General features: G+C 48.1%; 2 protein-coding genes across 4 annotated transcripts; one reads left to right on the top strand and one right to left on the bottom strand.

Moving 5' to 3' along the window:
* Window positions 1–32,052: 32,052 nt before the first annotated feature.
* Window positions 32,053–103,883, top strand: PFKP (phosphofructokinase, platelet). Of its 2 annotated transcripts, XM_032620337.1 has the most exons (22): window positions 32,053–32,314; window positions 46,104–46,177; window positions 63,590–63,667; window positions 66,481–66,670; window positions 67,941–68,106; window positions 69,121–69,165; window positions 69,352–69,460; window positions 73,168–73,263; window positions 74,559–74,651; window positions 75,264–75,389; window positions 76,929–76,993; window positions 77,488–77,557; window positions 77,846–77,992; window positions 80,223–80,293; window positions 81,846–81,933; window positions 82,544–82,696; window positions 96,758–96,922; window positions 98,052–98,113; window positions 98,429–98,540; window positions 99,536–99,635; window positions 103,363–103,465; window positions 103,549–103,883. In XM_032620337.1, exons 1-22 carry the CDS (start codon window positions 32,200–32,202, stop codon window positions 103,694–103,696), a joined length of 2,376 nt encoding a protein of 791 aa, XP_032476228.1. In that variant the 5' UTR covers window positions 32,053–32,199; the 3' UTR covers window positions 103,697–103,883. The 2 variants fall into 2 exon arrangements, with proteins under 2 accessions (XP_032476228.1, XP_032476233.1); XM_032620342.1 differs by lacking the exons at window positions 32,053–32,314; window positions 46,104–46,177 and adding an exon at window positions 62,988–63,127.
* A 615-nt stretch (window positions 103,884–104,498) lies between these two features.
* On the bottom strand, window positions 104,499–136,584 carry PITRM1 (pitrilysin metallopeptidase 1). 2 transcript variants are annotated; one of them, XM_032620319.1, is made up of 27 exons: window positions 136,504–136,584; window positions 134,076–134,181; window positions 131,964–132,070; window positions 131,660–131,811; window positions 130,982–131,096; window positions 130,807–130,903; window positions 129,987–130,147; window positions 127,593–127,719; window positions 127,253–127,341; window positions 126,420–126,548; window positions 125,714–125,827; window positions 125,466–125,562; window positions 124,811–124,945; window positions 123,432–123,570; window positions 112,906–113,022; window positions 111,436–111,568; window positions 110,591–110,711; window positions 110,403–110,479; window positions 109,999–110,164; window positions 109,606–109,706; window positions 108,152–108,272; window positions 107,814–107,870; window positions 107,253–107,365; window positions 106,159–106,284; window positions 105,250–105,395; window positions 104,922–105,024; window positions 104,499–104,839 (listed from the first exon to the last, which is right to left on the bottom strand). In XM_032620319.1, exons 1-27 carry the CDS (start codon window positions 136,554–136,556, stop codon window positions 104,746–104,748), a joined length of 3,096 nt encoding a protein of 1,031 aa, XP_032476210.1. In that variant the 5' UTR covers window positions 136,557–136,584; the 3' UTR covers window positions 104,499–104,745. The 2 variants fall into 2 exon arrangements, with proteins under 2 accessions (XP_032476210.1, XP_032476218.1); XM_032620327.1 differs by having other exon boundaries at window positions 134,076–134,178; window positions 136,504–136,577.
* Window positions 136,585–143,638: the final 7,054 nt, after the last annotated feature.

The raw sequence follows: 143,638 nt of genomic DNA, 5'->3' as shown, positions 1-143,638 counted from the left end.
AAGAGTTTGAGAAGGATAGGTGTTAGATCTTCTCTAAATGTTTGATACAATTCACCTGTGAAGCCATCTGGTCCTGGCATTTTTTTGTTGGAAGATTTTTTTTTTTTTTTTTTTTTTTTTACGTGGGCCTCTCACTGTTGTGGCCTCTCCTGTTGTGGAGCACAGGCTCCGGAAGCGCAGGCTCAGTGACCATGGCTCACGGGCCCAGCTGCTCCGCAGCATGTGGGATCTTCCCAGACTGGGGCACGAACCCGAGTCCCCTGCATTGGCAGGCAGACTCTCAACCACTGCACCACCAGGGAAGCCCTGTTGGAAGATTTTTAATCACAGTTTCATTTTCAGTGCTTGTGATTGGTCTGTTTATATTTTCTGTTTCTTCCTGGTTCAGTCTTGGAAGGTTGTACTTTTCTAAGAATTTGTCCATTTCTTCTAGATTGTCCATTTTATTGGCATATAGTTGCTTGTAGTAATCTCTCACGATCCTTTGTATTTCTGCAGTGTCAATTGTTACTTCTTTTTCATTTCTAATTCTGTTGATTTGAGTCTTCTCCCTTTTTTTCTTGATGAGTCTGACTAATGGTTTATCAATTTTGTTTATCTTCTCAAAGAACCAGCTTTTAGTTTTATTGATCTTTACTATTGTTTCCTTCATTTCTTTTTCATTTATTTCTGATCTGATCTTTATGATTTCTTTCCTTCTGCTAACTTTGGGGTTGGTTTTTTTCTTCTTTCTCTAATTGCTTCAGTTGTAAGGTTAGGTTGTTTATTTGAGATGTTTCTTGTTTCTTCAGGTAGGATTGTATTGCTATAAACTTTCCTCTTAGAACTGCTTTTTCTGCATCCCATAGATTTTGGGTTGTCATGTTTTCATTGTCATTTGTCTCCAGGTATTTTTTGATTTCCTCTTTGATTTCTTCAGTGATCTCTTGGTTATTTAGTAGTGTGTTGTTTAGTCTCCATGTGTTTGTATTTCTTACAGATTTTTTCCTGTAATTGATATCTAGTCTCATAGTGTTGTGGTCAGAAAAGATACTTGATACGATTTCAATTTTCCTAAATTTACCAAGGCTTGATTTGTGACTCAAGATATGATCTATCCTGGAGAATGTTCCACGAGCACTTGAGAAGAAAGTGTATTCTGTTCTTTTTTGATGGAATGTCCTATAAATATCAATTATGTCCATCTTGTTTAATGTATCATTTAAAACTTGTGTTTCCTTTTTTATTTTCATTTTGGATGATCTGTCCATTGGTGAATCAACTCTCTCTTATTGGAGTTTCCTGTTCTCTTCAGCCAAAACTCAGTGTGACAATGCAAGTTTCTGCTGTATGCAAGGCACTAGTACATCACAGTAGATACTAGATTAGCAGATAGATACAGATCCCTTCCTTGTTATTCAGAGACTGCTGTGCATGCAGTGTGGGGTAGAATAAGTGAGTACAAGTCGAATTCCACATCCCTGTACCTTGATGTGGATGAAAGGAAATGCAGATGAACCAGAGAATAGGTGACATGAAACAGTACTCCTAGTGAGAAACTAGGGCTTTGGAGAAGCGTCCAGTGCCAAGCCTGGGGAAAGTGTGGACAGCTGGACATCCATGATGCTGAGGAAGCTATCAGTGATTGAGGGATGAGTCAAAATTACTCAAGAGCCCCTATGAAGAAGCTCCCAGTGGATGAGGAGAGGACAATTGTAACTTCAGAAAGGATGATAATTCAAATGAGGAAACCCTCAAATATGGTGAAGTCCATGAGTTCAAATGATATTAAGTCACAACCAATTGCTCATCTGTGGAGGATGTTAGAGAATCGATTCATTGTCCTGAGAACTAGGAAATGTAGGAAAGAATCCAGCATTGATCCTCCCAGGTGGACCCAGTGGGTCCTCAAACAGTCGATAAAAAAAGCCCTCTCTTTACAATGTTGGCTACTTGTGGGGGAAAGAGGGAGCCGTCCTAAGATAATTGGGCCACAGCAAATGGGTGGGATATCTCGGGCATAATGGCCAAGCTCTGTTTCTCTATGAAAGACCTGCCTTAGGATAATTCATTAGTCCATATATTCATTTTGTGTGTTTGTTGTACCTATGTTCTATTTTATGATGGAACAATTTTTAGAAAATATGGCAGGCTCTTGCAGACCTATGCAGATAGGTTTCTGCTTTTTGTGTATCCTCCAAAAAAAATGTATAATTTACCTGTGCCTACAGTTTCAGCTGGACATTCCTTCTCTCGGCTGTGCTATGATAATACTTTCTGTTGTTTTATCAGTCAGCAAGGTCTATCTTTTCCTTCCTTCACCCGGGAACTTTCAAATTCTCCCACAGGGAGGAAGAACTCATGGGACCTTTATTTCTTCGGGCTGATGAGAGCAGAGTCATCCCTTGACAGGCCTGGGCTTAGGCGGCCTCGTTTTACAAGACCACCCTCAGCAAATGGCCAGCTCCCCTGCTCTCAGCCTTCACCTTGATCATTTTGTCCCTTTGCCCCCAAGTCACCCAATACCAGTCTTCAGAGTACGTGTGTTCCGACTCAATCCTCGCCCTTGAGTCGTGCTATGTCTCTTGGTTGGGTGTCATTACAAAGTCACGTCCCCACCTCACACCCCCAGCTCAATCACGCCTCACAAAGGACCAAGGTCAGCCCCACAGCCCGGACTCCTAGCACGAGGGTGTGATGATTAAAAAGAAGATATTCTCGTTGGAAGGAGATTTTTAAAAAAGGACCTTTGTCTCTCTAACAGAATGGTACCAGAATGATACCATCCTCACATTGGAGGACAGTGCCATGGCACCTATTATCCATGAAAGAAAATTGAAAAGTGACAACCTGGCCCGTGGTTTTGACCATGAGATCATTCGAGGTCATACCTGAGAACCTTCTAAGACCTCGTGTGTCTAACCGTGGGGCCCAGAGTGATTATGAGCAGCAATAGAGTCAGACTAACTCCTTGCCAAGTTAGATCGCAACTGCGGACGCTGTGTTTACTGCACAAAAAGTATAGACATCTGCTTGAGAGGCCTGAGAACCTGCTAACAGCGTTGAGGGAAATCGGAGGAAGCCGGCCTTGGGGGCGTTTGGGGCGAGGAGAGAAATCGAGGGACAGAGTGGCTCCAGCGACTTCCCGGAGGCCACGCAGCTCTCGCCTTACAAATAGAACCTCCGCGTGCAGGCGCGGAGCACGTTAGGATAAAGTGAGATTGTATTTGCCGGCCTCTCCTGATGCTGCCTGTTACTGCCACCTCCAAGGGACAGAAGGCATCTGCCAGTCACGTTATGACCTGTCATGCTGAGATTTCTCTCCCTCCTTTGCTACCAGGATTTCATTTCCAGTCTCCTGGTTCTAGGAGAACGGAATCGTTTGTTTTTCCTGGCTTTACTTTCCCTCCCTAAGTATAATGTTTCATTTCCTTAATGACAATTTGCAGCTTTCTTACACGTTTTGCCCAAACGGTTTTGTCTTATAATCCACATTTTCCTCCCTTCCGGGCAGAACGTTTTTCATACCCATGAACACAAAACCTCACCTACGTGAGCACTCTCTGTAAGTACAAATCTGGGGTGCTGCCCTAACAAATCATAAACTTAGACTTAAGAGAATTCTGTATTAAGCCACTTCTTTTTAATTGAAGTATAGTTGCTCTACAATATTATGTAAGTTACATGTGTACAATATAGTGATTCACAGTTTTTAAAGATTATACTCCAATTAGAGTTATTATAAAATATTATAATAACTATATTCCCCATGCTGTACAATACGTCCCTGTAGCCTATCTTACACCCAGTAGTTTGTGCCTCCCACTCCCCCAGCCCTATGTTATCCCTCCCCCCTTCCCTCTCCCCACTTGTAACCACTAGTTTGTTCTCTACATCTGTGAGGCTGCTTCTGTTTTGTTATATTCACTAGTTTGTTGTATTTCTTATATTCCACATATAAGTGATATCATGCAATATTTGTCTTCCTCTGCCTGACTTATTTCACTTAGCATAATGCCATCCAAGTTCATCCACATTACCGCAAATGGCAAAATTTCATTCTCGTTTATAGCTGAGTAATATTCCACTGTGTATGTACATAATATATATATATATTACATCTTCTTTATCCAGTCATCTGTTGATGGACACTTAGGTTGCTTCCATACCTTGGCAATTGTAAATAATGATGCTATGAACACTAGGGTGCATGTATCTTTTTGAATTAGTGTTTTGGGGATTTTTGGATATATACGCAAGATTGGAATTGCTGGGTCATATGGTAGTTCTATTTTTAGCTTTGTGAGGAACCTCCATACTCTTTCCACAATGGCTGCACCAGTTTACATTCCCACCAACAGTGCACGAGTAAACTGTTACTTTAATGTGTGATCTAGAAGAAAAGGAAGAAACATGATCCGAGAATGTGTGACAAGGAAGTCTGGGGAGAGGAGGGTGGGTGAACTTCGCTGAAGGGGCAAAAATGTAAAGATGTTTGTGTCCCACATGAACACCTACCAAAAGGTGACCGCAGCAGAGGAGGATTTTAATTCTCAAGTGGGTAGGATTCCTTGGTCTGTGGGTACCACCCAGCCTCTTTCCCAGCCACCTTCATCTTTGCCCAGTGGGTTCCTGAGCACAGTGGCCAATGTGGCAGGGATGGACTTCCCTCCTCAAGGCTGGCCTGGCTACGGCCACTGCTGAGCACCCAATCAGCCAGCAGTGGAGACCAACACTGAGTCCCTGATATGGCACCACTGTCCAGGGGAGGCTGGTTACCTTGGACCACTTCCCTCCTGGGAGAGACAGCCCTGTGTTCTTGCTGGAACAGACACTCAGGGGGATATGGACCTAGCAAACCTTCCCTGCAGGCAAAGCTTCTGCCGAAAGTACCATCTTCAGTCTCCCAGGATGTGTGGTCCATATCATGATGCTCCAGAGCACTGTGTCTGATCAAGGAACTCACAGAACATCCAGGGCAGTGTGGTGACAGGCCCTGTCTCATGGACCTCACAGGTCTGACTGTGGGTCTCCCTGCCCTGGGCGTTCCAGGCAGCATCACACTATCCACCTCACTGATGACAGCACGGCCAGCAGGACCTGTAAGCAGCTGATGGCAGGGTCTGTGAACACCCTGATAAGTCACAGGCCTGGCAGAGGATGGATGATAAGACTCACAGACATCCCTGGACTTGCAACGTGATGAGGTTTCTGGAGCTCTAGAACCCAGGGCTCACCCAATTACAGCCTCCAGGACAAGGGACTGTAAAGGTGCATCATGCAATTCCCACCAGCGGGACAGAGACAGGCCCTCGGAGGCCTCTTCCTGTTGTGAAGAGGCACACACAGCGTTTGCCAAGTCAGGGGCGGGGATGTCGTCCAGCCCTGGGTGGCTCCACAGCAAGTGCCTCGGGCATTTCCCCAAGGACCCAGGGGCAGGCGCTGTCAGAGCAAGCACACGGACCCCTAGGTCCTCTTAAAGGTCACGTGATGTCGCATGGGACTGCTTGGTGTTTGAGAGCAGCCCCTGGCGGTGAGGGGGTCCTGGAGCCTGGAGGGCAGAGCTGCCAGAGGACCTGTCACCAGGTCCCAATGTGCAGAACTTAGCTTCACACGGATTCAGTATGAATCTGAAAGAATGACTTTAATGTGTCTTCCAGACTCATCCACCCAGAATTGAATTCCAAAGGACATTCAACAATTTATTCACCAAGAACTGATTTTACACTACCGAGGGCCACATCTGGGGCACACAGGAGTGAATGACAGAGCCTCTGCCCTCAGGTCTAGGATCACATGAGCAACGTAGCACCTGAGGCTCATGGTTTGAATCCCTAAGGCCACATAGGGCTAAATGCTCAATGGATCCGCCTTGAAACTTTGACCAAGGCAATTATTTTTCAGTGACCATAAAAATGCAACTTCAATCTAGGGTTTTTAGACTTCCTGGAAAGTGTACCCAATGATAGTTGTATTATTAGCAGAGATGATTATCTAACAAATTGGGAAATCATCTTGTGTAGTTAATTTATGAAGAAATTGCTTTCAGGAACTGAAAGTATGATGTTGGCATAGTCTAAAAAAAATAGAACATCAGGACAAGAAGGCTAACATTGAAAGAAATAATGTTAATCTCCATTTATTATTGTGGTAAAATATACATAACATAAAAGTTACCACTTTAATCATTTTTAAGTGTACATTCAGTGGCATTAAGTACATTCACATTGTTGTACAAACATCACCACCATCCATCTCCAGAACTTTCTCATCTTCCCAAATTGAAAATCTGTCTGCATTAATTATCGACTCCCCATTCCTCCCTCCCCTAGACCCTGGCCCCCACCATCCTACTTTCTGTCTCTATTACTTGACTTCTCTAAATACCTCATGTAAGTGGAATCATACAGTATCTGTCTTTTTGTGACTGGCTTATTTCTCTTAACATAATGTCTTTAAGGTTCATCTATGTTGTAACATGTGTCAGAATTTCCTTCTTTTTTAAGACTGAATAGTATTCCATTGTGTGTTTTTACCCAATTTTGCTGGTCTATTCATCTATCAATGGACACTTGGGTTGCTTCCATGTTTTAGCTATTGTGAGTAATGTGGCTATGAACATGAGTGTGCAAATATCTGTTTGCATCTCTGCACTCCATTGTTTTGGATAAATATCCAGAAGTGGGATTCCTGGATCATATGGTAATTCTACATTTAATTTTTTGAGAAGCTGTCATTCTGTTTTTCACAGGGGCTGTACCATTTTACATTCCCACCAGCAGAGCATGATGGTTCCAATTTCCACATTCTCACAACACTTGTTATCTTCTGTTTTTGGTTTTTGTAGTAGCCATTCTAATGTGTGTAAATGGTATCTTATTGTGGTTTTGATTTGCACTCATATCAGATAAAATAGACTTTAAAATAAAGAATGTTACAAGAGACAAAGAAGGACACTACATAATGATCAAGGGATCAATCCAAGAAGAAGATACAACAATTATAAATATATATGCACTCAACATAGGGGCACCTCAATACGTAAGGCAACTGCTAACAGCTATAAAAGAGGAAACTGACAGTAACACAGTAATAGTGGGGGACTTTAACACCTCACTTACACCAATGGACAGATCATCCAAAATGAAAATAAATAAGGAAACAGAAGCTTTAAATAACACAATAGACTTAACAGATATTTATAGGACATTCTATTCAAAAGCAGCACATAACACTTTCTTCTCAAGTGCATATGGAACATTCTCCATGGAACATAGATTACACCTTAGGTCACAAATCAAGCCTCAGTAAATTTAAGGAAATTGAAATCATATCAAGCATCTTTTCTGACCAAAACGCTATGAGATTAGAAATCAATTACAGGGGAAAAAAACGTAAAGAACACAAACACATGGAGGCTAAACCATATGTTACTAAATAACCAAGAGATCACTGAGGAAATCAAAGAGGAAATCAAAAAATACCTAGAGGCAAATTACAATGAAAACACAATGATCCAAAACTTATCGGATGCAGTAAATGCAGTTCTAAGAGGGAAGTTTATAGCAGTACAAACCTACCTCAAGAAACAAGAAAAATCTCAGATAAATCATCTAACCTTACACTTAAAGGAACTAGAGAAAGAAGAACAAACAAAACCCAAAGTTAGCAGAAGGAAAGAAATCTTAAAGATCAGAGCAGAAATAAATGAAATAGAAACAAACAATAGCAAAGATCAATAAAACTAAAAGCTGGTTCTTTGAGAAAATAAACAAAATTGATAAACCATTAGGCAGACTAATCAAGAAAAAGGGGGAGAGGACTCAAATCAATAAATTTAGAAATGAAAAAAGAGAAGTCACAACAGACACTGCAGAAATACAAAGCATCCTAAGAGACTACTACAAGCAACTCTATGCCAATAAAATGGACAGCCTGGAAGAAATGGACAAATTCTTAGAAAGGTACAACCTTCCAAGACTGAACCAGGAAGAAATAGAAAATATTAACAGACAAATCACAAGTAATGAAATTGAAACTATGATTAAAAATCTTCCAACAAACGGAAGTCCAGGACCAGATGGCTTCACAGGTGAATTCTATCAAACATTTAGAGAAGAGCTAACACCCATCCTTCTCAAAGTCTTCCAAAAAATTTCAGAGGAAGGAACACTCCCAAACTCATTGTCTGAGGCCACCATCACCCTGATACCAAAACCAGACAAAGATAGTACAAAAAAAGAAAATTATAGACCAATATCACTGATGAATATAGATGAAAAACTACTCAACAAATTACTAGCAGACAAGAATCCAACAGCACATTAAAAGGATCATACACCAGGATCAAGTGGGATTTATCCCAGGGATGCAAGGATTCTTCAATATACACAAATCAATCAATGTGATACACCATATTAACAAATTGAAGAAGAAAATCCATATGATCATCTGAATAGATGCAGAAAAAGCTTTTGACAATATTCAACACCCATTTATGATAAAAACTCTCTAGAAAGTGGGCATAGAGGGAACCTACCTCAACAAAAGAAAGGCCATGTATGACAAACCCACAGCAAACATCATTCTCAATGGTGAAAAACTGAAAGCATTTCCTCTAAGATCAGGAACAAGACAAGGATGTCCACTCTCGTCACTCTTATTCAACATAGTTTTGGAAGTCCTAGCCATGGCAATCAGAGAAGAAAAAGAAATAAAAGGAGTACAAATTGGAAAAGAAGAAATAAAATTGTCACTGTTTGCAGATGACATAGTACTCTACGTAGAGAATCCTAAAGATGCCACCAGAAAACAACTAGAACTAATCAATGAATTTGGTAAAGTAGCAGGATACAAAATTAATTCACAGAAATGTCTTGCATTCCTATACACTAATGATGAAAAATCTGAAAGAGAAATTAAGGAAATGCTCCCATTTACCATTGCAACAAAAAGAATAAAATACCTAGGAATAAACCTACCTAAGGAGATGAAAGACCTGTATGCAGAAAACTATAAGACACTGATGAAAGAGATTAAAGATGATACAAACAGATGGAGAGATATGCCATGCTCTTGGATTGGAAGAATCAATATTGTGAAAATGACTCTACTACCCAAAGCAATCTACAGATTCAATGCAATACCTATCAAATTACCAATGGCATTTTTTACAGAACTAGAACAAAAATCTTAAAATTTGTGTGGAGACACAAAAGACTCCATACAGTCAAAGCAGTCTTGAGGGAAAAACACGGAGCTGGAGGAATCAGACTCCCTGACTTCAGATTACACTACAAAGCTACAGTAATCAAGACAATATGGTACTGGCACAAAAACAGAAATAAAGATCAATGAAACAGGATAGAAAGCCCAGAGATAAGCCCATGCACCTATGGTCAACTAATCTTTGACAAAGGAGGCAAGGATATACAATGGAGAAAAGACAGTCTCTTCAATAAGCGGTGCAGAGAAAACTGGAAAGCTACATGTAAAAGAATGAAATTAGAACAGTCCCTAACAGCACACACAAAAGTAAACTCAAAATGGATTAGAGACCTAAATGTAAGAGTGGAAAGTATAAAACTCTTAGAGGAAAACAGAGGAAGAACACTCTTTGACATAAATCACAGCAAGATCTTTTGATCCACCTCCTAGAGTAATGGTAATAAAAACAAAAATAAACAAATGGGACCTAATGAAACTTAAAAGCTTTTGCAAAACAAGGGCAACTACAAACAAAATGAAAAGACAACCCTCAGATTGGGAGAAAATATTTGCAAACAAATCAATGGACAAAGGATTAATCTCCAAAATATATAAACAGCTCTGCAGCTCAATGTTAAAAAAACACAACCCAATCAAAAAATGTGCAGAAGACCTAAATAGACATTTCTCCAAAGAAGACATACAGATGGCTAAGAAGCACATGAAAAGCTGTTCAACATCACTAATTATTAGAGAAATGCAAATCAAAACTACAATGAGGCATCACCTCACACCAGTTAGAATGGGCATCATCAGAAAATCTGCAAACAATAAATGCTGGAGAGGGTGTGGAGAAAAGGGAACCCTCTTGCACTGTTGGTGGGAATGTAAATTGATACAGCCACTATGGAGAACAGTATGAAGTTTCCTTAAAAAACTAAAAATAGAATTACCATATGACCCAGCAATCCCAATACTGGGTATATACCCAGAGAAAACCATAATTCAAAATGACACATGCACCCCAATGTTCATTGCAGCACTATTTACAATAGCCAGGTCATGGAAGCAACCTAAATGCCCATCGACAGATGAATGGATAAAGAAGATGTGGTACATATATACTATGGAATATTACTCAGCCATTAAAAGGAACGAAATTGCATCATTTGTAGAGATGCGGATGGACCTAGAGACTGTCCTACAGAGTGAAGTAAGTCAGAAAGAGAAAAACAAATATTGTATATTAATGCATATATGTGGAACCTAGAGAAATGGTACAGATGAACCAGTTTGCAGGGAAGAAATAGAGACACCAACGTAGAGAACAAAAGTATGGACACCAAGGTGGGAAAGTGGCGGGGGGTGGGTTGTGGTGCTGTGATGAATTGGGAGATTGGGATTGACATATATACACTAATATGCATAAAATGGATAACTAATAAGAACCAGCTGTATAAAAAAGTAAATAAAATTCTAAAATTCAAAAAAAAAAAAAAACAAAAAAAAACAAAGCCTGGCAGATTTTTTCCCTAATTATCCTCATAATGGTGTTTCTGCCCAGCCCTTTGTACTGTAGCACTTCAGAAGCCGGCTCATGCCATTTCACAGTCTGTTACTCAAGCCTCCCAAGCTCACCCACGTGGTGAACAGGAGGGTGGACACTAAGCCTGGTCAGGTGGGATGAAGTCCTCTGCCCCTCCCATGACATTGCAGAGCTCTGATCGTGACACTCATTCTGTGCTTGTCATTCCTGCCCCTCCCAGCCCATGAAGTACCGCCCCCATCCTGTCTTCATAAACGTGTTAAATGTTTGTGAAAAGGCCAGCGTGCTCCAGAGAAAGAGAAGCAACAGGATATACTGATATCTTTTTTTTTCTATATATATAGAAAGAGAGTTATTTTAAGAAATTGGCTCATGTTATTGTGGAGACTTGGTAAATCCCCCTCAGGATGGGGGAGGCCAGAGGGCTGGAGACAAGAGCAGAGTTGCAGCTGGAGCTCAAAGGCCATCTGCTGGACAATTCCCTCTTGGTCCAGGGAGCTCAGTCATTGTTCTATCCAGGCCTTCAATTGATTGGACAAGGCCCACCACACAAGGGGGGGCACCTGCACTACTCAAGGTCCATCGATTTAAATGTTAACTTCACCCATAAACAGCTTCACAGAAACACCAAGAATGTTTGACCACATTTCTGGGCACCGTGGCCCAGCAAATGTGACACATGGCAATAACCATCATAGCCAGCTAAGAAAACAGTCCCTTCAGAGAAATCACCTACAACAAGGGGGAAAATGGAATGTAAAGGCAATGCCCACACAAACGTGGCTACACTGAGTTGTCTTTATATATTCACCTATTTCTGTGGCCTCAGATTTTCTTAGCTGGACTGAATGACCACAAGGAAACAAGCAGAAGGGCATTTGAAAGGAAAGGAAAGCTCAGAGTTAGGGACCACCCAAAACCCACATTCTTCAGAGTGTGATCCAAGATGTTTTTCCATCTCGGAAATGAGTCTTGCCTCCCCTCCCCTCCCCATTTCTAATTTAATTTTCCACAGATTCAGGAAAGGGGAACTAGAAAGGGAAGCAGACAGTGCTGGCCCCTCACCCAGCTGTGTGGGACGTGACAGGAAAAAAAACTCAGTTCTGTTCCTGGCTGCAGTGAGAAGTTGTGTAAGAACAGGAGGAACTGGGCAGTCCAGGATTGGGATGGATGCCCCCGCAGTGCCAGGCAAGGATGCTCATCTGATTTAGTACTCGCTCTCTGTGTAACATCGCTGCCTGAGCAGCCGGGGTGAGGGGAGACGGGGTCGGGAAGGGCAGGGAGAAAGGGACGGGCACTGCTCACCATTACACGCACCTCAGCCAAGAAATCCACACAGTAAAGCCACATCTTGCCTTCGTAACATCTGGAAATGAGGGAAAGTCATTTTCAGCCCCTAAAAGTGTTGGGGTTGCCCAGAGCTGTGTCTTGGTTGCAAAGATACACAAGCTCAGCATTGACGTCTCACTTGAATATTTATTTTTTTAACCAACTAAACCTATTTCTTTCATTTTCTGTCAGCTGCTCTAGAAGGAGAGGAAAAATGAGAAGGACATCCACAACTGAAAGCAAAAAAAGACATGGAAATTGGTCATGGACCAACCTTCCAGAGTCTTGTAGATTTTGTGTGGACCTAAGCTGTCTACAAACCATACCATGATAGAGTGATGCTACCCCCCAAAGATGTCCATGCCCTAATCCCTGAAGCCTGTGAGCACAGGACCCAAAGGCAGAAAGGACTTTATAGGCGTAATTGTGTTAAGGGTCATGAGATGGTGAAATTATCCCAGGGGATCAATGTGATCACAGGGGCCATCATGGGAGAGAAACCTGAGAGAAGCAGCTACACTCCCGGCTTTGGAGAGAGACGGGCCCTCAGCCACGGGAAGCAGGTGCCTTGATGCTGGGAAAGGGAAGGAACAGGCTCTCCTGGGGCCTCCAGAAGGAACCACCTGCCGACTCCTTGGTTCTAGCCTCGTGAGACCTAGTCTGGACATCTGACCCCCAGAACTGCAGGATATGAAATGTATGCTGTTTTAAACCACTGAGTTTGTGGTCATGTGTTACAGCAGCAAATAGGAAACTGATACACTCACCTGATACCAAGGAGGAGCTAAACAGCTTCCCACGATGATCTGGGCACAAACTAGACCACTGCGAACACCTTGGAGTGAGCCTGGTGGTGACCTCCAGCCGCAGCAAGTGCTGGAAGTGACTTGGGCTGCGAGTAGACTGGACATAGTACCAGCTCCACCAGCTGTGATATAGCGGTACCCGTAATACCTGTCATGGTTCTGTGGCTGCTTACCTGCCTCCTGGAGACTCGCTCCTGCCTGAGAGGCAGTATTGTACTGTGGTTGACATCACCAATCCGGGGCCAGATCTGAGTCCCAGACGCACCTCTTCCTAGCTGTGCAACCTTGGGGCTTATTACTAAACCTCTCTGTGCCACGATTTCATCTTCTGCAAAATGAGGAAATTAATGTGACCTGTTGTAGGGTCAAGTTTCATTTTCTATCGGGTAAAATTGCTCATTCCTCCAGGACTGGGGAAAGTGGCTAAAGGCATCCGGGAAGTTTCCACTTCCCAGGCACTGGTTCCAGAAACAAAATGCAGAATAAACGTGACACTCCTCAAAGGAGTAGCTTCTCTTGAGCAAGCATCACTGACCCTATTTACAAGCTCCCTGGGTCAAAATGACACTTATCCCATCATCTTCCACAAGGGCCCTGGGAGGGAGCTGGGGTCAAAAATATTAATAATTGTAATAACGGAAACAGATTTTATTCTTGCTACCAGATTTTAGTTGGCTCTACATTGCCATTGTATTACATTTAAAATGTAAAAATTGTAAATTGTTATAGTCCATCCTAAAATAGCTCCATCTGCATGTTTCCCATTAAGCCATACGTGTAAGGTTTACTGGGCTTCACTCTCATTTAGAACATCAGATAATAGCAGTGAACAACAATGACCCAGAACACCAACATTTAAATAATTTAGAAACTAAGGGATTGCTTACAGAAAAATAATGGTATTGATTCTTTACAGACATGAAAGAAGTGCTTCTTGACTTGAAACATAACCTATTGCTTTGATTCCTTTACAGTCTTAACCACCAACATTAAGTTCTAGAAGAAACAAGAACACTCACCTTACTGGTTAATTGAACACTTACCTTACTGGTCAAATTGCTGAACGCGCATCCAAATGGAATGTGTTTCCTACCCGAAAACTAATGACACGACCGATAAACCATTGGTACCTAAAACTCCGTGCTGGGTGACGGTGGAAAGTCAAGTTCGCGACGGCCCCGACCTTGGAAAGTAACTTACAAACTAGTATTGGATAAGATATGTGCATATTACAAAGTAAAATATAATCACCAAAAAGCTGCATAAATGTTAATGTAGCTCCGGAAGAGGAAAACGGATCTTGGAGGATGAGGGGGAGGTAGAATTAAATCATCTTACAGAAGCTAAGATGCAGTGGTCTTTCCTTGGAACCTGTCAAAGAGTGAAAACATGAATTGCTACCATCGATAGTGTGTTATTCCACAAATACTTTGGAAGATATTTTGAACGTGATCAGTGGTGTGTCTGGGGAGAAAGAAGAGACCATCTATATGGTACCATTCCTGTTGCCCAGAGATGCTGCCCCTGTCATTTACGGAGGCTGGTGGATTAGAAGAATGGATATCTCATGGCTCAATTATTTACATGCAAGAAGGTAGTTTCCAAAATTCCTTGCTTTTAGCCATACTTTTTTCCTACTCTTTTTGCCTTATTAATACTTAATCTGTTGTTAATTAATAGCTATTTCCAAAGGGCTACAAAAGCCCAGGTGCCATGCTGGATGGTTAGTGCACTTTCTCTAGTTATGTCAGTAGCCTGACAGGTTGGCTTATTCTTGCTTCAAAGACAAGAAGACACAGGGACAAAGGCAGTTAAATCCATTTCTGAAGTTCACCCTGCTAGTAAGTGGCTCAGCTAGATGCCAACCAGAGTCTGACTCCAAAGCCCAAGCTCATTATCTCTAAATTATTATTATATTTAAAAAGATGTTGGGCTTCCCTGGTGGTGCAGTGGTTAAGAATTCGCCTGCCCATGTAGGGGACATGGGTTCGAGCCCTGGTCCAGGAAGATCCCACATGCCGTGGAGCAACTGAGCCCGTGTGCCACAACTACTGAGCCTGTGCTCTAGAGCCCATGCTCCGCAACAAGAGAAGCCACTGCAATGAGAAGCCCACGCATTGCAACGAAGAGTAACCCCTGCTCGCCGCAACTAGAGAAAGTCCGCGGGCAGCAACGGAGACCCAACACAGCCAAAAATAAATAAAATTATTTAAAAAAATTAAAAAGAAAAAAGAAAAAAAAAGAAAAATATGTCATTGGTTGTATGGAGAGGTCCTTGAGAGCAGCAGCAGAGCGTGTAGCTGCTGCTCGGGCCAGACTGCCCACACCTGACCCTCCCGGCGGTGGTCGTGGGCAGAGTCACAGAGGTCAGTCACTCAATGCCCTTGTCTAGTTAACGGGGACTAACAGGACCTTCCTCACAAGGTTATGAGGGTGATCATAGGAGTTAGATATGCTTAAAGGGCTTGGCATAGCGCCTGGCCTGGAGCATCACAGTCGTTGGGAAACTACTCAGCACAGTGCATCCCAAGACCACACTTAAGTTGACATCATGTGACTGAGACCCAGGACTTGCTGTGCTGAGCTTCTTCAATAAAAGCTCCCCAAACGGGGCAATGTTATTCTGAATTGTATCATATTAGTATCTGCACAGTATCTGTTGGGTGTGAATTACAAGCATAACCAACACAAGGGGAAAAAAAGATCGCAAAAGAGCAAACTCATGAGTTTGCTTTTTACCCTCGATAATGGATACAGCCCATGTCTCCTAGCACAATGTGGACCCCTTGGGAAAAGACCCTTAAAGGATATAAATTCTTTCCTGGGTCAATAAGTATGACAGATATTTAGGAAAGACTCTCAGTTATCTCAAGGTCAAATATATGAGGCATCTTCATTTAACTAAGTAGAAAAAAATGAAGATACAGTAAAGAGTTTTAGTCGGAAGTTCCTCTTTGTCACTGTGTAATTTTAAAATAGCTTTGTTTTAATAAGAGAATTTGAGGAACGTGGAGGTATCGAGCGAGTCAAAGTGACCCTTTTCCTCCAAGGATTAGGAAAAGTAATGAACCTATCATTCTCCTGTCCTTTCTGTGTAACTCTGAATTCCATTTTGTCACTGTGACTAAAGTAGTAAAGCTGAGAGTGTGAACTTTCAATGTTGACATTCTCAGCTTCCCCTTCTAAAAAAATTTAAAAACTTGAACTTAATAAATAGCAAAATTCCCAGTGTTCTCAATGATCACATCAGAACCCAACCACTCCTTTAAACATTAGACTGACTCTTCCTAAGATTTGGGGCATTTTGTGTGTGTGTAGTTTTAAATCAAATCATTCTTTTAGGACTCTTTCCCCTCCCCCATTTTAATATTTAATAAATCAATTTTTCTATAAACATGGGAACTTCATGTCCAGAAGGAAAGCTCAGCTCCAAAAAGCATTCATCATGATTCAGCATCACCTTAAAAAGATTCCTCAGAAGACTCAGAGTAATAATTCATGTCTCTCTAAGGCAAATATTGCCTTCATTAGACCCAGAGAAACACTTAGGGCTAAGTAATGATGGTTTGAAATATAATGCAGTGTATTTATATAACCCAACTTCCTCAGCCAGAAATTGTCTTGCTAGAGTCCAGATTCTTTAAGGGGGATGTTAACATGATGCTTTGCATCCCTTGGCACCAAATTCTTCACTGCCAACAGCCAATGTCAACCCAGGACATCTAGAGCAATTCATTTAAGTGGAACTTCATGAAAACAAAAAACAGCAAATTATTCACCATACTCAATAGAATACGAGTCATAGAGACGTTAAAGGGACCTTGGTTCTATTTACTCAGAACTTCTCGATAATCAGGGATCACCTTTATCTACTGTTACTCAGGAACATTCTCTCCTGGTCAAGCCTACATTTGCTCTGGGTCCCACTTAATTCTCAGACCCCATCAAACTGAGAAGTCTACTTCTTTCAAGGTTTATATTCCAAAATGTAGTCTGTGCCAATAAACTTGTTCCAAGTATAGTCTGTATATCCAGTTGATTTATGCTAAACTGTGCTCCTCTCTGATATGTTCTGGAAGATTTGGGACATGGCTTATAGGAATAATGCATCTCTCATCTGAGTGTGTGCCCTCTGTTCCCCTTGGAGGATTTGTTTTCTTCTTTCTTCTGTGGCAACGAGTGTGGGGTTTCAAGCTCATTTTTATTAGGAAACCACTTTTTACCTAGAAGAGGAATTGAGAATGAGTCCTTTGTTTGAGTAACACTGTGATGTGTCCTCCGTGATAACACCAGGCTCTCTCTCTGTCTCTCTCTCTCTCTCCACGCACACACACACACACACACACACCAGTACTATTCAAGAACACCGCTGTTTATTTCAAGCTCAATGTCATGTGGGTTAAACACAATTATAAAGCATCTGAGACTTGATGATTATATTTACACTTTGGCTGACCAGATTTATAATGAGAACCATTCACTAGAGGACTCTACATAACATTATTGCTTTAGCATTATAAAAGAGAGTTTCAACATAACCATGATGAATAACTACTTTTTTTAAACAGAACAACACCAGCTGTGCTGAGAAGCAGTCGACTTCTGAGTAAGGGAGATTTTTCAGCAAATTTGAAATTTAAGATTCTGAAATAAAATACCGTTTGTCTACATTTACAAGTGACTGATGCTATACATTTATTATAATAAATTCATGGTTGTGTAAGTTATTTCCTGCTAAGGGAAAATATTTTGTACAGATATATTATCTTATAAACACTTAAGCAATAATGAGCCATTTCATTCTCAAAGCAACTCTGTTGGAGCATAAGATACAGAGTTCCATAGCCTCAGCCTTAAGCATTTCTCTTTGAATTTAACAGAGTATCCGTATTTTCACATCTTACAGAATGCATTGCTCACATCTTTCTAGTCTCATTTGTACATATTTCCCTTGTGAAGAAAGAAATACTTTCTAGAGAAGTTTTAAAATGCAGGTTTTATTATTATTCAGGTATGGCGGGGCCAACAGGTCAGGAGACCCTCTCCTTGACAAGATGGTTTTCTCCTCACAGTTCCAAGAGGAAGGGGCAGGCCACACCAGCAGGGCCATGAGGGGGGCACCAGGGTAGGTGGGGAGGCAGAGGGAGGGGGGATACGTGCATGAGAGCCAGGAGTGGGAGGGCAAGTAAGCTTAGGATTGGCTACTTTGAATAATTTCGATGGGTTCTGACCTGAAGGGGCCAGTTGTTGGATACCTGGCCCTGGGTGACTAGGGCAGGCGGGGAGAGGCTGGACATCTAAGAGCTCAAGGAAGGGGAGGTTTGGGGTTTGGGCTCTGAGTTGTTTGGTTTGCAGACAAAAGGCACACTCCCAAGCAAATCTTTTCATTCGTCTAGGAATCAGCTACGCTGGGGGGTGCCTGGGGTGGGCATTTCTTCCAGGTACCTAAAGCCCCGTATGTCAAAGTATCGGGAAGAAAAGCATGTTTAACACAATAAGGAAGAATGAGTATATGAACCAATGCCGGTAAGGATTGCATCATTTTACAGCCTTGAGCAATAGGGCTTCCAGAAGAAAGAAGGAAATGGAATTTTAGTGAATGGTAAATGGCAATGATACACAAGCCCACAGCCATGGAGGTGTTGGAGGGGGAAACAGAACAAATTAGCAATTCAGGATAGTGAAAGTATTTGTATAATGCAGTTTAGAATCTCAGACTCTAGAACATTCATGTAGATTCATAATGAAGGTCAGTACATCAGAAGCCACAAATATCAAATAGTAAGGAATTAAAAATTTCATTTTCTATCACTGTCTAATAAAAATAAAAGAAGTAAAGGTAGGTCATGAATACAAGATGGTAACCAAATACCATCTGTTCAAATATAGATAACTCTGAAATTATGGTTTATTTTTAAGGTTTTGTTTATCAGAAATTAAATGCTGGGGAAGGACTTTTCTAGAATTGCCAGCTAGATTCATCTGACCCAGTGTCCAGGGTTCAGGATGAAGGGCCTGGCTGGGATGGAGGGTGGACAGGGTGCCTGGTAGGTGAGGGCCCGGCTCTGCTGTCAGGCTGTGTGGGTTCTAGTCTTGGCTCCTTCATTACTGCTGTGTGGCCACCTGAAAGTGTGTAGCCTTTCTGAGACTCAGCTTCCAAAGTGATAAAATGTGGATCCTGACATCCCTGCTTTATAAGAGGGTGATGAGGGTTAAATACATTGTTTGAATTGTTCAAACCAGTGTCTTGCACACAGCATGTGCTAAATAAACTTCAGCTCTACTTATATGGCAATAACACAATTCTAAAACCCCTGGGAGATTGCCTGTGTGTTTTTAACTGTCCATCAGGTGATTCTATCCTGTGATGAGCAGATTAACTAATGAAGAAAGGGCCATGGTGAAGGTTCCAAGGTCAGAGTGAAGGATGCTGCAAAATCTGAAACCAGAAAGAGGAGAGAAACCAGCAAATTTGTGCCCATGAGCCCAGCATTGCACACGTGATCTCATCCAATGGTTTGGTTACTGCTGATAAAATCTAAAAATCTCCAAGGACCAAAAACAAAACCAGTGAAAGGTGGTCCCAGGGGTCTTCTATGGATGTTTGTATTTTCTAGTTTTTGTTTTTGTTTCAATTATTTTTTGACTGCATTGGATCTTCACTGCTGCATGCGGGCTTTCTCCAGTTGCAGCGAGCGAGGGCTACTCTTCGTTGCGGTGCGCGGGCTTCTCATTGCGGAGGCTTCTCTTGTCGGGGAGGCTTCTCTTGTCACGGAGACTTCTCTTGTCGCGGAGCACGGGCTCTAGGCGTGCGGGCTTCAGTAGTTGTAGCACGTAGGCTCTAGAGTGCATGGGCTTCAGTAGTTGCGGGGTGTGGGCTCAGTAGTTGTGACTCATGGGTTTAGTTGCTCCGCGGCATGTGGGATCTTCCCGGACCAGGGATCGAACCTGTTTGCCCTGCAATGGCAGGTGGAACCACTGTGCCACCAGGGATGTCTCCATTTTCTAGTTTTTATGGAGAAGCAGAAGTGGTCACTTTCCAGGGAAGGAAATTCTGCTCGTTTGTGAAGTCAAGACAACTTTCCGCTTTCCTGGGGACTGTGCAACCATGATGAATTGTCCCTCTTTGTTATCAATTTCTAACAATTACATTTTCCCCTTTGTACCGTGAAACACATTTTTTAACATTTTAATATCTCCAACTCAGGATCCGTAGTACAACCAGAGGGCTTTTTATTTGTTTGTTTGCAGTCAGTACACAAAATAGTGCTTCATTGTAGAGCAGATGGAAGTTAAGATTCAGTGAAATGCAATTTGACTGTTGTGACCCCTCAATGAACAAAGTCAGTTTACAAAAATAAGAAACTGAAACTTCAGCCAAATTTCCTCAGAAAACTTGTATCGTGATGGGTTCAAAACATGCTATCATCCAGGGAAAAAGAGCAAAATAAGACTCACATTGCTTCCTTTCAAGTATCTCTATCAATCTTAAGACACCCCAGGAATGTGGCACTGGGGAAAGGACAGACACATGGATCAATGGTAGAGCACACAAATAGAGTCACACTTACATGGCCAATGGATTTTCAACAGAGGTGAAAAGGTGATTCAATGTAAGTGGTGAGTCTTTTCAACAAACGGCTCTGAAACAGTGCAGCATATTCACTGCATAGGAAATGAAAAAAGGATAAAACTCAACCCTTACCTCACACCACATACAAAAATTAATTGTGAAATGGGGTTAGGTAAAAAAATATCTTAGAGATGGCACCAAAACACAATCATAAAGCTTCTTAAAAATTTATGAACTGAACCTCATCAAAAGTCAACGGCTTTGATCTTCAAGGTAAAGGCTGGAAGAAATTATGTGTGAAAGATATACCTGACAGAGGACTTATATCTACAGTTTATAAAGAGTTCTCACAATTCAATAATAAGAAAACAAACAACCCAATTGAAAAGTGGGCAAAAGATTTGAATAAACCCTTTGCTAAAGGGTGGCAGATAAGATGGCAGATGGCAGATAAGCATATGAAAAGATGCTGAACACCATTGGTGGTTAGGGAGATGCAGTTTAAAACCAGTAGGAGGTACTTCCACACACCCCAAGGAGGGCTAAAATGTCAAAGGCTGACTCTGCCAAGTGTTGGCGAGGATGTGGAGCAACTGGAACTTCACACGCTACTGGCGGGGCTGTAAAATGATAACATGGTACGACCATTTCGACAAACAATTTGGCAGTGTGTTTAAAAATTAAACATACACGTCCATATAACCCAATCATTTCCCTCCCAGGTAATGACCCAAAAGAAATGATAGCAGATTCCCACACAAAGCCTTGTACACCAGTGCTTACAGCAGCTTTATTTGTAACAACCAAAGCCTGGAAATAACCCCAACAGCCATCAACAAGTGATGTCCATACAATGGAAAACTGTTCAGTAAATAAAACGGAAAGAGCTATGGATCCATGCTACAGCATGGTTGAATCTCAAAATCATAATGCTCCAAAAGAACAGCCAACAAAAATAAAGTACATAACACATTATTTCATTTGAATACAATTCTAAAAAATGTAAATAAGTCTACAGTGACAGAAAGCAGCTCTTTCTGTGAGGTTGGTGGGGGTGAAGGAGAGAGGGCTGAGGGAAACTCTTGGGGTGATGGCCACCCCATCATGTTCTTGATGCACACAGGTCCGAACTCATGAATTCATGTTATCAATAAGTGCAGTTTACTGTGCTTCAATGATGCCTCAATGAAGCAGCAAGAAAGGAGAAAAGGAAAATGTTATCAGAACAGCAAAGAATCAAACACACTTTGTCCTTTGGAAGCCTCAAAAATATATGATAAGGCTTTATCTTTGAATTTGAAGGTATACAGATTCATTTAAAATACTGAGCTCAGAGGTACTTCTGTAAATCTTAGTGTCCTAAAAAAAAAAAAAAGAATAAATTCTGAGTTGGTTACTATTTATTTCAAACCCACACTACGTCTGAGGAAGTGCTTTGTACTGAAGGGAGAAACACCACGTTATCTAATGGGGACCCATTAATCCCTGACTACGTGGGAAATAAATTCCTTGGAAATAAATGGATTTCAAGTCTATTCGTTAGGGAAATTATTCATTCTCTTCTCATTTTTTATTGAGGTATAATTGATGCACAGCTATAAGAGGAATACATTCTGGGGATCTAATGTATAGAATGGTGACTGTAGTTAAAATTGTATTGTGCACTTGAAATTTGTTATGAGGTACGTGGGGCTCTCACTGTCGTGACCTCTCCCATTGCGGAGCACAGGCTCCGGACGCGCAGACTCAGCGTTCATGGCTCACGGGCCCAGCCGCTCCGCGGCATGTGGGATCCTCCCGGACCAGGGCACGAACCCATGTTCCCTGCATCGGCAGGCGGACTCTCAACCACTGCGCCACCAGGGAAGCCCTCCTCTAATTTCTTAATCAGGGGATCTATATGACTGTCAAAAGGGTTGACTAAGTCTCCACATCCACGGTTCTGGGGCCGTCATGTGGAGAGAAAGAAGAGCACACACGTCAGAGGTTTGCATGAATCTCTGTTAGAGGAGGAACAGAGTAAAGATGGAAGAGGCTGTAGGGGATGGCGGGTGTCTAAAGCATAGGGGTCTTCTATAATAGCTTAGTGAGGAAATTGCTTCTCACAATTTAATACTCATAAAATCACCTGGAGAATGAAGTCTTAGAATTCACATCTCTAACAGGCCCCAGGGATGTAGATTCCCAGGGCACAGACGACGCTTTGAGAAGCAAGGCAGTGAGGAGAGATGGAAAAAAATTCCAAAGGTTTTTTTTAATATCTTGAGATAAATCCAAAGAAGAATGTAGTATTATATCACACACACACACACACACACACACACACACACACACACACACACACACACGCACAGTTTCTCTGACTGCAGTGAAAAGCTTTGGCTAAGCTTAGATCTCAGTGTTCCCAGCCAGATCAAGCTGGGTCAGGAGACAGAATCTTGCCAACTGTCCAGAAACCAATGAAATCCCGTCTGCTTGGTCAGGATTTTACTTTCTCAATATTCAGTCATGGTACCACTTATATAAAGCTTATTTATTTGAAACTGATTTTCAGGTATGTATATATTCTCTAAATTCCAACTTGAACTAGGGAACAGAGTAAAGATGACGTGTCTAGATTCCTGTTATTCCCAACAATAGAGATGGAAATGTACACGCAGCTCAGCTCCCATTCCAGAATGAAGGCTCAGGTCCAGCAGCACCTGGGGTACTGGGTCCCTGTGGGACGCTGAGCAAGTACAGTCCCGTCCTCAAAAAGCCTGGCCCTGTGCTGGACAAAGGCCCTTAGGATGAAGGGGCATTTTCTCCTGTGGACACGGATGCCATGTCGTCCTGCTTTTTATCCTACTAAGTGGCCTTTTGGGGCCTGGTCCCAGCCTTCAAGGAGTAACAAGAAGACACCCAGCAGGAAAGAAGTGGGGGGTGGGGGGAGGAGAGAGAAGGAGAACAGATGCACCATCTCCCACATCCGTGCGGGATTTCCAAGTGATATTTTTAACATTTACTGAAATATCATGCACTGAAACCACGTTTTACAAACCATGAATCCCACAAAGAAAGGAGTCTTATTTGACTGTCACACCTCTGGAGTGTTTCACTCCAGAAAACAGCAGTTACTCTCGCTAAATGTGATGCCTTCATATATTTTCTATCTTCCTTCTTTGCATTAAAGGAAACACCCTGGTCGCCACCCCCCAAGCTGATTCCATCGCCCAGTTGCAGGGGTCCTACCACCTGCAGCAGACTTGCCGGCCCTTCCCTGCTGCCTGAAAAGAGGCCCCGAGGGTCCTGGCCTTGTGACCACAGGGACTGCAGCTCCGGCCTGTCTAAATGTTCTTCTTCTGCCCGTCCCAGCCTCTGGAATCTGCCCAACACTGCCCCAGACAGACTCCTCCAAAGGGGTCCAGGCCAGGCTCACAGCTCCAGGGTTTGGCCGTACAAGGAAATCCTGGGCAGGGAGGGCGGGGAGGACGGGGCAGACAAGGCCTCCTTGGCAGTACACACCATCTTACTCTGGTATGTCTTTTGGTGGAAAGTCACAGGCCCTCTTACTCCAGTATGTCTTTTGGTGGAAAGTCACAGGATGGAGTGACACCTCCATCCTGCTTCTCCCCCACCCCCGAAAAGAGTAAAGGGAACCACAGGTCTGGAGAGAGGAGAGGGTGGTGTATTAATTTCAGCACCTCACAGCCCAGTACTGCAGAGGTGACAGTCTAGGTCTGTCCTAGCCCCCAGGGTGAACAGCAGGGGTGTGGGGACAGCTCTGACTCCACACCCCCAGCGCGAGGACCCCAGGGGCAGCCCCCTGCAGTCTAGACGCTCAGGGCCCCTCCCCAGTCAGCACCTGCCCAGCTCTCCTCACCTGCTCTCCCCCCGCACCTGAGTTCTGCCCCCACCTGCCAGCTGCTTCTCCTCCAGCTCTCCCGATACCCTTCCTGGCCACCGCGCAACACAGTACCCACATCCTTCTTTCCTGTGGCCTCGGTCTAGAACATTCCCAGACCTTACCTGTCCCTCTAGTCGCAGGTCATATCACCACTCGTGGAAGCCGGTTTGAAGGCCCTAGAGACTCTGCTGAACTCTCAAACACGCTGCCACACGTTATGGCCATCCATCCTGAGCTGTGGACCTGGTGCTGGCTCGGCGACGGTGGCAGAGATGGGGCATCAAAGACACGGCAGGTGAATAGGAGGCGGAGGACGCCAAGTCCCAGGAAAGGGGTGCAGGCCTGAGGCCGAGTCCTGGGGGAACGCCCCTGATCCCGCAAAAGAGGCGAGCGCATGGCTGGGAACAGAAGCAGGGTGGCAGCTGCCCCTGCTTCGCCTCCTGAAAGCTGGGGACGCAAAGGAAGCTTGTTTAATCACCTGGTGTGTGTGTGTGTGTGTGTGTGTGTGTGTGCACGTGTACCTTTGTCCACACATGCATTATAGCAATGCAGAGAACAAACAGGCGTCAGGGAACAACTGACTTGAAGGAGACCATAAACACAGTCTAGAATCAGCCGCCTCCAGGGAAGGCTTCCAGGAGCACGTTTCATGGAAAGAAATCCGAGGACCCATTTGCTAATAAAATTGGAGTCATTTCTGGACCATCACCAGGACATAGCTAACGAGATGTGAAAACAAGCTCCAAACACAGGGCCTCATTTTCAAAATGAAGAGTGAAGGGCAGAACAAGAACAGCCAGAGGATGGTATGTTCTAGAAAGAGAGCTGCAGCCCCAGCTGTACCAGCCTCTCTCCAGAATGCTTGTGGTGCAGGGGAGGGTGGTCTGGATAATCGGCCCAGGGTCTTTGGGCAAGAGTGATGAATTGTTCTTCTCTCTCTCTCTCTCTCCCTCCCCACATTCTCCATTTCACATTTTGGTAGAAAATTCCCATCAGATAATCCATCATCCTTTGTACTCATTCCATTTATACAAACTGCCCTCTGGTCTGTACACCAGCTCTTAATTCTTCTGCCCACCTGGGAAGGCCCACACTGCTCATAAGAGATCCTGTTGTATTATTTCTATGACTCCAAAACACTAGAATTTAAGAAAAAGACTGTAAAACTCATTAAGGACCTGACAGAGAATCTCAGCATTTCCTTATTTTTTATCTATTTTATTTGGTTCCAGGTGCCAGGAAGCTCACAGCCCAACAAGCCCCCAGTATGGTAGCCACACTGAGTGTTAATACACATGCATATTCCATTTCATCACCTAAACTTTCCACTTGCATCTGACTCACCTTACTTTGGTTGTGTCCTTTATTTTTTTTGATTGCTTGACTTAAAAAAAAGAAAAAAAGTCTGAGAATAAGTTGAAAAAGACAGTTCCTGAACCCTCCACTGAGGTCAAAATCTTGGAGACAGAGTGGAAGATCAGTAGTCAAGCAGCCTGAGACCAGCACCTCCTGCGCCAGAAGCGTGCAGCCAGTGGGGGACGAAGGTTTCTGTGTGCGGCTCCAGTGGAGAGTCTTGGGAAGTATTAATAAATGTGTTCTAGCCAAAGAGGCCGAGGTCAAGTGAGGCAATGACAGAATGGGCTCATTCCTTGCCCACCGGGGGGCTGGGTGTGAGGCCCACAGGGTGGGGGAGTGAGAGTGGGGATCCATTCGATTCCCTTCGTAGGAGAATCTGAGCCTCCGACCCACTGAGCAGGGCAGACCTTCATCCCCACATCCGCCCTGTGAGTGCTGGCATATTGAAGATGCTATTTTGAATATTGGTACTTAACCGAATCGTCAGTAACCCCCATAGCTAGAGAACTATCTTCGTGTGTCTAGTGGCCAGTTACATTGTTTCCAGAATAATTTTGTCTTCCTTGCTAATAGCAGTCCTCCTTCAGGCTGTTTCCTGCCCTACTTATTGGGTCTAAACTCCAAGCCCACAGGTATTCTGAGTGAATCAGAACATGGCAGGGCAAGGTGCATCCCAGAAGGGGCTTCAAGTCCCGTGAATCAGTAATTCTGAGTTAGAATATGTTAAACACCATGGAACAGATTGCATGGGACTAACCAGGGTTTCCCAAATGTTCTTTCTTCCAGAATCTCTGGGACAAAGGACACAGGAGACACCAACCCAACGTAATGAAAATTAAAACAAAAAAATTTGGTTGCAGGGGAAACCTTGAGATTCATGCTTATTATCTGGTATTTTATTCTCCACAGAGCAAGTCTACATGCTAAGGTTCTCATTGTAACTGTGAGGGAAGGAGACCCAACGCTTTCTAAAGAGCACGAGCCCACGAACAGAAATCATTCCTGAAATGCTTGATCTTCTCTTCACTTACATTGACCATCATTATTTATGTTCTATTTTAAGGTTAATTCATGTAAAATCACAACCAAAAAACAAACAAAAAAAATCCAACCTACAGAGGGTTTTAGGAGGAGGTATTAGGAAATAGCACCATAGAGTTTAGAAAAATATCAACAAGAAGCAACCAAGTCATCGGTTTCAAAAGTTGTTTTATTGGCTGGTTGTTTGGACAGACAGTTGGTGTCAGAAGTTTCAGAGAAGCTGCAGTAGAGGAAAGAGGACTTCAGGGAGTCTGGGGGAGTGGGAAAGATGTGGAAGGGGGGAGTGGCAATTTTAAACATTTTTGGTGGTTATCGTGGCACAGAAACAGGGCAGCAGCTTGAGTGAGGGGCAAACTTAAGGAATGTTGTGATTTTGCTTTCTCTCTCTGGCTCTGTCTGTCTCTCTCTGTGTATCTCTGTCTCTGTCTGTCTGCCTCTGTCTCTCTCCCCCCATCTCTCATGTCTCTGTCTTCGCTGTGCAAACTCTTTCCACCTGATGATCCAATGACCCCAGAAAGGGTCCTTCCCATGGGCTCTGGCACTAAAGGCTGGGGTGGCAGTGCCTGGAGGGCCTTCATCCTATGCCCCTCAGTGACCTGGACAGAGGAAAGGAGAGAGCCTCCTAAGTGACCTGGAGAGCAGCTCCAGTGACCGGCTGCCCCCAGGGCCCTGGGGGATGAAGGTGGAGCAGGGCCATGGACTCCAGGGCAGAAGGGACTCAGATCACCTCACATGACAACAAGATCAGCCCCGACTGCTGCAGAAATGCCTCATGATTGTGGAAATATGACTCTAAGTGAATGGCCTATGCTGGTGAAAAGGTCTTATAGACAAAAGAATGGTCTGCTCCTAAAGAGGATCAAAGGACCACGTGATCAGTGGAGACAGCGGGAGCTCTTAAAGTGATGCTCTCCAAACAGCATCACACGGGAGGGGAGGGGTGTTCCCCCCAGACTCAGGACTAAGACCCCAGTGCTTCCCCGGGAACGGGCCCCCGGTCCCCATCTGGCCTGGGGTCAGCTTGGGCTCTAAGATAAGACAAGGTCCCGATGGTGAACGGTGAGCAGCCAGAGGGAGGCTGCTCGGGAGGACTCAGTTTTCTGCCGCTTGGACCTGTGACCAGACTCCATCCTCTGTCCTCGGCTGTGGCCTGGTCAGTCACCAGACTCATGAGTTCCCTAAACTGTATGCTACATTCAGGGTGTTGTGTGTGTGTGTATATATGCACATTCGGGTAGAGGAAGACATCTGTGTCTTATATGGGAATCTTAGAAGTTTTACACCCAAAAACGTTCAAAACTTGGGCTACGTGCTGGCATTGCCAATCACACACGCATGGTCCATGTATGCCCGTCTGCGAATTGCAAAAGCACTGTTGTTTATAGCTTTGGTTTTGGATATTTCAGCATGCTTGCCCTTGAATGCTGGCCATGAAGCACTTTGATTCTGATAGAGAAGTAAGGGAGCTTTGAGAACTTGTCATCAAATTCAAATTCAAACATGTAAATACCATCAGGGACACAGGACTCTGTATAGACCATATGCAAATTGCTATTCAGATTTAGCATCTCACAACTAAAACGTAGAATGAACATATTTAACCTGAATGTATGTACTAGTCAGGCTCCTCCAAAGAAGCAGAACCAGTGATATATATATATACATGGGGAGAGAGAAAGAGGACAAATTCACCCTTCCTCAGGCCCTCAGCAGGCTGGCCGAGCCTCACACCTCCATGTCAAGGAGGGGATCTCCTTCACTCAATTCACTGATTCAAATGTTAATGTCATTGGAAACATCCTCACCATCCCATCCAGAGACAATGTTTTGCCAGCTATCTGGGCACCCGTGATCCAGCCTAGTTGACACATAAAATTAACCATCACATGGCACACTGCTAAAATCATCATAACTTCCTTTCCTAACTGGGAAATTCCTGTATAACTCATTTTTCAACAGACAGTCCTCTCTCCTATCCTCTGTTTTCTGAAATAACCACAGTTACGGAAGTTCCTCTGAAAGAACAGGTCAGTTTCTTCTGTCTTATCAGCACCTGTGCTCTCCTGTTACGAGAGAGAAGTGTTGGAATTTTGAGGAAGTCTCCATGAATCAACTTTCACCAACACAGGAGAAGGAAATAGTTGTGCTGTGAGAGGGTCCAGTGGACATCACCGACGACATTTCCTGGAGGGGTTAAAACTTTTAATGGCCACCTACTTTGCAGAAATAATGAGACAGGCTTTCTTTCCATTTTTTTTGGAAAGTGTTTAAATATTGACTTTAATTGGTTCAGGACAACATGATTCTGCGTCAAGGTCTTGGAGGGCATCCAACTTGTTAATATATAATTTAAAGTGTAGCTTCTAGATATAAAGCAGAATTATTTCTCAGTTTGGACAAAGACACTGAAAGACAACTGGCAGGTGGGGGGAGTTGAAGGCGGCGTTTCCTTGTTTAGCAAGTGGTTGCATTTGTTCTTGGGCTCTGTAAAGTCTAGGGAAGAAGGACAGCGAAGATGAGGCACCAGGAAAAGGGAAGATGGTTATGGAGCTGTGGTTGTAGATTAGCTCAAAGTCAGCTCAGGGCTTGGGATGGAAGGAAACTGTCAAGATGAGGGGTCAGATGAGACTTTGGACCCCGGTGGATACCTTGTTGCAGCTTCTGAGACAAGGAGCAGAGCGTTCAGCGAAGCCCTGGGACGATATTTCTGTGATGTAAATGGGTGCTCATATAAGCCACAAAAGCTCGGGGTAATTTTTTAGGCAGCAATGGAGAACTAAGGCACGTGGCATGTCCTGTTCTCCAACATGTACCCTCCACATGTCTTGCAATTCTCCCTCTTGTATCAGAGAAGCCTCTTCTAAGGCCGAAGTTAAAACAAACACACAACCCCACCACCAGTTGAAGAACTACTAAAATACATGTACTGCAAAAGAAAAAGAAGGGAGAGATGGCCACGTCTTTCCATAGCTGCTGCAGCCATCTGTATTTTACACCCTGATAGACTGAGCAATGGGTCAGAGCTCATGGGCCTAACTGGAAAGAATAAGGAATTACCTGTCTGAACCACAATGCCGCCTCAGCTTTTGCAAAACAGACATAACCTTGGAGGTCTGACAACTCTAAATTTTATTGGTTTTAATGAAGTATAATATTTTATTCCAAAACAATACTTGTTCATTGGAGAAAAAGACAATACCTATAATAATAAGAAGAAATGAAATTAAAATATCTAAATTTATTTACATCTAAACTTACACGCGTGCGCACACACACACACACACACACACACACACAGGTTCAAGGTATTTCTGACCCTGCTTCTTCATTTATTAATATATCCTGAATATACTTCCATGTAAATGGATATTTATCTTCATAACCATACCAGCAATAGAAAACTACTCATATATTTGTATCAAAATTTACTTAACCCATTATTTGGACTCTTAGTTTATATCTATTGTTTTCCATATGACAGACAACTCGATGACAAATGGCCAATCCTCTAAATTACAAAAATATCAATTTTATAAGAAGATAAAGGCCTTTAGGCTAAAATAAAATTCAGTGTGCACCAACTTTGGAAAGTGTAGAATGCCCTAGAAAGGGATGGATGATTCTACAGCACAAATCCTGGGCCGGGAACACCTCTGGGCGGAGCTGCACAGCCTGGCGCCACTCTCCTGCACCGGGAGAGTGAAGGGCGCCCTGGGGACACCTTCAAGATGCCCAGTATCTTCTCAGCATCACTCGCTCAGGCTCAACCCGTTAGAACAGGTGCTCTCAGGTTCTGCAGTCATCAGAATGCGTTGGAATTCTTGTTAAAAATATACCTTTTCTGGCAGCACTCCCAGAAACTGGACTTCCATGGTTCTGGTGGAGAGGGAAAAACCAGGTCAGGCGATTCAGATGACCACGGGTGTTTAGAAGTTGCTCCATTACCTCCGGCCCAGGGCAGAGATCAGATCTCTGGCCTTGTCCACAACAGGTATTTGTTCATCTGTTGCAATACATTTTTGATGCTCAGAGGGATGAACAGGAGGATAAGGCAAGAAAGAGCCCGGCTCAAGTGCGCGCACCCCCTCCCCCTCCTCTGTCCAGGGTGGCCCTCAGTAAACAGCTGTCAGCCGACCACAGGCCGCTCCGGGTGGACGGGACAGCCTTGACTTAACCTATTTTCCCTCTGTATCCACCTGACGCACATCCGTCGCGCGGGTAGTAGGGGATACTGTGCCGTCCCCACCAGGAACTGCTGATGCGGCTGCTTATGAAACTCTTTCCTGGGGATGACCCTACCCCAAGCTCAGCGCTGTGTGCGCCGCAAGACTGCGCCCGGAGAAGCATCCGTCCGCACATCCGCGGCTGGAAATCAGCCTAGATTAAGTTCCCGGAAGGGTCGGCTTCTTGTTCATCCATCACCCCACGGACTGGACGTGAGCGCCTCAGTCCCGGAGCTCCCAGCGGAGCTGCGAGCATCTGGCTGGCGACACAGGACACTGCGGTTTCCTTCGTAAGCACTCGGGTCTTATCGCCCCGCCAGGACTTTCCTGCCCTTCTCCCGCCCCTTCCATTCTCAGCACCCGGCCTGGCGCCAGGTGTCGCCAGGGTCCCCGCGCGTCCTCTACGGCCACGTTCCTTCTCCTCCTCATGCGGCCAGAGCCTCTCTGGGGACGGAACCGGCGCTTCGTCGTCGCCAGCCAGCGACGCCCACGTTCGCCCACCGACTGGAGGATCCGCTGGTGTGTCCTTCCTCCCTCACCTCAGGCCTGAGGAAAAGCTGGGGCGCCCGCGGCTCCGAACGCCGCCCCCAGAAGGAATCTTGCGGGAACGGGCGTGCGCCTGCGACGGTTCGGTCCCCCCAACTACCGCGGGTCCGGCGCTCCCACCTGCGGCGCTCCGCACAACCCCCCCCCCCGTTTACTGCGCTCCCCGCGCGTGATGCTGCCACGCTCCCACAACTACGGTGATCCAGCCCACCTGTAGCGCCCCGCCTTCCCCCTACTCCCCCCACCTGCTGCGCTCCCCAAAGATGCTCCCACTCAGCTGCTGTGCGTTCCCCCTGCCTGCCGCACTTCCCCCTCTCGATGCTCCTCCCACCTTCGCTGCACACCCTCCTAGGGTGCTTTCCCCTCCCCCACCAGGGATGGTCCGCCCACCTGCGGTGATTTCCCCACCCACCTACGGTGCTTCTCCTTCCCTCTGAGGTGCTTCCGGCTGGTAACGCTCCTCCCACCTGCGATGCAACCCCCCCAAGTGGTGCTCCCTCCAGGCCAAGCTCCCTGGCCCGCGCGGCTCCCAGAAAGCTGGCGCCCCCGGTCCCGCCTGCCCCGCCTACCCGCGCCCCTGAGCCCGCCCTTGGCCGCCCATTGGCGCGCGCCGCGCGGGCGGGGCCGGCGGTTCCAGTGGCGGCGGCGCGGGAGGGGCGCAGTGCCTGCTGAGCACCCTCCCGAGCGCGATCTCTGGCCTGCTCGCCATGGGCGACCACGACGTCTCCCCGAACCCCAAGGGCTCCTTCCGGAAGTTCCTGGAGCAACTCTCCGGTGCCGGCAAAGCCATAGGCGTGCTGACCAGCGGCGGGGATGCCCAAGGTGCGCCACCGCCTCCCCGGGTCCCGGGCCGGAGGCGAAGGGAGGGGACTAGGGAGAAGGGATGTGGGGGTAACCGGGAGAAAGGATGGAGGTACCTGGGAGAAAGGATGGGAGTACCTGGGAGAAAGGATGGGGGTACCGGGGAGAAAGGATGGGGAGCAGGGACCAGAGAGAAAGGATGAGGCTCCAGGGAGAAGAGATGGGGGAAGCAAAGAGAAGAGAGGAGGAGAGCGGGTACCGGGGATAAGAGAAGGGTGGGGGAGAAGGCCCGCGCCCAGGAACCTCGGGGGTACCTTCCTGTGGAGGGAGCGGGTGCGGGCCGTGCAGCCTCAGAAGGAGTCACTGCGGAGTCGGTGGGGAGGGGGAGGGAGGGCTATGGCAGTAGGATCCCTTACCAGGAAGGTCAATTTTCCACCTTCACGTTTATTTTTTAAATTGCGACTGGCTACGGGGTCGCCTGGACCATGCTCGGTGGTCAATTCTCTTCCGAGTCGTAGGATGAAGCCGGACGCCCCTCCAAAGCTTGGCTACAGCGCGGCCACTTCCGATGCCGCGGCTCCCTCCCCAGCTCCGTCACCCACTCCCTACCCCCAATGTCTTGGAAAAATCCGCTGGGTCCCTGCGACGCGTCGGCAGCCTCGCGACCCCCGCGCGGCGCGGGCGGCGTCCCCGCTGCTGTCCGGCGGGACGCGGCGGGGGACGCACGGGGTTCCCTGCCCGGGGTTGCCCGGCGGCCCGGCACCACCTCGCGTTTCCGCTGGGAAATTTTAAAAACGGTTCTCCTCCGCTCTAATCTCTTGTCCCCTTCCGGCTCGTCACCAAACTGAAAGCTGAAATGGGTCACTGCGCCCTCCCCGCCAGCCTCCCCTGGATGGGAAGGAACAGGAAGCGGGGACTCCGGGGCGTCACCAGCCCCGCAAGCGCGGACTCCAGCAACCGCCCCCCACCCCCAAGCGTGGAAGCTGATTTCGGGGAGAAGGGGACCCAGGCTCGGTGCCCACGGACACACGAAGAGAATATTTCAATGTAAAGCGAGGGTGACACAGACGTGCCCCGGGTCCCTAGCGCTGGGCGCACATGGGGACGCAGGGGTGCCCAGACGCTGGGGTTTCCTGATGCCGGTGAATACCTGGGTGGGGCGACCCAACCGCTAGAAAGTAGCAGGGCTGTGCTCAGGCGGCTGCGTCCTTGGAGCCTGAGGATCGCAGGCCGGAGACGCCTCTCGAGCTAGGTTTTGGTTTTTATTTTACCTTCTTCCTCCTGTCCCGGATGAGTTGAAAGGCCCTGATGCCTCATTTTCACCACACACGGTGCAGGGATGCTTAAGTGTTGGGCCAGGCGCCCTCGCCTGCCGCCCACCCTGCCCGTGACCTTCCCTTCGCCCTTGAGCCGGGCGGGGCCTGGGGGGTGCGGCAGGTGGGGCGCTGAGGCTGCAGCCCCGCCCGCCGCGGGCGCGTACGTGATGCCTGGCCAGTCACCGCCCGTGCGCCCCGCGCCCTCTACCCTGGGCACCCCGCCTGCGGCGGGCAGGAGGCATGGGGGTCCCCGGCACGTGGGTCCCTTGGAAGCCCCTCCCTGTCCTACTGAAGGTGGCGCTCGCGACATCAGTCACTGTCGAAGCCCCACAAGCCTGCCTTTGCGTCAGCGCGAGGCAGGGCTGGTCTAATTTGGTATTCTAGTAAAGTGGCCCCTGGTATAAACATTGAAGAGAGAAAATGTTGTGATATAAACAAGGCTGGGGTTGGGGAAGTGGCAGAGTGAAATAGATGACATCGCCCAAGTTACTTAAATGATGTGCCGGATGGGGTCTGGCGGGGTCGGGGTGGGGCTGAGAGAAGCTTCCCCTTCAAAGGGCTTCAAAAGCACGTGCCTCTGGAGAAGTGGGCTAGCCCAAATTAGGAAGCATCTTAAGTGACTCTTACTCCGGTCTTGGAAAGAGAATAAATTGTTGGCACAGGAAGAGGAACTGGTCTCTTAACCCTCCAGGCTTCAAGGTCAGAGTTTCAAGGTCATTTTAGAATTAAGGTGCTCTGTCTGTTGAAAAAAATATAGGTCACTCTTTTGAGTTCCTGTCCAAAAGTCTTCTCAAATACCTGGTAGCTGGTGCAAAGGCAACTGAGGTAATGATGCAATAGACAGAACCAGCATTTTTTCTGCTACTGATACTTAACCTGCTACTTATCTCTGCAACTTGTTTGCAGTTATGAAAAATAGAGGTGAGTAAGTCCACACCTCTTCTTGTCAGTGGAAAAGATACTTTGAGAATCAAAATTATATGAGAACGTGGCTTGGTCAGTGTATTGTCAGGTTAAAGGGAAATCGCCTGATGCTCTGAACTGACACATCTGGGCCGTCCCTGGAGAGCCGACCATGGCCGGGCATCTGGGCATTTTCCCTCAGGCAGAGCTGAGGCTGTAGTCTCCATTTCTTCTTGGACTTCATGCCAAGAGCCACCTCCTCTCTTGATCCTACCTGAGACCTGACTGAACAGTTGAATGCATTTCTTTCCAAGAAAGTTCACCTTAAGATGTGCACCCAGGGGCCGGTCTCGGCAGGCAGCAGCAGACTTACAGCCCCTTGGAGGAGGTTATTCCTAGAGATGCTGTCATTTATACCCCTATCCTTTTACCATCTTATCTTGACTCTAAATGGTATCAGTGCTTGATTTTCCCTGGGATAAGAGAGTTTTGCTCACAGCTAATAAAGACCAAGGAGAATAATCACAAGTCTTAATTTCAGGATAGTTTTCTAATCAGATGTGAAATTATGGTAAAATTTCATGTTGAGATGACTATAGCTTCTAGTTATTGAGCTCACTTGATGTTCTAGAAGCTTTATGGTTCTTATCTCCAGGTCTGATTACCTGGCTCCAAGACACACACATCTTCATTTCAGAGGTGACAAGAGAGGCTCAAGGGGAGAGAAGTAACCTCATTAAGGTGGCAGGCTCATAGGTGGCCCATGGTAGGATTTAAATGAAGTTCTGTGAGGTCTCAACCCCAAACACTTTTCAGTAAGCCCTGCTTTTACAGTTGTAACAACTAATTAATACTCAGAGGAGCAAAGCCGGGTTTGCTCAAAAGTACGCAGATGATGTTTTTTCATAACACCAGAATTTTATCTGGTAAGGCGGGTGGCATTTTCTTTCCATTTTTCAGATTAAGAAATCAAGAAGTATTTAAATAATTTGCCCCAAATCAAGTATTTTTTTAATCAAATTAGAGACAAAAACCTTAAAATTTTTTAAAAACTCAAGTGGAATTTAAGATTGTGCTTTACAAATTACATTGGAAAACAGGACCACTGTGTGAAATTCCTCATACTAAAAATGCATAAACTATTTAATTGGTATAAAATGCCTTAATGATTTCTTCACTAAGTTAATGAAGAGGTAAAATATAATCATCTAAAACAAATAATGAACCTAAAATTTCAGATAGATATTTAAACATGAGACAATAGCTGCCCTACTTACTAGTCAAAAGAAATGGAAGTATTACATAGATTATACAGATGATTTTTACACAGCTTTGATAACAGAAAACGCGTTTGTACGGTAAGAACATTGGGGTGGCTAAATTGATGTAACACCTGATACCAAAGTGATGAAATGCTTGTTTTCCAGTGGAATTTGTATAATATGATTATTGAACAAAATGAAAATCCCCCAGCTATATTCCTGAATCCCCCAACACTATGGCATACGCCAAAAATGAATCATTGCCTTAGACACAAATTGAGGGCCTCTGGAGGGCCTAGTGCAGCTGAGAATGCACAGAAATGGACCCAGAGGGTAGTCTGAACAGGAAAGCTGAGTCCTGTTTGGCCTGTGGCAAAGTAAGCATGAAGACATTGTTTGCAGAAAGCTCATATAGATGGAGTCTGTATAAGCCTTTCCACTAATAGGAAGAATTAGCCATAGGAAAGAATGAAATAATGCCATTTGCAGCAACATGGATGGACCTAGAGAGTAGCATACTAAGTACAGTAAGTCAGACAGAAAAAGATAAATATCATATGATATCACTCATATGTGGAATTAATTTTTTTAAAAAAATGACATAAATGAACTTATTTGCAAAACAGAAACAGACTCAGATTTAGAAAACAAACTTATGGTGACCAAAGGGGAAACGTGGAGGCGGGGGGAGGGATAAAGTAGGAGTTTGGGATTAACACACTACTATATATAAAATAGAGAACCAACAGGAACCTGCTGTATAGCACAGGGAACTCTACTCAATACTCTGTAATAACCTATATGGGAAAAAGAATCTGAAAAAGAACGGATATATGTATATGTATAACTGATACAGTTTTCTGTACACCTGAAACTAACACAACATTGTAAATCAACTACACTCCAATAAAATTAAAAAAAAAAAAGAGTGGCTAACATCGAGTGAACATTTGCTTTTAGCAGTAGGCACTAATGCTTCCACACTGGCTCACCTGCTTCATGCACGAGCAAGTGAGCTTTGAGATGAACTGGCCAGGCTACAGGCTGCGGTGAGAAGGGGTGGCCCAGGACACATGTCCGTTCACCAGGGTGTGCCTCAGCACGGTACGGGGCACTCGGCAGGTACCCAGATGTTTGCTGAATGTCTCCCTCCTGGGATCTCACTGAGTGTGGACCACTTCCTTCTGCGAAATGGTGGGCGACTAGATGTTCTGGCTGTCTTTTCTCATGAAGTCTTTTTTTTAATATGCTTTATAAAAATTAATTAACTTATTATTTACTTTTGGTTGAATTGGGTCTTTGTTGCTGTGCGTGGGCTTTCTCTAGTTGCAGCGAGCGGGGGCTACTCTTTGTTACGGTGCGCGGGCTTCTCATTGCAGTGGCTTCTCTTGTTGTGGAGCACAGGCTCTAAGCGCGTGGGCTTCAATGGTTGTGGCGCTTGGGCTTTGTTGTTCCGCGGCATGTGGGATCTTCCCGGACCAGAGCTCGAACCCGTGTCCCCTGCATTGGCAGGTGGGTTTTTAACCACTGTGCCACCAGGGAAGCTCTCTCATGAAGTCATTTTAACGAATTAAACCTTCACTAATCAAAAGCACTCTTTTTTTTTTTTGGCTCCGCCGAGTGGCTTGCAGGATCTCAGTTCCCCGAGCAGGGATTGAAACCGGGCCAGGGCAGTGAAAGCCTGGAATCCTAACCTCTAGGCCACCAGGGAACTCCCACACAAAAGCATTCTTTTATCTGCAGAGCTGTATCTGGGAACAACTAATGTCTCCAGATAAGAACTTAAAAACCGTCCTCAGAAATGTGAAGTACTAGTCAACCAGAGCTGGATGCTGGTTGGTTTTCCCCTGAACACGTGTTTCTTGAGCACAGCATCTGGGCCCTGCTTGGGTGGGTTCCTTCCATGCCCACCCAAAACTTTGAGGGCCTGAGAGCCCAGTAAGATGAGAACAGTGGGCATCTCACCTCACACAGCTCTGGGGCCCTTCCTGCCCTGGCTCTGAGCACTTACATTCTGTAATGGGAACTTTCCCACTGACAATGTAATCCTTAATTTAGCAAAAATTATTGGGTCCAGGAGGCCGTGCACTAGAATGTTAGTGTTCATCCCATGGGTACCGTGGAAAATCCATGCAATTGCACCCTTTTCTAGGAGTGCAAATAGCGTTGTGTGACACACTTAGATGACCTTTAGAAACTAGACATTTTGTCATCTTTCCAAAAAAGCATGTTTTCCCCCTCGGTTCCAGAAAACTGAAAGCTTTGATACAGGACTCAAACCTTTTATCCGGGAGAATTGGGGCTGTGTGAACACGGGTCTGATGTGAACACGGGTCTGATGGGGTGCCAGGAGCAGTTACAGTAGAAATATGGGGATAGGGTAGTGACATGTTACAGGCAGACATAAGGGCACAGATGTATACCCGCCATGACTGCAATCATGTTGGAAGGTGTCTTTGCGTATGTTAAGAAAAGAGCTGAGTCACCTTTTCGAGTTATTCTTTGCAGCGAGCTCTGTATGGTGGTGTATTTTATTTGTGAGAAAGCACCTTCCGGGGCCCCGGTTTCCTCCCACCCTCTCTTCCGCATGTCTTCACCACCCCACGCTTAGGGTGTTGGGAATCACAGACGTTGTGCTGTCAGGACAAGAGGCAGCATAGTGCATGGCCGAGTGGCGTCGTGAGCACGAAGGGACTTCCTTACAGGGTCTGGCTCTGCTCTCCAGTCCTGGTGGGACAGGGCCTGCAATTGTTGGTTTGCAACATGAAGTGGAATCACACAATCCCTGTCTTCTCCCCCCTCTTTTTTTCTCCCCTTCCCCTTCCCCCGCTTCCCCTGCCCCTAAGACAACCTTGAGTCTCAAGCAGGACCTGCTGGAGAGAAAAGGCAGCACTACTCAGGCCCAGGGAGGCCCTGCTGCCCCTGAGGGCCCTCAGCTTCCTTCTTTATCCTGGATGCAGACAGCTGCCTGAGGATCTGGCTGAGATGTAGATTCTGATTCTGTGGGTCCAGGGAAGGCCTGACAGTCACACCGCAGCAACAGGTCCCTGTGGTCGGCCGAGGACCTAGCTGGAGTCCTGGGTCCAGGTGGCGGTTCAGACCATCTGATGTTTCCTGTGATGGTTTTCTGGTGAGAATTCTGACGGGGAGATCAGTGAATGGAGGCCTCTTGTGTAAAGGTGTGAGCAAGTGGTCGGGCCAGGGTTCTTTTGATTACAAGTGTTGAAGGCTGGCCAGGGGGACCTCGAGCTGCCATCCCTCCTTATTTTTTCAGCTCTGGTCGAATATTCTCAGGCTTTGTTTTCTCTCTCGTTAAATCGTCCCCCAGATGAGTGACGGCCTCCTCGGCCTGCCTTAGGCTGACGATGGAGCCCTTTCTCCCAGGGACGGCCCCCCCACCTGCCATGGGAGGGGGAAGGAATGACCAGCAGGAAATAGCCAGGAGCAGGCAGGGCTGGGAGAGAGTGGCTGGGCCAGTGTGGGGGGCGGGGCCGGGGCCAAGGGGGGCCACGGGGAGGACTTTGGATTTACCTCGTGTGACCTGGAAGCCACCTGGATGCCAGCTGCTTCTGATGAGGGCGGCTTTGTGGAGAGAGGAGGGGAGGGCTGTGGAGGGGGCCCCAGTGTCCTGAGGAGCCGGACTGGGCCGTGGAGGGTGAGCTGGGGGTGGGCTGTGTCAGTGGAGCCTCAGGCTGGAGCTGGTCCACGCAGCAGGAAGAAAGGCCGAGCGAGGAGCCCAGGTGGGGACAGGCAGGCTTGCAGAAGGACATTCTTGACACAATGTTCATACCAGTGAATAGTGGGAAAACCAGTGGAAAATCATCACAGGGAATGAGCTGCATTAGGATCCCGGATGGAATATGCATCGCTTCGCACTGGTAGGTGTGGCAAGATAGACATGCGTTGTTGGGGGTTAAAAGCAGGGTCAAGATGGAGGGAAATGGCAGAGATGAGGCTTATGTGTGATTGTGTGATTTTAAACTAGTCACCATGTTTGGAAATGTAACAGAAACAGGTGAAATTAATTTAAGCCTCTGTTTTCTTCAGTCCAATGTTTCAACCCATTGTCAATACAAAGGTGATTAATAAGCTGTTTCACATTCTTTTTTCCATCTTGAGCCTTTGAAATCCAGCATGTGTCTGCCCCAGTGCGTGTTGGTGTGGTCGGTGGGGATCCCAGTGGATGGGAGTCTAGAGGGAGGGGTGTGTGAATCGCTCAGGTTCAGACGGTCCCTCCTGCGTGTTCATGTCACAGTCAGGGGCCATGCAGGGGACCTCTGGCAGTGGTCTGGTGCCTGCAGTGGCCCTGGGCCTGCTGTGGTCCTCCTTCCCAGACGTCCAGATGGCCACTTGGCCAGCCTCCATCACCGTCTTCCATTCTCTCCCAAATGGCACGTCTCAAGGCGGCTGCTGCCCCTCTGCACACCCCCATGGCAACCCCCAGCCCTGCTCTGCTTTCCTTCTTTCTCCTGCACCTCTGGGTGAAATGTGTGTGTGTGTTGTGTGTTGTTTACCGGCTGCAACAAGCCCCACCAGGGCCACGACCTTCCCCTCTTTTGTCACTGCATCGCCCGGCAGTGCCAGCAGAGAAAAGACACCCCATCCGTGTGTCCTGGATGGACGGACGGATGAATAAATGAATGATTGAACCCGCTCAGAGATTTATGTCCCTGACATCTAAGACAAGACTAGGTGATTTGGACACTTCAGGATGATGAGAAACCCCCGGTTGGTAACTGATTCACAGGGGATCCAGCATCCCGACACTTTCTCCTGAGGACGTTTTTTCCCCTCCCACACCTGAATTATTAAACAAGGAAGCTTTATGGAGAGCGTCAGTAGGAAGAGCAAGATAAGGTGCGCTTTAAGTTTGTTTTCTGACCTATGCTAACATCCTTGCTTTGGTACAAAGGTGAAAACTCCATATAGTCAGGGAGAAACCAGTAAGAGGATTAAGCACCAGATCTTATTTTTCAAAAGGGAATTTAAATATTGAAATTAGTCAGGGAGTGGTTATGGGCACTGAGAAATATGCAGGGGAAACAGCTCCACACAGTCATAAAGGGCTAAGTAAGGTTTATTAGACTCTTCAGACCACATAGGAAGTAAAACAAAGCCCCAGTTATTTTATTGGAATCAACACAGTCCTTGTTTTTAACAAATTACTTGAAGTTTAAATTTTATCAGAGGGACTTCCCTGGTGGCGCAGTGATTAAGAATCCGCCTGTGAGGACAGGAATAAAGACACAGACATAGAGCATGGACTTGAGGACACAGGGAGGGGTAAGGGTAAGCTGGGACGAAGTGAGAGAGTAACATGGACCTATATATACTACCAAATGGAGAATAGATAGCTAGTGGGAAGCAGCTGCATAGCACAGGGAGATCAGCTCAGTGCTTTGCGACCACCTAGAGGGGTGGGATAAGGAGGGTGGGAGGGAGATGCAAGAGTGAGGGGATATGGGGATATACATATGCATATAGCTGATTCACTTTGTTATACAGCAGAAACTAACACAACAATGTAAAGCAATTATACTCCAATAAAGATGTTAAAAAAAAAAAGAATCCGCCTGCCAGTGCAGGGGACACAGGTTTGAGCCCTGGTCCAGGAAGATCCCACATGCCGCGGAACAACTAAGCCCGTGTGCCACAACTACTAAGCCTGCGCTCTACAGCCTGTGAGCCACAACTACTGAGCCCACCTGCCACAAATACTGAAGCCCATGCTCCACAACAAGAGAAGCCACTGCAATGAGAAGCCCGCGCACCGCAATGAAGAGTAGGCCCCGCTCACCGCAACTAGGGAAAGCTCACGTGCAGCAATGAAGACCCAACACAGCCAAAAATAAATAAATAAATAAATTTAAATAAATAAACGTTACCAGAACAGAATCTCAGGAAACCTTTGGGTCCACGGCCTCCCTGACCTCAAGGAAGAAGTTATCTTAATGACTATCTTACGTGCATGATGCTTTAGTAAGAACCTATTTGAGAATACGTCACATCAAGAAAACAATGTCTCTTCTTTCTAGCGCACCTAAAGTAATTTTCTCACATTTTCCACTTAGCTGCTCCTTGGTTCTTTCAAGATTTATTTATTTTTGGTTCCCGTAGCAAGTCTGCACATTCCCTGAGGACGAGGGTTTTAATTTTTGCAAGTGATGAAGAGGATACTTTCCAAATACTAAGATTCTTTCTTGGTGGCAGGATGATGGTTTCCCATGGAAACAATTAGGGAAGTTTTTTGAACTCCAGAGCCTGGCTGCCAAAACAAAACCAAAAACAAAAGGAAGGAACTCAACTATGTCTGAACGTTTATTGAAAACAGCAGCTGGAGTGCCCTGTGCTCTCTGGACAGTCCAGGACAGGACAGCATCCAACAGAACCAGAAAATCGGCACTGCTCACCCACAAGGCCCTCAGACCCCAAATCATATGTCTGAATCCCAGTTGCGTGTGTCAAAGAGGCTGTCGGTGAAAATTGGCCTTTCCTGTGTCCTTGGCTTCTGTCTTCTGGGCCCTTCCTTAAAGGCACTCACCTGTGGGCCCAGCACTAGATAGCAGCTCTGTCCTGTCCTTCCCAAATTCAAGTGGAGAGCCGGCCTCTCCCCAAACAATTACGCAAGAACTGGGGCCCCATGGGCATTGTTTTCTCCAAGTTTCCTTCCTACTAGAGGGAATTATAACGTCTTTTAAGTTAAAATAAAAGGAAGAGTAGGGTTTACACTCCAGCTTTGCCTTTTTTTTTTTTTTTTTTTGCGGTATGCGGGCCTCTCACTGTTGTGGCCTCTCCCGTTGCGGGGCACAGGCTCCAGACGCGCAGGCCCAGCGGCCATGGCTCACGGGCCCAGCCGCTCCGCGGCATGTGGGATCCTCCCGGTCCGGGGCACGAACCCGCGTCCCCTGCATCAGCAGGCGGACTCTCAACCACTGCGCCACCAGGGAAGCCCCCAGCTTTGCCTTTTACAAGTTTTGGTCCCTTGGCTGTTAATTTATCCACTTAGAGCCCGACTTCCTCATCTCTCAGGAGGACCCAGGCCCCGCAGGCTTTCTGGGAACATCAGCTCAGGTGCTCAGAGCACTCAGCCCTGGTTACCACCGAGCTGTTACCACAGCTCCTCTCAGGCCCCAATCAGAAGGCGGCCAGCTCCGGGCTGCACGGGAAAGGCAGCAGGTGTAGCCAAGTTACCTTAACGACCCTGGAATAAAAGCCTTGGGGGGTTGGCGCTAAGGCTCAGACGCGCGGAGCCTACTCTCCGGGGAACTTGGGAGGAATACGGTGCTCAGGAACCTCCCTGACCTGGGACCCCCCCCCCCCCCAACAACCCTCACCTCAGGCCTGCTGCGGGCTGAGGGGGGACCAGCCCCGAGCGGACGGGCCGCTTTCCCAGGTGAGTCCAGCTCAACCCCATGGGGCAGGGTAGGAGTTCAGGCCCCAGGCCTGCTGTGAAGGTGGTCAGAACTTTCAGGCAGGGGTCACCCTGGGCATGTTTTTCTTCCACATGGGGACCCCTGGGGTCACCTCTGGATAGTGTCCCACTTGTCGTTCCTTCTGCCATTTTTTCTCCACTTGCACTTTCTAAAATCCCCCAACTCCTCTTTATTCATGCCTTTATGAAAGCCTCCCCACCCCGCCACCCGCCAGAAATGAGGTCTTCAGGAGCACGTGGGGGAGGGCGAGGGCCAGGGAGCCGGCGTTAACTCGTGCGCTTGCGTCCTGGTAATGGAGAGTTGGTAGGGCTCCAGCGTTTGGTGGTCAGTCTCTCGATTCAGGGGCCACAGAATAAAGTCCTAGAATCGCGGGGTCTGTGGGAAGGGGCCGAGAGGAGCTCGTTTATCCGTTCGGTTAAGGCCTGAGAGCTGAGGCTGCCTGCATGAGATGCAGGTGTGTCGCCCAGGTGGGTGTAGTGAAGGCCGGTGAGGAAAGGCCGGTGGGGAAGCCTTCCTGGAGGTGAAGGAGCCCCGTCCCTCCTGGAGGTTGAGCAAGGATCCCTCCGGGACGTGGTGGCAGTTCTGGGGGAGCTGCAGTCCTGACGTGTAGATGGGGCATCCAGGTGGGACTGAGCAGGTAGGAAGAGCCCGGGGGGCTGGAGATCTCCCCTGAAGAGCTTGGTTTTATGAGCACAGGCCCTGGGGAATCCAGGGAGGAACCTGGGCGTTTTTGAGTTTGAGAAAGAGAATGCTGATGCTACCATAGAAAACATCTCAAAAAAGTGTGTGAGATTACAGCTAGCACAAGGGGAGTGCGTCTACAGGGTGTATGCACTGCACTCCAAAGGGGCGGGCATGGGAAAGCAAGACACGGCCTCATCTGTGTTTGTTTTTTTAACCGTGTTTTTCAGAGTTTTAGATTTCAGAGCAAAGCCGAGGCGAAGTTCCAGAGATTCCCCTCTATCTTCTGCCCCCACCCATGCAGACCCACCCCCACCCTCTCAACATCCCCACCAGCTGGTGCATTTGTTATAATTGATGACCCTACATGGACACGTCATCCTCACCCAGAGTCCATAGTTGATGTTTTAGGGTTCACTCTTGGTGTTGCCCGTTCTATGGGTTTGGACAAATGTATAACGAGGTGTATCCATTATTATAACGTCATACAGTGCAGTTTCACTGCACTAAAAATCCTCTGTGCCCCACCTGTTCATCCCCCCAACCCCCAACGACCACTGACTTTTTTTTTTACTGTCTCCACAGCTTTGCCTTTTCCGACATATGTAATTTTTTTAATAAGAAGAATATATTTATAAATTACTTGTATAATAACAAAAGAGGAAAAGCTGCTTTACTCATTCTGGCCATAACGTGAATAATGTTAGAGGGAGATGGTGGATTCAGGGGAAGTTTGGGGAGGGAAATGTCAGTTTTATGGGCAAGGAGCTGTGGAGGGTATGAGTATCCAGGTTGTGCGAGAGTGAAAAGTTTTGCTGATCTGAGTGAGAGAATATAGGAAACGGAGGTGAAGATGACGCAGGTGAAATGATTTATTGCATCTTGAAATGCTGAGTTTGAGGGTATGAGAGACAGCCAGCAATGAATCAGTAGGTCATTAAAATCCTTCGTGTAATAAACTAGGTTTGAACATGAAGTGGTGAGACTACCAAATACATAATGTCTACCTGTGCGTAGATGTTAGATATACATTTAACATGGATTTATTTCCAGCTTTTCCGGCTCTGTGAACACTGTAGCCTTGCAAAATTGTCACCTTTCAGAGGCAACGATCTCATTCCAGATTTCCAAACTGGCTCAATGTAATTTGTAAATTTGTAACCATCCTCTGAGCAGGTTTACCATCCAAATACATACAAATTTAATCTCCTTGTCTGTGGAGTATATTCCCTGGGACCCGAGGTGCCTTCGTTTGTTTATTTACTTACCAGAAGTACCACTTACTATATGGTCCATGTTCTCCAACACCTTTAGTCCTGAAGTCTGTTCCCAAAATTTAAATTTACGAAGGAGGCAGATTGGAACTATTGGCACAGGAGCAGTTAGGCTGGATGCCCAGGTGCTGCATATTCTGAGGCTCGGGACTGCATCCCTAACGAGAGGAATGATCCTCCCTTCTCACTGCTCTCCTGATGGCCTTGTTCATCAGCTGATATGATGATACAGGGTTTTACAGATGTGAAATCCTGACCTGTTCACGTAGGTCTAGACTTATGGTCCATCGCACAGTTGGCTGCCCCAAAATGGGGCTTCAGTGGAAAGCAGAATGGAGTGTGGCAGTTTTATACAAGGATACATTGCACTTTTAACTTCCTTCAAGGCCCTCTGGGGAAGTATGGAAAATGGCCTACATTTATCTTGATTAGGTATTATTTATAGTATACTGGTTTAATTGGATCTTTTAATAAAATTGCATGATTTATATTTAAGGCCACTGACTAAATTACTTTCTTTTACACTAGTAGCTGGTAATAATTTTTCATCTCCTCCCCAGACCAATGGCCTTTTCAGGCCTATTTGAAATTGGCTACCTATAAACAAACATCTCTCCTTTGTTGTTTTGCAATTGGATGGAATCAACCTACGGATTCACACCAAATTGAGGTCGCTCATATTCCGAGTGTGTTTACAGCGATGTTCTAAACCAGCAGTGCTCCAGGCTCTGTTCATCTGTGGACTAGGCCACAACATGCTGGTCCCTGCCTTGTACTTTTTTCTCTTCTCCCTGCACTAAGCCTGGAGGTTTGTGTTGTGAGCACTTTTCATAGGGGCCGTCCGAGAGGTTACACGGTTTTCCCACCATCACAGCTAATTAAATGGCATCACTAGATTCTCCCCAGCCTCCTCAGTAACTACTGTCCTTATTCCTTTGCAGGTATGAATGCTGCTGTCCGAGCTGTCGTGCGCATGGGAATATACGCGGGGGCCAAAGTGTACTTTATCTATGAGGTCAGTGTCACGTCCCCCTCCCGCTTTCTCTGACTCTCAGGAATCGCTGCCGCGTACTCACTTGGGGGCCTCACGCGTGCCTGGGGCTGCTGACTGCAGGCAAGGGGCAGCAGGTGACGGGCAAACTTGGGTGCCAATAGGGGAGCCCAGGTACCAGGAGAGGTTACACCCCCGGTCTAGATGCACGTCTGTGAGATTTGTATTAGGGAACAAGGGGAGAAAGGTGATGAAACGGGGCTCAAAATGCCATTTTGATATCCACCTAGTGTTCTTGTAGGATTAATGATATCAAACTGGTTGTACTTATTTGCAGTTCTCATTCCTTACATGATATAGTCACTAAAACTGGGGCCTGAATTTGAATAAACATTAAGCTGAATGGGGGGGAGAGTGGCCACTTTGGGCTTTTCATCATTAATGTAAAACCCAGGCCACCTCCCTAGTATCTCTTTATGCCTTAACTTCAAAATGAAGCATCTGAAAGCAAACAGATGGCCCATTATCTCCTGCTTTTGAGGTCCTGGCAGCTTAGAAGTAAGTTGTGTTTGGAGGGAAGGCACCCATACAGCTTGGACCACGTGATTTATTTCAAAAACTATTAGAAAAAATAACATATTTAGTTTTTAAATTTATAAAACAGAATAAAGCTTAAAAATGGAAATAAGAGAATGGTTTTTTTAATTGCTTAATTCTTCCAAAATCACTGTTAGGATTTTATTCTGATTCTTCCCAGTGTAATACATGTGAAATACTGGAAGGAAATATATACATTATTAGCACCATAGCAAATGTATTTTGTATACTATGTTTTTTACCTGCCAGTGTGTTATGACAATTTTGTATGTGTTAACGTACATTCCACAACTATCGCGTAAATGTCTGTGTAAAATTCCATCAACCTGATGTCTCATCATTTACCTGACCCCTCAGCTACTTGATCCTTGCATTCCTATGCCACCGGCAACATTTAGGTCACTGCCCATTTTTCAACTATCCTAACACAGCAAGCTCTAGGTTAATATTTGAAGCTGTTCTATGCTTTGCATCGTTGCTGTGATCCCAGGATACGGCATCTGCCGAGTTAAAAGGGGTAGTCGTCCTAACGGGTCTCAGTGTGTCTTGCCAAAGTGATTTCTTTGTTCCATCCCAGGCCCACGCCGGGCACACAGGTGGCACCAACCCTGCCAGTTCTGTGTGTGCGGCCCACCTTGCTGAGAGCTGGCCAGGGCTCCGGAGTCTGTTTACTGAGTCATTTTCTCTCCTTGAGAAGTAACTGCTCACAGGTTTTGCTCGTTGGTCCAAATGACCATGTGTTTATCGTTTGCGGGAAAGATGTTTTTTCCTGGGCTTAGGTTTGCTTTTTATCTTTTTATTTATTTATTTATTTTTATTCAAACAGAAAGTCACAAAAATTATCATCCTCATCAGTTCACTCAGTCCCGTGTAATTATTATTTTTTCATGTTGATCTTTTGTTAGCACTTTTATGAAATCATCTAATGGAAAACCATTAGAGTTCTGAAAATGCTTACTCATTCAGTTCAGCAGTATAGTCAGTTACCAGAAACCTGTACTTGTCATAGTCGTTTCCATGAATTCCTTGAAGAAAAACCCTTTTATAGGAACATTTTTGCGAAAGCATCAGAGTACACCCAGAACTGTCTGTAAATGACAAAAGACTTAAAACTGACCACGGTTAAAGATTTGATGAAAGTTTATAATAATGCAATTGATGAGGAAATTTAGTTTTCTGAGATATACAAATTTATTTCTGAGATATACATTTTAAAGTAATAACTAGAATTATGACTTATAACATTATACCAAAACATATAAGATTTTTAGAAATTTCGGGTAATGTCTGAAACATTTATATTAACATATATTAACATATTTCCATAGAAATAACCCAAAGAAAGTTTAGTATTAGTTGTTTTTTGTTTGTTTTTTTATACTGCAGGTTCTTATTAGTCATCAATTTTATACACATCAGTGCATACATGTCAATCCCAATCGCCAATTCAGCACACCATCATCCCCACCCCACCGCGGTTTCCCCCCCTTGGTGTCCATACATTCACTACATCTGTGTCTCAACTTCTGCCCAGCAAACCAGTTCATCTATACCATTTTTCTAGCTTCCACATACATGAGTTAATATACGATATTTGTTTTTCTCTTTCTGACTTCACTCTGTATGACAGTCTCTAGATCCACCACGTCTCAACAAATGACTCAATTTCGTTCCTTTTTATGGCTGAGTAATATTCCATTGTATATATGTACCACATCTTCTTTATTCATTTGTCTGTTGATGGGCATTTAGGTTGCTTCCATGACCTGGCTATTGTAAATAGTGCTGCAATGGAACGTTAGGGTGCGTGTGTCTTTTTGAATTCTGGTTTTCTCTGGGTATATGCTCAGTAGTGGGATTGCTGGATCATATGGTAATTCTATTTTTAGTTTTTTAAGGAAACTCCATACTGTTCTCAATAGTGGCTGTATCAGTTTACATTCCTACCAACAGTGCAAGAGGGTTCCCTTTTCTCCACACCCTCTCCAGCATTTGTTGTTTGTAGATTTTCTGATGATGCCCATTCTAACTGGTGTGAGGAGAGACCTCATTGTACTTTTGATTTGCATTTCTCTAATAATTAGTGATGTTGAGCAGCTTTTCATGTGCTTCTTGGTCACCTATATGTCTTTTTTGGAGAAATATCTATTTAGGTCTCCTGCCCATTTTTGGATTGGGTTGTTTGTTTCTTTAATATTGAGCTGCATGAGCTGTTTATATATTTTGGAGATTAATCCTTTGTCCATTGACTCGTTTGCAAATATTTTCTCCCATTCTGAGGATTGTCTTTTCGTCTTGTTTGTGGTTTCCTTTGCTGTGCAAAAGCTTTGAAGTTTCATTAGGTCCCATTAGTTTATTTTTGTTTTTATTTCCATTACTCCAGGAGGTGGATCGAAAAAAAATCTTGCTGTGATTTATGTCAAAGAGTGTTCTTCCTATGTTTTCCTCTAAGAGTTTTATAGTGTCCATTCTTACATTTAGGTCTCTAATACATTTTGAGTTTATTTTTGTGTATGGTGTTAGGGAGTGTTGTAATTTCATTCTTTTACATGTAGCTTTCCAGTTTTCCCAGCACCACTTACTGAAGAGACTCTCTTTTCTCCATTGTATATCTTTGCCTCCTTTGTCACAGATTAGTTGACCATAGGTGCGTGGGTTTATTTCTGTGCATTAATTTTGTATCCTGCAACTTTACCAAATTCATTGATCAGCTCTAGTAGTTTTCTGGTGGCATTTTTAGGATTCTCTATGTATAGTATCATGTCATCTGCAAAGAGTGACGGCTTAACAACTTCTTTTCTGATTTGGATTCCTTTTAGATCTTTTCCTAGAACTTCCAAAACTATGTTGAATAATAGTAGTGAGAGTGGACATCCTTGTCTCGTTTCTGATCTTAGAGGAAATGCTTTCAGGTTTTCACCACTGAGAATGATGTTTCCTGTGGGTTTGTCATATATGGCCTTAATTATGTTGAGGTAGGTTCCCTCTATGCCCACTTTCTGGAGAGTTTTTATCATAAATCGGTGTTGGATTTTGTCAAAAGCTTTTTCTGCATCTATTCAGATGATCATATGGTTTTTCTGCTTCAATTTGTTAATATGGTGTATCACATTGATTGATTTGCGTATATTGAAGAATCCTTGCATCCCTGGGATAAATCCCACTTGATCATGGTGTATGATCCTTTTAATGTGCTGTTGGTTTCTGTTTGCTAGTATTTTGTTGAGGATTTTTGTATCTATACTCATCAGTGATATTGGTCTGTAATTTTCTTTTTTTGTAGTATCTTTGTTTGGTTTTGGTATCAGGGTGATGGTGGTCTCATAGAATGAGTTTGGGAGTGTTCCTTCCTCTGCAATTTTTTGGAAGAGTTTGAGAAGGATAGGTGTTAGCTCCTCTCTAAATGTTTGATAGAATTCACCTGTGAAGCCATCTGATCCTGGACTTTTGTCTGTTGGAAGATTTTTAAGCACAGTTCTAATTTCATTACTTATGATTGGTCTGTTCATATTTTCTGTTTCTTCCTGGTTCAGTCTTGGAAGGTTATACCTTTCTAAGAATTTGTCCATTTCTTCCAGGTTGTCCATTTTATTGGCATAGAGTTGCTCGTACTAGTCTCTTAGGATGCTTTGTATTTCTGCGGTGTCTGTTGTAACTTCTCATTTTTCATCTCTTAATTTTATTGATTTGAGTCCTCTCCCTCTTTTTCCTGATGAGTCTAGCTAATGGTTTATCAATTTTGTTTATCTTCTCAAAGAACCAGCTTTTAGTTTTATTGATCTTTGCTGTTGTTTTCTTTGTTTCTACTTCATTTATTTCTGCTCTGATCTTTATGATTTCTTTCCTTCTACTAACTTTTGGTTTTGTTTGCTCTTCTTTCTCTAGTCCCTTTAGGTGTAAGGTTAGATTGTTTATTTGAGGTGTTTCTTGTTTCTTGAGGTAGACTTGTATAGCTATAAACTTCCCTCTTAGAGCTGCTTTTGCTGCATCCCATAGGTTTTGGATTGTCATGTTTTCATTGTCATTTGTCTCTAGGTAATTTTTGATTTCCTCTTTGATTTCTTCAGTGATCTCTTGGTTATTTAGTAACGTATTGTTTAGCCTCCATGTGTTTGTGTTTTTTACGTTCTTTTCCCTGTAATTGATTTCTAATCTCATAGCGTTGTGGTCAGAAAAGATGCTTGATATTTCAATTTTCTTAAATTTACTGAGGCTTGATTTGTGACCCAGGATGTGATCTATCCTGGAGAATGTTCCATGCACACTTAAGAAGAAAGTGTAATCTCCTGTTTTTGGATGGAAATATATTTATATTATAAATATTTATATTATAAATATTTATATTTTTAAATATTTATAAATATCAGCCCTATAAATATCAGTTAAGTCTATCTGGTCTATTGTGTCATTTAAAACTTCTATTTCCTTTTTTATTTTCATTTTGGATGATCTGTCCATTGGTGTAAGTGAGGTGTTAAAGTCCCCCACTATTACTGTGTTACTGTCAGTTTCCTCTTTTATAGCTGTTAGCAGTTGCCTTATGCATTGGTGTGCTCCTATGTTGGGTGCATATATATTTATAATTGTTGTATCTTCTTCTTGGATTGATCCCTTGATCATTATGTAGTGTCCTTCCTTGTCTCTTGTAATATTCTTTATTTTAAAGTCTATTTTATCTGATATGAGTATTGCTACTCCAGCTTTCTTTTGATTTCCATTTGCATGGAATATCTTTTTCTATCCCCTCACTTTCAGTCTCTATGTGTCCCTAGGTCTGAAGTGCGTCTCCTGTAGACAGCATATATATGGATCTTGTTTTTGTATCCATTCAGCAAGGCTGTGCCTTTTGGTTGGAGCAATTAATCCATTCACGTTTAAGGTAATTATTGATATGTATGTCCCTATGACTATTTTCTTAATTGTTTTGGGTTTGTTTTGTAGATCCTTTTCTTCTCTTGTGTTTCCCACTTAGAGAAGTTCCTTTAGCATTTGTTGTAGAGCTGGTTTGGTGGTGCTGAATTCTCTTCTGGCTTGTAGAGTTTCTGCTGCAAAATCAGCTGTTAACCTTATGGGAGTTCCCTTGTATGTTATTTGTCATTTTTCCCTTGCTGCTTACAATAACATTTCTTTGTCTTTAATTTTTGTCAATTTGATTACTAGGTGTCTCGGCATGTTTCTCCTTGGGTTTACATGTATGGGACTTGCCCTGCTTCTTGGACTTGGGTGGCTATTTCCTTTCCCATGTTAGGGACGTTTTTGACTATAATCTCTTCAAATATTTTCTCATGTCCTTTCTCTCTCTCTTCTCCTTCTGGGACCCATATAATGCAAATGTTGTTGCATTTAATGTTGTCCCAGAGGTCTCTTAGGTTTTCTTCATTTCTTTTCATTCTTTTTCTTTATTTTTTTCCTTGGCAGTGAATTCTACCATTCTGTCTTCCAGGTCACTTATCCATTCTTCTGCCTCAGTTATTCTGCTATTGATTCCTTCTAGTGTAGTTTTCAGTTATTGTATTGTTCACCTCTGTTTGTTTGTTCTTTAATTCTTGTAGGTCTTTGGTAAACATTTCTTGCATCTTCTCGATCTTTGCTTCCATTGTCGTCGTCCCCCCGCCGAGGTCCTGGATCATCTTCACTATCATTATTCTGAATTCTTTTTCTGGAAGGTTGCTTATCTCCACTTCATTTAGTTGTTTTTCTGGGGTTTTATCTTGTTCCTTCATCTGGTACATAGCCCTCTGTCTTTTCATCTTGTCTGTATTTCTGTAAATGTGGTTTTTGTTCCACAGGCTGCAGAATTGTAGTTCTTCCTGCTTCTGCTCTCTGTCCTCTGGTGGATGAGGCTATCTAAGAGGTTTGATGGGAGGGCCTGGTGGTGGGTAGAGCTGACTGTTGCTCTGGTGGGCAGAGCTCAGTAAAACTTTAATCCACTTGACTGTTGATGGGTGGGGCTGGGTTCCCTCCCTGTTGGTTGTTTGGCCTGAGACAGTCCAACATTGGAGCCTACCTGGACTCTTTGGTGGGGCTAATGCCAGACTCTGAGAGGGCTCACGCCAAGGATTACTTCCCAGAACTTCTGCCAGTGTCCTTGTCCCCATGGTGAGCCACAAACTTCCCCCCCCCACCGCCACCTCTGCAGGAGACCCTCCAACACTAGCAGATAGGTCTGGTTCAGTCTCCCCTGGGGTCACTGCTCCTGCCCCTGGGTCCCAGTGCACACACTACTTTGTGTGTGCCCTCCAAGAGTGGAGTCTCTGTTTCCCCCAATCCTGTCGAAGTCCTGCAATCAATTCCCACTAGGCCTCAAAGTCTGATTCTCTAGGAATTCCTCCTCCCGTTGCCGGACCCCCAGGTTGGGAAGCCTGACGTGGGGCTCAGAACCTTCACTCCAGTGGGTGGACTTCTGCGGTATAAGTGTTCTCCAGTCTGTGAGTCACCCACCCAGCAGTTATGGGATTTGATTTTACTGTGATTGCGCCCCTCCTACTGTCTTATTGTGGCTTCTCCTTTGTCTTTGGATGTGGGGTATCTTTTTTGGTGAGTTCCAGTGTCTTTCTGTCGATGATTGTCCAGCAGCTAGTTGTGATTTTGGTGTTCTCACAAGAGGGAGTCAGAGCACGTCCTTCTACTCCGCCATCTTGGTTCCTCCTCCCGGTTTGCTTTTTAAAACTGTTTCTGTGGGCTTGGGGTTTGTATTCACCTGATTTGGACAATGTTGAAACAGTGGGTCTTATCAAAGCCTTTTTAGAGCTATAGTTTTGTTGTTTTCTATTGGGATATGTTTAGGGCCAAACTGCTCTCATGCCCGTCTGTCCTGGGCCTTGCCTGGCAGCCATGGCCCCACCATTAACATGGAGGGAGCACGTTAGCTGCCGTGATGAAGTCGCGTACCTTGCTTCTTCCCCTTCCTCTGACCTTGAAGCTGATTCTTTTCCTGCTGCTACTGGAGAGTGTGCCTGGCATACAGTTTCCTCTGCCTTTTTGTTTTATTTTACTTTGGGGAGGGGTTGCTCTGCCCTAGAAATTGAGAGAAGGCACCCCAGGCTGGCCTGATGAGTGAACGTGCTTTAAACATCTGAGGGTGGAGCACCCTTAGATCAGGCTTTTCTGTTCCGAGTAACAAAATGCTTTCAGACTTGCAGTAGACGAATGTCCTTAGGCTTCCGGTTTGCAGCCTGTTCCCCAGGAAACCTTTGATCACCTAGCCCACTGCCCTTCTTGTTGCCTCCCTGGCGGGGATGCAGTTCCATCCCTATAATGACTCATTTGATCTTCAAGACCAACTTGCAGGTCCAGGAGGGAAGGGAAGGAAGTCGGTTTAGTTACTTCATTGAGGAAGCGGACTGGTTGTGGGTGGTTCAGTTTCTCTGTGTCAGTCCTCGGTGCTGACAGGGCTGAGATGGGAGCTCACACCCCCATCAAACCAGTGATGGGGGCATGTCTCACCCCCAGACATTGGTGCCTTGGAGACAGTCTTTGATCGTCCCGTTATTAGGGGGCTGGTGGTGCCACTGGCATCTCGTGGGCCAGGGATGCTGCTCAACATGCCACATCGCATGGGATGCGTCAGGGATGCCGAGAGTCGGTGATGCCCTGCCTTAAACAAAGGGCCACATCTGTGTTTGGCATGAAAGTCGGTGGGAGGAGTCGGGGGGTGGGGCATCTGTGGGTACTGCAACCAATGTAGTGCCTGGTCAACTTTACATCATCTTTCTCAGATCAGAGGGTTTTGTTGTTTTTGTTTTGTTTTGGTTTTAGTTTTTTATTGGCACTGTGTCCTGCGGCTGTGTCTGTATTCTGGGGACATTGTGGTATATTTTGACTCATACCTACCAGACTTTGTACATTTCAAAATGAAGGAATTGAAGGGGGATGTATCAGGTGGGACTGAGCCTACCAACACTTGGACTCCCTTTTAAGAACATTTGGGCTCACTTTGGAGAAATCTCGACACAGAGAAGCCAGATTTATTCCCACGTTGCCAACCCGAAAGGGCTCCTGGGCCCACTTTACTCATGGGTAACGGGGATCTTATTCCTGATGTCCTGGGGCCGCACTCTTCACGTCCTCTCAGGATGAGGGTGAGTGGGGGTGAGGGGACGGTCGGCCGGTGGGAGCCCCGCTTCCTGCCCACCCTCAGGTGGGCCGTAAGGCATCCTGAGTCTGAACAGATACACCCCCTTTAAGGGAGCAGGGAATTCTTTGGTTCCTCCGTCAGGAAGATGCCAAAGAGAACCCTTGTGTGGAGCAGCATCGGAGTGAGTCTGATTCTCATGATAACCGCTTTACGGGCATCTCAGAGCATTCAACTGAGCACAGCTTTTGTGGGTCGGCCCTAGGAATGGTCAGAACTTTGAGGTTCGTATGTTCTGGAGGGAAATAGAAACAGCCTAGAGGTGGATACAGTTGAACCGAAATCGCCTGTTAGGAGGTGATGCCGTGCTTCTCGTGACACCCCCTCCCCCACCCCAAAAAGAGTGATTCTAGTGAACAGGGCCTGTTGTTTACGTCCCCATGGAAGGGGGTCCTCAGTGTCAGCCTTGCCTCAGGGATCACTCAACCCAGGGCCTGGGCACTGACAGTATCAACATTATCTCCCTAAATCCAATCATCCCTTCACTACAGGTGTAACGACTCTGCATCTGTAATTCTGGAATCCAAAAATCTCTAAAACCTGCCAGTTTTGCCCGAACTCATTTGGGCAGCAGTCCTTGGTGGAGCTGCATGTAACCCGGACTCGCCCTCTAGTGTGACTGTCCCCGGGGTGGTGGAGGGGGCAGGAGGGGAATGGGGAGGCTTGTTCACGCTGCTGACAGTGCCAGGTGACACGTAATGTCCATACTGCTTCTTAAAATCCTAGCCTTCAAAATTCTGGCACACTTCCTGCCCCTAGGGTTTGGGGAAGCGATTGTGGACCCACATATGTAGCCAATGGCTGGGAATCAACACGTTAACCTGGCCCTGCTTCCTCGTCTGTCTGGTGAAAATCATATTTACCCGTCCTGCACTTGGAAAAAATCTGTGCACAAACGGGGCAAGGGGGCCATGATGCTACAGGTGCCTTCGACTCCTCTGGTTGTTGCCAGGCACAGAACTAGGGGCTCAGGTGAATCACTTCCCTGTGGACCGTCTCAGGACTGTGGACGTCCACATGTCTGCAGTCTGGGTCACATCCCGTCGGGCATGGCTTCCTTCCTGGCCTCAGCAGTGTTGGCACCTGCAGCTGGAGGATCTGGGGGGTACAGGTGCTGGGCTATGCATCCTGGTTAGAGCCTCTGCCCACTGGAAGCCAGGATCACCCCCAAGCCCACAGCAGTGACAGCCAGAAATGTCTCCAGATGTCAGCAGATGTCCTCTAGTTGGGGACCACCATCCTATACCCACTGGGGCTCAAATTTAGAAGACGTTTGGTTTTGTGTGTTTTTTTTTAAAGAATCATTTGGTAATTTATCCAACACATTTGTCCATGCCTAGTCTAGTTTCTAAGTTCAGCTAGAGCTTTCCAGGTTACCAACATCAAACCAGTTAAACAGGTCAGCATCAATTATTTAAATGGAGTTTTTTTTGGCTTTTTCTTGAGTAGAAAGCATCTGGGAAGCATATTGATCGGAAAACACTGGTATTTCTGCTAAAGGTCTGGCACGGGATTTGTTCTGTCTGGCTGCCACTGGGCCTGCTGTAAATCTGGGACAAGTCTACGTGTGATACATGCCAACCCTTGGGCGCCATTCGGGGAGGGTTGGGGTGGGGTGTGGATTAACCCGTTCTTTCCACCTACCAAGCCACTTGTAGATTTATTTGTTTTTTCCTTTTAAGATAGGGGTTTTCCTTAGATACAGCTTCCTTAAGCTTCTTGGAGACAGTGAGGACGAGTACATTACATACCTTTTGCAAAAGACTGTGCTCAGGGTGGACTGTCCCAGGTTTAGGTGGATGAGAATCAGGGTGGGGAGAGTCCTTAAGTTACCTGCTCTGATCTCGGCTACAGAAATAGTCTAGATGTGTTTCATTTAGTATGCAGGGTCAACATCCTATTAGGTGCAGATTTTCCTGCAGATTAAAAGAAGTCATTATTCTTATTATAGCTCTTTATCTATGACTAACTTAAAAGTCTTTGCTCTTTAAAAGAACTTGTAAGGGCTTGGCCCTCCTCAAGCCCAGCATTTGTGAATATCAGGCCCACCCATCGTCACCCATTGAAGAAAGGTTAGGAGTAGAGCATCACTTTCAGCAGCTAATCTTCTTATTACAAACAACACATTCTAAATGGGTGAGGTGAGTCAGGACTTCCTACTGTGAAAGAACAGGGACATCAGAACAAGATTGGGAGCTAACGTTCTGGTCTCCTCGGCCATCACAGGAGGTCCAGTGAGCGGCTTTCTCACGGGAGCCCTGGGTCCCTCTCGGACCAGCCTGGAATCTGAGCTGCACTTGGTCAGGGCGCTGAGCATCCCGGCCTGGCATCCTATGATGATGAGCAAGCTTTAGTTGTCAGTTAATAGACTGGTACCCTGTCTCCCTTCCTTGCCTCTGTTTGCCACAAAGGCACATTATTTTTCTTCTTGTATATGGTGAACTGCCCGCTTTCACAAGTTTTCAAGTGAGAAATGTCACATTGTGACCAAAGGACAACAAAAACTCACTTTCCCAGCGAGGGCAGCATGGGCAGTCGGGCCCAGAAGCTGAGGTTCCGCTCTTTTTTTTTTTTTTTTAAATTTAATTTTTATACAGCAGGTTCTTATTAGTTATCTATTTTATACATATTAGTGTATATATCTCAATCACAATCTCCCAGTTCATCCCACCACCACCTCCGCTCTTCTGTCAGAACCCCGGGCTCGTCCCTGCAGGGGATTCGAGCAGGAGGGAGGGAGGGAGGGAGACGCAGGTGGCTTTGCTGGGTGTCCTGTGATCCTGAGATGTGTGCGCAGGACAGATGGTAAAGCCACCCACCCGCACAGAGAGCAGGTTAGAAAGTCAACTTTGGGGCCGTGTCTGGCTTTGTCACCCCTTTGCTCTCGCCTGCGGTCACCACCCTCACCTGTGCCCCAATAGTTCCGTGAAGGCCAAGAGAGGTGACCAGAGTCCAGTTGTCTCATTTCCTTGAGGTTTTACACGTACCATTTCTGCATTTTAAATTCTTTAAAGACAGAACTCCTTAACCACTAACGCCTGTCTAAAAATTGTAACAGCGATGCCGGAAGGTATAGGTAGAAGCTTCGCTGTGCAGCTGGGAGAGAGGCGGTGCCGCCTGGCCCTTTGGCTGACGTGCCCCTTGCTGGATTGGTTGAGTTCTTTAAATTAATTCACAAAAGGTGGATGACCTGGGGAATGCAGGGCGAGACCTACCTTCTTGGTGGCAGGCTGGCTTATGCACGCCTGGAAGAGTGAACTGGTGAACTGTTACGGCCCTGAGCACCTTTTTTTTTTTTTTTTTTTATAGATACTCTCTACTTGATACCTTCCTTTCTTTGTTTTCTTTTTTTGTTTTTTTTAAAAAATTAATTAATTTATTTTTGGATGTGTTGTGTCTTCCCTTCTGTGCAAGGGCTTTCTCTAGTTGTGGCAAGCGGGGGCCACTCTTCATCACGGTGCGCGGGCCTCTCACTGTCGTGGCCTCTCCTGCTGCGGAGCACAGGCTCCAGACCTGCAGGCTCAGTAGTTGTGGCTCACGGGCCCAGTTGCTCCGCGGCATGTGGGATCCTCCCAGACCAGGGCCCGAACTCGTGTCCCCTGCATTAGCAGGCAGACTCTCAACCACTGCGCCACCAGGGAAGCCCCCGAGCACCCTTTTTAACTGCATGCCTGCCCCCTGCCAGGTCCAGCTAAATCCTTCCCATGTGATCTGGCTTGATCCTCACACCGTCAACATCTGCCTTGGGCTTAGACCACCTAGTTCTAGGAACCATTTTAGTGCCCAAGTTGCAAAAAAGATCACTTCCCTCCCTGCCTCTGCCCTGCCAGCTGATACCACTAATTAAGTACATAATTCACTGTGAGAGAAGAGGGCTGGCTTATGCGACTGGCTTTGTCCTGCTGTGACTTTTGGTTTATAACATACCAGGAACTGTGTATTACGAGCTTTGGCTTAAAGAAATCTAATAGCACCAGAGGGCTCAATAAATCACTGGGTTTCCAAAAGCTCAAAGTTCAGGGCTGTACCATGACTCGTAGTGTTGTAACCCGTTCAGAAGTTTGGAGTTGACCAAATCTCACCAAGGACAAACCTAAAGGCATTTTCCCCAAAGCTGTGAAATCAGCACGCAGGAGCGACTTGGTTCCCTGGACCAGGGCGTCTGTGCATTTAGAACCTAGTGGGGGCCGAGCAGGCTCTGGGTGAGGGAGGAAGTGTGTGAGCTGAGGTTCTGCGCATGCGTCTCCTATGCACTGAATAAACGCATGATTCCCAAACCTTGAAAACCATCAACGTGGAGAGCCGTCACCGCCTGTCTCTCCTGCACCCACACCTGGCTCGGCACAATGCACTTACTAACCCTTGAGCAGTTCAGAGCCAACCCCTCTATGTGCTGGCTCTTAAATCCTATAAGCGAAAAGTTTATTTATTAAGGAATTAACTTGGAAAACCTTCATTCTGTAGGAAACAAACACAGGTATTTAGTTGGAACCCCTGGGGAAGTCTCTGAATGTCAGTGATAACACACTTCCAAAGTGTTTTCTAGATACTGTTATCTTTTTAGCGATTGTTTCCTCTGGTCCTTGGAATGCTTGACATTCAAACAGAGTTGCTGACCGAAGAATCCAGGATTCGGGAAAAGCATCACTAAGTTGAGAAGACATGGGGACCCATCCGACAGTTTTCTGAAACAAAAAGCCGAGACTGAACGGAGCAGAAGCATCTTACTTGGCTTCAGTGCAAGAACTGGCCTTAAAGCTTCTGTATTTAATTCAACTAATTCAGTGGGCTATAAGTAGAAAGGACTAGAGGCAGGCTATTAGACTTCGTCTCTTTGAAAGTAATCAGAAAAATGAAGGGAAAGTTGCCATCAGGCAGAGTTAAAATACCAGTAATTTTCTTTCACCTTCACCTTTGTCTTCAATTGGTATATATTGCAAATATCTTTTTTAAGTTTTATTAAAGTATAATCGATATACAAAGGACTGTACATAGTAAATTTGTACGGTTTGAGTCTGGACAAATGCAAACACTAGTGATACCATAATTATATATAGATATATATCTCCCAGAAAAAATGAAAATAAGATAAATTAAAAAATTTTTAAAGCCAACTTTATTATAGCATAAAACTAATTTCTCTCTCAGAATGAGAAATTAAAAATAAATTTTTTTAAAAAGCCAACTTTGCCATAGCACAAGATCGTAATTTCCCTCTGGGTCTTTAATTTTAAACAGTACACCTGCGATTTCTTATAAGCGAAAGCCACCCTCAGGTGGACTAACTCTTACCCTATTTAGAACAGATTTAACAAATGCCTATAAATACCCCTACATATGGCAGCGTCTCCTACATAATCCTTTGGGAGACTGTGCCTGTTTTGCTCAAAACAATCCCAGACAAGAAGTCAAGATGTTTTCAGAGCCTCTGGCATGTTCTTAGACAGATCAGCGCTGGATTTGATACAACCAGCTGAGGGTCTCCTGGGGTCACCTTATGAACCAGGACTAACGAGACAGTGTTACTTTTGGTCCAAAGCTAAGCGTGGCTTCCAGTGTTTTACGGTTTGCCTTTCTTGTGTGAATCATAGAACTGGCTCGGAAGGCGGATCCTGAAACAGAATTTGAGAAAGTATTTTGGGCTCTGGCTGTGTCACAATGAGTGTTCAACCTTCTAAGGAGACTTGCAAAACCTCCTCTGAATTTATAAATCATGGTACATTTGTGTAAAACTAGTCTCCCTCACTTAGTAACATCTTCTGTGTTAGCAAAAGACAACTTAAAACTGTAGTTGGTAGTTGTTATTCAGATGTTCCATGGGCCTAACAACTTCACAAACTACAGAGTGAGTCATTTCCTATGACCCAGCCCATGGGCACAATAGAGAGCTGCTTTGAGTGCAACACTCGCAAAATCATCCACTTTCTTAGTCACTTTCTTTATTGTATGTATTTAGGCTACACAAAATAAGCAGATTCTTTCTGGAGAACATTTTACTTCTCAGAATAAGCGTTACGGTCTGGAGAACGGTTTGCCATGTTCTCACTGTAGGAGCAAAGGGATTTGCAGATGTTTTTTATTAGATCCGTATTTAAATTCTCAGAAATAATCAAGGGAAAGGAAATGTTTTCATTCCCCGTAGGGCAGGTATTAAGCAGCTAACCGTCCCGGTGCTTGGCTAAGGAGCAGGTGCTGCAGGAATCATCTAGGAGTTGCTGCTGTCACCTGCACAGCTGACACGGCCCCACGGCAGTCCCTGACCCTGTGGCTATGTTGACGTCATCCTTGTAAGCATCCTTGTAAGAGACTGGGGGACTGGTTCCCTAGTCTCTTTATTTACCTAGGGCTGAGTGTGCAGAAATCTCCCCGGTGGCTATCAGTGTGAGGGCATTAGAAGATTTTCACTGTCTGTCTTGTCAAGACCTTCGGGTCAGCCCAGTTCCCCATTCTGCTCTGCCAGAGGCGGTCTGGTTTTGTGCCGGCTGTTCGGACTGAATTACCGTCAAGTTTCCTCTCATTCTCAGAAGCACTTGGGTTTGGATGATTAAACATCACCCCTCCCCGCAGGGTGCACGTCAGCACAGCAGCCGAAGGTCTGAAACTTGGCCCCAGGCCCCGGGGCTGCTCGCCTTCTCCTTCCCTGCCTCCCAGGCATCTTGGAAACGAAAGTCCACTGACTGTGGTTTGTTCAGTTGCCCTGTGCACGCAGGGTGAGCGTCATTCCCACCAGAGGCCTGGGAGTCTGGAGGAGGGAGAGGTCGTTGAAAGGGCAGCCCTAAGGCCACATTCTCCCTCTCTCTCCCGTCTATCCTCTGCCAGTATCTCTGATCCCTGTCACCTGTCACCTACTATCGGTTATCTGTCCGCCACTGTCTAGCTGCCTATCATCTGTCTGTCTACCTATTTTTAATGTTCTGTGGAAAGAAGCTCCCTGGGGGCCACTTAGAAGAGGAGAGGACCTTGTTTTGCTCCCACTCCTGGAGCGGCAGGGTGGTCTGCGGGCCACCCGGTCCCAGGTAGCTTACGTGCCGGGATGCAACTTAAACAACACCTCTGATAAGCGCTCCCTCTGGGGGGGGGGGGATGGGGGTGCTGGATCACATCACACTCACGCTTGTCACCCTTGCCCTCCATGGTAACAGCCATACCAGGCTCAGTACTTTAAATGGAACAGGCTAAAAATGTACACCGTCTACGGTTTCCAGAAAGAAGGGAGATGGGGACAAAAAGATAAAAGCGATCTTAGAGTTGGACCGAGGTGTGTCTGGAGGAAGTTCCACTGCTTCTCCGTGAAGGCCAGGCTATGGGAGTCCCTGTCCTAGCTTGTCCTGAGGCCGAGGGAGCATCTTTCACATGTGTAGCACTAGACTGTACACACACACACACACGGGTATAGATGTATTTCTATACAATATTGATATTAAATGTATTGTATTGTAATTAATATGTGTGTAATATAATTATACAGTATATAATGAATGATATTTATTATATATAATGTATCAATATATAAATACATATGTGCATGTGTGTATAGTCTTGTGTTAATATGTGACAGCTAGGAAAGGAAAAGAGCATGGAATCAAATAGAAAAGGGAGAAGCTGAGAGCAGGTTCATTTATAGAATGTACAAAGTTTATGATATATAATATGTGTATATTATACATGAAATATATAAATAATATGTCTATAATCTAGTGTTAGGTTTTATAACAGTGTTATACATAAGAATTATAATGTCATATATCATAATATGTATTATATTTTGTTGGAAATTTTACACCTATAAATATGCAAATTGATCGCCCATAAAGGTGGCTGCACTGTTGATTAATTTTTGCTCCATACTCCATGGGCTGTTTAATTTTTAAAAATCTATATTCCTTTTTTTCCTTCCCTCTTGACTTTCACGAGGCAGGAGATAGGCATCCACAACAATAATCTATTATGACAAACTTTTCTAAATGGCTAATGCCTATTCCTTTTTAGGGGTAAATGCCCTGGAAGGTGAGTCACATAGATAGAGATGCAAATGAACATTTCTGTCATTCCTTTTTTTTTTAAAAAAAAAAAGTATTTATTTGGCCGTGCCAAGTCTTAGCTGTGGCGCAGGATCCTTCTTGATCTTGGACAATCTGTGAGGAGAATGAGATGCATTTAGAGTTGAAATGTAATTGTCTTTGGTCAAATGTGCATCGTCGTCCAGAATCCCCTCAGTGTAGTAAACTGGCACTAGTTGGAAGGTAAGGCAGATGAGGATGGGGTGACATCCAGCTGTGCTTTTAGACCCTATTTCATGTGTGTGGAGAGTCGCGGATTACCCGGCAGATGCTTTCCTGTACACGGTGTGATTGACACCACTGCTCTCCGTGAGTTTGTGTTGAGTCACCAACAGTGTTAGGGTAAATACGTCCGTTTGCAATCTCTCAGGAGCCAGTAGACACCAAGCAAACTATCTGACTCCCTGTGCTACTCTGGATGAGTCTGGGTGGAAATTCCCAGTGTTGGAGTTGAAACTTAAGAGGCTTTCCCACAATGTACGGCTTGGAAGGAGCACTAGTGTTACAATGTGTCCTCTCACCATAGGGCTCTTAGGAATTTGGATTCATTGTCATCGGAGTTTCCATTTTCCATAACTCATGGATCAATTAATGTCTCAACACAGTTGAACCCAGTCTTAAAAAGATGTTCCTTCCCTCCCCCAGGGTTACCAGGGCATGGTGGATGGTGGCAGCAACATTGTGGAAGCTGACTGGGAAAGTGTCTCCAGCATCCTGCAAGTGGTACGTGCTGAGCTTCCATCCTGCTTCTCTCTCTAACTCTTCGGTTTGAAACCTCTTGTGCTTATGCTCCAGTAATACCTACAACAGATTGAAGTGCTGCCTGGCATCATTCTTATCTACTCGCATGGAAAGGAAACATTCTTAATTTGCCATTTAATTAAATTTTTTAAGAAGCTCTGCATCATGCACACTAAGGAATTATCCTTGCAAGAAAAAGTTACATGTGATGGCTAGTGGCACTTGAAGGGGGAGATCTGGTATCTTTTTTTAGAGTAGATTAACGTTGAGGCAGTTTTGGTTTGTTGGTACTGTGTGTTTAGTGGCAAATCTCCTTGCCTGTTGGGTTTTGGGAGTCATTTGGCATCAGTGTAACAAAGCATGGGAGAGATCCCGACTGGTAGCCTCCGGGGCTGTGAATTTAGTGGGAACACAGCATCCCTGTTCTGCCCTGACCCAGACAGGGCTGATTTCCTTGGTGTGCACAAGGATGAAGTAATCACCGCTTCAGGCGAAACAGTTGTTCACGTGGAACTTAAAGGAACCTCTTGCCTGAATATTTCATGTGTAATAAATTCCTGGAACAGTGTAGCTTAGTGAAGACTCCAAGTCAGTTGAGAAATAAAGAGATTACATGGAAGGAATGGATTTCATGAAAAGCTCTTGTGATTTGATCTTTTGAAATGTATGTATTCATGTGTGACTCACGTTGAGTATTCTTTTAATTGAAAGAAAAGAGATCGGTCCCATTCCCTCTGAAGGTGCTAGTGCAACAGAAGAAGGGATGAAAAAATATGGTATATAGATATAAATGGAATATTATTGGGCCATAAAAGAGGAAGTCCAGCAATGTAGGACAACATTGAGGTCATTATGTTACATGAAACAAGCCAGACACAGAGAGACAAACCCTGCATGATCTCACTGATACATAGATCTAAAAAAGGCAAATTCAAGAGAAACAGTAGAATGGTGGTTGCCAGGGACTGAGGGGGTTGCAGAAGTGCTGGTCAAAGGACATAAGCTTCCAGTTATAAGATGAATAAGTTCTGGATCTAATGTACAGCGTGGTGACGGTAGTTAACACTACCGTATTATGTACTTGCAAGTTGCTAAGAGACTAATGTTCTCACCACACATACACACACACAGGTAACCAGATGAGGTGATGGAGGTGTTAATTAGTTTGATCATGGTGATCATTTCACAATGTGCACCAATATTGAGTTATCATGTTCTATACCTTTAAAAATATAACCATGCTGTATTATATATTCGAAGGTTCTTGCCACAGAAAGGTAGCTATGTGGATTGATAGAGGTATTAACTAATCTTACGGTGGTCATCATTTCACAATATATACATGTATCAAATCATCCCAGCGTGCACCTTAAACTTACAAATGTATGTCAATTGCATCTCAGTAAAGCTGGGAGGGGGGCGGTGGTGGATGCTAGTGGGGTGTGAGTTGAAATGCCGGTCACAGACTCTTAAGTCTGCACTTGAGGCTTTTTGCTCTACTACTCCTGGGTAGAGGCTGAAGGAAAGTTGGACAACCATGGATACTTAGGTAGAGTAATATTTGCAAAAAGTCAGGACATTGTCATCTGAATTCCAGACAGGAAACCCACGTGTGAGGAGAGCATTTCCACTCTGCTATGGTGATTGTGAAGAAAGATACAAAATACAAGTATGGTTGGTGTGTGTGTGTGTGTGTGTGTGTGTGTGTGTGGAGAGAGAGAGAGAGAGAGAGAGAGAGAGAGAGAGAGAGAAAGAGAGACTGGTGTCCACTTCTTTGCAACCCACTCGGTCCTGGGTTTCATTCCTGGGGCCCTGTCCATGTTATCTCCTCAATGTTTATGGGTTGCTGACTTCCTGTTGATAGAAATTATGTGACCCTCTAATCGCTCTTGGTCAAATCAAAGTCCAAAGGACTGGCTTATCTTTGCTCTGCACCCTGCACCTTCTACCCAGGCTTCCTGGTGCTGTGCCAGGTCCTGACGTCACCCCTGTCACACTGACCGTCATCGTTAACCGAGGATCACTTCTGCTGATGGGCACCTTGCTTTATGAAGCAGGCATGCACTTGGAAGGTCACGCACAAACTGAAGTTTTATCAGTGTGTGCAGGGTTTGTGTAAAGGCATCCTGAATTTTTCTATATACAACTAGGGATCCTTTGCTTTTGAAAAACAAAGTATGAAAAATCATGATTTCTCTCTCCCAGAAGTTTGGATAATCCAGCTAAGATTTAAGCTTGAAAAAGGGGTGTGGGCAGGGAGGGGTGGGGCAGATCTCATGCAAAAATAAATCCCTTTGGCTCACAGATTTCTACTTTGCTGGCACTTGTGGGGAGCCCTGACTAACAGAAGGGGAGTCTTACTACCTGGGCCCGCTGGACACAGTGCTTCTCTGGCTGTGGCTGTTGACCGGCCTTGGGCCCGTCTTAGGCTCAGAGAGTGTGCGGGGTCCAGCCCTCCCTGTGCTGGTGCAGCTTCCCCACGGGACAGCTATTGTTACCTTGCAGACTCTTCTGCTCCATGCATTTAGCTGATGGCTGCCGTTCATCCTTGTTTCCGTCCCCTACTCTGTTCCCCTTGGGAATGATGCAGCGTCTTTAGCCATTGAATTCTGGGGTAGAGCTAAAAATGGGAAAACTTTAAACTTTCACAGTTGATCGATTCAAAAGATGAAAAGGAAGGAAACCTACGCTTTGAAAGTCCTGTGGTTTTACATCAGCACTCACATGCACCAATCTGTCCATCTTTCTGTCCAAATGGGAGGAAATAGATAAACACGGCTTTCTTTCTTTTCCAGGGAGGGACCATTATTGGCAGCGCCCGTTGCAAGGACTTCCGTTCTCGGGAAGGCCGCTTGAAGGCTGCTCATAACTTGCTTCAGCTGGGCATCACCAACCTGTGTGTGATCGGCGGGGACGGGAGTCTCACCGGGGCCAATATCTTCCGGAAGGAGTGGAGTGGGCTGCTGGAGGAGCTGGCCCGGGAGGGTGTGTCTCTGTCTCCACGCACATTACTCTCGTGGGGCTCTGTCTCCCCCATTCGTCTCCCCATCCCCTCAGAGAGCTTTGAGTTCATACATTCTGCCTGCTTAACTGTCCCAGAGGTATTTGCTGCTGGTGGCGATGCAGATCTTACAGTCGCCACCTCAGCACTTATATTTGTGCCTCAAATAATGACAGTAACGATAATAAGAATAACATTCATTCCACCATCCTACGTGCCAGGCATGGCTCCACTTTTGACATAGGCGGTTTTGTGCACTGCTCGTGACCACCATCTGAGAGGGTTTGTATCGATCCCCACTTTACAGAGGAGGGTCAGGGGCTCGAGGCGAAGCCAAGCAGCCATGTGTGTGGCTCTGGCTCACACCTGTCCTCAGACGCCCATGGCTGCCCCCCACCCCCAGCTCCCCTGGGGTCTTTCTATCAGTTGTTACAAGACTTGAATTTAGATGGTAACGACCTGCTGCTGGATGGTCTTTTATCATAGGAAGGGATTTTCAAGAAACCTATATATTCTGTGGTTTTTGTCTTTTAAACATGTTGTTACAAAATTCCACTTTAATATAAAATATGGCCAGTGGAAGCAAATTGAACTAATAGCAACCTTATGAAAAGCGTAAACTTGCGCTAAAGCGATGACTCCAAGTTCTGTGACATCTGTTTGGGGAATGGAGAGGGGCTGTCAGACGCCAGCAGCAGAGGACCTAACGATGTCTCTGTACCGTGCTCTGGTGTAAGGCAGGCGCCTGGGGTGGTAACTCAGGAGAGGGATAGCTGCCTCCCCCTTGACCTTGACCTTTCTGGTCCCATTTAAGCAGCTCTACCATCCCGGGTGGTCTTTCCTGAGAGCGCTAAGTAGATCTCCAGCAACTAATTAGCCCCCATGGGCCTGTAAGAAGTCAATATACCAGTTGTACAATATTCTTTCAGACTTAGATCTGGGGTGGTGACGTGTCTTATTCAGAGCCAGGCCGTTTTCCAAGGCCGTTGCCAGACAGAAGTCAAATTGTATCCACCGATTGCAGCGTGCGATCCTTCCTTGCTTTAATTTTTACACCTGGGTCGGTGTTCTTGTCTGGGTGTCAAATGACTGCTCCTGTCTTGTCCCCAGCTCCACCTTTGTGCGGCTTTTCTCTCCGTCAGTATGCAGGATCAGGTCGCGTACAGATCTGATGCAGTGGGTAGGAAACCCATGTCGAAGTGTGCATTCCCCCCTCCCCGTGTCATCCTGGGCATGCGGCTTGTCCCTCCACAGGCAAGATCAACACGGAGGAGGTGCAGAAGCACGGGTACCTCAACGTGGTGGGGATGGTGGGCTCCATCGACAACGACTTCTGCGGCACCGACATGACCATCGGCACGGACTCTGCCCTGCACCGCATCATCGAGGTGGTGGACGCCATCATGACGACTGCCCAGAGGTGGTGGCCATGGGGACCCGGTGGGCGGGCGGGCAGGCGGCCCTGGGCTTGAGACATGGGCTGCGGAGACCTCAGTGCCCGCTCTGGAAGGTTCCACAAGCCTTGTCACTTGATATTAGAAACAATTTTGTATTGGTTTACTTTTTATTTTCAATTTTCAAAAGTCACTGCTTCCCAATTGTAAAAGAAAAAAGTGTTCATTGGAGAGAATTTAGAAAAAAGAAAAAGACAAAGCAGTACATAAAGTCCCACCCAAAGCTCTCCTGCAGGAATCACAAAGTAAAGCCCCGAGTTTGCACAGCTGTCATCAGAGCTGGGCGAGCATCCCACCTATTCCGCTTCTCACCTGTGGGTTTCCGAGCATGTAGATGAGGCAGAGACCTTCTATCCCCGTGCTGTAGACTCACGGCAGAACCTTTACCATAATGCCTTCTGTGGAGCCCTTGGGTTTCCGAAGCACTTTCACGAAAGCCACGTGAGAAAGAAAATGGAACACGTGCCTCCATTTCGTGGATGAGGCACTTGCCACTGTCTCAGGGCCACGCCCAGTGGAACTGCGACCGGTGGCAAACCATGTCCCCTTCGGGTTCCCAGGGTCACTGGTGACGGTTAGTTTCCCGTTTGTGGAAAGGCTGTGGTCCCCGGGTGTGGACCTGACTCTGTGACTGTCGTGTCCTGCCTTGCTGCGGGCGGTCTCCAACCCACGGTTGTGGCCCGAGAAGCAGCTGACGCTGCCCAGCAGAGCCGTTGCCTTGGGAAGAGCACACACGTGTCCTGGTAGCGTGAGCGTGTCTGGCACAAGCACACCTGCTATAAAACACAACCGGGAGGTGCTTCTCGCTGCTGCAGCCCCTTTGCTGGAAAGAGCTTGAAACACACTCACAATAGCATTTGCTTGTGTAGAAAGTGGGTCATTTGCGGGGCAGCTCAGGTACCTGCTGGAAACACAAAGCAGGCGTTTCTGTCTGCTTTCCCGGTGGTGCTAAGTGGATGTTTCCTTTATCTCTTTTCCAGCCACCAGAGGACCTTCGTCCTGGAAGTCATGGGGAGGCACTGCGGGTACGTACGTGCGGATGCGACTGGGATGGAGAGGACCGGTAGCACAGTCCCTGTGGGGCCCCGCACTCTAGCACGAAGGTGCCAGGAAGGGTTCCCGAGGAGCCAGCGGCGTCCTGTCTGCCGGGGCCGGCCCTGAGCTCAGGGTGCCCTGAGCAGCCCCACGAGGTCATTGCTGTCTCCGTGCAGGTACCTGGCCCTGGTGAGTGCGTTGGCCTGTGGGGCCGACTGGGTGTTCCTTCCAGAATCTCCACCAGAAGAAGGTTGGCAGGAAAACATGTGCATCAAACTCTCAGAGGTAAACCCACGTTTCGCCTCTCTTAACTGCCAGCAATTCTGGTTGCGTTGCCCCGGCCGTGATTTGCGGTGGCCGTTAGAATGTTCAGTTTGGACAGAGTTTTAGACAGGTGACAGCTTTCTGCCTAAAGTGGCTTCAGGCTGGTTGCTGGGGGCTTCGACCCCTCACGTGTCCATCCACCTCCCACTGTTGCAAAGAGTGATTCGAGGGAAAACAGCTGAAGCTTTTGTGTTTCTCGTGCAAAGCAGCAGCTACAACCGTAAACAGAGGAGGTGATGTGAGAGTCCAGGGTCTGGGGAACATGGTGCCTCCCTGACCCCACGTAACAGGGACAGGAGACCTGTGTGTTGACTCCATCCGAATCCCCCATCTTGCCATGTGGCACACGTGGTGACAGCTCCTTCCGCTGTGGGGTCCCCACCATGCTGGCCTTGCTGTGGGTTGGCCTGCTGTCTCCTCTGAGCCAGGCTTTTCCTTCCTTCTGTCTGCGGGTTGGGCTTGTGTTTCACCCCGTGGATTATCAGTGTCGGGCAGATTTCCTCTAGTTAAGGCTTCTAACTAAGGCACGCGAGGCCTCGTAGAAAACAACGGTTAGCATTCGGGACAGAAATCCCAATGCGTATTGAATTTCCCTTCTCTTATTTCCATAGCCATCTTATCACTGTTCCATAGGCGATAAAGTAAACGCATGGCAGAGGATAATTACCATTGCATTCAGCAAACACGTAAGCATTGCATACAGCCAGGACCCACGTTTCATAAGATACGGCCACTGCCTTCAAAGTGATGGGTTCCAAGAAAGGAATTCCAGCAACAACTCAAATAAGCTTTGCTGACCCAGAACCTCTGTAAGAAACTGTTGGTAAAGCTATTCTTTTACTAGGAAGAATCATGCACCCTTTTGAGGCTGGAGCTCTAGGCTGCAGCAGACCAGGGGCACGTCCCAGGGATGACTATGACCATTGAAGTAACAAACGAGTTCATTATCTCTTGGTTCTGACCTGGGGACCTGGGCGGCATGCTGTGCCGGCCAGCTGGTGTGGGAAGGTACGTGGCTGGTTGCAGGAGTCAAGCACTGGCCCTCCTGTTAGGCAGGTCCTTCATCGTGGCGCTGAGGACATCCGCTTGATTGCCATTCCACGGGGCATTACTTGAGGGACGTGCCTGTCCCTGCATCTGTCCCTTCTCATCCCGAGTCCCTGCCCTCGTTGACAGTGACACTACACAGGCCAAGGTCTAATGCCCTTAGAGAGCTGGAAGCACCCTGGCTGTGAGGAAGCGCCTGGCTGGTCAGAAGATCAGCAGTGAGGCCGTGGGGCTGATTTTTAGGTTTCTCCATAATTTCTGTAACTGTGTGGTCTGATCTGCAAACCTCCTTGAGATTCGGACATTGTAAAGTGCCCTGTCAGCTAGGACGTGTTGGGATTCCCCCTTAAGCGTTGGCAGAGTTAGGACTAATGGCTTAAGCTCACTTGGGTGGAAACACTCGATATTGTAGTGCCTGTCATTAATTTTTATTGGTTATCAGTGTAGCACTGTGAGAGTTTCTCTAAACACCTTACCAGATAATTGGCCCAGGAAGCAAGCCCCAGAGCATCCCCCAATCATGGGCATTTCGGTATAAAGTTGGAAAGGACTCAGGGGTATCAGAAGTCCCAGGGGTGGATCCTGGCTCTGCCAACCACGGAGCAAATGATGTTTGGTCAGACGACCTCCCCTTCATGTCCTAAGTTCCTCAGCTGTAACTCGGGGTCATGCTGCTGCTCCTTAGAGATTTTGTGAGGATTCGCTGAATGAGTGACTCCATCCGGGTGGGGGACCGGGAGGCAGTCAATGAACTACACAGACAAGCTGGCTGTCTTCCCACCTGAGTGGATAGGTGACCCCATTATTTTTTTATAAGTTTATTTATTTATTTTGGCTGCGTTGGGTCTTCGTTGCTGTGCCGGGGCTTCCTCTAGTTGCAGCGAGCACGGGCTACTCTTCGTTGCGGTGTGCGGGCTTCTCATTGCGGTGGCTTCTCTTGTTGCGGAGCATGGGTTCTAGGCGTGCGGGCTTCAGTAGTTGTAGCTCATGGGCTTCAGTAGTTGTAGCTCATGGGCTTCAGTAGTTGTGGCTCGCGGGCTCTAGAGTGCAGGCTCAGTAGTTGTGGCGCACGGGCTTAGTTGCTCCACGGCATGTGGGAACTTCCTGGACCAGGGCTTGAACCCACATCCCCTGCATTGGCAGGCGGATTCTTAACCACTGCGCCACCAGGGATGACCCCGACCCCATTATATTTTTTAGCCACTTTGGAATATTGTATTGTATGGATGAAGTATGGCTATTTGGCCAATTCCATATTTGTGGACCAGTCATTACTTCCATTTTTGCTCTTTCAAGTGATGCTAAAATAATCATTCTTGTTGTCGTATCTTTATACCTTTTAGAAAGTACTCTGATTAATAAGTTCTTCAAAGTGTAGCACATTTTGGGACTTCCCTGGTGGTCTAGTGGTTAAGACTCTGACATTTCACTGCAGGGGGCACTGGTTCGATCCCTGGTTGGGGAACTAAGATCCCGCGTGCCACGCGGTGTGGCCAATAAAAAAAAAAAAAGTAGCAAATTTAATATCTATCATAAACCAGCAAGACAGCAGGTGTGTTTGTGATGCAGGACGGGCCGAGCCCTCTTGGCTGACATGCTCAGGTGCTGCCCACTCTGGGCTCAGTGCCCCACACAGCTCACACACCCCCAGAGGAGGGTCCTTGACTGGGGACTTGAGGGAGAACAGACTCACTGAGAGTGATTTGGGGCATCATAGAATGCTGGCCGTGAGCCTGGGAGCACCGCGGACCCCAGTGTTGGATGCTGCCAGCCTGGCTGTTCCTCCTGCAGGACGGTTCCGACCCCGCCTGGGCCCACATTCCCCTCTGTGCCCCTCCTGCCCAGGCCTGGGGCTGGCGCTGCCCATCACAAAGGTGAAAATCAGTTTTTAAGCACTGATTTTTTTTTTTTTTTTTTAAATAAATGTATTTATTTATTTTTGGCTGTGTTGGGTCTTTGTTTCTGTGGGAGGGCTTTCTCCAGTTGCGGCGAGTGGAGGCCACTCTTCATCACGGTGCGCGGGCCTCTCACTGTCACGGCCTCTCCTGTTATGGAGCACAGGCTCCAGATGCGCAGGCTCAGTAGTTGTGGCTCACAGGCTTAGTTGCTCCGCGGCATGTGGGATCTTCCCAGACCAGGGCTCGAACCCGTGTCCCCTGCATTGGCAGGCAGATTCTTAACCAGTGCGCCACCAGGGAAGCCCTAAGCGCTGATTTTTATTCTCCATTATTTCTGTAACTGTATGGTCTTACGTGCAAACCTCCTTGAGGTGAGGTGGCAGGAAGCTCTGCCTTCCGGGGGAGTTCTCGGGCCTGGTTTGTAGTAGAGAGCCCCCTCCCCGGAGAGCCCAGCCTCGGAGCTCATCACCGTCCGGGGGTCGGGGTCAAAGGCAGTGGGGGCCGGCCTCCGCCTGTGGTGATGTCACAGCAGCTTCTGCGTCTGCAGTCCTGTCCCACCTGCTTACCTAGGGTACCTTGACCTGCCTGTGTCCTTAAGAACCACCTCTGAAATCAGGTGACCGTTTCTCCCTGGAGAGAGGCCAGTTCAGGTGGGGCAGAGGCCCTTGTTGTGTTGTTAAGAATGGTTTAGGCATTTGAGGATTTCATCTTTTGTTTCCTTAGAACCGTGCCCGGAAAAAAAGACTGAACATCATCATTGTGGCTGAAGGAGCCATTGACACCCAAAACAAAGCCATCACCTCTGAGCAAATCAAGGAGGTGAGTGTCTCAGGCTTCTCACCCCCGAGCCTGTCTAGAAACGGGAGATTTAGACACCCTGGGCAGGGCGGGAGTCTGGAACCATGCGCTATTATTTAAAGTTTTTTTGTTCTTCTTGTTCATTAAAAATGTTTTCGTAATGACTCATAACTTTATTGGCATCAGAATCATACAGCTCCTGGCTTCTGGTGAGCCCCTGCCTCTGGAATACTGTTGGGAATATTCCCAGAGGCCCCGGGCTCCCCCGACAGAGACAGAGGAAATGCAGTCGGGTGGGGTTAGAAGGTTCCAGCTCTGGGTGGCGGCTGCCCAGGAGCTAGGAGGTCAGCAGAGTTCCCTCTCCCACCGGAGCATTAGCTGAGCATGGCCTTATTCACAGAGAAAGCCGCTCGGCTGGCCTTAGTCACTGCTCCTCCGCCCTGCATGGAGGCTGACCCCGCAATCCTGTTGCCCGAGTCCTGTTGGGCTTGGTCGGCGGGTGCTGGCTTGTCTGGCCCAGGAGGGATCTGCTGTGCTCCCCGGTTGCCCAGGTAACTGGGCAGGTTCTGGACACAGTGCTGGGGAGACAGACTCAGGCTCTGGTGGAAGCCCCCCGTCAGGGCAAAGGACATCATCACCTTGGCTTTGCAAGTTGGTTTCTCTGATGCCTTTTACGTATTCCCTGACCAGCTTTTCACCTGATTATCAAAATATCTGTGAAAGTCATCTGCTAGTATTTATAGAAGTAATAAATACAGTCAGGGCAAAGATACTCCTTCCCACTTAACTGAAGTTGAGATTGGATTGTGGAATATTAGAGCCAAAAGGGACCATGGAATTCCTGTGACCCAGCCCCATCATTTTTATAAAGTAAATGAGGGCCAGTCAAGGCAGGTAGCCTGTCCTGGCCACTGGCTGGGTTCACCTGGGCCCTGGACTGAGGGGACGCTTTGATTTTACTGTGTCATACTTTACAAATACAACCTTACAAATTCAAGGTGATTTCAGGGAAATGTTTAGATTTTTACAAAGTATATGCTTGAAATACAAGCTATAGAAACAGTGTTTTTTAAAATTGTGTTACTTATGTTCACTTGCGAGGTAGGAGCACAAAGGTTTTATTTGATGATAAAAGTATTCTTTAAAAAATATTAATTTCAGCAAGCCGTTAAACATTCTTTCAGGAAGTGAAATTTAGAAACTAGAACATTCTTCAACAGAGATGTGTAGGAAGGGGAGAGAGACCTTCCCCTGCTCCCAGCCCCCAGCCCTAGAACAAGCTGATGTGCCCGGCCATGTCCTGTGTTTCCCCTCAGCTCGTGGTCACACAGCTGGGTTATGACACTCGGGTGACCATCCTTGGACACGTGCAGAGAGGTGGGACGCCTTCAGCCTTTGACAGGATTTTGGTAAGTGAGGCTGGAAATGGTCAGGCATCGTCACAAGGAAAGGAACACCTCTGGGATTGTAAAGGGACCAGTCTGCTACGGAGACTGGGTGATCTTGAGTAGAGCTATCGGTAAAGGGCATCTCTGCCCACAGCGCCAGGTGGCTTGTCCCTAGGGTGCTATGGCCCGTAGTCTCATAGGGAGACCTGCTAACCGAGGGGGGTTCCTAGGCCCCTGGTGACCCAGACACCGAGAGACCCTGCCAAATGTGGGGGGCAAACCCAGAAGGTAGAAACGGGGTGTCCACAGGCAGGTTTCTAGAAATGGACCCAGGGACCACAGAGACCCAGAGTCCAATTCTCGGTTTCCTGCTCCGCACGGCTCTGACCACCCCACCCTTCAGCACGCCGGTTCCTAGCGGAGTTGATCTCGTTGTTGGAGGTGGTTAAAAGTAATCGGGAAGGGCTCTGAGTAACTAACGGGGACTCGGTGCAGGAGAAGCGAGGGGACCTTGAGGACGGAGGAGCTGAGAACAGGGCTGGTCCCGTCTGGACCAGGGGAGCCTCTGTGGGTGCCGGGCTGGTCTCCGGGCAGGCCCGGGGCCAGCTCCAACCATCGTGATGTCATTACCAGGCCAGCCGCATGGGGGTGGAGGCCGTGGTCGCCCTCCTCCAGGCCACCCCCGAGACCCCGGCCTGCGTGGTGTCGCTGAGCGGGAACCAGGCGGTGCGGCTGCCACTGATGGAATGCGTGCAGATGGTGAGTGCAGGGCTGGGCCCTGCCCAGCACAGGGCGGACCGGGGGTGGGTACCTCCCCCAGCACAGACGGAAGGCCTTCCCCGGGACCCAGGGCCCCCTCCCCGGGCCCGTCACACCGAGCACGTGGGCCCCCTCCGCAAGTCTAGTCTGTCGGGAGGGGGTGTCCTCAGGGTGCCCGGGCGCTTCCTGTGGGCAGGTCAGAGAGGCCAGAGACGGCTCTGCAGGGACCGCGGGGACATTCTCGGGGTGGGGAGGGCACCATCCAGCCTCTCCAGGGTCAGCTGCTCCCGCCCTCCCGTCCCCGAGGCCCTCACACCTGTGATGTGACAGGGATGGCTGACTCGGGGGACCCCAACGTGCGCCGCCTCCTCCGGGTGTGGAGCGCAGGCCAGTGGCTGCACAGAAGCGGGGGATGGTTTTCCAGTTGACCGTCCGGTAGCTGCAGCGGCCGTGGAGTTGCGTTAGGAGTTGTTACTGTTTTTTATTTTGCAAAGTCTATTCACGACTCTCATTTTATTTGGTCTTCCCAGGGGCTCTGAGGTGTATGTATTTTATAACATGTACAGAGAGGTAATTAAGTAATTAAGTCACAGGACTTGTTGAATGTAACCCCTCAGAAACATACTTTCCAAAAGCCGACGGCAGTAAAGGAAGTCTGTGCGTGTGTGTGCGTGTGTGTGCGTGTGTGTGCGTGTGTGTATGAGGGTGTGTGCACGTGTGTGGACTCTGAGGCTGTGGCTCAAAAGAACAGAATGTGGAATGATGAGCAGCAGCTTATTGTGAGCACATTTCTTCTGTCCAGTGTCTCTCTGTCCGTTTTGAGACAGACAGCCAGTAGGTACCACTAGCTTGTCCTTGAACGACCATACGTCGTGGCGCCTCAGCCAGACTGTTCACAAGGCCACAGCCAACCCCTCACTGACCACTGCTTGCCAGGTGTCTTCCTAAGGGCCTGGCAGCGTTGACCACCACAATGACAGTAGAAGTAGGGGCATTTTTCTCACCACACAGAGGAGGAAACTGAAGCTCAGAGTGATGGATGACTTGCCTGGGATCCTGAGGTTGAAGGTGGTGGGGGGGGGGCGGTGCTGGTCCCAAAGCGCTCTGCTCCCCGGGACAGTCGGCCCCCCGCCCCTGCTACAGCGTCACCTGCGTCCTCCGCTCCCCGGGGACAGGGGTGGTTCTGTTCGTTCTTTCCTCACCAGCGTCAATTGGGGATGTTTCAGAGCCTGGCCTGGGAGATCCGCTTCCTTCTGGCCTCGCTCTCATGGGCCGGAATCCCTAAGATTTCAGGCCTCGCTTACTCTGGCAAGGCCGGTGGTCCCACCTTGTCCTTTTCTACGAAGCAGCCTGGGTGGGTGGCCTAGGCTTCCCTCCCGTAGCCAGGCAGTGCAGGCTCGCTGACCCCAGGCTGCTGGCTACAAGGTTGGACGTGAAGGGACCCGGATGCAAGGACCAAGCTGGTTCCAGGTACCTAGGCTGGATCTGAGGATGCACCGTCTTGACATGTTCTTTCTTCCTTTCATTAATTCCTTAAAGACCCAGGAAGTACAAAAGGCGATGGATGAGAGGAGATTTAAGGACGCTGTGCAACTCCGAGGAAGGTGGGTCTTCCGGAAAAAACCTGTTTTACTGGGAGCCTTTGTTCGGCAGGCCTGGTGTTAGAATGTGCCTCCAGGCGGTGCTTGTTCTGTATCAACATAAGAAGTCAGAAATTAAGACAGTATGTAGACAAGGCACTGTTCCTAAAGGTCGATGGCCCCGGTGACTAATTACAGAGAAATTTACTTTTTGGCGGGGGTGGGGGTCGTTTAGAAGCTGATGAAATTAGGATAGAGAGTGGCATGTAGCTGCTAACATTTGGGAAAAGAAACTTGCTGCATCCTAAACGCCCCTGCCCCTCAGCCCTTATAGGACATCCATTCCAGTCACTGGGAACGCCTGAGGCTGCCTTTCCTGAGAGCCTGGACACAAGGCTGGCACCTGCGGGCCATCTGCCTCCGGCACAAGCGTCCTCTGAGGCCCCTTCTCCCCAGATGAGCCCATACTGCTCCGTCTACATTCTAACCTTTGGTCTGACCCCGTCCTTTTCTTCTAGGAGCTTTGAGAACAACCTGAACACCTACAAGCGGCTTGCCATCAAGCTGCCAGACTCCCAGATCCGTAAGGTAGGAAACGCTGCGCCGCGCCACGTCCCCGCCTCCGGCAATGCCTGGGTCCTGCTCTGGCCTGGGTGTCCTTCTGCCCTGGCCAGTTCGGGTCTTGGCTCCCAGGAGACCACACCGTGCCCCGCCGACCCTTTCCTCCTGCCCCCTCCCACCTGGGCGATTAGGCTTTTCAGTTCCGGCGCCTGGGCCCCGCGCTCAGCCCATACGCTCCGGCTCCAGGGTGCAGCGGTGCGAGCCGTATCTGCTGCGACCCACACACACCCACACGTCCCCCCCTCCGACTTACAGAGCAACTGCAATGTGGGCATCGTGAACGTGGGTGCGCCCGCCGCCGGCATGAACGCGGCTGTGCGCGCGGCCGTGCGCGTGGGCATCGCCGACGGACACAAGGTGTTCGCTGTGTACGACGGCTTTGAGGGCTTCGCCAAAGGCCAGGTGAGTCCCGGGGGCGCCTGGCGAGGGAGGTCCTTGCTGAGAAGGCAGATTCCGGATTTCTCAAAGGTGGTAGGGAGGGACTCTCTGGGGTCCGAGGACCCGGGCATTAGGTGGAAAGGGGAGCACGTGCGCACGAGGCTGCAGTGAGGTGTGCATGGGATGCCGTGGGTGATGCACAAGGCCAGCGCACTGAGCACCCACTCCGATAAAAACCTAGGGAAAAGATTAGCTGCTTGAGTGCTTACTGAATACACTTACTGCTCCTCCGTGATTTACTTACTATGTTAACCCATTTAAATCTCTCAAAAATCTAAGATATTACCCCATTTTCCTAATGAGAAAGCTGGGGCACCGAGACTTAATTCACAAGACCAAGGTCATAGGATGCAGGGTGCTAAACACGTGGTGAGGCTACAGATGCTACGCTCTTAGCCAGGTGTTTCCTGGTTCCCTCTTATCCGAGGTTTCAGTTCTGCGGTTTGTTACCTGTGGTCCAGGAATATTAAATGGAAACTTCCAGAATAGACAGTCTGTAAGTTTTAAATTACGTGTCGTTGTGAGTAGCGTGATGAAATCTCCAATTGTCAGCTCTGTCCTCCCGGGACATGAATCATCCTCTCGTCCAGGGTATCTGCCCGTTAGTCACTTGGTGATCAGATCAACCCTCATGGTATGGCAGTGCTTAAGTTCAGGTGATCCTTACTTTACTTAATAATGTCCCCAAAGTGCAAGACGGGTGATGCTGGCAATTTGGATATTCTCTTACTGCACCTATTTATAAATTAAATTTTATCCTAGGCGTGTATATATAGGGAAAGATGGATATGTAGGGTTCCAGCATCGCTGGGGGTCTTGGAACATACTCCCTGCAGATAAGGGGGCAGCTGTGTTTATTCACCCAGTGACTCAGCAGCTACTTACTGAGTTCTTAGGCTGTGGAACCAAATTGGTGAAGAATGCAGACAAGACTCCCTGCAACTCAGGGAGGGAGATGACAGAGGTAAAAATCAGTGGAGTGAACTCTCCAGCATATCAGAACGTGACTGGGGCTAAAAAAACGCAGGGGAGGAGGTTGGAGTGCCATGGGCATCTTCACTGAGGCCCTCCAGCCAGTGATGCTGGGAGGTGACCCCAGACCAACGTGTGAAGGGCTGCGCAAGTGCCTTCAGGGACACCGGATCTTGGTCCCAGGCAGGGCGGGTGGTGCAAAGGCCCTGAGCTGTTGGGGGGTGGGGTGGGAGGGGCTCACGTGACTGCGAGGGGGAAGGAGGAAGGGGGTGAGGGAAAAGGAGGAGAGGGCCGGATGGTTTGTAGGTGATCCTAAGGGGTCTGGCCTTCGCTTTGAAAAGACAGCAGGGTTTGGAGCAGAGGCGTGGAGCATTCTGACAGGTTTCCATAAGAGGCAGGAGTAGGGAAGCAGGAGAGTACTTGGGGGACTATCTGCAATAGCCCAGGCAGGATGCAGGCGGCTTGGTCCAATCTGGTGACGGCGGAGTCCGTGGGAGGTCTTCCATGGTCTGGGTGCATTTTGAAGGCCTGGCCAATAGGATTTGCTCTAGTACTAAGTATGCACAGGTGTGAAGAAAGTAGGCAGGAATGAGTTGCAACTGATGGACATGGGAGATCTGAGAGGCGCTGGGACTTGGATGGAGTGGGAGGTGCCCAGTGAGCAGGTGGCACCCCGTGCAGGGCCTTCAGGAGACCTGGGCGAAGATGCGTGTTTGGAGGCCGGTGATATTCCAAAGTGTGGCCGCCCCGAGTGTGTGAGTGGGGTGGGGGAAAGGGAAGCATCTTGCTGTTATGGCTGTGGGGTGTTGTGCAAACACCTGGTGGGCATTTATTGGTGCTCGTAGGTGGTTCTCAATTTTTAAGAAGCATTTTTATTAATCTTAGTTTAATTAAGAAAACTGTAATATTAATTTTTCTTTTACTTCGCAATGGTGGGATTTGGCTAACTAAAGCATGCCTCTGATAGGCATGGAGGGGAATAAGATGCAGGGTCCTTCCTACATGCGGGGGGCTTTGCCTGTCCGTGTTCCTAATTGTTGAGCCTTAGAATCTGGTTCAGGCTGCAGCTCATTCAGCCTTGAAATGAAAGCCGTTTCCTAACATTTCTCAAATCCTTACAGACACGAAGCCTGTCAGAGGTGCAGACATCTGAGCTATTTTTAAAGCTCTCTAATTCCTTTTTCTTTTTCGCCACAGCTGTTTCTTTCTGTTTGCACATTAGGTAAAGGAAATTGGCTGGGCAGATGTCGGCGGCTGGACCGGCCAGGGCGGCTCCATTCTTGGGACAAAACGGTAATTCTCCTGTCTTGATTCTGACCTGAATGTTCTTGCGGGGAGCAGCTGGTGCAGATGCTGCCGCTTTAAGTTCCCGTAAAGGAGCCCAGGAGGAATTGGTTCACGTCCTGGCTCCGGTCCGGGAGGGACCTGGGTTGTGTTATGGGGAGTTGATGAGATGTGGCCTGAAAAAGAGACAAAGCAGGGGACCTGGGAATGGCTTCCTCTGACAATTCCTTGTTTCCATTGATTGGAAGAACCCAGTAGTGGCAGAAACCCCTCATCTCGCTTGAGGTGATGCAGACAGGGATGTCTGAGCTGCGGTGACCTTGCTGTGTAGACAGGATTGATGGTGGCTCAGTGTCGTGGGGACTGCAGGCCTGAGCCGCCAGGTCCCCACAGCCGGAGGGAGGACCTGGGGGGCTCCACACAGAACCACACGTTTCTGAAGTGCAGCCGCTTCTGTTCTCGGGCACAGCCGGGGATGGGGTGTGTTCCCGAGGCGCTGATTTAATACGAAGCTGTTTCTTCTCTGATCTCAGGGTGCAGCCATCGCTTTGTGGCACATTTTAATGAGGGAAGGAAGTAGTTGGTACTTAAGCCTAACGAGTGTTGCACTCCATATGAGTGTTAGCCTGTTTGTTGTCCAGGGGAATCGTCCCAGCCTCTGTCCTGCTGTGAAGCTGGGTGCCCGCGTCACCCAGGAATCTGTGGAGCTGGCCTAGTTCTCCAAAGCTCTTTTGGTCCCGTCACCCCCCAGCGCCCTCGGGGGATGGTGTTCTGACAGCGGAGCTCCAGTTAGGAGCCAGGGCCCTATCGGCTGCCTCCTAGGCCCCTTCCAACCAACTGTAATGCCTCAGCACAGTCGGCTTCACAAGCCCCACCCCGGGGCTGCTCTGGGGTGGCTGGAGGGGCCAACTGGCAGCGTATTCTTACGATGCTCGGATGCTGGGAGGGACCCTGTAGTCGACATCATGACCACTCATGTGCCCTGGCCACCCAGGCCTTATGACTTCTCTACATCCACCCCAAGTATAAACCCCTGATTCTCCAGACAGCACAAGGGAAAGATCGGGGTGGGTGCTGGTCTCAGGATGGGGCATGGCTGACTATCGTTTGTCTCTTCCACTTGCCGGCCGTGTTTGAACAGGTGGTAAAACAGGACAACATGAGCAGGTGTGCGTGGAGGTGACTTTAAATGAGCTTAGATGGGGTAAGGTACACGTACTCTGTACGTGACTCAAAAACTGGAAGTTTCCATCCAATTATCGTTGTGAACACTTGAACGCTTTTGTGGTTCATTTTTTTTCCTAACCAGGCAGCAGGGTTCTTTGAGATCCAGGTGTTGGACAGCTGCAAAGTTTCTTCCCCTTTTCTTTTGAAAAGACCCTCTTTTGAGACCTGAATGCTGGCCGCTCTGCCGCGTGTGGTTCCCCAGCCCCTCTGTCCACCAGCAGCGTGGACGAGGGAGCGGACATCCCCCTGCCGCTTGGTGCCGTGCAGCTCAGACTCGGAGGGTGGGGCACCAAGGGGGTCCTGCCTGACCGCCCCTCCCTTGAACCGTCCCCAGCACCCTCCCCGGGAAGTACCTGGAGGACATCGCTGCTCAGATGCATACCCATGGCATCAACGCGCTCTTGATCATCGGTGGATTCGAGGTACGTTCTGCTCCCCTGCTGGCTGGCTAGTGCTGTTGGTTTGAATGGGGACCCCATGCCGGCTCCTGTAAGCATTGTGCCGTCTGTCCCTCGGTGTGACCGGGGGTCATGCAGCCTCGGGCCCAGCGGCCACTCAGTAATGGTGATGCAGAGAATGAGGGGTGGCAGCACTCGGGGACAGACACTGGCCCAACTATGTAAAGGGACTCATCGAGAAGCGAAAGCTCGACTCCATGTCTGGGGTCTGTCCGCTCAGGGAGTTCTCACCTCTGTCGAGTCTGTAGAGATGACCTTCTCTCTTGAACTGGAAGCCCGTTGGCTATTCGGAGAGGAGGGCAGTGATGGGGCCAGATCATTATCTTTTAACTACATGTTGGGCTGTCAACCTTCATTTTTGATATTCAGCCAAGATCAGTCCCATGATGACCTTTCTGTTAACTTTAAAGAAAATGTGAGAACCTCAAACAGACTCTCACCCATGAGCCGCTTAGTCTCACCCCGACGGGACGATGCCCGCAGCCTCACCTTGGGTGCAGCGCTGCCCGTGATAGCGATGCATTTCCCTCCCCACCCCTGTCCCATCCCCACAACTGCACACACCCACCTGCAGGCCTACCTGGGACTGTTGGAGCTGTCGGCCGCCCGGGAGAAGCACAAGGAGTTCTGCGTCCCCATGGTCATGGTTCCCGCCACCGTCTCCAACAACGTGCCCGGCTCCGATTTCAGCATCGGGGCAGACACCGCCCTCAACACCATCACCGACGTGAGTGCTGACAGCAGAGCAGGTGCCGCGGACACTAACCCAGGGCGCCTGGCCCACTTTTATCTACCTGTGCACTCGAGGCAGAACCAGGGCGCTAGGGTGGTTTGCTGAAAAGTTAAAAAAAAGAAAAAAAAAAAGGTCCAGTGGTTAAGACTCTGCACTTCCAATGCAGGGAACGCGGGTTCGATCCCTCGTGGGGAACTAAGATCCCACATGCTGATGCAGCCAAAAAAAAAAAAAAAAAAAAGTCTAACAATCACCGATTCGGCTTCCAAAGATCTTTTGCCACCGTTTTCCTGTGCCACGGCCAGGGTGACATCATCTGTAGTGCAGGTAGTTTTGGGTCACAGTGACGTGGATATTCATTTAAATGCCTTTTTTTTTTTTTTGGCTGAGCTAAATTTACCAAAAGCCTAAAACACATTATTGTGATAAATCCTGGGTCCACTGGCCCGTGCTTTGATATTCGAGGGTAGAAGCTGGACTAAAGATTTTATAATTTTATTCATTGACCTGAATCCTCTTTTAAACAATGGTATTATTTTTGGTTTCGGCCGATAGCCTCATCCTCATCTTCCCCTTTGTGGACTGGGACGATAAAGCACATCTAAAATAATATTGATGTTATTTGAATGGGGGTTTTTCTGTTGTTTTTTTTTTTAGCCAAATGGCCATAACAAAACATAGAAATACCTCTTAATCATTGTATTTGTAAATCACGCTTGGGAAATCACATTGGAGTTTGAAGGTCAGTATCTAACACAGAATGCATCACTCCCTTTTTTAAAAAAATTCGGCATCTAAAATTTTTCAGTAAATTCTCACATTTTATTTTCCTTGCAAGACGTAGATCTTGTGACTGTTTTTCTAAGCATTTTTCCTTAAACCCATGGCATCAAATCTGTCTCTATAGTGCTGGTAGATAAAAGAAAAGCTTTTTGGATAGAATTCTCTATTGGATAGAATTTACCTGGTAAGCAATGCTTGTTTCTTGCTTTCCTGAGCCTCTTAAACTTTCCGCAGTTTCTTTACTGAAAAGCCCTCCAGTGTCGCCTGTGTCCCCACGCTGGACCTCCTGACCCGCGTCCCTGCCCGCTTGCCTGCCGCTGCTTGTGCCTCCCCAGTGACACCATCTGTGCTTTCGCTGCTGTGGGACTAATTCAGCTCCTGATCGATGCTCAAGCTCTGAGTCGAAAGGTCATGTCTGTCGCAAAATGAATGTCATCACTGTGTCACTGCTTCTCCTGCATAGCTGGATCTGAACCTGCTCACTCCACGCTTGCAGTAGAGCAACGGAAGTTCATTTCCTAGTTGTCACCTAACTAGACCCCCTTGGGGTGGCGGGGACCCTGGGAGTGGTCGTTGGTGGGTCCTGACCAAGGTCGGTGCTACCACCCTGTGATGTTTCACGTGCCCTCAGGCAGGACTGGATTCTCCCACTTTATAATTCCAGGCTACTTTGCTACAAAGCATGATTTTTCCAGGTGATAAAGATTTCTTACGTGTGTTGTTGAAAATTTGCAAACCAGAATAAGTCCAGGGAAAATTCCCAATGATCCATCCTGCTTCCCTTCAGGGGATTTTGAGATTATTACGCGACCCTTTACATTCAGGATGTTATTCATTCAAGTTTCTCGGAGCCAGGCTCACAGTTATAAAGTGGGCGATGCCTGTCTGTGACTGGGCCAGGGCTGTCCTTACAAGGTAGGTGGAAGTGATGCTCCGAGGGCCTAAGTAGGGTGTCTTGTTCTGGTTCATGAAGGATGGTCAGGGGGTGGTCAGGATGACCCTCCCCAGGCCTGCTCAGTGGATCCTGGAGCTGGGGTGACAGAAGGCCGGGCTGGCGCGTTGAAGTCGCTGGGTTTCTCCCAGGGTTGTGTGTGTTAAGCCACAGTGAGGCTGAGTCTCTTAGGAGGCCTGGGTTCGGGCCTCGGCTGGGCCGGACACTTGCAAGAAGTGGGGCAGCAGGCAGGACCGTGCTGGGGGAGGGGCCTGAGGTGGCCAGAATGTCCCCAGGGCCTAGGGTGAGGACCCCGAGGTGGCCTCATGTGGTCAGCTATCACATCCTCTGGACCCTTAACCATGTCCTCATGTCACCTCCTTGTCAGCCTGTGTGCTGAGCTTACAGACATGTCACCCGAAACAGATCCCCAGGGGATTTAATGCCTCGTAAGGTCCCGGCGTCTCTGGGGCAGAATTAATGCCTCAGGGCAGGTTTTTAGAGACTCCACAGGGTGAGGCTGTGCATTGCATCTACTCCTCAGAACCAGCTCACTCGTCCCCTTCAGAACCACAGCTGAAGCGACCTCGGGGCTGCCCGGGCCCCAGGAGGTGGCCGTGGCTACAGCTCTGCTGGTGGCCCTGAATTACGTGGCTCAGCGTCGGCCCCAGGACCTCGGGCTCGCGTCCTGGACAGGGTTTTCCCCGGGCCCCCAGTGTCCCTCCCGTTTTCTTGGAGATCAGAAGAAAAGCAGGGGAGTGATGGTGACCAGAGGGTGGAGAGTACCTGCAGGTGTAGAACTGCCGTCAGATTTCAAGGTGCCAGCGCCCCTGTCCACCCCCTACGTCGTGCGCCCCCTGACCCAGAGTATCCCGGGGGTGGGTGTTCACACAGCCCAGGAGTCCGTCTAACTGTGGGGCTCACGTCTGGATCCGGCGGCCCTGCAGTGGTCCTGAGCTGCGCTGGGCGGAGGAGGGTCCGTGTGGGGTGTGGGAGCCAGGTCGGGTGGAGGGAGCAAGAGGCAGGTGAGCAACCCCTTGGAGCCCCTCACCTTCCTCCCGGCCACTCCCTGAACTAACCCACCGCGGGTGCCCCATCCTCGCGTCCTTGGGCTGCAGCCCCCTGAAACCCGGCCTGTTTGGGACTCTAGGGAATGGATGGGGGGAGGAGTAGGGGGTGGGCAGAGAGCACAGTCCTCCGGGAGGCCTGGATCCATCCTGCCTGTGAATTTTCCTGCAGAAGGCACCCCAAGGTGGTTTTAGGCGGGAGGAATGAAGACGGACGGGGCGGACGCCCATCGGGCGCACGTTCTGCTGCGCATCGGGCTGTGTTTGGAGCTGTGGCTTCAGGGACCCGGGTCACTAATGAGCCACTTTGACTAACACTGAGGCGGGGGATCTGGACCCCAGACCTGTGCTTGAGAAGGCCCGCTTCTCTGACACCTGAGCCAGACAGTTTCACTGGGATCCCAACCAACTCGGGGCTCAGGGCACCCAGCGCTGCTCGGTGTGAGATTCACAGGGCCCCGAGGGGAGGGGGCTTCCCAAGCTCTGCCTTCAGAGCTGTGGCAGCTGGCACTGCGTCTCTGGTGTGGGGCCCAGCCCCTAAGCGCCCACCCCCAGTGGTGGCCCTCACCTCCTCCCAGATGCCAAGAAGGGACAGGTTGTTTCTCCAGCCCTGTCCCAGCGCCGCCAGGCCCCGCTCTGCTGCCCGCCTGCCTGGCTCAATGGTGTGCCTAGTCCTGAGGCCTTGCCTGAGCCTGCACCCCGAGGCCCCCAATTCTGAGTCCACCCCATGTCCCCCCACTGCTGGATCCCCGAACTGCTGAGTCCCTCCTGCACCCCATGTCGCCAAACTTCTAGGTCCCCCCTCCTGCACCCCATTGCCCCCCACTGCTGAGTCCCCCCGCCTGCACCCCAGGCCCCCACTTCTGAGTCACCCCTCCTGCACTCCATGTCCCCCCACTGCTGGGTCACCCCTCCTGCAACCCAGGTCCCCCGCTTCTCAATCTCCCCTCCCGCCCCCATGTTCTCTCACTACTGGGTCCCCCCTCCTGCACTCCATATCCCACCACCGCTGCGTTCCACCTCCTGTACCTCAGGTCCCCCACGTCTGAGTCTCCCCTCCTGCACCTCATGTCCCCCCACTTCTAAGTCTCCCTTCCTGCACTCCATGTCCCCACACTGATGGGTCCCCCCTCCGGCAGCCCAGGAGCCACACTTCTGAGTCTCCTTTACTGCACCCCATGTGCCCCCACTTCGGAGTCTCCCCTCCTGTACCCCGTGAACCCCTACTTCTGGGTCCCCCCTCATGCACACGAGGTGCCCCACTTCTGAGTCTCCCATCCTGCACTCCATACCACCCACTGCTGGTTCCCCCTCCCTCAAACCAGGTCCCCCACTTCTGAGTCTCCCCTCCCGCAACCCATGTTCTTCCAATGCTGGGTCCCTCCTGCAACCCAGGCCCTCCACTTCGGAGTCTCCCCTCCTGCACTCCATTTCCACCCACTGCTGGGTCACCCTCCTGCACCCCATTTCTCCCCACTTCTGAGTCTCCCCTCATGTACCCCTGGCCCCACACTTCTGAGTCTCCCCACCTGCACCCCAGGCGCTGCACTTCTGAGTCTCCACTCTTGTACCCCATGTCCCCCCACTTCTGAGTCTCCCCTCCTGCACCACAGGCACCCCATTTCTGAGTCCCCTTCTACCCCAAGTCCTAATTCTGAGGCTCGCCTCCTGCCCCCATTGCCCCCCCACTTCTGTCTCCCCTCCTGCACCCCATGTCCCCCCAGTTCTGAGTCAATCCACCTTCACCCCTTGTCCCCCCAGTTCTGAGTACCCCTCCTTCACCCCATGTCTTCCCGCTTCTGAGTCACTTCTCCTGCACTCCATGTCCCCCCACTGCTGGGTCCCCCTCCTGCACCCCTGGACCTCCACTTCTGAGTCTCCCCTCCTGCAACCCATTTCCAAATACTGATTCTCTCCTACAGCACCCCCTTGTCTCCGCACTTCTGAGTCTTCGCTCCTGCACCCCATGTCCCCCCACATCTGAGTCTCCCCTACTGCACTCTAGGCCCCCCACTTCTGAATCTCCCCTCCTGAACCCCATGTCCCCCCACTACTGAGTCTCCCCGCCTGCACCCAATGTCCCCCCACTTCTGAGGCTCCCCTCCTGCACCCATTGTCCCCCCATTTCTGTCTCCCCTGCTGTACGCCATGTCCCCCCCTTCTGAGTCTCACCTCCTCCACCCCATGTCCCCCCACTACTGAGTCTCCCCTCCTTCACTCCTTGTCCCCCTATTGCTGGGTCCCCCTTCCTGCACCCCAGGTGCTCCACTTCTGCTTTCCCTTCCTGCACCCCAGGGCCCCCACTGCCGTGTTGCCCCCCTTCACCCCATGTCCCCCCACTGCTGTGTCCCCTCTCCTGCACCCCATGTCCCCCCACTCCTGGGTCCCCCTTCCTACACCCCAGGCCCCCTACTTCTGAGTCTCCCCTCTTGCACTCCATGTGTCCCCACTGCTGGGTTAGCCCTCCCGCACCCCAGATCCCCTGCTTCTGAGTCTCCCCTCCCACACCCCATGTTCCCCCACTTCTGAGTCTCCCCTCCTGCACTCTAGGCCCCCCAATTCTGAATCTCCCCTCCTGCACCCCATGTCCCCCTACTGCTGTGTCCCCCCTCCTGCACCCCAGGCACCCCAACTCTTACTCTGTCTTCACCTAGCTGATTCATTCCCCTGCCTCAGTTAATCTACTGTTGATTCCTCTTAGCGTATTTTTCATTTCGGTTGCAGTCTTCACCTGTGTTTGGTTTTTCTTTACATTTTCTAACTCCTTGTTAAAAACTTGAAATTTCTTGCTCCGTTCATCGGTTCTTTCCCGAGTTCTTTGATCATCTTTATGATCATTACCTTGAACTCTCTATTGGATAGATTGCCGATCTCTACTTCACTCAGTTTTTCTTCTGGGGTTTTCATCTTATTCCTTCCGTATTTTCCTCTATCACCTAATTTTGCCTAATTTTCAGTTGTTATTTCTGTGCATTTGGTAGGTTGGTTACAGTTCCTGATCTTGGAGAAGTTGCCTTTTGAGGGAGATGTCCTATACATCCCAGCAGCACACTTCCCTCTGGTCACCAGAGCTGTATGCTTTAGGGGTGTCCCCTATGTGAGCTATGTGGCTCCTTCTGTTTTGGTGAGCTGACTGCTGAGGGCAGTCTTGTAGGTATGGTTGGCCCCTGGTCTGGTTGGTTGTGAGCCCCTGCTTTACGCCCAGGCTGCCAGCTACGGTGGGAGGGGTCAGGTCACAAGGCAGCTGGCTGTGGAACACTGCGTGGTCTCAGGGCTAGTGCTGGCTCACTGGTGGGCAGAGCCAGGTTCTGGGGTGTGTGTTTGCAGGGTTCCCAGGTCCAGTGTCAGCCTGCTGGTGGATTGGGCCAGTTCCTGACACAGCTGGCTGCAGCTTCTGGGGTGTCCCAAAGCTAGTACTGGTCTGAAGGTGGGTGGGGCTGACTGAGGAGTCCAAAACTCTTAGAGCTGGTGTCAGGCTGCTGGTGGTGGGTTTAGGACCCAGGGGTCCTGTGGTTTGTGCCAGCCTGCCTGTATGTTGGCTGGGTCCCACAAGTCAGGGTGTGGGGCTGAAGTGGTTCTGCAGTGGGTGTCCACCTGCTGGTGGGTGAAGCCAGGTCCTGGTGCTAGTTCTGTACCCTGTTGTGTGGACGAGGTCCTGGGTCTCTGGCTGCAGGGCTCGGTGTCCCAGAGTTTGTGTCAGAACACTAGTTGGTGGGGTCAAAGCTCAGGGGGTCCTAGGGCTGGTGCTGCCCCACTTCTGAGTCTCCTCTCCTGCACCCCATGTCACCCCGCTTCTGAGTCTGCCCTCCTGCACTCCATGTCCCCCAAATGCTGGGACCCCCTCCTGCACGCTGGTAACCACACTTCTGAGTCTCCCCTCCTGCACCCCAAATCCCCCTACTTTTGAGTCTCCCCTACTGCACCCCATGTCCCCACACTACTGAGTCTCCCCTCCTGCACCCCAGGGCCCCCACTTCTGAATCTCCCCTCCTGCACCCCATGTGCCCCCCACTTCTGAGTCTCACTTCCTGCAACCCCACGTCCCCCGACTTCTGAGTCTCCCCTACAGCACCCCATGTGCCCCCACTTCTGAGTCTGCACCCCATTTGCCCCACTTCTGAGTTTCCCCTCCTGAACCCCATGTCCCCCACTACTGAGTCTCCCCTCCTGCACCCCATGTCCCCCCACTACTGAGTCTCCCCTCCTGCATCCCATGTCCCCCCACTGCTCGGTCCCCCCGCCTGCATCCCATATCCCCCCACTGCTGGGTCCCCCTCCTACACCCCATGTCCCTCCACTTCTGTCTTCCCTCCTGCATCCCCGGCCCCCCACTACTGAGTCTCCCCTACTGCAGCCCATGGGCCCGAAATGCTGGGTCCCCCCTCCTGCACTCCATATACCCACACTGCTGGGTCCGCTCTCCTGAACCCCAGCACCCCCACTTCTGAATCTCCGCTCCTGCACCCTATGTCTCCCCACTTCTGAGTCTCCTCTCCTGTACCCCATGTCCCCCCACTGCCGAGTCTCCCCTCCTGAACCGCATGTGCCCCCACTTCTGAGTCTCCCCTCTTGCACTCCATGTCCCCCCACTGCCGGGTCCCACCTCCTGCACCCCGGTACCCCCACTTCTAAATCTCCACTCCTGCAACCCATGTCCCCCACTACTGCGTCTCCCCTCCCACACCCCATGTCCCCCCTCTGCTGGATCCCTTTCACTGCTTGGTCCCCTCTCCTGCACCTCATGTCCCCCCACTGCTGGGTCCCGCCTCCTGCACCCCAGACACCCACTTCTGAGTCCCTCTTCCTGCACCCAAGGATCCCACTTATGAATCTCGCCTCCCGCACCCCATGTCCCCTCACTGCTGGGTCCCCCCTCCTTCACTCCTTGTACCCCCATTGCTGGGTCCCCCTTCCTGCACCCCAGGTGCTCCACTTCTGCTTTCCCTTCCTGCACCCCAGGGCCCCCACTGCTGTGTCGCCCCTCCTTCACCCCATGTCCCCCCACTGCTGTGTCCCCTCTCCTGCACCCCATGTCCCCCCACTCCTGGGTCCCCCTTCCTACACCCCAGGCCCCATACTTCTGAGTCTCCCCTCTTGCACTCCGTGTGTCCCCTCTGCTGGGTTAGCCCTCCCGCACCCCAGATCCCCTGCTTCTGAGTCTCCCATCCCACACCCCATGTCCCACCACTGCTGGATCCCCCCTCCTGCACGCCATGTCCCCCAACTCCTGAGAATCCTCTCCTGCACCCCTTGTCCCCCCACTGATGTTTCCCCCATTCTGCATGCCGTGTCCCCCTACTTCTTAGTCGCCCCTCCGGCACCCCATGTCCCCACTGCTGGGTCCCCCATCCTATACCCCAGGCCCCCTAATTCTCAGTCTCCCAACCTGCACCCCATTCCCCTTGCTGCTGGGTCCCCCCTCTTGCACCCCAGACCCCCCACTTTTCAGTCTCCCCTCCTGCACTCCATGTCCCCCCACTGCTAGGTCCTGCACCCCAGGCCCCCCACTTCTGAGTCTGTCATTCTGCACCTCATGTCCCCCACTGCTGGGTCCCCCCTCTTGCACCCCAGACCCCCCACTTTTCAGTCTCCCCTCCTGCACTCTGTGTTCCCCCACTGGTGGGTCCTCCCTCCTGCGCTCCAGGCCCCCTATTTCTGAGTGTCCCCTCCTGCACCCCATGTCTCCCCACTGCTGGGTCCCCCCTCCTGCACCCCAGGTGCCCCCTTCTGATTGTCGCCTCCTGCACCCCATGTCCCCCCACTGCTGGGTCCCCCCACGTGCATCCCATATCCCCCCACTGCTGGGTCCCCCCTCCTGCACCCCATGTCCCCCCACTTCTGTCTCCCCTCCTTCACCCCCGGCCCCCCACTACTGAGTCTCCCCTACTGCAGCCAATGGCCCCCCACTGCTGGGTCCCCCCTCTTGCACCCCAGACCCCCCACTTTTCAGTCTCCCCTCCTGCACTCTATGTTCCCCCACTGGTGGGTCCTCCCTTCTGAACCCCAGAACCCCCACTTCTGAATCTCTACTCCTCCACCCCATGTCCCCCCACTACTGAGTCTCCCCTCCTTCACTCCTTGTCCCCCTATTGCTGGGTCCCCCTTCCTGCACCCCAGGTGCTCCACTTCTGCTTTCCCTTCCTGCACCCCAGGGCCCCCACTGCCGTGTTGCCCCCCTTCACCCCATGTCCCCCCACTGCTGTGTCCCCTCTCCTGCACCCCATGTCCCCCCACTCCTGGGTCCCCCTTCCTACACCCCAGGCCCCCTACTTCTGAGTCTCCCCTCTTGCACTCCATGTGTCCCCACTGCTGGGTTAGCCCTCCCGCACCCCAGATCCCCTGCTTCTGAGTCTCCCCTCCCACACCCCATGTTCCCCCACTTCTGAGTCTCCCCTCCTGCACTCTAGGCCCCCCCATTCTGAATCTCCCCTCCTGCACCCCATGTCCCCCTACTGCTGTGTCCCCCCTCCTGCACCCCAGGCACCCCAACTCTTACTCTGTCTTCACCTAGCTGATTCATTCCCCTGCCTCAGTTAATCTACTGTTGATTCCTCTTAGCGTATTTTTCATTTCGGTTGCAGTCTTCACCTGTGTTTGGTTTTTCTTTACATTTTCTAACTCCTTGTTAAAAACTTGAAATTTCTTGCTCCGTTCATCGGTTCTTTCCCGAGTTCTTTGATCATCTTTATGATCATTACCTTGAACTCTCTATTGGATAGATTGCCGATCTCTACTTCACTCAGTTTTTCTTCTGGGGTTTTCATCTTATTCCTTCCGTATTTTCCTCTATCACCTAATTTTGCCTAATTTTCAGTTGTTATTTCTGTGCATTTGGTAGGTTGGTTACAGTTCCTGATCTTGGAGAAGTTGCCTTTTGAGGGAGATGTCCTATACATCCCAGCAGCACACTTCCCTCTGGTCACCAGAGCTGTATGCTTTAGGGGTGTCCCCTATGTGAGCTATGTGGCTCCTTCTGTTTTGGTGAGCTGACTGCTGAGGGCAGTCTTGTAGGTATGGTTGGCCCCTGGTCTGGTTGGTTGTGAGCCCCTGCTTTACGCCCAGGCTGCCAGCTACGGTGGGAGGGGTCAGGTCACAAGGCAGCTGGCTGTGGAACACTGCGTGGTCTCAGGGCTAGTGCTGGCTCACTGGTGGGCAGAGCCAGGTTCTGGGGTGTGTGTTTGCAGGGTTCCCAGGTCCAGTGTCAGCCTGCTGGTGGATTGGGCCAGTTCCTGACACAGCTGGCTGCAGCTTCTGGGGTGTCCCAAAGCTAGTACTGGTCTGAAGGTGGGTGGGGCTGACTGAGGAGTCCAAAACTCTCAGAGCTGGTGTCAGGCTGCTGGTGGTGGGTTTAGGAACCAGGGGTCCTGTGGTTTGTGCCAGCCTGCCTGTATGTTGGCTGGGTCCCGACAGGTCAAGGTGTGGTGCTGAAGTGGTTCTGCAGTGGGTGTCCACCTGCTGGTGGGTGAAGCCAGGTCCTGGTGCTAGTTCTGTACCCTGTTGTGTGGACCAGGTCCTGAGTCTCTGGCTGCAGGGCTCGGTGTCCCAGAGTCTGTGTCAGAACACTAGTTTGTGGCACTAAAGTTCAGGGGGACCTAGGGCTGGTGCTGCCCCACTTCTGAGTCTCCCCTCCTGCACCCCATGTCATCCCGCTTCTGAGTCTGCACTCCTGCACTCCATGTCCCCCACTGCTGGGTCCCCCCTGCAACCCGGGACCCCACCTTCTGAGTCTCCCCTCTTTCACCCCATGTCCCCCCACTTCTGAGTCTCCCCTCCTGCACTCCATGACCCCCAACTGCTGTGTCCCCCCTCCTGCATGGTGATAACCTCACTTCTGAGTCTCCTCTTCTGCACCCCAAATCCCCCCACTTCTGAATCTCCCCTCATGAACTCCATGTCCCCCAACTGCTGTGTCCCCCATCCTGCACGCTGGTAACCCCACTTCTGAGTCTCACCACCTGCACCCCAAATCCCCCAACTTCTGAGTCTCCCCTACTGCACCCCATGTCCCCACACTACTGAGTCTCCCCTCCTGTACCCCCATGTCCTCCCACTTCTGATTGTCCCCACCTGCACCCCATGTACCCCACTGCTGGGTTCCCCCTCCTACACCTCATGTCCCCCCACTTGTTAATCTCCCCTCCTGCACCCCATGTTCCCCACTTGTTTGTCTCCATTGACCACATCCATGCAGGTTCCTTCTGACCGTGTGCCCACCCTGCTTCAGGCTCTCCATAGCTCGCTGGTGCTGTTGAAGGAGAGCAATAGCTACCCTGAGTTTTGTGTTCCCATTTATGTGGTGCCCGCCACCATTAGCAACAACGTCCCAGGCACAGACCTGAGCATGGGCTGTGACACCTTCCTGAATGTGGTCATGGAGGTAAGAGCTTCTCTGTTTGCCGTCGTGGTTTGTTTCTTTGCTGCAAGAAGACAGCCCATCAGGTGGAACCCGTAGGGTCTGTTTTTCCTCCTCCAGGAGAAACGGAAGGGGGACCCCATCCGATCTTCCAGGACAAATGAACCCAGTTTATCATCAGCTCAGGTTTGCATCACTTCCCACCCAGCTTCTCTGTCTCTGGGTCGGAGAGGTCAGACCCCCTGTGCCAACTAAAAATAGGCTGTTCCATGGGTGCTCTGGGTGATCCCTGTTCCTGCACCCCCTGGACCAGAGGCCTGAGGTGCCTCCCACTGTGGTGAGGCTGCTGCCTGGTCCCCAGGTGACGAGCTGGCTGCGTGGTCCGCTGGAGGAGACGGGACATGGAGCAGGTTGGGGCAGGGGAGTCCAGCAGACTACGGGCCATGGGGAGGAGACGCCCTTCCTTGTGGTGTGAGGGTGCTGCCCTCGGGGGCTTCACCTGCAGCCCCACCCCTCCGCATCCAAGTGGGGGTCCAGCAGCTCAGGTGTCACCCGTGCTCTGTCTGCGGGGCCAGTGCCTCCGAGCCCCGCCCACCCGGCTTCTGCTCTGGGGCGTGTCCTGCCCCATCGAGACCCCAACCCCGCAGAGGTTCAGAGCCCCCTGTGCTGAAGGGTTCTGTGGGCACAGCTGGGCACAGACCCCTGGAAATGAGCAGTTCAGTGCAGGCTCTGACTGCAAGGTGGGGAGGCCGTCACCAGGATCTCCACCGTCCAGGCCGACGGGCACGACTGGGGCATTCTGCTCCCCAAGATGGGGGCTCTGTGGGCCCAACATGTAGCCTCTCCACTTCCATCAGGTAGCACATTGGGCTTTATGTTTACAACACCCATGTGGCAAAATGTGAGCAGTTCTGGGACTTTGAATAACTTGAGGATTTTCCTCCAGTGGAGAATTCCCGGGGATTTTTCTTGGGGAATCCTCTGTCGCCGCCAGAGGGCGCCAGCGCTGGACGAGAGGGGATGTTCCCGCAGTGGCCATGGAGTCAGGGCTGGTCCGCGCCGGGCAGGGGCGTCGGCCCTCCTGGATGCCCTCCTCTCACCCCAGAAATCAGAGCCAGCCGGCCCTGTACCACCCACCAGGGACTGGGGCGCACGGTCCTGCGGCCTCTTCTATGCCAGCCCTGCTCTCAGCAATTGGATGAGACGCTGCCGGGAGGACTTGCTATTTTTAGATCAAGTGAACTCAAGCCTCAGACACAACCTGGGTGAATGAGAGAGTTGACAGGGGTTTAAGCGCCTGACTCCCCGGGGCTCCCAGCTGCCCAGGCCGGGTCAGCTGCCAGGCACCCGCGGTGGCTCCCTCTTCACCGTCCCTGAGTCGGGCCGAGACGCAGGTACTTGCCTCAGAGGAGAGGGGCTTTGCCGTCAGGTGGTTACAATGCTGCTCTCTGCGATAGTGACAGTGACTCTCCGCCTTCAGTGTCAGGCTGGGTCAGGAAAGGAACCCACATGACCTGCAGCTTGGGAGGGGCCTGTGCACCCCCTAGCCCTGAATTCCTCTGAGACAAAGACCAGGCAGGAAGGTTTAAGTGCTCGAAGGCCACGTAAAGGAGCCCGTGGAAACCCTCCCGCCCCTTGTGACCCCCACACTGCCAGGAACCCACATCCCTGCCTAAGTACCGGGAAGACAAGATGGGTCGTGTTGATGCGATTTCTTCTTCCTATCTTGGCTCCTGGAGAACGCAGAGCTGCCCACTGGCTGAAGCGAGCACTGAATTTTGATTAAATCAATCTATTTAGGGAGGGTGACGATCCATCAAACACATTGAAAGTATAGTAAGGAATAGATGGAAAGGAGCCTGTGTTTGTTCATCAAAATGCTCCTCGTTTAACCCGAAGCACTGGAGTGAGGACCTCCACGTTGGTGGTGTTATACTTTGGTGCACAAACCTCTTTTCCCCGAAACGTGACCCCTGGTCTCCCAAGCCCCCACCCCCCATTTAAGATTTCACTCTGGACTCAGAGCTGTTCGGACTGATTTAGGGAACCCTGTACGGTTACCCGGGACTGGTTGATGGATGGGGCAGGATGCTGCCTGCTTTTCTTTTTTTCATTGTCAGACACTTACTGAGTGCTGACTGTGTGATTCCCATCTTCATGGGATTTGCAGTCTAGTGAGGAAGGCACCCCACCCCCAAATCAGAGAATTACTGAGTTGCAGAAACCTGTGCTGTGGTGACTCCTGTGGAGAGAGGCCTCGAGGTGTCACCAGAGCCCCTGGCAGAGGGGACCTGCAGTCCTGGCGACCATGCATCCTGAATTTCATTCCCACATAAGCGCTCAGTCTCAGGTTCCAGGCACGAGGCCCTGGGTGTCTTTGGGGGCCGCAGTCCAGCCCCAACGAGAAGGCTGTGAGAGGCCCCTGGGGCAGGCGGTGGGGGAGACTGGTGTGATGCTCCTGAAGGGCTGAGCGAGGCCAGATGCAGACACGAGCGTGTGTGGTGGACAGACCAGGGCAGGGACCTTGCAGGCTCCCCCGAGACAGGACGGTGGCTGGACGGGTTTCTGTGTCCCCGAGGGCCCGGTGCAGGCGTTTCCTTGGGGTGGGGGGGGACGACCATCTGTGTATCGGCAAGTCTTCCGGGGGCAGGTCTGGAACCATCGTCTGGCTCTGGGGAGAGATGCCCCACGGGAAGTAGTCCAGGGATAGGCTGAGGACAGTCAGGTCCAAGCGTCCACGGGGCTTTCCAGGAGAAAATAAAGCAAGGGATTTGCCCGCTGCCCGAGCCCGACAAGCCCGGCAGCGCAGCAGCCCCGCGAGGCCGCGGGCAGGGGGTGCAGGGGCCCCAGCACACTGACCGAGGTCAGGGCCAGGCTGTAGGATGATGTCCCATGTGGCCTGACCGTGTCCTTCTGTGCAGACGTGTGACCGCATCAAGCAGTCGGCCAGCGGGACCAAGCGCCGTGTCTTCATCATCGAGACCATGGGGGGCTACTGCGGCTACCTGGCCAACATGGGGGCGCTGGCTGCCGGCGCCGATGCCGCCTACATCTTCGAGGAGCCTTTCGACATCCGGGACCTGCAGGTACGCGGACACATGGGGGCGCTGCCGCCTGATGGGTCGACAGAGGCGTTGGTGATGCGCCAGATTCGGGCACCCGCCGCCCCCCCCCCTCCTCTGACAGCGCTCACACCAGTGACGCGTTAGGGCTCTGTCCGCGGTGACAGGGTAACAGCAGGAACAGACACATTTCAGGGCACCTGCTGCTCTTTAACCCCAGCTTGTAAGTTTCTGTCTCTTACACTCTTGTCTACGAAGCAGTTATCGTCCTTCCTGGGAAGGCCCCACATCCACAGGGATGCGGACGCGTTCAGGGGGCCCGGTGCTTTGCCGGCTGATGGCTACGGATGTCCAGGCTGTGGGGTACACACAAGGCCAGAGCTCGGGTGTCCCTGTGGGGCTGAGTGGGGCGAAATGTGCAGCAGCTGGAGGACAGCACCCCTGCCCAGAGGAGCCCCTCGTCCCCTGGGACCGCAGGACGTAATGAGGGCTGCCTGGCGCCCACCGGGGAGGCTTGACCAGGCAGGGACGCAGCAAAGTAGGTGTTTTCAGCTAAAACCAGGACAGGAAATACACTCACTACCTGCAGCATGCTTTTTTCTAAAAATGTTTGCTTTTGTGTCACTCTCTCCCTTTCTTGCACATTTCCTTTCTCAAGACACAACAGTCCTTCCGTAGAAAATTTGTGCACCGATTTTAGTCTCTAGGTTTCTCCTGGCCTGAAAAATGCTTGGTAGGCAGTTTTACGAGTTTCTGTATAAAGTCAGGTAACAGGTATTTTCCTCTGAGATAGAAAACCCTGTCAGGGAAATGGATCAGGAGCCGTGGAGGAAAGTAGCAGCTTTGGCGAGTACATGGAATACACACACTGATGTGTTCAAGGGAAACGTTCATCTGGACAAGTGTCTCCCACGGACGCCATGCGTGGCACTGACTCAGTGACACCCCCCTCCCCCTGCCGTGGCCTGCTGGGTTACAGGTTCCCTGGCGTTTGTCACTAGCTGATACGTCACGCGTCTGCTGTCCTCTCCGCTACGAGGTGAACTCGGAGCAGCTGCCCCGACTTCCCCGCTGCCACTGTCACAGGGCCGGACAGTACCCGGCACACAGTAGGCGCTTAATAAAAGTGTCCTAAGGGAACACTCTTTCCTAGTCCAACGTGGAGCACCTGACGGAGAAGATGAAGACCACCATCCAGAGGGGACTCGTGCTCAGGTAAGGGGCCTCTGGCTGCCCCCAGCTGCGCCCCAGCTGCTCAGAAAGAACCCGCTTCGCCTAACCCCCCGCAAGCGGCCACTTCTCTGCACGATATTGCTCTGAATCCTGGAGAAATGAGCGGAGTCACTGTGCTGCTTTGTGTTCAGAATTGCAGGCATTTAAATAATTGGACGGTGATTTTTAAAAATTCATTTTTGCTGTGTAGTCAGTTTTCTTAAGATTCTGCAAGTCATTTCGTTAAGCCACTGACCTTGATAGAGAAGGCCATGTGCAGCGGTGGGCAGGATGGGAGCGAGCTGCCATGTGTTTCAGGAACGAGAGCTGCAGTGAGAACTACACCACCGACTTCATCTACCAGCTCTACTCAGAGGAGGGCAAGGGGGTGTTCGACTGCAGGAAGAACGTGCTGGGTCACATGCAGCAGGTGGGCCGTGGGCTAGGGAGGCGGCCAGATGCTTGTGACTTTTCTCAGATGGGTGTCCTACTTTAGCCATTTTGGAAAAGAATGTGTATTCATGGGTAAATTCCAAGATGATTAAAATCAACACCTGAACTGTGTCATCGTTACACCAGATATCACCAGCCTCAGGAATCCTTTCCACTGTGATATCTGGGCAGATGGGCTTTTTAAGGAAAACCACCATTTCCATATAAATAGTGACACCAGTTGAGTGGATAGACATTCAAATTAAGTACTTGATCCAGTTTCAGGCCTTATTACCCATTTAAATTGGAATCTCAGACAGATGATACTTCTTTGAGATTTGCATCAAATTGGAGCGATTTGGGAAGAATCTTGGGGTACACGTATCAATGCACCCAGACGACAAGGCAGGCGGTGGGTGTGGAGGGACCCGGTCCCCTGACAGCAGGCCTGTCCATTACCACCACTCAGTCCTGTGTCTTAGGAACTTGTAGCTCAGGGCCCATTAATGCACTGAATCCCCTGAAACTACATAATGGACTGGTGGGCGTGTGTGAGCCTTTGTGAAAGCGAGCCCACAGAGTTGATGAGATTCTTAAAGGGACCGTGACCACCCCTCCCTACCCCCGTAACCTACCCCAAAACAAGGTTAAGGAATCCTGCTAAAGATTCTAAAGTAACAGAAATGTTCCTTGACCGGTTGGTTGATTAAAATCCTCCTCCTTCGGGGAAGCACTGAGATGCCTGACAAGCTGGGCTTTGGCTGCAGGAATTATGGGGTTTGTTTTGGTTTGTTTGGTCCCAGCCATATACAAGGAGATAGAAATATGCAACAAACCCCCCCCCAAAACCCATATTTACAAATATGAGTCTCTCAGAAATGTGATGTGAATTTTGTTAAATAGTCATTTTAATTTCTATTCCATTTTAAAAAACGAACAGCCAGAAAGGTGTCGCTGTGTAACTAACATTCAGGTAATTCTAACCACCAACAGGGTGGGGCGCCTTCTCCATTTGATAGAAACTTTGGAACCAAAATCTCCGCCAGAGCCATGCAGTGGATCAGCACGAAGCTGAAGGAGCCGGCGGGGAGAGGTACCAAGTGGGCAGCGGGGTGGCCGCAGCACTGGGGGGGCCGTGCTCTGGGTCCCCGTTTCTCCCTGGCTTCCACCCGGCCTTTGACTGCATGGGACAGAATCAGCTCTCACTCAACTCCGTGGCTGCTGCTTAAGACTCAGGTTATAATTAGGAATAAAAGTAATTAATGAAACAAAATGCTGATTACTGAGGGAGGCGTTCCAGTCATCTGTCTTCCTCTAGTGGAAAACTGCCAGCTCGTGAGTGTAAGGTCGGATCTTAAACGCCACCGCGAAACAGAGGAAAGCTTCAAGTGAGCTTTATTAGGGAGCGCTCCCGGGCGAGGTTCACTGGTCCGAGGGAAAGAGCCCAGAGAAGTCGCACCCGGGCGAGGGTTGGGCAAGACTTTATAGGGGAAGAAGGGAAAGGGGTGTGGTGAATCTGGGAGGGCGCAGGGTATTCCTTATTTGGTGGTCTTTTCGGATATCCTGGGGGACCGTTAGCCCCGCCCCTCGAAAGGCGGGAAGGCTGGTCTGGGTTCAAAGTCCCCAGGTCAGTTCCTGGAACTGGGTCATCCGGAATATCTCCAGGGCAGTTTCTGGAACGGGGTGGTCCGGAGAATTTCGGTCTGATGCAACCTGTGAATCTGATTGTGTTCCCCTGCCTCGGGCCAGTTGGCCTTACAGTGAGGGCTCCGCTAGCAAGACCCCAGATGGGAGCTTTCCTGGCTGTGTTTCTTTGCCTCGTGGACGCTCTGAACTGGCTTTTACTTAAGATACTTGGCTTCTTCATTGATTCCTTATGGCCTCTCTTTTTGGAGAAAATGACGGAGGATGGGGAGGTGCCTGGACTATGTCCTCCTTGGTGGGTCCTCCCTCCACGTTTGACTCCCTCCTGTCCCACTGGCAGCAACCTCGGGATTTGGTGATGTCATTCCCCAGCTCTCCTTCAGGGTTTGACCTCGTAGGATTAAACCTTCCAAGGCTCTGGTTTTGTGGTTTAGGTGAGAAGCACAGAGTGCGTTTCCCTGTAGGGCCGGCTTCTGAGACCATTGCTGTGGCCCACCCTGGCCCTCCAGCCACCCGGCCCAACCAGGGCCTCTGGGTCCTGCCCTGACCCTGGGCCAGTTCTCCAGACCAGTCTCACCCACCCCAGGCTCGCCTGCAGGACGAGATCCCCTTCCTCCCTGGGCCACACCCGATGGATCCGTCACCTTTGAAGTATTGCTGTGATGCTGGGTGGGACTTGGGTGGGACTGAGACAGGTCCCACCCCCACCCCCACTGTGGCTGTAAGTGGCTAAACCTCTAGGTTATGAGGGAAATTCCAGGACCTTCCTGCCTATGGATCATTCTTGGTTATTGTTACTGCTTCATGTTATCCGATGATTTTTTGTTTTGTCTGTATCATCTTAGGATTTAAAAATATTCTGATTTGAGAGGAATTTTTAATATTTTATAAGGAAGTCCGTATTTTATATTGTTAAAGTCACATGTTGCAGACGTGTGTCTCCCATTTGTGGCAATCCCTGTCATTTTCTGCAAGGTTATCTTTTAATGAGGCACTCTTAATTTTTTTAACATTCATTTTATTTTTAATTTTTTTGGCTGCACTGGGTCTTAGCTGCGGCACATGGGATCTCTCGTTGTGGCACACGGGCTTCTCTCTAGTTGTGGCGTGTAGGTTCCAGGGTGCGTGGGCTCTGTAGTTTGCGGCACGCGGCACAAGCTCAGAAGTTGTGGCGCCTGGGCTTAGCTGCCCTGTGGCGTGTGGGAACCTAGTTCCCCAACCAGGGATCGAACCCGTGTCCCCTGCATTGGAAGGCAGATTCTCTACCACTGGACCACCAGGGAAATCCCAAGTGCGCTTAATCTTAATGTACCCAATTTTTTTAACTTTGTCCTTGAAAATTTGAGCTTTTTGTGTTACTAAAATATTCACCTTTTACATTTAGCTGTCTAATCCACTTGAACTGATATGCAGTTTAAGGTGTAATATTTTCCATGTGTAGTTATTTGAGTGCCAGTCATTGAAAAATCTGTTTTTTTTTCCTACCCTGCAGTATAAACTCCATCATAGACCAGGTATCCAAAAACTTAAGGCACAATTTTTGGATTGTTAGGTTGATGTTTTGGCATTCAGTTACTGACCTGTGCCAATGTTCCAGTTTCGTAATCAATTACTAATATCTGGTAGGGCAAGTCCTACCTGGGCCTTCTTCCAGTTTTGGCTATTCCTGGCCTTTTTTGTCAAGGTCCATCAATTCTGTTGGACTTTTTGTTTTGGGGGTGGTGGTGGTTACATTTAAAAAATCATTTGGAGGAAGAATTGACATTTTTAAAGTATTGAACTTCTAACTCATGAACATTTAATCTCCATATATTTAGGCCTTTTGTTATCTTATTAAAGCATTGTTTTATATAAAGATCTTGCATATCTTTTGATAAGTTTATTCCTGACTTAGTGATTTTAAAAATAACTTATTGTATGGGACTTCCCTGGTGATGCAGTGGTTAAGAATCCCCCTACCAACGCAGGGGACACGGGTTCAATCCCTGGTCTGGGAAGTTCCCACATGCTGCGGAGCAACTAAGCCTGTGCGCCACGACTACTGAGCCCGTGCGCCTACAGCCTGTGCTTTGCAACAAGAGAAGCCACCGCAATGAGAAGCCCACGTGCCACAACAAAGAGTAGCCCCCACTCGGCACAACTAGGGAAAGCCTGCGAGCAGCAATGAAGACCCAATGCAGCCAAAAATAAATAAATTTATTAAAAATATATATTATTGCAAATGGTATTAGTTTCTTATAGCTGGTGTACAGAAACAACTCATTTTTGTACACTGATTTTTGCAATCCATAACTTTCTACACACTCAATTCTAGTAATTTGTAGCTAGTTTTTTGGTTCTTATTATCCACACGTATGGCATCTGTATACGACCTTTTGGTTTTTTCCTTGATACTTTTTGTGGGTGTTTGTGTTCCCTCCAGAGAAATCCTGACATAGTGACAGCAGAACTCCTGTCTTGTTCTCGACCCTAATGGCACAAGGAACACCTTCAATGTTTCATGACTGAGAATTCTTACTAATATTTAACTGAAGTCTTTCTTTCTGCAACTTATTATTTGCTGATGGTCTTTGATAGTTACTGGATACCTCTGATGTTCATTAAGTAGTTTTTCAGTTGTGAAGGCTATGATAATAATACTTGCGTCGAATGAGACGATCACTTGAATTTGCTAGTGCTAAGGCCACCTTGCCTTCCTGGGGTGCGCCCCTGACACCCCCAGCTGTGCATGCTCTTCTCACTGCAGGCTGGCCCCATCCGCTCTGTCCCTGTCCATTGTGGGGGGGTGGGCAGCCTTGTTCTAGCGTCTAAGAGGCTGGGGTGGGGTGGTTCCCCGGGCACAGCATTTCTAAGGCAAGTTTTGTTTTGATTTTTGGATGTTTGCTAAACCTCTACCTGCATCCCAGCTCTGCTTTCTGTGCAGGGAAAGCTGGCGGCAGAATTTCTTCAGTGTTTATAGACCTGCTGGTGTTTGTTCCTTGAATCTGTCTTTTATCTTCCACGAAATTCTAAATTTATCTAAATTTTCAGAAAATTTAGCATGAAAATCTTCGTAATACCCTCTTCTTTTCAGTGCCCACAGCACTTCGTCCTCCCTTCACTCCAGACGTTGGTTATTTGTGCCGATACCTTGACTTCATCCCCTCATTTTCTTGCATCATTTTTCTGTCTTATAGGAAAAAGATTTGTAAGTGACGATTCCGTCTGTGTGCTGGGAATAAGCAAAAGAAACCTGCTCTTCCAGCCCGTGGCCGAGCTGAAGGAGGAGACGGACTTCGTGTAAGTGCGCAGGGCCCTGTGGGAGGGAGGCCCACTGGGTGGGGGGCCCAGGCCCTGCTCAGCCACCCCTCCCCCTCCCACAGGCACAGGATCCCCAAGGAGCAGTGGTGGCTGAAGCTGCGGCCCCTCATGAAGATCCTGGCCAAGTACAAAGCCAGCTTCGAGGTGTCGGACGCGGGCCAGCTGGAGCCCATGCAGCCTCGCGGGCCCGAGGAGCCTGCCACCATCTAGATGCCCCACCTGCCCATTTTGTAACGTTTAAGTTATTTATGAGCACTTTACGTGAGCATCGTCCAAGTGAACCCTGAGCGTGGCCCACCTTCCCCGTCCCCTGGCACAGGGTGTCAGCTGTGCTGTCTTGTGTGTCCTGCTTCACAAACTGTGGCTCCCGCAGAATTAAATGTTTGCTAAAAGCCAACCACCGTGCCCGGTTTCTTTGTTTTCTAAGTGGGAGTTGAAAACCTCAGGGTGTGTGAGTGGCTCTCAGGGTTTTGTCGGCAGATACAGGCACATGTTTTCTAGAGAACTGGGGAGCCAGGAGACAGGCAAGGACAGAGGCACCCGGAGGAAAGAGGTGGCGCTCTGACTGGCAGGCGCGTGGGTGACTCACCAAGTGCACCGGGAGGGCCCTGGACCAGGGCGCCAGGTAAGGTGATACCCCTCGGGGCGGGGGTGGGTGCGCACCTGAGTCTTTAGACATGAGCTGAGTCTGCCCCTGCTGTGCACCTGCAGGAGGTGGAGGAGGGGATTCAGTTCCTTTCAAGGCAGGGCCGGCAGTTTCCTTTCTGTCCGACAGCCTGACGGGGTGGAGGAGTCAGATCCCGGAGTCAGAGTTGATACTGTTCCCCAGCCCCACGTCCTCCAGGCCTGTCCACCGCACCCGCTGCCCCGCGGCCTTGGTGCAGCCCAACCGCCGGGGTGAGTGGAGAGCAGACGTCAGGACACCTCTGTCCCTTTGCTCGTGCATTTCCATAAAGGTCCTAAAAACTGCTTTAACAAAAAGTGATTTAAAATAATAATGACTATAAATAGGTAGGTCAGAGTCACCTTTTATTTTTAAAATACATGTTCTAGGATTAATAGGTAAAATAAGCATTCATAGCATCAGAAAGTCTTAAAAACGATAATCTGTGCATCTCTGGCACTTAGTACATGATTATTCCTTCTTCAAGACAGAAGAGTTTTCGTCTGACTTGCCAAGCAAAATTGTTTTGCAAAAAATGGTCGGAAAAGCACAGAGCTGTCAGGAGGCCTAAGTCCCATGGAGTCAGGGTCATCTGCTATCTAACTATCCACGACGGGTCCTTGGCAATGCTCTCATTGTCTGGTCCGAGCAGAGCCATGCCATGTGTGCTCCTCCCGGCGCCCAGGTACCTGCAGGTGGACGGGTGGGGGTCACCCAGGCAGCAGCAGGGGGCGCAGGGTCTGGGCACTAAACCACCTGGCCCCTACTCACCTGTTGCTCACGTCAACCAGATCTTCGTGGCTGACAGCGAAGAGCTGCTCGCGGTGCGCCTGCTTCGCCTCATCCGAGAGGCCGTACAGGAAGCAGTCCAGGCCTGAAGTGAGCACAAGCCACAGAATGGAGGGGCATGTGGCCACCTTGGCCCTTTACAGCCTGTTTCCACCAAAGGTCACACCACTGCCCGTCACGCGCCCGCTCTCCTCCCGACTCGGCTGAGATGCACCGTCTCGTGGGGGCTGGGAGGGCGCGAGCCCGGGGAGCCACGTGGGGTCCCGGCTGTTGACACCACGGCTCGAGGCACGTTACCTATGCCAGATACCTTTGTCTGAAGGAGCCACCGGAGCATCCACGGCGGCGAAGACAGAGAGCTTTGCCTCGTTGATGTCCTGCTGCGTGAACCTCCCAGACTTGGCCCAGTCGATGGCCCTCAGGAAGGACTGCAGCGTCTCCGTGGAATGCGGGTCCCTGGAGACCCAAGGAGTCAGACTCACATGTTTGGCAGAAAAAGTATAGGGGACACCCAGGCACGACTTCAGTTCTTCCATGCTTCGGGGTTGTTAATGCTGTTTTAACAGTCCAGACAACCCAGTACTCTGGAAATTGACATGTGGCCACACAAGCCACCGACACTCTCCGTGCAGACCTCACCTGTCACCCGCACTTTGCCACCTGATCACTGACTACACCGCTGTGACCCAGGACAGGAGAGCCGGGGGACCGGCCAGAAGGAACAGAAGACACTCATAAGATGCACCCAGACGGCGCAATGATCACCCCTCAGAGGCCAGTTTCCAGGGTCCTCCCCTGAACAGAAAGAGCTCCAAGGCCCCTCATTCACACGTGCATGTCCTGAGGGCATCTTGTGGGAAACGCCTCGTTTTTCATGTCCCTCGAGACCCGCAGCCCCCGCATGACCACATCAGTCCATGCCACGGGACATGAAGCAGTCGGGGGCGGCAGCAGGGCCACAGAACGGAGACGTAAAAGGGCGGAACAGTCTGGGCCTGAAGACCTAGCCTAGCCCCGGAGAGCTTCCAGGTCATCTCCTCACACACCCTGGTTACCAAACCCCAGAGCTATTTTCTGTCCCCTCCCGCTGTCCCTAAGGCCCGCAGCCTAAACGACCTTGCTGGGTGGGGTTACACGCCGGCCCAGCGAAGACGGGGGAAGCGTTTTTCTGAAGTTCACTCCGCGTGTGAGAACACTGGGGCCAGACGGCCCGACTCACCTGTACGAGTAGAGCGTGAAGATCCCGCCGTAGCTGAGTCTGGCGCCTCCACCGTAAGCACCGCCTTTTTCTCGAATTTCCGTGTGCAAGCATTTAGCTGTCATCAAGCGTGCCAGGATCTTGAGACTGAAAAAAACGACGCAGCTGGCAGGGCGGTTTGAATCTATAACACACAGTAACCCAAGACAACGGCAAGTGTGTCTGAGAACAACATTTAGAACCAAGTAAAGTGATACATACATCATGACCCTTTTAAAATTTTAAAATAGGAGAAAAACGTGAGGAAGATGAACTTTCAGAGGCTTGGGTGACGGAGACAGGAACTTCCCTCCTGCTTGACCTGCTGCGGCACACGGAACGTTTAGCAGTGAGTGGTTTCCGTGATGCAGGCGAACGTGCGGCCTATCACTTACTTAAACCCCTGCGTCAGCTGTGCGCTCATGCGTGTACACACGAGGCGTCCCTCCCTCAGAAAACACTCCAACAGCGTGAGTTTCTATCAGGGGTCCCACATCCCCATGACTTCCATCGTGAGCAGTGACAGCTGCTGCCCCAGCACAGCCAAGGTGGTTCCGGAAGGACAGCAGCCAGGCCGACCTTGCCCACTCACGCCCCCCAGCCCCTCGACTGGTGTTTTCTACAACAGAGCAGGCAACGCAGGCAGAGGGGACGCGGGTGGAGGAGTGAACCCGAGGCTCCGAGAGAGGGTGGAGACCCCGTGCAGATAGGCCCTGATCCCCAACAGGGACAGGGGGGTCCACCCTCCACGCATCTTTTTTCAGAAACTTATTTCTGTTACGTAAGGGAAATTATAAAATACAAAAGAATGGAAAAAGCACCTATGATCCCAGCACCCAGGAGTAGGTAGGTACCTCTTGTTTTTGTTTCTGAACCTACATCTTTCTATTCAACATTGAAACACACGTTCCTACTCCTGAGGGCCTGGCAGAGTGTCTGATTCCTGGAAACACGGAAACAAGCTGATGGAAGTGTCCCACAGACACACTTTCCCGTGTGCTCGGTGGCAGCGCCGCGCTCCGCACCTGCTCTGCACCCACCATTAAGCGTCCCGGCAGCGCCCCACCCCCTCGCACCTGGCGTGGGCCGGGGCCGCGTACGGGGCAGTCCGGATACACTCGGCTACGTAGTTGACCGGGAACGGGAGCTGGAAGTGTGTCTTCATCGGGCAGGGCTTGAAGGTGGGGTCCTAGGGGCAGAGGCCGTCACCACATGGGGGCCAGCTGGGCAGGTGCCCCCGAGTACCCAGCCCCCCCGCACTGCGACACCCTGGGTGGCACCAGCCACGTCCCCACATGTAACAGCCAGGCACTGATGACCTCGTCCTGCACAACCTCACCTCACAGCTGAATGAGGTATCCTACCCCCAACCCAGACTCCCCTGGGACCATCTCATGCCACGCCACTCCCAGGGCAGTGTGTGTAACCTTGCTCGGTCACTCCCCAAGGACAAGCCAGGCCTGCCACCAGAGCTCAGGGGCAGCAGGGCGCACAGGAGGGGAGGTGACCCCTATGTGGCAGTGACGTTTAGGCGTCCACACAGACAGCACCTAGCGGTGCTACCCGACACCGCCCAGCTGGTGACGGAAGGGCCCACGGATGCGCAGCGGGCAGGGCATTAAGCAGAAGGGACTCACCGTCACCAGCTTCCTCGTGAATGGGGAGTGCCTGCCAGGTCCCTTAGGTGCAGGTTTCTGAAAGTAAAATGTTTCCCAGAGAAATGAGTAAATACCTAAGCTCACGTGGGCAGGTAAGGTACGTTCTAGGAAGTGCACAGGGTCCATCTGCTCAAGGCTTCAAGCTCTGAGGCTGCTGCATCCCCAGCCCAAGTGGTCCTCCAATCAGGAGACTTCACTGCAAGGCTCAAGTGGCTACAGGGGAGCACAGGATGGAAGGCCAAACTACAGGGTTTGGATTCACTGGGGTTCCTGGCCCCACGGGCAGGCGGGCGGGCGGGCAGGGGGCACAACCTCACCTCCACCACGTGTGGGTGCACAGGCTTCCGCTCCTTCTTACTCCGGCTGAGGGTCCTGAGGAAGTTGTCCACCGAATTCTCCACCTGAGACATTTGCTGGGGAGTAGCATTCACGGAACATCTGTTTTAAAAAGTCTATGTGCAGAAAACCATTACTATGAAAAATAAAAATGTTACATTTTGCATAATTAAAACAAAAATGACTCACATACAAAATAATGCTCAAAAGTGTAAAAACGTTACATGTAAAAACAAAAACCGAATAAAACAGCAGCCAAACAAGGCAACACTACAGCCGTCTTCCTTCACCACATGTTTTCCAGGTACAAAAAAGCCTGTCCCTTATCTCAGTGTGTTACAGACAATAAGCAGCCAGCTCTGCTAAACTCTGTGCTCTCCTGAGAACAAGGAGGACGCAGAGACTAGATCTCCAACAGTGCCTTCAAGGCTACAGTATCAGAGGACTGAAAATGTAATTATTGTCTGGAACAGAATGAACCGGTCATTAAAGTAGAAAAGTGTGAGTAGGCAAAGAACGGCCACGCTCCCCAAAAACATTTCTCTGTGGCTCTTTTGAACTCTACAGAATCACAGACACCATCATACATACAGTACACTGACAAATTGTATCCTTTCTGGTTTTGGCCATAAATACTGTCTATTTTCGTTGAAATAACAGGTACCATGACAACAACGTGTTCTAGGCTCTAGACCAACTGCTTTGCAAACATGCTCTCCTTCCTTGCCCTAAATCTGCAAAGGACTATTTCATGGAGGAAACAGAGAAGGTCCCCGTGGTTAAGTTTCCTGAGACTCCAGCCGTGAGTGTAGGGGCGGCCCAGGAACTAACTGGGCACCAGCTCTGCTGGCCAGAGGCCCCAACCTCCTGCTGCCCAGATGGTCCGGGAGAGCCTGCTAGTGACTCCCAAGAACTGCTGGGCCAACGTCCTGGGGCGTGTTCCACGGAGGGAGATGCAAGCTCATCTAAGGCAGCAGCGCTGGTGGTGAGGCGGGTGCTGCCACCTCAACAGCTGTCGTCCCCTTTAAGTCTCGTTCGTGTCACAACCTGAGCTGAAGGCCGACCACGTGCAGAGGCTGGTGTTCACCCCAAACTGGTGCACAATTACTCTCACAAGAACCTCTGCGCTTTCACCGCGGCCTCGGGCAAGAGGACCTCGGCGGGGTCTCGCTGAGGCTCATTTATGGAACATCGGCTGTTGACTCGTGCAGCAGGGAGTCCACCTGTGGCTCCAGGTTAAAGCAGCCTGCCCTCCTCCCCACCTCCCAAGACACTTGTTCAAATTCTGTATAAAACAGCTCTTTCATGGTTAGAACATCTGGAGTCTAGAACGGTTCTGTAGTCTCCCAAGCGTTTTCTAAAAAGCATCTAAAACTACACGTAGTGACACAGGATGAGGATGGAGTCTCTGCTTAGAAACAAACTGCAACCCCACCTGAAGTTATCACAGTTCAAAAGATGCTTCCTGATGAGTGGGAGCTTCCTCAGGATGGGCTTGATGTCCGTCATCTCTGCGATTCTCTTCATGAGCCTCACCTAAGCCAGAGAACTGACAGGTAGAGATAGACGCGCCCTTGGCCTGGACCAGACTTCCCTGATACGGGGTCCCGCGGGGACACGGGTGGGGCAGCGGCAGGGCCAGGTTCTGTGCTCGTGGGGGACGCGTACTTGCTCGGCTGGGGGGTGGGGGAGGGGCTGCAGGCTGGAAGGAGGAGGGTGAGCGAAAAAACTTTTTCCCCATGAAACTTGGCCAGTTTGAGTGAGCCTTCCTGAGACACGAACAATCTATTACGAGCCCCGGAGACCCAGCCGCCCCTGAGCGCGTCACCTGGTCCATCCCCCCGAAGGTCTCCTGCAGGTGCCCCGCGGGTGCCAGCGTCCTGCCTGCCCTGATGGACGCGTAGAGGTGGCCTGCGTCGGGGACCCCGTTGGACAGCTCCTGAGCTGTCATCTTCACCAGCACTCGGAAGTGCTCCTCGGCCTCAAAGCAGGGGCTGCGGAGAAAGAAAAGGTAGTAAATGCGACCCAGCCATGCCCCCTTCAACAGCAGGGAAATTTGCTAAGTGTAGGCTCTTAGATGATGTAAACCGCCCCTGGAGATGTCACGAGTCCACAGGAGTCACAGGGGGAAAGAAACCAACAACCAACAAAGGCATGCAGCTTCCGCTCTCAGGACCCGGCAGACTCGGGTCTCTGGCATGTCTGGGGATTTACGTCTTTGCAAATACTTACTTGTTAAAGATTTCACTCCACAGATGCATCATGTCCGGTAGGTTTCTATCAAGGCAGAAAGATGAAAAGAGCACACCCTAAATCATGACAGAAGAAAAAGAATAAGAAATTAATTATGATATAATTTAAAAGAAAAAAAGACGCAGGAGAAGCCAACCCTCACCACTCTGTGCTGAGGAAACGGCTACCTGCTCGTAGGTGTCGAGGTGTGAGTCGTCGGGGAGCACGTGGGGGGCGGCAGCCAGGCCCCCCGTCTTCAGGTCCACCTGCTGGGCCAGCTCCCTGTAGTCAAGGGCGCCGCAGCCCAGCCTGTGCAGGGAGAGCGTGGAGTCACCAGGGAGGGCCGGGTTCCCATGCAGCATGTCCCCCCAACCACCGCCTGCCAGCCCAGCAGCTGCTCCCGCCCCCACCCCCAAACTCTGCAGGCTGCAGCCGCTCTGGTCAGGTAGTCTTGGGGGTGAAATGTGAAGAACGAGCCTTAAGAAAGTCACTTCGACTTCTTTTATAGGAAACTTTCTAATCGCTGTTCCTAATGTAAGAACTAATTCAAGCCAAGGCGATGACTGAGTTTTCCTGAATGCACGCCGCTGTGGAAGGGCAGGCAGTGGGAGCCATACTGATAAAAGGGCAGAGAACTCGGGAAAGGTTCACCTCCTCCGGGGGTGACCCCAGGCCTACATGTCATATTTAAAGGCTTACATTTTCTGATGAAAATAATCATCTCTTCATAATCTTAAAAAGAACTCAGTTGTTGAGATATAGCTATATCTGTAATACCTTGTGCTCTACATTTATAAATATTTTAATGTACTGTATTTTAGTAAGAAAGTATAATTACCATAAGGAAAATTCTCAACAAATACACCATCCACCTTTCTGTAACACTACGGGATTTGAAAATTAAAATGACTCACTGAAAATTGATTACTGATATACTGAAACAACACACACACAGAAAACATCCACTAATAAATATGAGATGACGTGCAGAGTTCTATAAATGCGTGTCTTCGCCCCAGAAGGAGCCCCTTACTTGGTGAGGACGTTGCAGAAGAGGGGCACATAGGGCCGGAGCTCCTCGGGCAGGGTGTTCAGACTCGAGAAGGCTCTGAAGTAGATCACGCCATTGGTGGGCTGCGTGCAGTACTGGACGGGTGTGTCCCCAGCTGCAGGAGGAAAGGCACTTCTTTATAATTTTTACCAGTAAAGTTTTAACCATGTAACCATCATTTAATATTTTTTAAATGCTAAAGCTTTTCAAGGATGATGGTTTACATTTTATATTAGCAAAAAAACACTATTCATTTGCCATAATTCAGACAAATTTCCCTCTTGGACTTTCATTACAACAAAAGCTGAAAGTCTTCAACGCTAAGTAATCCTTGCGCTTCGTGAAAAACGAGAGCAGAGTATGAATGTTCTTGGGGTTTTCTAAACACCCCACAGTCCAGCTGCAGCCCAGCCGCCCTCCCCGCCTGCACCCAGACCCTCCTGGGTATCGGCAGGGACTCTGGCAGGCCACTCCCACAACAGGTGACCTCACTTTCACCCACCCCAAACGCAACTCACCCCCTAACAAGTCCTGTCCCCAAACCCGAGGACCCTCATGACCCACAGCACAGTGGAACCCACCACGCTCGACACCCCAGGCCTCTGTGGCCCCAGGTCCCTCACAACTGTGTGTTCTACTTTTTACATCCCGAGCGCAGTGCCCTGAACCAGTGGAGGAGCTAAGGCATCTACTGATGACAAATTACTTCACTGATTCCTTCCTTGAACACAATGAACTTCACTGATAAACCAAACCTGAGGGGGTTAAACGATCAGTGGCACATGAACCCCACTTCCCAGAAGCCTGGGCCGGAGAGGAGGCCTAATGTACATGCGCAAATGAATGCATCAGGTGTGGTAAACGGGACGGGCCCCGGGACGACAACAACAGGCATGTCACACAAGTCAAAGGGATGCTCGCGCACAGCCTGAATCCTAAACTAGACGCGGGAAGCAGTGAAGGTGTAAGTAAGGCTGTTGTCAGACCTGCTCAGGAAGGAGCAGCAAAGTCTCATCACAGCCATGTAGAGAAGCATCAGCACCACAGGGCATGTCTGTGTCCAGCAGAAGCGAGTGATGCGCGCAGACGTGGGGGGATGCCAGGAAGGAGCGTGCCCCACAATGCGACACCTAGTGCTGTGGGCCCCTGGACCCCGGCTGGGCTAAGGAGTGGGTGTGGGCAAGGGGCCCAGAGGACGCCTGTGCCCTTGAGAACTGCATGAACACACACACAGCGGAACCTGAGGCCTCCCCGCCCCCAGAGGCAGCTCGGCCCTGTCGGACCCACCCGGGGAAAAACACACGCAGGTCCTCGAGTCCACATCTGCCATCGCTGAGCTGGACTAGGAACGGGGCTTGAACGTCCTATGAAGACACCCACTGGTGACTCTCCCCCTGTGGACGCTGAGACACAGCCTAAACCCCAGCCGGGGCACCAAGACCCGCCACCGACCTGCCAGAGCCACCTCCACATCAGTGAACGGGATGCGGGGCTCGATGTCCGACACCTTCAACGCGGGCAGACACGACACGTCCTGAGGTTGGCTTTGCTGAGCCTGTAATTCCAAACCTAAGAGGGGAATAAACATCCAGGATGATACTTAGAAGCTCTTACTCAGTTCAGCTCCTATTTATTAACTTACATTAAGACTCAGCCTCTCCCACGCCAAGCGTGGGGAGCCTGTCAGCACTGGGGTTCAGGTTTCCCAGGAAACCAGATTTAGAAGCATAATAACCAGCTCGGCAGGCAGCTCTCTTCCTAATTCTCATTCTCAGCAATTTAAGAGAACGATTTTGCTGGGGGAAGGGGGGAGCAGTTTGCTCAAGCAGTTTCCCCTCTGCCCCCAACCAAAATTTTCTACTCCCGAGACTGAACTAGTGGATTGAAACTTACTAACTTTTGTGCTTGTTTATTCTTATGTCATTTTCACAAACCTCAGCACTATGCTTCTGTAATTACATAAAGTTCACAAATTACAAAAATGGGTAAAATACATTTTCTGGGCCTGATCAGAGGGTAGATGCCCCTTTTGTACAGACTGGGCAGCCCATGGGGAGGGGCCCCAGGCTGTAGCTGGGGGACATCACGGAGTAAAGTCAGCGCTCCCGCTGTCACCTCACCCCCCACGCCTACCTCCCCGAGTCCCCAGCACTGGGTCCCAGGCCCGCAGAGGGGTTTCGGCACAGCTGCTCCCAGGCACCCACCTGTGCCCTGTGGAAGCCCGAGGACCTGGCTCCCCATGCTCTGAGGAACCCCCTGCACTTTCAAGGCCCCCCGACCTGGCCGTCTCCCCACAGTCAAGCAGAGCACCCCAACGCCACCCCTCAGACGCTTCCTCATTCTCTGCGTTTGGCCTCCTGTCCTTGTCCTGGAGAACACGCCCACCGGCCCCAGCTCAGCTGCTCCCATCTGGATGCTGCTCCTCTGGGTGGGGGAATGCATCAGGGCAGCAGAGGCTGTGAGCACTCTCCTCCACCAGACACAGGCTCCCAACGGTCCAGCCACGGCCCTTCACACGATACACACAGACCCCCAAACTGGAAGATAGTTTGATGTTTCCAATAAATTAATCTCCCATTCCCACTTCTCATTGGTGTTCATCTCCAGATTGGACCCTGACGCACTGATTCTTTGCACTGAAGTCCACACTCAAGACTTACTGACCTAACAGTAAATGCTCTAGCACTGTGTCCTCCCTAAGGGACTGTGCAGTGATCTGGAAGACAGAAACACGCTCTTTAACCAGGCCCTGCATCCCTTCACACGTACCTCCACGGCCAGGCCAGACGCCTGACAACTCAGGGAACGCACGGTCTGTGCTGAGGCTTGGAATTACCTTCTGTGCCACAAATGGCTATAAGCACAGACGGAAGATGGGTGGGACCACATCAAACTAAAAAGCTTCTGACAGCAAAGGAATCTGTCAACATGAAAAGGCGTGTACACAGCGGGAGAGAAAACTTGCAAATCAAATATTATCTGGTAAGGGGCTAATATCCAAAATATTTAATGAACTCAATAGCAAAATACAAACGATCCAATTAAAAAATGGGCTGAGGACCTAAATAGGCATTTCTCCAAAGAAGCACACAGATGGCCAACAGCTATAAGAAAAGGTGCTCAACATCACTCTTCAGGGAAATGCAAATCAAAACACATGAGACATCACCTCACACCTGTCAGAATAGCTATAATAAAAAAGACAAGAGATAACAAGTGTTGGTGAGGATGTGGAGAAAAGGGAACCATTGTGCACTGCTCGTGGGGATGTAAATTGGTGCAGCCACTATGGAAAACAGTATGGCAGTTCCTCAAAATATTAAAACTAGAACTACCATATGACCCAGCACTCCTACTCCTGGTTATTTATCTGAAGAAAATAAAAACACTAATTTGAAAAGATATATGCACACCAATGTTCACAACAGTACTATTTACAACAGCCAAGATATGGAAACAAACTAAATGTCCATTGATAGATGAATGGGTAAAAAAAGATGTGATACACACACACACACCCACAGTGGAACACTACTCAGTCACAAAGGAGGAAATGCTGCAATTTGCAACAATGTGGATGAACCCTGACAGTATTATGCTTAGTGAAATAAGTCAGATAGAGAAAAATAAATACCTATGAACTCACTTATAGGTGCAATCTACAAAATAAAAACACAAAAAAGCAAGCTCATATATACAGAGAACAGACTGGTGGTTGTGGGGCGGGGGCGGGGGGGGGGATGGATGAAGGGGTCAAAGCTACAAGTTTGCAGTTCTAAGTAAGCCCTGAGGGTGTAATGTACAGCACTGTTACTGAAGTCAGTAATACTGTATTGAGATTTGAAAACTGCTCAGATGATAAAATTTAACCAAGTTCTCATCACAAGACAAAAAACTACATGTGGTGACAGATGTTAACTAGACTAATTGTGGTGACCATCTCACAATATACAAATGTATCAAATCAGTATATCATACATCTGAAACTAATACGTTATGTCAGTTTTTCCTCAATTAAAAAAAAACTTAAAAAAAGGAAGATGGAACTTGTCAATTGGCACTCACAAAGCGGAAGTTTATATTAATCACAATTAGCATGTTAAATTTATGGAAGACATTTGTAGCAACATGGATGGACTTCGAGATTATCATATTAAGTGAAGTCAGACAAAGAAAGACAAGTATCATATGATATTACTTATATGTGCAACCTAAAATATGATACAAATGAACTTATTTACAAAACAGACACACAGACACAGAAAACAAACGTCTGGTTACCAAAGGGAAAGGGAAGAGGGATAAATTAGGAGTTTGTGATTAGCATACACACTACTATATATAAAATAGATAAACAACAAGGTCCTACTGTATAGCACAGGGAACTATATTCAATATTTCATAATAGATTGGTTCAAGATGGCAGAGTACAAGGACGTGCGCTTACTCCCTCTTGTGAGAGCACGGAAATCACAACTAACTGCTGAACAATCATCGACAGGAAGACACTGGAACTCAACAAAAAAGATACCCCACGTCCAAAGACAAAGGAGAAGCCACAGTGAGATGGTAGGAGGGGTGCAATCACAGTAAAATCAAATCCCGTAAGTGGGTGACTCACAGACTGGGGAACACTTACACCACAGAAGTCCACCCACTGGAGTGAAGGTTCTGAGCCCCACGTCAGGCTTCCCAACCTGGGGGTCTGGCAACGGGAGGAGGAATTCCTAGACAATCAGACTTTGAAAGCTAGCAGGATTTGACTGCAGGACTTCGACAGGACTGGGAGAAACGAGACTCCATTCTTGGAGGGCACACACAAAGTAGTGTGTGCATCGGGACCCAGGGGAAGGAGCAGTGACCCTACAGGAGACTGAACCAGACCTACCTGCTAGTGTTGGAGGGTCTCCGGCAGAGGCGGGGGGTGGCTGTGTCTCACCATGGGGACAAGGACACTGGCAGCAGAATTTCTGGGAAGTACTCCTTGGCGTGAGCCCTCCCAGAGACTGCTATTAGCCCCACCAAAGAGCCAGTAGGCTCCAGTGTTGGGTCGCCTCAGGCCAAACAACCAACAGGGAGGGAACCCAGTCCCACCCATCAGCAGACAAGCAGATTAGTTTTACTGAGCTCTGAGCACCAGAGCAACAGCCAGCTGTACTCACCACCAGTCCCTCCCATCAGGAAACTTGCACAAGCCTCTAGATAGCCTCATTCACCAGAGGGCAGAAAGCAGAAGCAAGAACTACCATCCTGCAGCCTGTGGAACAAAAACCACATCCACAGAAAGACAGACAAGATGAAAAGGTAGAGGACTTTGTACCAGATGAAGGAACAAGATAAAACCACAGAAAAACAACTAAATGAAGTGGAGATAGGCAACTTTCCAGAAAAAGAATTCAGAATAATGATAGTGAAGATGATCCAGGACCTTGGGAAAAAGAATGGAGACAAAGATCGAGAAGATGCAAGAAATGTTTAAAAAACACCTAGAAGAATTAAAGATCAGACAGATGAACAATACAATAACTGAAATGAAGACTACACTAGAAGGAATCAATAGCAGAATAACTGAGGCAGAAGAACGGATAAGTGACCTGGAAGACAGAATGGTGGAATTCAATGCCGAGGAACAGAATAAAGAAAAAAGAATGAAAAGAAATAAAGACAGCCTAAGAGACCTCTGGGACAACATTAAATGCAACAACATTTGCATTATAGGGGTCCCAGAAGGAGAAGAGAGAAAGGACATGAGAAAATATCTGAAGAGATTATAGTCGAAACTTCCCTAACATGGGAAAGGAAACGGCCACCCAAGTCCAGGAAGTGCGGAGAGTCCCAGGCAGGATAAACCCAAGGAGAAACACACCGAGACACCTAGTAATGAAATTGACAAAAATTAAAGACACCTAGTAATGAAATTGACAAAAATTAAAGACAAAGAAAAATTATTGAAACCAACAGGGAAAAACGACAAATAACATACAAGGGAACTCCCATAAGGTTAACAGCTGATTTCTCAGCAGAAACTCTACAACCCAGAAGGGAGTGGCATGATATATTTAAAGTCATGAAAGGGAAGAACCTACAACCAAGGTTACTCTACCCAGCAAGGATCTCATTCAGATTCGATGGAGAAATCAAAAGCTACAGACAAGCAAAAGCTAAGAGAATTCAGCACCATCAAACCAGCTCTATAACAAATGCTAAAGGAACTTCTCTAAGTGGGAAACACAAGAAAAGAAATGGATCTACAAAAACAAACCCAAAACAATTAAGAAAATGGTCGTAAGAACATACATATCGATAATTACCTTAAAAGTGAATGGATTAAATGCTCCAACAAAAGACACACGCTCGCTGAATGGATACAAAAACAAGACACATATATATGCTGTCTACAAGAGACCCACTTCAGACCTAGGGACACATTCAGACTGAAAGTGAGGGGATGGAAAGAGATGTTCCATGCAAATGGAAATCAAAAGAAAGCTGGAGTAGCAATACTCATCAGATAAAACAGACTTTGAAATAAAGAATATTACAAGAGACAAAGAAGGACACTACATAATGATCAAGGGATCAATCCAAGAAGACATAATAATTAGAAATATATATGCACCCAACATAGGAGGACCTCAATACCTAAGGCAACTGCTAATTAAAAGAGGAAATCGACAGTAACACAATAATAGTGGGGGACCTTAACACCTCACTTACCCCAACGGACAGATCATCCAAACAGAAAATTAATACGGAACATGAGCTTAAAATGACACAATAGACCAGATAGATTTAATTGATATTTATAGTACAGTCCATCCAACAGCAGATTACACTTTCTTCTCAAGTGCACATGGAACATTCTCCAGAATAGATCACATCTTGGGTCACAAATCAAGCCTCAGTAAATTTAAGAAAATTGAAATCATATCAAGCATCTTTTCTGACCACAACACTATGAGGTTAGAGATCAATTTCAGGGAACAAAACCATAAAAAACACAAACACATGGAGGTTAAACAATATGTTACTAAATAACCAAGAGATCACTGAAGAAATCAAAGAGGAAATCAAAAAATGCCTAGAGAGAAATTACAATGAAAACACAATGATCCAAAACCTATGAGATGCAGCAAAAGCGGTTCTAAGAAGGAAGTTTAAGAAAAATTTCAAAAACACCATCTAACGTTACACCTAAAGGAACTAGAAAGAACAAACAAAACCCAAAGTTAGTAGAAGGAAAGAAATCATAAAGATCAGAGCAGAAATAAATGAAATAGAAACAAAGAAAACAATAGCAAAGATCAATAAAACTAAAAGCTGTTCTTTGAGAAGATAAACAAAATTGACAAACCATTAGCTAGACTCATCAAGAAAAAGAGGGAGAGGACTCAAATCAATAAAATTAGAAATGAAAAAGGAGAAGTCACAACAGACACCGCAAAAATACAAAGCATCCTAAGAGACTACTACAAGCAACTCTATGCCAATAAAATGGACAGCCTAGAAGAAACAGACAAATTCTTAGAAACGTATAACCTTCCAAGACTGAAGCAGGAAGAAAAAGAAAATATCAACAGACCAATCACAAGTAATGAAATTAAAACTGTGATTAAAAATCTTCCAACAGAAAAGGGGACACTCTTGCACTGCTGGTGGGAATGTGAATTGGTTCAGCCACTGTGGAGAACAGTATGGAGGTTCCTTAAAAAACTACAAATAGAATTACCATATGACCCAGCAATCCCACTACTTGGCATATACCCTGAGAAAACCAAAATTCAAAAAGAGTCATGTACCAAAATGTTCATTGCAGCTCTATTTACAATAGCCAGGACATGGAAACAACCTAAGCGCCCATCATCGGATGAATGGATAAAGAAGATGTGGCACATATACACAATGGAATATTACTCAGCCTTAAAAAGAAATGAAATTGAGCTATTTGTAATGAGATGGATAGACCTAGAGTCTGTCATACAGAGTGAAGTAAGTCAGAAAGAAAAAGACAAATACCGTATGCTAACACATATATATGGAATTTAAGGGAAAAAAATGTCATGAAGAACCTAGGGGTAAGATAGGAATAAAGACGCAGACCTACCGGAGAACGGACTTGAGGATATGGGGAGGGGGAAGGGTGAGTTTTGACAGGGCGAGAGAGAGTCATGGACATGTACACACTAACAAACGTAGTAAGGTCGATAGCTGGGGGGAGGCAGCCGCAGGGCACAGGGATATTAGCTCGGTGCTTTGTGACAGCCTGGAGGTGTGGGGTGGGGAGGGTGGGAGGGAGGGAGACGCAAGAGGGAAGACATGTGGGAACATATGTATGTGTATGGCTGATTCGCTTTGTTGTAAAGCAGAAGCTGACACACCATTGTAAAGCAATTATACCCCAATAAAGATGTTTAAAAAAAAAAAAAAAAAATCTTCCAACAAACAGAAGTCCAGGAAGAGATGCCTTCACAGGTGAATTCTACCAAACATTTAGAGAAGAGCTAACACCCATCCTTCTCAAACTCTTCCAATACACTGCAGAGGAAGGAAGACTCCCAAACTCATTCTATGAGGCCACCACCACCCTGATAGCAAAACCGGACAAAGATACTACAAAAAAATAGAATTACAGACCAGTATCACTGATGAATACAGATGCAAAATTCCTCAACAAAATACTAGGAAACAGAATCCAACAACACATTAAAAGGATCATACACCATGATCAAGTGGGATTTATCCCAGGGACGCAAGGATTCCTCAATACACGCAAATCAATCAATGTGATACACCATATTAACAAATTGAATAAAAACCATATGATCATCTCAATAGATGCAGAAAAAGCTTTTGACAAAATTCAACACCCATTTATGATAAAAAACTCTCCAGAAAGTGGGCATAAAGGGAACCTACCTCAACATAATTAAGGCCATATATGACAAACCTACAGCAAACATCATTCTCAATGGTGAAAACCTGAAAGCATTTCCTCTAAGATCAGGAACAAGACAAGGAAGGATGTCCACTCTCGCCACTATTATTCAACATAGTTTTGGAAGTCCTAGCCATGGCAGTCAGAGAAGAAAAAGAAATAAAAGGAATACAAATTGGAAAAGAAGAAGTAAAACTGTCACTGTTTCAATGCAATCCCTATCAAACTACCAACGGCTTTTTTTTTTTTTACAGAACTAGAACAAAAAATCTTAAAATTTGTACGGAGATACAAAAGACCCTGAATAGCCAAAGCAGTCTTGAGGGAAAAAAACAGAGCTGGAGGAATCAGACTCCCTGACTTCAGACTATACTAAGAAGCTACAGTAATCAAGACAATATGGTACTGGCACAAAAACAGAAATACAGATCAATGAAACAGGATAGAAAGCTCAGAGGCAAACCCACACACCTATGGTCAACTATTCTATGACAAAGGAGGCAAGGATATACAATGGAGAAAAGACAGTCTCTTCAATAAGTGGTGCTGGGAAAACTGGAGAGCTACATGTAAAAGAATGAAATTAGAACACTCTCTAACACCATACACAAAAATAAACTCAAAATGGATTAGAGACCTAAATGTAAGACTGGACACTATAAAACTCTTAGAGGAAAACATAGGAAGAACACTCTTTGACATAAATCACAGCAAGATCTTTTTTGATCCACCTCCTAGAGTAAAGGAAATAAAAACAAAGAAACAGAGACCTAATGAAACTTAAAAGCTTTTGGAAAGCAAAGGAAACTGCAAACAAGATGAAAAGAAAACCCTCAGAATGGGAGAAAATATTTGCAAACGAATCAACGGACAAAGGATTAATCTCCAAAATATATAAATAGCTCATGCAACTCAGTATTAAAGAAACAAACAACCCAATCCAAAAATGGGCAGAAGACCTACATAGACATTTCTCCAAAGAAGACATACAGATGGCCAAGAAGCACATGAAAAGCTGCTCAACATCACTAATTATTAGAGAAATGCAAATCAAAACTACAGTGATGTTATCACCTCACACCAGTTAGAATGGGCATCATCAGAAAATCTACGAACAACAAATGCTGGAGAGGGTGTGGAGAAAAGCAAACCCTCTTGCACTGTTGGTGGAAATGTAAATTGATACAGCCACAATGGAGAACAGTATGGAGGTTCCTTAAAAAACTAAAAACAGAATTACCTTATGACCCAGCAATCCCACTACTGGGCATATACCTAGAGAAAACCATAATTCAAAAAGACACATGCACCCCAATGTGCACTGCAGCACTATTTACACCTAAATGCCCGTCGACAGACAAATGGATAAAGAAGATGTGGTGCACATATACAATGGAGTATTACTCAGCCATAAAAAGGAACGAAATCTGTAGAGATGTGGAGGGATCTAGAGACTGTCATACAGAGTAAAGTCAGAAAGAGAAAAACAAATATTGTATATTAACGCATATATGTGGAGCCTAGAAAAATGGTACAGATGAACCGGTTTGCAGGGAAGAAATAGAGACACAGATGTGGAGAACAAACGTATGGACACCAAGGTGCGAATGTGGCAGGGGGGTGTGGAGTGACGTGACGAACTGGGAGATTGGGATTGACATATGTACATTAATACGTATAAAATGGATAACTAATAAGAACCTGCTGTATAAAAACATAATATTTTATAATAAACTATAATGGAAAAAAGTCTGAAAAAGAATCTATAGCTATATCTGAATCACTTTGCTGTACACCAGAAACACAACATTGTAAATCAACTATACTTCAATTAAAAAAAAATTTATGCAAGAGCTTAAAGTAACTAACTCTTTGTATGTCTAAAGAAGAATTCAGAGATTATAAATAGGTTATAAGTTGACATTGTCTTTACAAAATTATATCACGTCCAACTTAGCATGATCAAATGGAATTACTTACTTTTCACTTAAAGTCAAATCCACCTCCTGACAAGCCTGATAAATTCATGTAATCCCAGCCAACTTATTTTTTTTTTCAGCAGGGGGGGTTGGGGTGTGTATATGTATTTGTGTGTACTGTGTGTATGCATATATATAGACTTCATTAATATAAAGTCTCATATGATAAAATTCACAACTTTAAAGATACAACCCAATGGATTCTGACAAAGGTATCACGATGCGGAAGGTGCTGCCACCCCCAGAAGGTTCCCCGCAGGTGATCCCTGCTGTGCTCCTGGACTCACCAGCCTCTGGCACTAGAGCATCGCCATTTCTAGGGCTTCAGGTAAATGAACCTGTTCCACAGGTGTTCCTTTATGCCCCTAACTTCACTTAGCACAGTGCTTTGAGACTCACGGATATTGAGTGTATCAGTATTTTGGTCCCCTTTATGGCTGAGCAGCATTTCACTGTGTGGGTATTTCACAGTATTTCCCTGTGTGGACACCACGTGGGTGGAAATGAGGCTGGCTCAAGTTCCGTGTGGACCGATGCTTTCACTTCTCTTGGGTAAACGCTCAGGAGTAGGACCACCGGGCTTTACAAGCAGTGCAAGTTAGCACTGGAAGATACCACAGACCCATTTCTGTGCTCATAGCGCCTGCACCACAGGGACCGGGGTGGGGGGTTCCATGAGGAGCTCAAGGCCTGTGTCGCCCCCGAGACCTGCCTCTCCTGAACCCACAGCTCACACTGTCCACAGGGCCCGTTTGCAGTTAACTATGTACTGCAACACAACACACGTTTAGTGGCCTATTACAGTCCCTGGTATAGAAAAGGCATTTGTAAAATCCATGAATGAATATACCTTGTAAAGCCACCTCTTTTCCAGTATGCCTGCCTTTCCTGCTGAATCACAGGGTGGATTTTCTAAAAACAGGGTCAATCCTACTGGGGTTGAACCCACTGCACCAAAGAGAGAACTCCACAGGCACCCAACAGAGGATTGTTGGCTGAAACGACACTTATCCCTAAACAGCACAGTGGGGTTGGGTGAAGGCAAGGGAATTACCAGGCCCGACCTTTTTCATAGATCTGCTGCTTGTCTTCCGGGGAAAGAGAGTTGACCTTTTGCTTCAGTTTTTCTGTTTCCAGCTGCATTTGTTTCTCAGAATACTTGTCGTCTGGTTTCATTGATAAAGTCAACTTATGCTGATTATTCTGCAACAAAAAAGCCAAATTAAAACAAGACTTTATCATGTCCAGCACCGAGCCAGCCTCGAGCAGTTCCATTTTCCCGTTTCACACAGTCACGACAACAGAACTCGCCCCGACGACAGAACTCGCCCCGAAGGGCTGTGTGTGGAAAGCCTGTGCGCCACACGCAATCCTTGAGGTCCACACACAATCCTCGAGGTCCATGTGCTCTGCGGGGACCACGTACTCCACACAGGCCGGTGCTGTGACATGACCACTGTGGTTACTACGTCTTAACCACAAACGCGTTGACATTCAACATTCCCTTTACACGTTGGTTGTACAAAGAAACCGCTTGCACTTTTTAATATTATAAACCTTTGGCTTTAGTCTAAATCGAAAATAACGTAGAATAAAGTAATTTAATTTTTACCTAGTCTTCATTATACTGTTAACTTCTCAAAGGCTGGGACTAAATTCTGCACTCAGTATTTTATAAATTATGAGGACAAAACAGATGTTGCCCTAACGTGAAAATATATGTTAGGTGACTTAATGTGCCCGATTTACGCAGCCACTAGAAACACACGCACGCAAAAGGTTCACCTGTGACACTACAGAGTGGGAGAATTACAGCACGACAAGCACTTCATGCAAAGTAACTCGTAACTCAAGAGAGACTGCTGGCTGAATGGTCCCAAGTGCTGGTGCACAGGAACGCCGCTCCCACTCATGGCAGGACGCTGTCGTCCCCCCACCCCCCGACCCCCGGGGAAAGGGAGGTAGATGACTTCCTGTCCTATTAATGACCATCCACCAAGGAACACACACCAAGCACAAAAGCCCACAAATCTGTGGAGACAAACAAGCGAGCACCAGAAGACGCCTTGGTAAAAACAACCAGAACATTTACACATTTAGGCGACTCTTCTCGTATTCTATATATCCTATTACCAAAACACGACAAAAACACAGGCAGATGTTTTGTTATACACATACCTACACACATTCATATGTAAAAAAACACATGCCATATTCATACAAAAACCAACCTGCCAAAAAAAAAAAAAACCAACCTGCCTAAGAATCTGGAAAATTGAATTTTTAAAACTAATATGACTATTTACAATTTTAATTAGTAAGAAATTATGTCACCTATTAGCAGAAATGGACTTACACAATGTAGATTATATTCCTAAAGTTCCCTTCATTGTTATAAAATTCCACTTCAAAACTACAGATATAAATCCTCCAAGTTTCTTACTTTAAAATACTGTTTTACTTTTTCTTGCAAAAATTTTGGATTTTCCTCCAGGCACTTCCGGAACTGGGCCACCTGACTCCCGAGCTTGAGGAGCTCCACGGGGTCCCCATCGTGATTCCAGCAGGAAGCTATGTACTGCAATGGGGGGGGGGTCACAACATGCGGCACGTTACCTGTGAACTCTGCGTCGGTTCAGCCAACATCCAAGCCTGCCTTTTCATTAAGACTCAGTTTCTATATTTAAAAATACCACAGATGACTGTTCATGACAAAAATTAAGTCGTTCTTTAGCTAGAAAAAGGAAAACTAAACTCATTTTATGTGAGTTTTTTTTTCCTAACAAATTAAAAAGCACAGGTTCAAAAATTACTTTTTGGAAAATATAATTACTAATAGTTATCATAAATCCCTATCCGTTTAAAGCACTCTGCATAAATCTATTAAAAAATAAGACATCGGAAAGCTAATGAAGTAAGCTAGTAAAAAGACAAGCAACGTATTATTAAAATTAACAGTAATTTTATATCCGATCTGAAACACCGTTAACTTTCAAGGTTCAAATGAAAGGTGCTGTGAATAACAACCTGTATTTTCGAGAACCACTAATTATAAAGGTAACAAAACAAGAGAAATGAGGCGCTTGAGCAATACACACAGACGTCAGGGCGAGTCCAAAGCTGACAGACTGGTGCTTCATCTGTATCTCAATTTTATGAAGTAAGGCTTCGATTCGATCATCTTCAAATCCTTTCCTATAGAAACACCAAGAACTCAGATGTTGAGAAGAAATCCATGTTCCTGAACAAGGCAGCTCCCATGAAGGAGTATGTGTTCTGTGACGTAAAGTGCCCCCTACACTCAGGAGGGGACACTCCAGCCCAGCCCCACAGACACCTCACGTACTCGATGATGTCATCCAGTGTCCTATCCACGAGGTCCTGGACTGTCTGAATGTCCTTCTCTGCGATACCCTGCAGGCCCACGCTGAAGTAGGCCTCCCGTGTGCAGCCATTGTACCTGGGATACAAAAGCAGGTAATGCGTTAGAATCTGTACAGCCTCCATCACTCGTTTATAAGATGCTTTACTGAGATCAAATCCTCTACAGGACACAGGCAAGGACTCCCCCATGAGAAAGTCAGTAAAGCAGCGTCCTCGGGTATTTGCTGCTCAGATACAACCAGTCACATTTACATTCATGTCCTTTTAACATTTCTAAAAATCACCACAATTTAAATTTTAGATTTAAGGCAGAATAAATCTAGAGAGTTTTAATAAAATCTAAAGATTTCAAAGAATATTTAATGGCCTGATTTTTAAAACAGGCAGCAGTATGCCATTCTGAGATCTTGGAAGAGCTACCTTGTTGGGTTTTGTTTGGTTTTTTTTTTTGCCAAATGTCCCCTGCAGGGGACACCAACAGCTTGTCCTGGAACCATAGCTGGGGCAGGAAGACGGCCGTCCTGTGACTATGGAATGTGGAGCATCTACACCCCTGACCCCCGCCCATGAGCTGCCAGTTTTGACAACCTAAAATGTGTCCAGACATTGTGAAATGTCAAAATTGCCCCTATCGTGGACTAATGATCTGATCTGATAATAAAACGTACCCAACGTCAGGGGAAAAGTCTGTGCCGAGTCCAGATTCAATGAGGGCTTTGTAGAAGGGGGAGTTGGGGCCACTGATCAAGAGTGAAGACAGAAGGCTCAACGTGAAGGCTTCAAATGTGTCAGTGATGCTTCATTTATAAAAACGGGAGGGGGGAGAAAAAAAGGGAAACGGTTGGCCCTTATAAATGTTTTCAAAATTATTAAAATCACTACTAAACTGACACTTATTTCCCCCCAAAACTGAAATTCTACTAGAAATTCTTGCATTTCAGCTTGTATTTTAACAGTTACACGGGTAAAGAGAGTATTTTTTGATATTCAAAGCTCTCATATGCTGGAATTCTGGGGCTCCCAAACCCTGAGGCTAACAGAGCTGCACATCGCATGCTATCACACAACAGGGTGCCCAGCACTCTGACGTGCACTGTTTCAGTATAACCACACCGCCCACACGCAGATGAGACACACACAGGAAACGGAGCCATTCGGTCAGGCTGTGCAGCTGCAGAGGGCAGACACCGACAGCGCGGCAGGACCCCTTCCTGCCCACACGCCCTGCGGGCCCAGGCCTCTGGGATTAGTCTCATGTGAACAAATGTTCTTTCAAGGCCACAGTTCACAGTGCTCTTCTCACACACAGAGGCATCCCCAACCCCCAACGCTAAACCCAAACCATCCCAGACGTTGTTAAAAACACCCCACAGCTAACACTGCTGGACTCCTGAATTCTTACTGTCCACTCACTTACGCCCAAGTGGAGCGTCCCCCGCCCCCGACCTCCCAGCTACCCTGTCCCCACTGGGTCGGGAGCGTGAGCTCCACGCACACTCACTCTGGCAGGAGGAAGCTGACACTGATGGTCGTCTGCTCTGAGGAGCCCGCGGCCAGCGAGTCCGGGGCACACGTGATCTGGAACTCCCTCTGGAAGAGGACAGAGCGTGTGTGAAGGGGTTCAACCAAGCACAGGTTACCTGATGTATAAAACGGTCCACAGGATACTTTTCACTAGATTAACTTTCCTCCCAAACAAGTAACTGCTCTTCAGGCTTGAGAAGCTGTTACGTACACAGCACAGTCCACGGCATCTGAAAACCCTATTAACATATGCCCGTGCCTCCGTAGCACGTATTTGACAGGCCTGGTGACACTTATACTCTGGACCCGGCACTTACAGGCTTATCCCAAGGCTTCTGGGCTGGCACTGTGGTATGTGGCTTGATTCTCTGAAATTTACTCAGTGCTTCTTCATGAATTTGTTTCAGATGCTGTTCTAGCGGAAAATTACCATAAGTGAAGAACCTGAAATTTTGAGAGAATACCTTAGTTTATTTTAGGTTAAAAGATTAGAAATCAACACAGACGGCTTTGTGTGAACTGGAGGGTGTGGTGTGCAGGACATGACAGCCGATAACAAGCCAGTTTCCAGGCTGAAGTGAACTTCACATAGGAACACCTTTTTCCACTTAATTTAACCACAAACACTGAAGAGGCTTTTGCTCTGTTTACAAGATATGGTTCAAACAAAACACAAACTGTACAAAAGGTATTAATTAAATGTAGTCTGGCAAAAATTGCTCTTCATTTTGAATCTACTATTAAAGGTGTTTCAAAAACCAAATAAGTTGCACATTAAAAAACTTAAGACCTTAGCTACAGTAACACAATAATCCACCTAAGACTACCAAACACAATTGAATTCACAAACTTCAAATTTAGGCTACAAGTTTCAGGTCACACATGTTTTTAAGACAACATATTATTCATCCGGGATAAAGAAGACAATGACAGACTTCATCTTTGTAACAGAATGCTGTGTGAGCTACGCTTAAGGGCTAGGGAAGTAGCATCCTAAAGATCCCGTCACATCTCCCACTCGGAATTTAGAATGTGATAATCCAGGGCAACAAGCACCCCTGGTGCCATCTAAACACAGTCTCTATATGCCCGTCTGCATTTAGCTCCAGAACTCCCTGGAGAAAAGGCCAGCTATGGACTGGGGGCAGGATGAGCCTGGATTTGGGGCTGGGGCAGAAACCAGTGAAGTTACTGAAGACTAAAGACCTTCAGAAAGACAGGATGACTGTCAAGGAACTTCCTTAGGCCACAGTGGGGCAAATTTGAGCATTAAAAATTTTTATTTTAATTTCACTTGATCACACCTTAAATATACACATATATGAAAACGTTTCCATGAGGTTGTAATGATATTTAAAAAAATGAAATAATTCAAACAAGACTAAAAAAAAGTCCTTTCTGTCGTCACTGGAGGAGTGCCAGCCCCCAAAACTGGACAGCCAAGGGAAACCTCACTCCCACTGCCCACCCACCGCCTTTCCCGAGAGAACAGTACTTCTCAGGGTAAATTCTTCTTTACAGAAACCCAGCCAATAAATATAGAAGAAATTACAGAATTCTTTAGAAAATTTGCAAATCCTATCACAGGAACTGCTCCAGGCAACAATTATCACTGAACATGAGAGCCGCTCCTAGGCCCTAGGCCGTGAGGAGTGTGAATATTCTTGGGGCCAGCACGCCACCCCAGCAGACGGCCTGGGTCCGCAGGAGCGGGCTTTCAGTGGAGCGAGGTCGCCATCACCATCCCACCAGCCCTGGCATCCCCGCTGGGTGCCGCAGGCATGCAGGCATCACCTACGAGGGTGCAGGCAGTCTCTGGACCCACGTCCAGCTCTCAGGAAACACAGAAGCACGTCCGCCAATACCAGAGAAGCGGCGAGACACCCCAGAAGGCGAGAAAGTCAAGAGGGGGCCTGGCCTAACGTCTTCAACTGGTCCATGAGAATGAGGAGGGGGCATTGTCCCACTAGAAAGGGTGCTTAGGAGACACGGCAGGGAAAGGCAGTTTGTGGGCCCCATCTGATCAAACATTTCAGGGACAACTGGAAAATCAATTTGGGCTGAGGTATAGGTGGTTTTAATCAGTTTTAATCAATTATTTTTTATTTTGTTTAACGTGAAAATGCTATTATCTTATGTAAAAGAACATCCTCGAACATATCTGCATGTATCTACATATACCTATGTACACGTCCAAAGGATGAAGCTACGCGGTAAGTGTAGAGTTCGTTGTTCTACTCTTTACACTCTCCTGGATGCTTTAGACTTTTCATAATTTAAATTTTAAAATTTTGCACTTAAAATAATCTTGCAAGTATGACTTTACATGAACGCTTAATGTATTTGCAAACACGGCTATTAGCGTTTTATTATTAACAGTATCTTACACAAGCAATCTAATAGGAAGTAAATCTCTGAGGTTTACTGATGCAGCTGCCACTTTGGGGGCACCTCTCCAGGGCCCGTGTCAGCCTGCAAGGAGGACCTGCCAGCCTCCCCTGTCACCCCCTCAGCACAAAGCTGAGCTGCAGAGGAGGCAGGCGGGCAGGCCAGGCCCTCACCTTGCTGGGCGTGTGAGAGTTACCGCTGCAGACCCGAAGGAGTGTCTAAATGCACACATTATTAAGCAAACCTTTCCAAGCCGAACTGGAGAAAAGCATGACAGTGCAAGGAAAGCAAACACCTGGCACTGAGCTTCACAAGGCAGTCACCTGGCGTTGCTGGGGTGGTAGTGTGTGGCGTGGAACTGTCTGAGCTGCTCCCACGTGAGGTCCGGGATGCACAAGGGGTCCCCTCCGGAGACCACTGAGTATGTGTGGTCGGGAAGCAGGTGGCTCTGAACGTGCTGCGAGAACATCCTCTCGTTATCTGTCTTCAAGTAAAAGTACACGTGTACGTGAAGACCAACGCAGGCACTGTTCGTGTAATTCAACAAATGAGCCACATCCTGAGAGCACACCCACCAACATCCCGCAAGGACAACTGTTCTCGTGGTACATGAGGACGCCCACCGATGCATCTTTCAGCCATGAAGTGATGTTAATTAAGCTATGTATGGTTTTTTCAGGCGTGGTGCTACCGCACACTTTTAAGACCTACAGTAAAGTGTACACGTAACTTTTACACGCACCAGGAGCCAAAAAACCCCGCGACCCGCCTTACTGAGACATTCCCTTTATGCAGTGGTCTTTACCAATAACTTGATATGTAATTAGATCTGTAAACCCCACCATATACTCGGGCAAGAGAGAGTGGAAAAGACACGGTCTCGGGATCGTCAGAAACGCAGTCTTCACCTGGCTGACACCCTACAGGTCACAGGTCACTGTGGCTCCCACACCACAGCTGGGAACTGCTGACCAGCTCACCGTCCTGCGGTCCCTGCTCACAGCACTGTGCCCGCTAATTCCAGTCCTCATAGTGAGAAAACTGTGACGTGGCATGACGCCAACTAGCTACTGAGCCTATTTGTACTTCAACACTTTATACGGTAAGATAATTTAGCCCAACGTGAAAAAGGAAAACACTCACAAATGCTCCCTTCATTTCGTTAAAGACAACTCCTTTAAAGACCAAGGGCGTCTGGGGGTCATTGGGATCCTCATGTTCTAGTCGCCATCCTTCCTGCCTAAAGAGTAACAAACAATTACATGGGGACGGTGACTCTATCACTAAGGTAAAGATCAATTAACCAATCACAACATACCAGAAATCCAGTTCCCGTAAGCAGGGAAAGAAGGCTGCGTCCAAATACACGGATAGGAGGTTCCGGAAGTCCTTGGGATTTTGTGTGGAAAATGGGTACAGGGTGTAATCACTAGCTGGACACAATGAAGAGGGCGATTTTAAATACAGCAGTTGTTCCCGCAGGACTCCTCCACCTCAGCCCCGTCTCAGCCTCACGGCAGGCCTGACCCGGCAGGGGCACAGAGGCAGCAGCGCCCACTCTGGGCGGCAGGTCTGGCGCCGGGGTCACCGCGGGCCCAGAGGACGGCCTGGCCCACGGAGCGCCCACTGTGTGTGCCCAGCCGCCCCCGTCGCCAGCCTGTCACTGCCCGGCTTCCTGCAGTCACCACCCAGACACCAGCACCATCACCGCTAACCTAAGCTCCTAACCTAAGCTCCAGAGGCCGAGCTTTCTAACATTACTTCCCAAAGAAAATGGCTGTCACCTTTTCCAGACAAAACTCAGACACATTTTTTCCTAAAACTCCAGGTTTTATAATCAACCACAATTTGGCTTTCCCAAATGATTAAGCTTCTAACGTCCTCCAGACAGGGAATGGGAAATCTACCCCAGTCTCCTGAGTGCCAACACCCCACCCCTTCCCGCCATCTCAGAAACTGCGGGAAGGCAGGGCTGGGTCCCGAGACCGCGTCTCACCCGTGAAGGCGTTCATGAACGTAGACAGCGACCTGTTCAGCATCTTGAAGAAGGGGTCCCGGCAGGGGTACCTCTGAGAGCCGCACAGGACCGTGTGCTCCAGGACGTGCGGGGCACCGCTGCTGTCCATGGGGGTGGTGCGGAACTGCACACTGTGGGGACAGGGTCCACACCTGGTCAGCCACCGCCTGGCCGTGGGGAGCGGAGGAGGGAAACTCCTCTACTCTCCCTGTTAAACTGCTGAAGGTGCAGTAGATGCTCCAAGCAGAGCATCCAGATCGTGACCTCAGGACGCAGCACACACCTGAACAGGTTATTTCTGTCCTCTCTGGCCAGGTGCAAATGCTGTGCTCCCGTGCTGTCATGGCTGAGTTTCACGGCGGTCAGGGACAGCTCAGGAACAGATGTTACCTGAACCAACAAGGAAAACAGGAAGAACTCAACTCGGCTGGGAAGGCATCCAGGACGGTGACAGTGCATCCATGGCTGCAGGACCAGCTCACCTGCCTGAGGCTAAGGCAGTACTGGCAGGAACCACCATGTCCAGAGCCCACAGACCAGGAAGACAGGACCCGGGGCTGAGTACAAGGCACACCTTCTCTCCTCAATGCTCACTGTTGGCTAGGGAATTCCTGACTACGCCACAGTTAACGCTGGGAAGCAAGCATTCCCACCCCATCAGGGTGATGAGACAGTTTGCTAAGACCACAGAGCCTGCATTGAGACCCCTTCCGTCACACCAGGCTGCCCCGAAGGAGATCAGGCTTTCGCCTGGAATGTCTGTGGTGTCTCTTGCACACTTCATCTCCGGGGATGCTCAGAACAGCCCCACCAGGAGGTAAACACGGGGACGGACCTGAGCCTGGGGCAGCTGAAGAATGCTCTTGGGACTAAACTTTGCTTCTACTGGGGTTTGAGTTCCTGGCGGTGAGCTGGGGCTATCACCAGTTACTTGTTCCTAGTGGGAGGGTCCATGAGGGTACAGATCACTCCCCACAGAGGCAAACCTGTTCTCACCCCCGGTGGAGGTTGTGTGTGCGGGCGTGCTTCCGTAACTTCCACTGTCCTTGGTACTAACGCAACTGTGTCAAGGCCCCTCTCCTTCAACTGCAGCACTGCGTCATCGTAACCACCACACAGCCGTGAGAGTGACTTGTCTTCGCTGACAACTTACTGGCAGGGCAGAGATTAGAACTCGGATGTCCTGAGCCTGCTCTGGGGGGCCCTGCCACAAAAGCTATGTGCTTCAAGTGCTCTACTGATGCCCACGTAAGCTATACCTATGAAATCACTAGTCTCGAAATCATTTACACCTCAGAGTTCACAACTATACTTTGTAAGATGCGATCAATGAATTTAAAACCAGTCTGCCTCATAAACAGCTTTCACAGTAACTGTTTCTAAAAAGCATGACAGCTTATCATAAACTAAGTTTCTGATAGATTATCATAAGTAAGTTTCTACAAAACTTGAAACATACAGGAAAAGAATCAGCCTCTGAACAAGGCATTATTAACCACAACTGTATTAGAAATCCCAAGTCCCCTGAGAAGTCTTTAGGGGCCTCACAAAAGGCCCCTAAACGGGAGTCTTTAGGGGCTCTCTCCCACAGCCATGAACCCCTCTAAGTGGCTCAAAGCTCCTGGACCCTGCCTTGAACACTCCCTGCCCCGGTGCTGGGCCCGCTCCCATTTCCTGGAGACAGATGGCGGCTCTCCTTTCATGCTCTACAAACCTGTCCCCACCCAGCGCCCAGCAGCCCCCTCTCCTGCGTCTTCCTCTTGCTCTCTGCACCTCAGCAAGCTGTTCCTTGTCTTGAAGCTGCACACGTGTCCTTCTGACTGTGAGCTGCTTGCTTTTGTTTTCATTAGAGTGTCAAGCACAGTGTGAAACCAGCAACCAGTCAATTATATGATGTGCACTGTTTTCAATTATAGCATTAAAGAAAAAAACAATGTGAAAGTTTAAGCCAAACAAAGCAATAACAAAATAAAATCCATTTTTACATAAACTTAAGTACCTATAGGCCCACAATCTCTTTTCTATAATCCTGAAACCCAAATGGCTCAAAACCAGAAAGATTTTGCCCAAGTTTGGAGCAAACTCAGCCGATGGTGAAACTTGACATGAATAGATGTGGGGCCTTCAGTCTTCATTACCGGTCACGACTGATGCAGAAACAAAAATGAGTTCATTTACTTTCTGAGCTCTGAAAAGATGTGAGGCGTCTAGGGGTTCAGGGAAGGCGTTAGGGATTTGTACTCATTTAAGAGTCAGAAAATCCCTTCATTTGCAAAACTCCGCTCCCTTGAGCACCTACTGTGAAACAGGAGGAAGCCAGGTCCTGGGGACAAAGATGAAAACTCCTGCGGTCTCTGCTCTGGGACCTGACACAGGAAGAGCACACAGGGCCTACCTGGCTGACAGTGAAGCCGTGGATCTTCTCTCCGACCCGGTACCGCAGCAGCGCCCTCTCACAGGCCGTGGTGCTCGCCCACCTCCATGCTCCGAGGCTGGCGCTGCTATGTTTAAGGAAAATAATCAAAGTTACATAATTTGCAGGGAGACTGGCTAACATAATTCAGCAACATAATGAAAACGCTGTCATGGGATAAAGAATTCAAAGAAAAATGAAAACCTGCATCTTCTAAACACATTCCAGGAAATTTCCATTAAAGTTCTTTCAGTTTTATCTCAACTCATGCAACGTCAACTAATAAATAAATGTTGAAAACCTTTTATTTGTACATGTCCATAAATAACTATAATACAATTATAACACCCATTTCCCTTGTGTAAAAAACAACTCATGTCAAAATCACAGTATCCGGGCTTCCCTGGTGGCGCAGTGGTTGAGAGTCCGCCTGCCGATGCAGGGGACACGGGTTCGTGCCCCGGTCCGGGAGGATCCCACATGCCGCTGAGCGGCTGGGCCCGTGAGCCATGGCCGCTGAGCCTGCGCGTCCGGAGCCTGTGCTCCGCAACGGGAGAGGCCACAGCAGTGAGAGGCCTGCGTACCAAAAAAAAAAAAAAAATCACAGTATCCCAATAAACTGAGTCTACAATAAAGTCCCATTACGTACCTACCAAATGGGTGAAAACCAAGAAGTCTAGTTATTACCAGGGAGTCACACACAGCCACTGGGTGTGCACACTGAGTGGAGAATGCGGAAGAGCACTGGCCTTATTCAGATTAGCAGTTCATTCCCCTGGATGTATGTGCCCTGGAGACCTGCGCTCATGCCCTGGCGCGCGTGCCCGTACGCGCGCGCGCGCGCACACACACACACACACACACACCACATACACCATTCCCAAGAGCCCCAAACCCCAGCGGCCCAGATGTCCAGCAACAGAGAACACATAAATTGTGGACTATTTAGTTGATAACTTAGTCCTAAGAATTAATGGACTACAACTACATGTATCAAAGATGTGGGCACATGATGCTAAACCAAAAAAAATTACAAAGGACAGACACAATATTAGTCTAAACAGGTACTGTTCAATCAGGTAACGCTGTAGCGTGGGAGTATTGATGGATGGTAAAAACACAAAGAAAAATAAGGAGGTTATTTCTGTAAACCAGAAGGGCAATTTCATTTAAGAGGGAGGAGAATTATGACGTATGATGGGTAAGGAGCAATCTTAAACTGGGTAATGGTGACACAGCTTATTTTTAAATAATTTTTGTCTCACCTGCATTATACGTTTTATGGTGTTTTCTACATTAACGATGTATCCCAAAAATATTTCTTTTATATAAGATAAGCACACAATACACTGACTCATTCAATATCAGGCAATAGTACAGGGATGTTCTATTAACAACCAACATTTCCCTCCCCGATTTAGCCACTCTTAGAATTATGAGATAGAGGATTTTAACCCAAAACACCAATAAGGGCAGCCCAACAACAGACACCCCCCTGCTCCCTCCCCTGGGCTAACAGCAGCTAAACTCCACCACAAACTCAACAAGATTCTGTGAATTAACGTGACACTAAACAACTCATCTTTCTTTAAACCGTAAAATGTTGCAATATTTTACAAGCTCAACAAGATTCTGTGAATTAGCATGAAACTAAACAACTCATCTTTGTTTAAAAAGTAAAATATTGTCCAATTTTACAAACTCAAAAGACATGATACTTATTCATGGTTTGCAGCCAAACACACTCTTTTACCATAAACCTTCTCATTAAACACAATGCTCCTCCACTCCCGGAGGCGCCACTCTCATCAAGGCCGCAGGTTAAGTAAGCGCAGGTGCGGAGCCTGAGGCCTCCCTGCCCACAACTACACACAGGGGAATGGAGCTAACGCCTAATGAGACCCGTAACTGCCGCCTACTTTTATTCTCGCATTAAAATCCACACCAACCACAGCCTGCACGCAGGGCCACCGCTCTGCGAGGCCCGGAGAGAGAGGGGTCAGGCCGGGTCCTCCACGGCTGTACCCCAGTCTTTCCTGGCTGCAGCATCCCAACCCTGGTAACTGGACAGGAACTCCCTTCCTCTGGGGGAGGCCACTGGAAGGGATGCTCTGCCATCCCGACGGGCTCTCGGAGCGAGGTCCCGGGCGAGGGGCCCCGGGGTGCACGAGCCACCAGACGAGGGGGCCGGGAGTGCAGGAGGCCGCAGCAGAGGGGCCCCGGGAGCCCCAGAACAAGGAGGTGAGGTACGGCACCCCGGACCAGAGAGAGACCCCGAGGCCTCCAGCACCCGCCCGCCCGCCGGGCTCCCGGCGCCCTCGCCGCCCACCTTCCCTCCCCGCTTCACTTTCCCTTCCGCTTCCTCGCTCCCCATAAACTTCCCCCTTTCTTCCCCCACGCCGCCTCTCACCGGCCGTTCAGCCTCCGCAGCAAAACCCCAGCTCTGCACCCGCTGCGCCACATGGCTTGTGACCGGCGCACCGCCGGCCGTGACCCCACTTAACCCGACGCACGGCGCGGGGCGGGACGAGCCGGCCTCCACCGTATTGGTCAGTACTCAAGGCGACGGCTCCTTCAATAGGCTGGCGAGGAAGGGGGCGGGCCCCGCTACGGCGGGGCGGGACTCGAGGGCGGGGAGGGCGAGGCGACGGAGAGGCGGGGCTGAGAGCCACGGGCAGGCGTAGGGAGGGGCGGGGCCTGCGCAGGGGAGGGGCGGGCGTGTGCAGGGGAGGGGCGGACTTACGCTGAGCCAGGTGAATTGCGTGGTCCTCTGGCCACAGGTGGGCGCTGGTTTCTGGAATGGAGGTTGTGCGTACTCAGGCGTCCGTTAGCAGGTCTCGGGCGGTGAAGTGAGAAGGGCGTCCAGCTTCAGGCTCCTTTCGGGTGCCCTAGCCCCGGGCTTTGGAGCTTCGTGGATAAGGTTAGAGGACTGCATCACCTGCTTTGCACGGCCACGATTCCACGATGTCATGCTCTTACTTACGAACGGTCCCAACCAGAATACCCACAGCAAACCGCAGGGCAGCTCCCCACCGGCATTTCGTGCCTGGGGGGACTACACACGTGGCCTACTCGAACCTAAGGGAGTGGCTCCAGGAGGGCAGAGCATGAGTGGGTGGGCCGGCAGGCGGCTGTGGGCTGTCAAGGGCATTTGGGATTAAACACACCTGGGCAAGGTATGGGAGGGACTTGGAAGAATGCAGGACCCGAGTCTGACCTCAGAGCTTTTGTTTCCTCCATTCTCTGGACTTCCGCATCCCCTCCCCCATCCCGGGACTTCAAAGGGACTCATATCTCCCTGACCTTTCCTCCAGGTTCTAAAGAAAGAACACTAAGTAGACAGGTGCAATTGATTTGAACACGAAACGCTTTGACAGCAACGTAAAGGGTAATAAGGCAAGGAAAAGTCACCAAAGTCTACAAAAACCTCTCCACGATGCAGAGGAGTCTGTAGTTAACCTCTTATTCAGCGGAGAATCCAGCTGAACCAGGACAAACAAGGGTAATGATGAGAAGGTACGGACACAAACATACTCCGTGCAAATACCTTTCCTCTGATGAGAATTTGGGTAATAAATGTTAGACCCACAACATCTCTGTGATCTTTGGGGAGACAGTTGGGTGTTATTAACCCTGCTGTGATTGTGCAGGAAAGTGAGGCACTGGAAGGTTCTAGAATTTTGATCTCTGAAGAATAAATGCTACATAAATCCACTAATTGCCACTTAGTAGAATGTTTCCACAGGATAAACCTCACTGATGGCTGGCCCACACATACACACTAAGAATTTATACATAATTATGTTTAGCAGCACCAACATAATATTAACATTCATATGTAATCTCAATTTACATTAACACAAATCTTTGCAAGGTAGAAGAGAAACATCAAAAATTGTCTATGCAATATCTTGTTACAAAAAAAAAATCCTATGTTATAATGAAACGTTGTGTTAGTAAGATTAGCAAGTGAGCATTCTCAGAATAGACTGTGCCTGGGACATAGAAAGGCAATCAAGCAAATATCGGAGTGTCATGTGTAGAATTGTGTCTCCCCAAAAAGATATGTTGAAGTCCTAACCCCCAGAACCTCAGAATGTGGCCTCATTCAGAAATAGGGTTTGTACTGAGGCAAACAATTTAAAATGATAATCCAATATGACTGGTGTCCTTTTAAAAGGGAATAGTTAGGCACCTTGACACACACAGGGAAAGACCACGTGAAGATGAAGGCAAAGATTGAGGTGATGCTTCTGCAAGCCAAGGTACCTAAGGATTACCAGAAGCTGGGGGAGAGCTATGAACAGATTCTCCCTCACAGCCTCAAAATGAACCAATCTGCCAATACCTTGATCTCCAAATTCTGGACTCCGGAATGATGAGACAGTAAATTTCTGCTGTGCTAAGCCACCCAGTTTGTGGTACTTTGTTACAAATCCCTAGCAAACTAATACCAAGATGTCAAGGTTCTTTTACCTCCAGAAGAAAAATATGAAGTAGTTTAACTGAATATGTTGTTTTCAGGATTTCATGTCATCGATAAAATGCATGCTTTTGCAAATCCCTTATTTCTGAATTCTTCATAAACAGCAATCAAGTGATGACTGCTGGAAATGCAAAGTAAGTGTCTCCAAAGTTGGCATGAAGGAAAGGTATAAAATGTTAACAGACTCAGTGCTGATAACATGAAATAAGGGGAAACAGCCTCAGACTAAAACCCAAACTGCAATCCTAGCACTCTTTTATTTTTTTCACTCAATAAATGTTTATTCTGTGTCACCTGTTTGCAACCACTGAATATTTCTACCGATAAGTTTGCATAAAGCATTTCATCTTTCTGTTGAGCTTGTAAAACCGGGATTGTCTGTAGAGAAAGAGGTCCCAATTTTCTCTCAGTTGACTTTCAACCCTATGGTCCTATAGTTTTGTCATCTTAGGTCTTAATTTTGACGTTGGTCACACACTGACTTCAGTCTTCTGTTTTGTCTGTTTAAAATGACCCATTCAGAAATTCACATAATTTCGCAGATTTTGATTTCATTTCTACTTCTAGGTACATTCCCTGATGTCCACCTCTGATGCACATCACCTCTTCCCCTGAAATTAGTTTAACTTTGGGTGTTTTAAGTAGTTGTTTTAGAAAACCTAAGATGTTGTTGAGATTCCTCTTGGTTAAAATCCTTAATAATAATACTTAAAAAAAAAAATTTACAAATTTACATATAACTATGAGACAAAAAGGCCAGGTTTAATGGTTAAGAAAAGGTACATTAAAATAACAATGAGATATTATCTATCAAATGTAACAGTTTGATAAAACTCAAGGCTAGTGAGGTCTGTGAAATTACAGGGATCAGGTATTTTTATGCTCTGGGAGCTATACTATATATATTTACCTTTTGGAAAGCACTTTGGCATCATTTATGCATATTTTAAATGCATGTACTCATTCACCAGAAATTTCACTTCATGAAAATTATTCTACAGCTATATTCTCACATGGGCACAATGATGTATAAATAATGTTCCCTGCAGCACTTTCTGACTACAACAAATATTGAACAACATACAAGTCTACCAAGAGGGGTTTTCTTAAATAAAATGTAACACATTTATATAATTAAATACTACATAGATAGTAGAAATAGTGATATGTATTATCTTTCATATATCTATATCTACATCTATATCTATCTATCTAGCACAAATTAGTAAAAAAAAAAAAAAATCCGGATGCACGCTGAAGCTCTCACTTGAGTGGGGAAAATACACTTGCATTTGAGTGGAATGAGTCAAAAAGGAGATCTTAATTGTGAACCTAATATAACACTTTAGCAAAAGGCATTTAACAAAGACCTAAATAAAGGGCAAGGGGTTCTGTTTCCATGGACAGGAAGCTCAGTATGATAAGGATGTCGTTCCCCTCCAAAAATGCAATGCAATTCTAATAAAAATCCCAACAGGTTAGGAGCACAAGGTGATCCTAAGACAGAGATGAAGGAGAAAAGACTAAAGAACAGGCAAAGCAATTTTGAAGCACAGTGTGGGAAACTTATTTTAGCAGGAATTTTAAAAAGTCTTATTAAGGACTTATAGACTTATTAATTCTACAAAGCTATAGCAAATAAGATAGTGTGTATTAACACAGAGGGAGAGAGAGGCAAAGAGGCTGAAAGAATCTAGAAAAAGCCAGGAATAGACACCTAGGGCACTGGAGAACAGATTCAATAAATCTTGTAAATTACATGGGGAAAAAGTGGAATTGCTACTTCAAATCACTTGGTACATACCTCAAGGCCACAATGATATTATACTTCTTCTAAGGGCTTAAAAGTTTTACTTTTCTCACTTATGCTTTTAATACATGTAGTTTGAATTTTGTTTCTGCTCCCTGTAATAGAAAAATCCCGAAGATTAAAATGCCCACAGAATGAGTCATTAGGTTGGCCCCCTGACTCATTGGTACAATTTTAAGTTGGAGTCGAGGCAGAGGAAGGACCTTCCCTCCCACCCCATCGTCCTCAGCATGCATGCACTGATGCCTGAAATACCGCAGTGGGAGAAAATTATGTTCCAAATTCAGCAAAATGCTTGAAATGCAATACCCATTTTCTTAAAATCACACTGAGAGTGAATGACTTTTCTTGACCATGTGTAAGGAACATGACTGACAGGGGATACAGAAAGAATGTCAAAGGATATGGGCAAAGGGTTCATCGCCAGGTGGAAATGAGAAAGTGAAGAGGGAAAAAAATATAACCTAGAAACTTCCAAAGACAACATTTATTCTCTTCAAATGTTTCTTTTCTAACGGTAGCCATTACTCAAATTTAATCATTTTATATGTTTCAGATGTTTTTAACAGCAACTCAAAAGCTACTGTTTCCTTATGAACGATTCGGTAACTTGTAAAACTAAACCACGGTTTACTCAGGTGGTTACAACACAGAACCATCCAGTTCAAGGCTCCATGTCTGACCTTTTATCTGCTCCATGGTCATGAATTACTTGCTTTATGTGATAAATCATTTTACAATACTTGTAACACTTTATAATAATTTTGTAATCGCTTTCCAAGGTAGGAGTGCAATGTGTTCATAATCACTCTCGTTGGATAAAATTTTTTTGAGCTCCTAGGACAGGCTGCATACTTTTCTGCTGCTAAATTTTGGGTAAATTTTTACAAATTACCTCTTCAGGCAGAGATTAAAGACACGGCCCCTACTTTTATGGGACCTTTGGTCTAGCTGGGCTAAAATCAAGGTGTCAGCAGGGGCGTGTTTCTTCTGGAGGCTTTGGGGAGAATCCTTTTTCTTGTCTGTTCCAGCTTCTAGAGGATGCCCACATTCCTTGACTCATGGCACCTTCTTTTCATCAAAGGCAGCAATGGCTGGTCCAAGTCTTTCTTCCGATGCCATTTCTCTGGATCTGATGCTTCTGCCTCCCTTTTCCCTATCTAAAGACCCTTGTAATTACACTGGGCCCACCCAGACAATCCAAAATAATCTCCTTATTTTAAGGTCATCTGATTGGCAACCTTAATTCCCCTTTGCCACAAATCACAACAGACTCACAGGTTCCAGGGATTGGGAAGTGGCATGTTTTGGGGCCATTATGCTACCTACTACAATGTTAAAATAAATCACCTCCTATATTATGAAATGCCAGAAGTCTTTAAAAAAATATTTAGTTGTAAAAATTAATGTCTTACTAATCTGTTGTTGATATGTGAGAACAAAATTGTCAGGTTTCTATTCCTAAAAAGAGGCAGTCTGTTGATATCCATTCACTCTTTTTTGTTTTTCCCTGGAGCTTCTTTCCTGACTATTTACTGGTCAAAATCATTATTTCATGAAACAAATGTGAAGTTTATTCCAAAATTGTTGTTTTTCTCAGCAAAACATTCTACAATATTCTAGCTTACTTGTATGAAGGGGGAACTTTAACACACCAGAAACAGAAAAAAATATATTGTAATTGAATTTTCACACATCACTTTTTGGAGCTTTGACACAAATATCTGTTAGAGAAAGAATAGATGAGTACTATTGCAGGTTGGAGGATGGAAAAGAATACGCATGATAGCATTTATACAACATTTTAATGTATTATTGTTTGTGGCAGTGAAATAAATATTCATTAGTGAGATGGCTTTTTACTGGAAACAAGCCAGAGGCAACAGCATAATTATACAATAAAAAGCTCAATGGGGGAAAAGCTGTTTTTAATTAATTCACAATTGGTCCTGTTTTAAACTCAGAGACCATATCATCATTCAAATAGATTGATTTCAACAGATCTCTTAATGTACTAATCATTAAAATTACTTTTGTATCAATAATATTGATAATGTTATCTATATTATCAATTGGGGAACTGATAATTATCAAATATTAAATAATATCAAATTTGGGGAATACTGATAATATTCCCAGAGTGGGAAGAGCAGAACTGGTCTTATTTCTAATGTGAGGGTCTTAAGGGCACCTGAGTTTGAAAATACAAAGTTGGGAAGTACTACATTCCAATGTGAAATCCACGTCCAAGGAGAGAGAGAACTAAGGTTCAGTGACTGGAGCAGAAAGAAGTTGGTCAGAGGCAAAGCACAGGCTGCTGAGGGATTTCGCCACGTCCTTCTCCACTGTGCTGCTTCCCCGCAAATGTATGGTGTGCAGGGGGGGAATCTGGTCCTAAGAGATAAGCTGGAAGCCGATTCTGTCTGCTGTGACTCATGGGCCCATTGCTACCCTTGTGTTCTTGTCTAATGTATTTCTAGGGAAACTAAAAGTTGGACTATCTATTTGTGATCATTTAGTAGTGCTTTGAAAGTGGAAAATGACCCAAGTCACCACGGATTAAACAGACAGGAATTTATATTCTAACTGATTTTAGCTTCTGCTGGACCCATCTTTCGTCTATGGTTATGAGATGCTGTTAGAAGCTGAATTGTGTCCCCCCAACCCATGCATATTGTAAAGCCCTGACCCCCCCGGGACCTCAGTATGTAACTGTGCTTAGAGATGGGGTCTTTAATGAGGTGATTAACATAAAATTGTTTAGGGTGAGTGGGACCTAATCCAAGTTGACTGGTACCCTCAAAAGATGAAAACACAGACACACACAGAGGAACGACCATGTGAGGACACAGGGAGAAAGCGTCTACAGGCCAAGAAGAGAGGCCTCCAGAGAATCCAGCCCTGCCGACACCTTGATCTCGAACTTCCAGCCTCCAGGACTGAGACACAATGAATGACTGTTGTTTAAGACCCCAGGGTGTTGTATTTGTCCCCCTGCGACCCTAGAAAACCAGCATAGATGGCTACTGCTCAAGAAGGGAAAGACAGATTGATCTCAGGGACCCAGACTACTGTGTCCAGAAACAGACCCAGAACATACGAAATTTCATATACGATAAAGGAAGCATTTTAAATCATTGAGGAAAAGATTGTTTAAGAAACGAAGTTGAGATAAATCAGTTCAATACTGACCCATTCTTTACACCAAAAGAGATTCCAGATAGATCAATGCGTTTAATATAAAATGGG

The sequence above is a fragment of the Phocoena sinus genome, chromosome 2 (genome assembly GCF_008692025.1).
Source record: "Phocoena sinus isolate mPhoSin1 chromosome 2, mPhoSin1.pri, whole genome shotgun sequence".
Taxonomy (NCBI): Eukaryota; Metazoa; Chordata; class Mammalia; order Artiodactyla; family Phocoenidae; genus Phocoena; species Phocoena sinus.
Note: the sequence above shows the minus strand (reverse complement) of the source record. Positions and strands in the feature narration are given on the sequence as shown.

What these genes read in the sequence shown, in the direction of transcription:
- PFKP (XM_032620337.1), top strand. Translation starts at nt 32,200, where the DNA reads ATGGGCGACCACGACGTCTCCCCGAACCCCAAGGGCTCCTTCCGGAAG. An exon ending in AAGTGTACTTTATCTATGAG is followed by an intron (nt 46,178 to 63,589) that starts GTCAGTGTCACG and finishes TCCCTCCCCCAG; the next exon opens with GGTTACCAGGGCATGGTGGA. An exon ending in TGATGGAATGCGTGCAGATG is followed by an intron (nt 75,390 to 76,928) that starts GTGAGTGCAGGG and finishes AATTCCTTAAAG; the next exon opens with ACCCAGGAAGTACAAAAGGC.
- PITRM1 (XM_032620319.1), bottom strand. Translation starts at nt 136,556, where the DNA reads ATGTGGCGCAGCGGGTGCAGAGCTGGGGTTTTGCTGCGGAGGCTGAAC. An exon ending in CCTTCGGGGGGATGGACCAG is followed by an intron (nt 109,707 to 109,998) that starts GTGACGCGCTCA and finishes TCTCTGGCTTAG; the next exon opens with GTGAGGCTCATGAAGAGAAT. An exon ending in GCGGCCCCGGCCCACGCCAG is followed by an intron (nt 106,285 to 107,252) that starts GTGCGAGGGGGT and finishes CGTTTTTTTCAG; the next exon opens with TCTCAAGATCCTGGCACGCT.